This window comes from Salvelinus fontinalis, chromosome 36 (assembly GCF_029448725.1).
Source record: "Salvelinus fontinalis isolate EN_2023a chromosome 36, ASM2944872v1, whole genome shotgun sequence".
Classification (NCBI taxonomy): Eukaryota; Metazoa; Chordata; class Actinopteri; order Salmoniformes; family Salmonidae; genus Salvelinus; species Salvelinus fontinalis.
Genome location: NC_074700.1, coordinates 19762371 through 19882295, shown reverse-complemented (window position 1 = coordinate 19882295; position 119925 = coordinate 19762371). Strand labels below are relative to the sequence as shown.

Genomic DNA, 119925 nt, shown 5'->3' with positions numbered 1-119925 from the left:
AATCCACTATTTCAACATTCTTTCCATTGAGCTCTACTAGGTTACAGTCCCTTGACTGGAAGGTCCAACATGCAAATCACTTTATTAGCTGTTAGGGTAACGAACCAAAATATACAATGTCTAATATTGTAATTCAACATGTCTGAAGAAAAGCGGACATTGTTTTGAGAAATGAGGAAACACTTTTGGCCATAAACCAAATGTTACAGGTTGATGGTCTGTCTGTCTGTCTGTCTGTCTGTCTGTCTGTCTGTCTGTCTGTCTGTCTGTCTGTCTGTCTGTCTGTCTGTCTGTCTGGAAGTTGGTTGACAGTGTGAAATCCAACAGATACGTCCAGAGTGTGACGAGTAACAACTCATTTAGATGGAACTGTCATATTCTCATGCCCTTTATATTGCACTAATACTGTACATATCCTTCAAGTAGGATTCTATATGGAGAACCATTGTTGAGGCCGTGTGGAATGTATTCAAAAGGAAATGAACATGTCTGAAAGTCATAAATAAAACACAAACATTGCACAATACATAATTTTGCTATAGTACATTCTAAAAGAGATGCCCAGTGTCTCATACAATACCACATGTTAAACATATAGTGCTAATTAATATTAATAAGTACAGTTACAAATACAGTTCAGAAAAGCTCATTATGATGCCAACCAAGATACGGTCTTCTTTTCCCTATAGCCCCTGGGTTTACACAATGTTCGTGACACAACCACACAGTAAATCATCATCACTATAATTATAACCAGTTGATAGTCTATACAGCCTTCTTCTGTTACTAACGCCTTGTTGAATTATGACATCTCCACCCTCGCCCCCCAAAGTGATGAAATGTCGTGTTGTAAACTTATGCTTGAAAAGGGAATAAAGCGATATAAATGAGCGAGAACTCACCATTAGAAACTTCACTTTCTGCTCCAGTATCTTGGTTCTGATGCCGAGTGAATGTAACATCGGAGTAGATGATTTCACCAGACATCATCACTGCTCTACGTCCTCTTTCAGAGTGGAGACCAGAAGAGGAAGAAGGCCCTCAACACACACACTCACTCATTCAAATCCCATAAACACTCAAAAACTCAACCACACACACACTAGCAGTACACAAACACAACTGTTACGAAATACACACACACACACATGTTCACACACACACACACACACGTACGCACGAATGCCCGCAGACACTCACTCACTCACTCACTCACTCACTCACTCACTCACTCACTCACTGACTCACTCACTCACTCACACACTCACTCACACACTCACCCGTCCCAGGAGAATGATGAGGAACTGCAGTGGGGTAGGGAGGTGCAATAAAAAACTAATATTCAGTTCATATTTACCACTGGGCTTCATTTGAATATGTGATTAACTAGACCATCATTTGAATATGTTGTAAACTAGCAACCCTGTCATTGATCTGTATCACTGATATCATTTTTAAAGGCAGTACCAAGACAGTTGCCTTGTCATCGTCATTCAAACATGGCCTGTAGAATTGACTGTAGGTAGGATTCTAGCTAGCTGTAATTATATAGCGATATAAAATATTATCTTTCAGATAAGTTTCATTTGTGATAGTTGGTTAAAGAGAGACAGCAGATAATACATTATTTCTATAATCCTAATATATTATAGAACATCAAATATCACCAAATAATGTGTTAGAATAATCATTTCATAATGACAGCTCCTGTCAATTTGACTCTTTTTGAGGGCTCTCTTGGAGCTCGATGCTGACAGCTGTGGAAACAACTGTTGTTTTCTGTGAATCTATTTATATAACCGGTGACACTGACACTATTCTCATATTTACATACTGTATCTGCAGCCTGTTGTCCAAGGCAGGTAAATGATGTGGTGAGGTGTATTCAGATGAGGTATTATGTCATTTGATCCTCTTTCATGGTTTTAAAATGAACAAATATGGACCTATGTGTCTGAAAAACTAAACTACTACTACTACTACTACTACTACTACTACCAAGCATGTCCTACAATACATTTTACAAATATTACTGTTTCCCACTGTGTTGTTCTAGCATGACTCAACAAAAAGAGAGATGTGTGTCAGTGCATCAATGTCATGTCACATTTGTCAGATTGAAGAACTCTGTAATGTGTTACATGGAGAAGACATGTTGAGCTCCAGAACCATCTAACTTAAAAGATACTGTCATCAGTTGTCCACATTACACTCATATGATACTGTCTGTGTCTACTGTAGTGTACATCCAATTCACTACATTCCACTAGGTGTCTCATCAGTCCCATTATTTACAATAGTTACGTACATCATCAACAGTGGTAGTAGCAGAGACGTAGGAACAAGCGAGATATCTCAGTAGCTCCTTTTTTGTGCTTCATATACAGTCAGTCTATGAATTAAGCAGATCAGACCCAGCTGCTATTCCATTGGTGTCTATGGGAGAGCCACGCCTTAAAGCTGCAACATGTAACTTTTTGGGCAACCCAACCACATTCACATAGAACTGTGAGTTATAGATCTGTCGTTCTCATTGAAAGCATGTCTAAGAAGTTGTACAGTAGATCTGTTCCATGGGCGCCATTTCTATCCTTCCCGTTCTTAAGTTACATTTTCTCGTCTTTTACTTTCGGTTTTGTACACCAGCTGAAATACAATAGTTTTGGTTACTGAAAATATGTTTCACAGCGGTTTAGATGGTAAAATTATTTCCTGCACTATGCGCTATTTGTTCTCTCACATAAATGGAAATTAGACAAACTATTAGAATTTTTTCATCCTGGAAATGGAGAAGCAATTTCTGAATATTGCACCTTTCAGGATTAAGCAGACCGGAACTGTGACAATTGTTTTTAATGGTAAGCTTTCTGACTGATTCAAAACAAAGGTTGGACTACTTAAGTCAGTTGTTTGTGTCTATGCCTCTCAAGACATAAAATACTGTGCACAAAGACTGTGAAACGTTACACTCGTTTGTCATAGTTACCACAAACCAACAACCCTCCTCAAACAGAGACGAGTTGAGTGGTTATGGTTTGATCCCTTCCTCTTTAGCAGTGAGGGTTTGTGAAGGAGGTCGGTGTGCGTGTGAAGCTGTCTTTTTCCACTGTGGGCAGAGAGAGACATATAGAGAAATGGTTGTAGATGCTGATGAGCAGGCCTATACATGGAAAAAGTGTGTGTTGCTTTTTGGCAATGTTATTTTACAACACAGTATATTGTATTGTCATATTCATTTCTCAAGATATACACACCGTTTACCTCCAGATAGTTACAGATAGTTAGAGTTGGGACCGAAATTATTGACAGCCTTGAAAATGATGAGCAATAATGACTGTATGGCCTCCCGGGTGGCGCAGTGGTCTAGAGCACTGCATCGCAGTGCTATGCTGCGCCACTAGAGTCTGGGTTCGCGCCCAGGCTCTGTCGCAGCCGGCCGCGACCGGGAGGTCCGTGGGGCGACGCACAATTGGCTTGGCGTCGTCCGGGTTAGGGAGGGTTTGGCCGGTAGGGATATCCTTGTCTCATCGCGCTCCAGCGACTCCTGTGGCGGGCCGGGCGCAGTGCGCGCTAACCGAGGGGGGCGGGTGCACGGTGTTTCCTCCGACACATTGGTGCGGCTGGCTTCCGGGTTGGAGGCGCGCTGTGTTAAGAAGCAGTGCGGCTAGGTTGGGTTGTGCTTCGGAGGACGCATGACTTTCGACCTTCGTCTCTCCCGAGCCCGTACGGGAGTTGTAGCGATGAGACAAGATAGTAATTACTAGCGATTGGATACCACGAAAATTGGGGAGAAAAGGGGATAAAATAAAAAAATAAAATAATAAAATAAAATAAGAATAAAAAATAATGTAAATAATATAAATAAAAATGTCAAATTCTGAGATATATTGTATACAAAGCAAGGGGGAATTTATGTAATTTTATACAAATACAATTGCACAGAGAAAGATATTTTGTTTAACAAGTAATTTTCTTCTCTCTAAAAGGTCAAAATTATAGACACCCCTAAAGATTCATAAATAAAGTAGTCAAAAGTTTAGTATTTGGTCCCATATTTCTAGCACGCAATGACTCAATGACTATATCAATTTTGTGTTTCAGATTAGTTTGTGCCTAACAGAAATGAATGGTCATTCATATTGTGTCATTTGGAGTCATTTTGATTATTAATAAGTATAGAATATGTTTCTCAACACTTACATTAATGTGGCTGCTAGCACGATTATAGATAATCCTGATTGAATTGTTGTCACGTTCCTGACCTGTTTTCTGTTAGTTTTTGTATGTGTTAGTTGGTCAGGACGTGAGTTTGGGTGGGCAGTCTATGTTTTGTGTTTCTATGTTGGTTTATGGGTACCTGATATGGTTCTCAATTAGAGGCAGGTGGTTTTCATCTCCTCTGATTGAGAATCATATTAAGGTAGGTGTTTTCACATTGTTGGTTGTGGGTGGTTGTCTCCTGTGTCTGTGTATGTTGCGCCACACGGGACTGTTTCGGTTTGTTTTGTTCGTTCGGTTTTTGTGTAGTCTGTTTTTCCTGTTCGTGCGTTCTTCGTTACATGTAAGTTCTTAGGTTCAGGTCAGTCTACGTCGTTTGTTGTTTTTGTCTCTATTTCAAGTGTTCTTCGTGTTTTCGGTTTTGTTTAATAAATATCATGTCAAGTTACAACGCTGCGTTTTGGTCGAATCCCTGCTCCCAGAGATGGCCGCCTCGCTTCGCGTTCCTAGGAAACTATGCAGTATTTAGTTTTTTTACATGTTATTTCTTACATTGGTACCCCAGGTAATCTTAGGTTTTATTACATACAGTCGGGAGAAACTACTGAATATAAGAGCAACGTCAACACACCATCATTACGACCAGGAATATGACTTTCCCGAAGCGGATCCAGTGTTTTGCCTTCCACCCAGGACAATGGATCCGATCCCAGCCGGCGAATCTAAACAAAGTCGCCGTAAAATGGGCAAACGAAGCAGGCTTCTGGTCAGACTCCGGAGACGGGCACATTGCGCACCGCTCCCTAGCATACTACTCGCCAATGTCCAGTCTCTTGACAACAAGGTTGATGAAATCTGAGCAAGGGTTGCCTTCCAGAGAGACATCAGAGACTGTAACGTTCTTTGCTTCACAGAAACATGGCTCACTCGAGAGACGCTATCGGAGTCGGTGCAGCCAGCTGGTTTCTTCACGCATCGCGCCGACAGAAACAAGCATCTTTCTGGTAAGAAGAGGGGCGGGGGGTATGCCTTATGATTAACGAGACGGGGTGTGATCATAACAACATACAGGAACTCAAGTCCTTCTGCTCACCTGACTTAGAATTCCTCACAATCAAATGTCGACCGCATTATCTACCAAGGAAATTCTCTTTGATTATAATCACAGCCGCATACATTCCCCGCCAAGCAGACACATCGATGGCCCCGAACGAACTTCATTTGACTCTATGTAAACTGGAAACCACATATCCTGAGGCTGCATTCATTGTAGCTGGGGATTTTAACAAGACTAATCTGAAAACAAGACTCCCTAAATTCTATCAGCATATCGATTGCGCAACCAGGGTGTAACGGCTGTCGTCTTCCTCCTCGTCTGAGGAGGAGAAGTTTGAAGGATCGGAGGACCAATGCGCAGCGTGGTAATTGTTCATCTTATTTAATGAAAGTGAAACTCAAAATACAAAAACAACAAAGTGAAAACCGAAACAGTTCTATCTGGTGCAGACACACAAAGACTGAAAACCACCACCCACAAAACCCAACAGAAAACAGGCTACCTAAATATGGTTCCCAATCAGGGACAACGATTGACAGCTGCCTCTGATTGAGAACCATATCAGGCCAAACACAGAAAACCAACACAGAAATAGAAAACATAGATTACCCACCCAACTCACGCCCTGACCACACTAAAACAAAGAAAATACAAAAGAACTATGGTCAGAACGTGACACAGGGTTGGTAAAACCCTGGATCATTGTTATTCTAACTTCCGCAACGCATAAAAGGCCCTCCCCCACTCTCCTTTCGGAAAAGCTGACCACGACTCCATTTTGTTGCTTCCAGCCTACAGACAGAAACTAAAACAAGAAGCTCCCGCGCTCAGGTCTGTTCAAGGTCTGTTCCGACCAATCTGATTCCACGCTTCAAGACTGCTTCGATCACGTGGATTGGGATATGTTCCGCATTGCGTCCAAAAACAACATTGACGAATACGCTGATTCGGTGAGCGAGTTCATTAGAAAGTGCATTGACGATGTCGTACCCACAGCAATGATTAAAAACATTCCCAAACCAGAAACCGTGGGTTGATGGCAGCATTCGCGTGAAACTGAAAGCGCGAACCACTGCTTTTAACCAGGGCATGGTGACCGGAAACATGACCGAATACAAACAGTGTAGCTATTCCCTCCGCAAGGCAATCAAACAAGCTAAGCGTCAGTATAGAGACAAAGTAGAGTTGCAATTCAACGGCTCAGACACAAGAGGTATGTGGCAGGGTCTACAGTCAATCACGGATTACAAAAACAAAACCAGCCCCGTTGCGGACCAGGATGTCTTGCTCCCAGACAGACTAAATAACTTCTTTGCTCGCTTTGAGGACAATACAGTGCCACTGACACGGCCCGCTACCAAAACCTGCGGACTCTCCTTCACTGCAGCCGACGAGAGTAAAACCTTTAAACGTGTTAACCCTCGCAAGGCTACAGGCCCAGACGGCATCCCCAGCCGCGTCCTCAGAGCATGAATAGACCAGCTGGCTGGTGTGTTTACGGACATATTCAATCAATCCTTATCCCAGTCTGCTGTTCCCACATGCTTCAAGAGGGCCACCATTGTTCCTGTTCCCAAGAAAGCTAAGGTAACTGAGCTAAACGACTACCGCCCCGTAGCACTCACTTCCGTCATCATGAAGTGCTTTGAGAGACTAGTCAAGGACCATATCACCTCCACCCTACCTGACACCCTAGACACACTCCAATTTGCTTACCGCCCCAATAGATCCACAGACAACACAATCGCAACCACACTGCACACTGCCCTAACCCATCTGGACAAGAGGAATACTTATGTGAGAATGCTGTTCATCGACTACAGCTCAGCATTTAACACCATAGTACCCTCCAAACTCGTCATCAAGCTCGAGACCCTGGGTCTCGACCCCGCCCTGTGCAACTGGGTACTGGACTTCCTGTCGGGCCACATCCAGGTGGTGAGGGTAGGTAACAACATCTCCACCCCGCTGATCCTCAACACTGGGGCCACACAAGGGTGCGTTCTGAGCCCTCTCCTGTACTCCCTGTTCACCCACAACTGCGTGGCCATGCACGCCTCCAACTCAATCATCAAGTTTGCGGACGACACTACAGTGGTAGGCTTAATTACCAACAACGACGAGACGGCCTACAGGGAGGAGGTGAGGATCCTCGGAGTGTGGTGTCAGGAAAATAACCTCTCACTCAACGTCAACAAAACAAAGGACATGTTTGTGGACTTCAGGAAACAGCAGAGGGAGCACCCCCCCTATCCACATTGACGGGACAGTAGTGGAGAGGGTAGTAAGTTTTAAGTTCCTCGGCGTACACATCACGGACAAACTGAATTGGTCCACCCACACAGACAGTATTGTGAAGAAGGCTGAAGAAACCTCAGGAGGCTGAAGAAATTCGGCTTGTCACCAAAAGCACTCACAAACTTCTACAGATGCACAATCGAGAGCATCCTGTCGGGCTGTATCACCGCCTGGTACGGCAACTGCTCCGCCCACAACCGTAAGGCTCTCCAGAGGGTAGTGAGGTCTGCACAACGCATCACCGGGGGCAAACTACCTGCCCTCCAGGACACCTACACCACCCGATGTCACAGGAAGGCCATAAAGATCATCAAGGACAACAACCACCCGAGCCACTGCCTGTTCACCCCGCTATCATCCAGAAGGCGAGGTCAGTACAGGTGCATCAAAGCAGGGACCGAGAGACTGAAAAACAGCTTCTATCTCAAGGCCATCAGACTGTTAAACAGCCACCACTAACATTTAGAGGCTGCTGCCAACATACTGACTCAACTCCAGCCACTTTAATAATGGGAATTGATGGAAATTAATGTAAAAATGTATCACTAGCCACTTTAAACAATGCCACTTAATATAATGTTTACATACCCTACATTACTCATCTCATATATATATGTATGTACTGTACTCTATATCATCTACTGCATCTTGTCATCTTTATGTAATACATGTATCACTAGCCACTTTAAACTATGCTACTTTATGTTTATATACCCTACATTACTCATCTCATATGTATATGTATATACTGTACTCTACCATCTACTGCATCTTGCCTATGCCGTTCTGTACCATCACTCATTCATATATCTTTATGTACATATACTTTATCCCTTTACACTTGTGTGTATAAGGTAGTAGTTGTGGAATTGTTAGATTACTTGTTGGTTATTACTGCATTGTCGGAACTAGAAGCACAAGCATTTCACTACACTCGCATTAACATCTGCTAACCATGTGTATGTGACAAATACAATTTGATTTGATTTGATTAGGTAAAGGTGACTCCAAAATGACAAAATACATTACTTACCATTAATTTCTATTGAGCATAAAATAATCTGAAACACAACCAAAACGAACAATCATTTTGACTTCTACCTTTTTGAGAATTTGTTTTTTTATTCTTCTTCAGGCTAGGGTCTATTTTTCTCCATTACCGCCTGACTGACGTGCCCAAAGTAAACTGCCTGTTGCTCAGGCCCTGAAGCCAGGATATGCATATAATTGGTACCATTGGAAAGAAAACGCTCGGTAGCTTGTAGAAATGTTAGATATAGATATGGTAGGAGAAAATCTAAAGAACAACCAACCAGAATTTTTTTTTTGAGAGCCCATGCACTTCCATTAGAACGTATAGGGAAAATATTTAATCTAGCTCCCAGTATGCAATTCTTATGGTTTCCACTGGAAGTCAGTAGTCTTTGTTCAAGGTTTCAGGCTTGTTTCTTCCCAAACGAAGAAGAATTATGAGCTTTAATACTGGGATACAGACTTGGAAATCAATCTGTGCGTGTGTGATGAAGAGGATGCGCACCTGCTAATATCGTTTTCCTATTGAACATACTTCTTTCCGTATGAAATATTATAGTTTAATTACATTTTAGGGTACCTGTGGAATTGAATAGAATAGAATAGAAACGTATTTTGACTTGTTTTAACAAAGTTTAGCGGTAGATTTTTGGATTCCTTTCTCTGCATGTTGAGCGAGTGGATTACTCAAATCAATGGCGCCAACTAAACTGACTTTTTGGGCTATAAAGAAGCATTTTATCTAACAAAACAACACTACATGTTGTAGCTGGGGCCCTTTGGATGAAAAATCAGAGGAAGATGAATGCTTTCGCTGTAAAGTCTATTGTAAATCAGACAGTGCAGTTAGATTAACAGGAATTTAAGCTTTTAACCGATATAAATATGTTCCTACATACTTAATATACACAATTTTTATGATTATTTATTTGAATTGCGCTCCCTCCAGTTTCACCTAAACACAATCTCTTCTCTGAGCAATCATTTATAAAACAATTTCCCAATTTGTTGGGGGGGAGCACACAATATACAGTGCCTTCAGAAGATATTCACACCCCTTGACTTTTTCCACATTTTGTTGTGTTACAGCCTGAATTTAAAATTGATTAAATTGTTATTTTTTGTCATTGGCCTAAACACAGTCCTCGAAATGTCAAAGTGAAATTCTGTTTTTCTAAAGATTTACAAATTAATAAAAATGAAATCTGAAATGTCTTATAAGTGTCTTATATATGCCAATAAGTATTCAACCCCTTTTTTATTGCAAGCCTAAATAAATGATGGCGTAAATGTGCTTATCAATGACTTTTAATGACTACTTCATCTCTGTACCCCACACATACTGTCACACCCTGATCTGTTTCACCTGTCTTTGTGCTTGTCTCCACACCCCTCCAGGTGTTGCCCATCTTCCTCATTATCCCCAGTATTTCTCTGTTTGTCTGTTGCCAGTTTGTCTTCATTTGTCAGGTCTTTCCAGCATGTTTTTCCATCTACCTGATTTCTCAAGTTCTGTTTACTAGTTTCCCCAGTTCTGACCATTCTGCCTGCCCTGACCCCGAGCCTGCCTGCCGTTCTGTACCTGCCTGACTCTGACCTGTTAAGAACCTCTGCCTGCCCTGACCCCGAGCTTGCCTGTTGTTCTGTCCCTTATTGATTCTGCCCTGGATTACGGACCTCTGCCTGCCTTTGACCTGTCTTTTGCCTAACCCCTGTTCAGGTCAATAAACATCTGTGAATCTAGCTGTCTGCATCTGGGTCTTATCCTGAGTTCTGAAACATACAATTATCTGTAACGGAGGTTTTCCAATGCCTAGCAAAGAAGGGTACCTATTGGTAGATGGGTAAAAAAAAGCAGACATTGAATATCCCTTTGAGCATGGTGAAGCTTCTAATTACACTTTGGATGGTGTATCTATACACCCAGTCACTACAAAGACACAGGCGTCCTTCCTATCTCAGTTGCCGGACAGGAAGGAAACTGCTCAGGGATTTCACCATGAGGCCAATGGTGACTTTAAAACAGTTACAGAGTTTAATGGCTGTGATAGGAGAAAACTGAGGATGGATCAACAACATTGTTGCTACTCCACAATACTAACCTAATTGACAAAGTGAAAAGAAGAAAGCCTGTACGGAATAAAAAAGCAATATCCTAGAGAAAAACCTGGTTCAGTCTGCTTTCCAGAGATGAATTCACCTTTCAGCAGGACAATAACCTAAAACACAATACTAATCTACACTTGAGTTGCTTACCAAGAAGACAGTGAATGTTCCTGAGTGGCTGAGTTACAGTTTTTTCATATATCTACTTGGAAATCTATGGCAAGACCTGAAAATGGTTGTCTAACAACAACCAATTTGACAGAGCTCGAAGAATTTTTAATAGAATAATGGGTAAATGTTGCACAATCCAGGTGTGGAAACTATTAGCTATTTACCTAGAAAGTAAAAAAATAAAAAAATAAATTAAATTAAAACAATTGGCTCAGGGGTGTGAATACCTATTTAAATGAGATATGTCTGTATTTATTTTTCAGCAAATGTGTAAACATTTCTAAAAACATATTTTCACTTTGTCATTATGGGGTACTGTTTGTAGATGGGTGAGAAAAAAGAAATTAAATCCATTTTGAAGGTAACACTACAAAATGTGGAATAAGTGAAGGGGTATGACTACTTTCTGAAGGCACTGTAAACCCTTGATGGTTGCTAGGCAGCGCCAGTTAAACATCCTCCTGCGAGTTCTTATCTTTGAGGCATGTCACTTCTCCCATCTTTTAACATAGCCCACCACTAAGCACACACTGTTTTCTTAACCACAACTGGATGGATCCATAAAGAATTACTGTGAGAATAAAAGTCACTGAACCTAGAAAATATTGGAATAAAGTAGACTAATGCAATAGAAGTCATGTATCCAATTGTTGCTTACTGAAACCTCCTAAGTCATCCAATCATGATAATACATTTGAAGCAATAGCCTACCCGTGTGTATTCAACTAGATGACAACTTAAGCACCGTTTTGATTGGGACAGCGCCATCGCACTGTGGGGACTCCGATTTGAGTTTTTACTGAATCTCCATTTGGATATTGGTTAGGCTACAGTTAGGCTGTGGAGATGTTAGCTAAGTTGATGTGAGTGCTGCCTATGATCATGTTGTCTAGTTGGCTCATTTATTAGAAACTTTAGCCAGCATGTTATGTAGTTTAACATGTGTAGACTAGTCCTACTCCTGACCTAAAGCCTGTGACTTCACTGACTTGTCTTTATCAATGGGATTTTGTTTCACAGATTTTCCATCTGTAGGCTATTTAGTTCATCTGGTGTCTGGCTGGGGAAATAAGAGAAGGTGGTATAGCTCATCTATTCGGTTGATCATCTATCACTGATCAGAAACATTTAGCATGATTGCAAAATAGCACTTTTTTATATGACAGAGGTTCCATATGTTCCCGTGACGCAAATTGTGTGGGAAAAAATATTATTTGTGCTTTATTCTGTTGTATTCCATTAAAATCTTATTACCAAATATATGTGCGTTGACTGTGATCAGGGTAGGTGTGTCTTGAATGCTTAATGAACAAAATAATGAAGTTTGGACCTAACATAATTCAACTCTAAATATGTCATTCTACTGGTTTTACAATACATTTTTATTAGTCTTATAAGTTTACTTAAGACCTGCCTAAACAAATGAATAATGGATGTATTGTTGATGGTGTATATTCAATGGATCTATTAATCAAGAAACCCACCCACATCCGCACAACACCTCTCTCTCTCTCTCAAAATGTCATTAGTTAATATACCATTACCATTATTAGTAAATCAGACAAATTATGCTGCGCTCTGCCTATTGGCTACTTAACTTATTCAAGACCGTCTCAAAATACAACACTGCCCCTTTAAGATAAAAATAGCTCTTTACCTGACTCCTTTTTCAAAGAGGGCTAGAAATGTACACATGTTGTGCTCTTGTAGGAAGCCACCACTCCCCCAATGTTGACTAGAAATTAGTTATAACTGGGCTAATGACTCACTAACCAGCAAAGAATATGAACAGATGTGCACACATTGCCACATGTCGCTTTCGCCTTGAGCTCAAAACAAGCTCATCTACTTGCGACCTCTCATACAGTGAATGGCACAGATCCATATGGCAATGGCTATTTGCATAATATGCCTATTGCAGCTCTGATTGGTTATGTGGTCTGTGTAGAGTACTGTCCTCTGCCTATAGGAACATCTCTAACACGGTTAGTTTTGCATACTAATAAGTCTTGCATAGATTGTTTTGTTTTGATATGTTATCTTCTTGAGAATACAGGGGGTGCTGTTTTCGCATTAGCATAATTTCCTCTACAGATTAAACTGCCTCTTATTCAATTATTGCTCTTACTATATGCATATAATTAATACCATTGGATAGAAAACAATCTATAGTTTCTAAAACCGTTTCAATTTTGTCTCTGAGTGAAACATAAGTCATTTGACAGCACTTTCCCTGAGCAAGAAGAAGATTGCAAGATGTGTATGCTCGCTTCAACGCTCTGCCTATATATGGTCACGCCACCTATGACCCGAAACACACTTCATTCGTCTTCCTCTGGGTGTCAAGAAGACGTCAGAGGAGAAATTTTTTGTTTATCTTGTACTGACGTGAAATAAGACCTATTTCTTTAGCGTGACCGAAAACTTCCGGTTCTCTGACGCGCGTTTTAGAGGTGCAATTGTCTTTTGTTATGCTGCCGTTACGGATGAAAACTATCACCGTCTCGAAGTTTGTTTGATACATGTGACCATATCATCTTAATGTATGTTTTTTCAATATAGTTTAATCAGATTATTTGAATTTTTTCGGGAGTTTTGCCGTGTTCCGTTCTGTGAGTTTTTTAACTTTGGACAGGAACCGTGCCAGTCGACTAGTACCTATGCTAAATGAAGAGGGAAAGTTGCCATTGTGAATGGATTGAACGACTCATCAGGACTAAGGACACCTTTATCAACATTCTGATGAAAGATCAGCAATAGTAAGACCCAATTTACGATGTTATTTCATATATCTGTCGTGCATGTGAACTGGTCGGGCGCGCCCAGCTGGTTCTGGCTGGCGTGGCTATGCTAATTTAGCGCTACATTTTGTTTTCGCTATAAAACATTTAATAAATCTGAAATATTGTTTGGATTCACCAGATGTTGAGCTTTCAATATCTGTACGCTGTGTATTTTTTCTGAAATGTTTTAAGACAAGCAATTAGTTATATGACGTTGGTCTCTGTAATTGTTCTGGCTGCATCAGCACTATATCAGATTGCAGCTGCAATGTAGAACTGTGATTTATACCTGAAAAATGCACATTTAAAAAAAAAAAACTATGCTATACCATAAATATGTTATCAGACTGTCATCTTATGAATTTGTTTCTTGGTTAGTGGCTATATATATTTTCATTTAGTCGAATTAGTGATAGCTACTGACGCAGGAAAAAACTGTTGGAGTAAAAAAATTGTGTCTTTTGCTAACGTGTTTAGCTAATAGATTTACATATTGTGTCTTCCCTGTAAAACATTTTAAAAATCTGAAATGGGGGCTTTATTCACAAGATCTGTGTCTTTCATTGGGTGTCTTGGACTTGTGATTTAATGATATTTAGATGCTACTATTTAATTGTGACGCTATGCTAGCGATGCTAATAAGTGTGGGGGGGTGGGGGGTGGGGGGTGCTCCCGAATCCGGGTTAGGTACTCGGTAGAGGTTATATTGAAAGTGGCTAATATTGTGTTCATTCGATCACAATTCCCACTGTAGCGCGCAACGTTGATAGTGTTACCTAAAGGAGGAAACTGTGAAGTTCAATCTAGTTGATATTTCATCTGCACAAGGCAGTTCCCCTGGTCCGCATGTGCGCAGTTTAGAGGGGACATTGTCTGTGTGGCAGTTCCCCTGGTCCGCATGTGCGCAGCTTAGAGGGGACATTGTCTGTGTGGCAGTTCCCCTGGTCCGCATGTGCGCAGTTTAGAGGGGACATTGTCTGTGTGGCAGTTCCCCTGGTCCGCATGTGCACAGCTTAGAGGGGACATTGTCTCTGTGGCAGTTCCCCTGGTCCGCATGTGCGCAGTTTAGAGGGGACATTGTCTGTGTGGCAGTTCCCCTGGTCCGCATGTGCGCAGCTTAGAGGGGACATTGTCTGTGTGGCAGTTCCCCTGGTCCGCATGTGCGCAGTTTAGAGGGGACATTGTCTGTGTGGCAGTTCCCCTGGTCCGCATGTGCGCAGCTTAGAGGGGACATTGTCTGTGTGGCAGTTCCCCTGGTCCGCATGTGCGCAGTTTAGAGGGGACATTGTCTGTGTGGCAGTTCCCCTGGTCCGCATGTGCACAGCTTAGAGGGGACATTGTCTGTGTGGCAGTTCCCCTGGTCCGCATGTGCGCAGTTTAGAGGGGACATTGTCTGTGTGGCAGTTCCCCTGGTCCGCATGTGCGCAGCTTAGAGGGGACATTGTCTGTGTGGCAGTTCCCCTGGTCCGCATGTGCGCAGCTTAGAGGGGACATTGTCTGTGTGGCAGTTCCCCTGGTCCGCATGTGCGCAGTTTAGAGGGGACATTGTCTCTGTGGCAGTTCCCCTGGTCCGCATGTGCGCGCAGCTTAGAGGGGACATTGTCTGTGTGGCAGTTCCCCTGGTCCGCATGTGCGCAGCTTAGAGGGGACATTGTCTGTGTGGCAGTTCCCCTGGTCCGCATGTGCGCAGTTTAGAGGGGACATTGTCTCTGTGGCAGTTCCCCTGGTCCGCATGTGCGCGCAGCTTAGAGGGGACATTGTCTGTGTGGCAGTTCCCCTGGTCCGCATGTGCGCAGCTTAGAGGGGACATTGTCTGTGTGGCAGTTCCCCTGGTCCGCATGTGCACAGCTTAGAGGGGACATTGTCTGTGTGGCAGTTCCCCTGGTCCGCATGTGCGCAGTTTAGAGGGGACATTGTCTGTGTGGCAGTTCCCCTGGTCCGCATGTGCGCAGCTTAGAGGGGACATTGTCTGTGTGGCAGTTCCCCTGGTCCGCATGTGCGCAGTTTAGAGGGGACATTGTCTGTGTGGCAGTTCCCCTGGTCCGCATGTGCGCAGCTTAGAGGGGACATTGTCTGTGTGGCAGTTCCCCTGGTCCGCATGTGCGCAGTTTAGAGGGGACATTGTCTGTGTGGCAGTTCCCCTGGTCCGCATGTGCACAGCTTAGAGGGGACAATGTCTGTGTGGCAGTTCCCCTGGTCCGCATGTGCGCAGTTTAGAGGGGACATTGTCTCTGTGGCAGTTCCCCTGGTCCGCATGTGCGCAGCTTAGAGGGGACATTGTCTGTGTGGCAGTTCCCCTGGTCCGCATGTGCGCAGTTTAGAGGGGACATTGTCTCTGTGGCAGTTCCCCTGGTCCGCATGTGCGCAGTTAAGAGGGGACATTGTCTGTGTGGCAGTTCCCCTGGTCCGCATGTGCGCGCAGCTTAGAGGGGACATTGTCTGTGTGGCAGTTCCCCTGGTCCGCATGTGCGCAGCTTAGAGGGGACATTGTCTGTGTGGCAGTTCCCCTGGTCCGCATGTGCACAGCTTAGAGGGGACATTGTCTGTGTGGCAGTTCCCCTGGTCCGCATGTGCGCAGTTTAGAGGGGACATTGTCTGTGTGGCAGTTCCCCTGGTCCGCATGTGCGCAGCTTAGAGGGGACATTGTCTGTGTGGCAGTTCCCCTGGTCCGCATGTGCGCAGCTTAGAGGGGACATTGTCTGTGTGGCAGTTCCCCTGGTCCGCATGTGCGCAGCTTAGAGGGGACATTGTCTGTGTGGCAGTTCCCCTGGTCCGCATGTGCGCAGTTTAGAGGGGACATTGTCTGTGTGGCAGTTCCCCTGGTCCGCATGTGCACAGCTTAGAGGGGACATTGTCTGTGTGGCAGTTCCCCTGGTCCGCATGTGCGCAGCTTAGAGGGGACATTGTCTGTGTGGCAGTTCCCCTGGTCCGCATGTGCGTGCAGCTTAGAGGGGACATTGTCTGTGTGGCAGTTCCCCTGGTCCGCATGTGCGCGCAGCTTAGAGGGGACATTGTCCGTGTGGCAGTTCCCCTGGTCCGCATGTGCGCGCAGCTTAGAGGGGACATTGTCCGTGTGGCAGTTCCCCTGGTCCGCATGTGCGCGCAGCTTAGAGGGGACATTGTCTGTGTGGCAGTTCCCCTGGTCCGCATGTGCGCGCAGCTTAGAGGGGACATTGTCTGTGTGGCAGTTCCCTTGGTCCGCATGTGCACGCAGCTTAGAGGGGACATTGTCTGTGTGGCAGTTCCCCTGGTTCGCATGTGCGCGCAGTTTAGAGGGTTTGCTGGTCTGTATGTAAATCCCAAATAAAAGTGACCATATTACCTACTGAAGTCAGATCATACTTTTGAAAGATTGTCTTCATATAACTGTTTTCACAGCTCTGCCCACGACCTCAGTGAATATAGTCACTCCATAGGGTCTCCTCTACCCTGGAGAGACAGTCACTCTGCAGTGTGACATATCAGACTACACAGACTGGACGTACCGCTGGTTCAGATACAATAAAGAGCTTCCCAGTCAGATCATAAAAACCATCACCATCTCTCTGCCTGACCAGGCTGGTCAGTACAGGTGTGTTGGGACAAGGAGAGGTCGGGCCCCAGAAGTCAAATCTCAGCTCAGCTCTCCCCATCATCATCACTGGTGAGCTCACTGTTTGTCTTCAATCTGGACTATGTAAATTCAGAGCCAATGAGGGTTAATCTAAATACAGATATATACACTGTAAATTCTAACTGAATGGAGTCAACATATGTAAAATATACTTTTATCACAATGTTACAGCTTCAGCTGAATCACCAGGCAGGTATCCAGATGTTTTCTGCTCTGTTTCCTCAGGTCTGCCCAAAGCTACACTGACTGTAGAGCCAAACCCTGTGTTCCCCGGAGAGACAGTTCCTCTGATGTGTTCTGTAGGGTCTGACAGTAGCTGGAACTATCAGTGGTACAAAGACAGGAATTATAATGTAGTATCCCAGTCTGGTTACAGTAACATTGGAGTCTCTCACATCATCAGTAGAGCTGATGTGTCTGACCAGGGTCAGTACTGGTGTGAAGGGTACAGAGTGTCTAGACCCACATCTTCACAACTTAGTAATGCTATTACTCTCACTGTAAAAGGTAAAGTACTTTGTTCTGTTCTCTCTCTTGTCATACAGATAGATAGACGCTGTTGTTTCTGAGTCAATCATGTAGACATTTTCTGTGTGTCTGTAGACTATTCTGCCTCACTGAATTCTGATCAGTTACCCATCAAGAGGACATATCATGCAGCAGATCAGATCCATGTTTTCCAGATGCATCAAACACGTTTCTTGATTCCAACAGATAGTCGTCTGACAGCTACACTGAGTTCTGACAAAGAGGACGTATTCACAGGAGACAGTGTGACACTGAGCCGTACTGTAGAGTCTTCTGGATGGAAGTTTTACTGGTACAGACACAGAACAGACTCTACACCTGTCACGTTCCTGACCTATTTATGTTAGTTTTGTGTGTTAGTTGGTCAGGACGTGAGGTTGGGTGGGCATTCTATGTTATCTGTTTCTATGTTGGTTTTGGTTTGCCTGGTATGGCTCTTGATTAGAGGCAGGTGGTTTGCGTTTGCCTCTAATTAAGAGTCATATTTAGGTAGGGCATTCTCACTGTTTGTTTGTGGGTGATTGTCTCCTGTGTCCGTATGTCTGTTTCGTACCACATAGGACTGTAGCGTTTGTTTGTTTCGTTTTCGTTTCGATGTCGTCTGTTACCTGTACGTAAGTTTATGTTTAGTTATGTAAGTTTATGTTCAGGTCTCGTCAACGTCGTTTTGTTATTTTGTAGTTTTGCAAGTGTTTGTTTCGTTTCGTGTTGCCATCTTTATCGTTGTGTTAATAAAGATGGCTTATTTCCCAAAGCCTGCGTTTTGGTCTGAGGATCCTTCTCTCCTCACCTCATCCGAGGATGAGGAGAGCGTCACCCGTTACAGAATCACCCACCAACAAGCTAAGACCAAGCGGCAAGGGAAAACGAAACGGAGTAAGGGACAAGAGAGAAAGGATTTCTGGACATGGGAACAGATAATGAATGGAGAAGGTCCCTGGGCTAAGGCAGAAGAAAATCGCCGTTCACAGGAAGAGAGGGAGGCAGCTAAAGCCCAGGAGCGGTGGTTTGAGGAGGCAGCAAGGAGACGTGGCTGGAAGCCCGAAAAGCCGTGGGAACAGGTGGAGGCACTGAGGAGAGCAGAGGCTACCGGGGAGAGGAACCGGAGCTATGAGGGAACGCGTCTGGCACGGAAGCCAAAAAAGCCCGTGAGTAATTCCCAAAAATTTCTTGGGGGGGGGCTAGGAGATAGTGGGCCAAGGGCAGGTAGGAGACCTGCGCCCACTTCCCAGGCTTACCGTGGAGAGCGGGAGTACGGGCAGGCGCCGTGTTACGCAGTAGAGCGCACGGTGTCTCCTGTACGAGTGCATAGCCCAGTGCGGGTTATTCCACCTCCCCGCACTGGTAGGGCTAGATTGAGTATTGAGCCAGGTGTCATGAGGCCGGCTCAACGCGTCTGGTCTCCAGTGCGTCTCCTCGGGCCGGCATACATGGCACCTGCCTTACGCATGGTTTCCCCGGTTCGCCTACATAGCCCGGTGCGGGTTATTCCACCTCCCCGCACTGGTCGGGCAACCGGGAGCATTCAACCAGGTAGGGTTGGGCAAGCTCAATGCTCAAGAGTGCCAGTACGTCTCCACGGTCCGGTATTTCCGGCACCACCTCCCCGCCCCAGCCTAGTACCTACAGTGTATACACTACGCACTAGGCTACCAGTGCGTATCCTGAGCCCTGTTCCTCCTCCACGCACTCTCCCTGTAGTGCGTGTATCTAGCCCGGTGCCTCCAGTTCCGGCCCCACGCACTAAGCTACCTGTGCGTCTCCAGAGCCCTGAACCCACTGTATCTTCTCCCCCTACTAATCCTGATGTGCTTGTCCTCAGCCCGGTGTCAACAGTGCCGGTACCACGCATCAGGGATAGAGTAGGCTTTGAGAATACAGTGTGCCCTGTTCCTGCTCCCCGCACTAGTAGGAAGGTGCTTGTCATTAGCACGGTGCCTCCAGTTCCGGCACCACGCACCAGGTCTACAGTGCGCCATATCCGGCCAGAGCCATCCGTCTCCCCAGCGCCATCTGAGCCATCCGTCTCCCCAGCGCCATCTGAGCCATCCGTCTCCCCAGCGCCATCTGAGCCATCCGTCTCCCCAGCGCCATCTGAGCCATCCGTCTCCCCAGCGCCGTCTGAGCCATCCGTCTGCCAGGAGCCTGCAAAGCCGCCCGTCTGCCATGAGCCTGCAAAGCCGCCCGTCTGCCATGAGCCTACAGAGCCGTCAGCCAGACAGGAGCCGCTAGAGCCGTCAGCCAGACAGGAGCCGCTAGAGCCGCCAACCAGACAGGATCTGCCAGAGCCGCCAACCAGACAGGATCTGCCAGAGCCGCCAACCAGACAGGATCTGCCAGAGCCGCCAACCAGACAGGATCTGCCAGAGCCGCCAACCAGACAGGATCTGCCAGAGCCGCCAACCAGACAGGATCTGCCAGAGCCGCCAGCGAGCCATGAGCAGCCAGAGCCGTCAGAGCGCCATGAGCAGCCAGAGCCGTCAGAGCGCCATGAGCAGCCAGAGCCGTCAGAGCGCCATGAGCGTCGAGAGCCGTCAGCCTGCCATGAGCGTCGAGAGCCGTCAGCCTGCCATGAGCGTCGAGAGCCGTCAGCCTGCCATGAGCGTCGAGAGCCGTCAGCCTGCCATGAGCGTCGAGAGCCGTCAGCCTGCCATGAGCGTCGAGAGCCGTCAGCCTGCCATGAGCGTCGAGAGCCGTCAGCCAGCCATGAGCATCGAGAGTCGTCAGTCAGCCATGAGCTGCCCTTCAGCCTGAAAAGGCTAGATACCCAGAACTGCCCATCAGTCCAGAGCTGTCTCTCTGTCCGGAGCTGCCTTTCAGTCCGGAGTTGCCCCTCTATCCTGATCTCCCTCTCTATCTTTATCTACCTCTATATTCTTATCTATCCCTCTTTCTTGATTTATCTCTCTGTCCCGGTGTTGTCCCTATTAGATATGTTGTTAAGGGAATTTTGTGGGGGTCAAAAGAGGGTGGACATTCTTGGAGGGAGGAAGTTAGGATGGATTATGGTGGGGTGGGAACCGCGCCCCGAGCCTGAACCACCACCGTGGTTAGATGCCCACCCAGACCCTCCCCTAGACTTTGTGCTGGTGCGTCCGGAGTTCGCACCTTGTGGGGGGGGTACTGTCACGTTCCTGACCTATTTATGTTAGTTTTGTGTGTTAGTTGGTCAGGACGTGAGGTTGGGTGGGCATTCTATGTTATCTGTTTCTATGTTGGTTTTGGTTTGCCTGGTATGGCTCTTGATTAGAGGCAGGTGGTTTGCGTTTGCCTCTAATTAAGAGTCATATTTAGGTAGGGCATTCTCACTGTTTGTTTGTGGGTGATTGTCTCCTGTGTCCGTATGTCTGTTTCGTACCACATAGGACTGTAGCGTTTGTTTGTTTCGTTTTCGTTTCGATGTCGTCTGTTACCTGTACGTAAGTTTATGTTTAGTTATGTAAGTTTATGTTCAGGTCTCGTCAACGTCGTTTTGTTATTTTGTAGTTTTGCAAGTGTTTGTTTCGTTTCGTGTTGCCATCTTTATCGTTGTGTTAATAAAGATGGCTTATTTCCCAAAGCCTGCGTTTTGGTCTGAGGATCCTTCTCTCCTCACCTCATCCGAGGATGAGGAGAGCGTCACCCGTTACAACACCAGTAACCACAACCTCGGATACTCCTACACACTCAGCTGGGTCAGTGTCTCTGATGGAGGACAGTACTGGTGCAGAGCTGGGAGAGGAGACCCAGTCTACTACACCCTGTACAGTGACCCAGTCCAGTTAAACATTACTGGTGAGTCTAAAACAGTTTTATGATAAATGTCTGTTATGGTGGATAGAAAGTATTTTAGGGTATAATATTTTGTCTGCTGATTGTATCCCAACAATTATAGTTAACTTGAAGTTATAAGTAAACCTAAACAAAAATACATGGTGCAACAGTTTATTCAGTTAGTTGTCTGTGTTGTGTCTGTGCAGAGAGACCTGTAGCTGTTCTGACCCTCCAACCCAACTGGACCCAGATATTCATTAGAGAGACTGTTACTATGAGATGTGACATACAGGGAGGAGGAGACTCTGACTGGAACTACAGATGGTATAAGAATAGGCAGTTATTGCTCACCTTAAACACAAAGCCTGAGTACAGAATCAGTCCTGTCTACTGGTCTAACAGTGGTTCATATACCTGTGTGGGTGTAAAGGGCAACAAGATCTCCAAGACCAGTGATGTTGTACAACTGACTGTGTCTGGTAAGTCTATCTAATCATGTATAAAATAATGTGGGTTCACTAGAATACTTTCTAAGATTTAAAGGTTGAAACCTGTCCTCTATCAAATCACAGATCAACCTCAACCTGTCCTGAGTATCTCTCCTCAGTGGCTGAACCCTGGAGACTCAGTGACTCTGAGCTGTGAAGTTGACAAGATGTCTACAGGCTGGAGGTTCTCCTGGTACAGGACTGTTCCCTACAGAGCTGGGTTACCCTCCCTATCAGACAAGTCTTACTCTCTACAGCCCCTATCTGACAATGGGACTAGTGAAGACTCCTACACTCTGATCCCTGCTGGTCCTACTCCCACAGGAGGATATGTGTGTAGAGCTGGGAGAGGAGACCCAGTCTATGACACACTCTACAGTGAACCTCAGTTTCTCTGGTCAGGAGGTAACTAACTGCATTGAAACTGTATTGAATTATATTTAAGTTAATCTCGTGTATGTGTGTACATGTGTGTGTATATATCTATATATACACAATCTGGATATTATTCTGTTTATTATTCTGGATATTATTCTGTTTATTATTCTGGATATTATCCTGTTTATTATTCTGCTTATTATTCTGGATATTATTCTGGATATTATTCTGTTTATTATTCTGGATATTATTCTGTTTATCATTCTGGATATTATTCTGTTTATCATTCTGGATATTATTCTGTTTATTATTCTGGATATTATTCTGGATATTATTCTGTTTATTATTCTGTTTATTATTCTGGATATTATTCTGTTTATTATTCTGGATATTATTCTGTTTATTATTCTGGATTGTCACGCCCTGACCTTAGTTATCTTTGTTTTCTTTGTTATTTTGGTTAGGTCAGGGTGTGACGAGGGTGGTTGGTTTAGTTTTTGTATTGTCTAGGTGTTTTTGTCCTGTCTAGGGTTTTTGTATATCTAGGGGTGTTTGTTAGTCTAGGTTTATTATAGGTCTATGGTGGCCTGAATTGGTTCCCAATCAGAGACAGCTGTTTATCGTTGTCTCTGACTAGGAATCCTATTTAGGTTGCCATTTTCCATTTTGGTTTTGTGGGTTATTGGATATGGTTAGTTGCCTGTCAGCACTTGGTTTATATAGTGTCATGGTCATGTTGTTAGTTTGTTTAGTGTTACTTACTTATTAAAAGAAGTATGTATTCATATCACGCTGCGCCTTGGTCTCATCAATACGACGAACGTGACAGAATAACCCACCTAACCAGGACCAAGCAGCGTGAAAGGGAGAAACAGTGCTTGGTGGAAAAATGGACCTGGGATGAAATACTGGACGGTAAAGGATCCTGGACGTGGGAGGAGATTTTGGCAGGAGAGGATCGTCTACCATGGATACAGGTGGAAACAATGTAGGAGGAACGGCGAAGTAAGAGAGGATAGCAACGACGTCGGGAGGTAGGCCACAGGAGCAGTCGGCGAAGAGCAGTCGGCGAAGTTGATGGGGTGAGTCTGAGATGGTCGAGGAGTTATTGGACAGATTGGAGGGGAGATTATGAGACATTCGAGGAGTTGTTGATGAAATTGGAGGAGAGTGAAGAGAGAGAGCTGTTGGTTTGGTGTAGTATGCACAGCATTCGCTCTGAGGAGCGTGTTAGCTGTCCGATGCCACCTGTGTCAGTTCCTCGTACTCATCCTGAAACGTGTTAAAGTTCCGGAACAATTGATGCCGGCTATACACACCAGGTCTCCAGTGTACCTTCACAACCCAGTGTGTCCTGTTCCTGCTCCTCGCACTCGCCCTGAGGTACGTGTCCCCAGCCCGGTACCACCAGTGCCGGCACCACGCACCAGGCCTCCAGTGCGCCTCCAGGGTCCAGTACTCCCTGTTCCTGCTCCTCGCACTCGCCCTGAGGTACGTGTCCCCAGCCCGGTACCACCAGTGCCGGCACCAGGCCTCCAGTGCGCCTCCAGGGTCCAGTACTCCCTGTTCCTGCTCCTCGCACTCGCCCTTAGGTACGTGTCCCCAGCCCGGTACCACCAGTGCCGGCACCACGCACCAGGCCTCCAGTGCGCCTCCAGGGTCCAGTACTCCCTGTTCCTGCTCCTCGCACTCGCCCTGAGGTACGTGTCCCCAGCCCGGTACCACCAGTGCAGGCACCACGCACCAGGCCTCCAGTGCGCCTCCAGGGTCCAGTACGCCCTGTTCCTGCGTGTCCCCAGCCCGGTACCACCAGTGCAGGCACCACGCACCAGACCTCCAGTGCGCCTCGGCAGTCCAGTACGCCCTGTTCCTGCTCCTCGCACTAGCCTTGAGGTACGTGTCTCCAGCCCGGTACCACCAGTGCCGGCACCAGGCCTCCAGTGCGCCTCCAGGGTCCAGTACGCCCTGTTCCTGCTCCTCGCACTCGCCCTGAGGTGCGTGTCCCCAGCCCGGTACCACCAGTGCGCCTCGGCAGTCCAGTACAGCCCCCTGTAAGACTAATAGCCATATGCTATTGACAGTTGTACAGGTGTAGGATCTTAATTTGACCAGTTTCTCACAGACGGAAAGTAATCCTGCAGCAAAAGGAAATCTGAACTATTGTGTGTATAATAACTAATGGACATTTTTGCAGGGCTTGATACATTGGTAGTTAGGGAAAATCAAGTCTAGAATACTAGAATCCTCTTTAATACAGTGTGATCAAATTAAGATCCTACACCTGTATTAAACTTATGGAACTAATGCTCTGATATCAAAGTATGCTGTACCTATTTAAAGTAAACCTCTAAAAAACATGTTGTGTGGTGATATGTTGCAGGTCCTTGAGGGAGATGGAAGGACACACCATTAGAGGAGGAGCAGGAGAAACCTGTGAACGTGGATTATACACACACATGCGCACACACATACACACATACAAACAAAATCACACACGCGCACACACACACAATAATACATTGTAAAAAATTTTTTTTTTGTTAAACACATATTTTATTGAATCATGGTTTAACTGTGTATAACTGTAACAGCGTTTTAAACAATGATATGGTGTTATGATGATGGATCTCATCTGCAGCTACAGCAATTGTATCTGTATTGTATTGTTGCTTTTTAAATTTGAGTCATTTAGCAGATGCTCTTATCCTGAGTGATTTACACGAGCAATTAGGGTTAAATGCCTTGAGGTACAGACCCATTTTTCACTTAGTCAGTTCGGGGATTCAAACCAGCAACATTTTGGTTGCTCCTAACCACTAGGCTAGCTGTTGCTTATAGAAGCACAAACAAAAAACATCAACAAATCTATAAATTGTGAGAGTAATGGAACTGGAAGAGATGATGAATGATCAGGGAAGCAGATTTGATGGTCTGAAGGTACTATGAGTGGAGGAGGGAGCCGGTCAGAATAGAAAGACTGTCAGTGTCCGTAGCTTCAGCAGAGCACCATGCTGTCCCCTCATGTCCTCCGTGCTCTGGCCTGGTGATGGTTAGCTTAGCTGGCTAGCCACTCCTCTCCACTAACTCTATGTAACTCCCACTTGGGTGATGCTATTATGCTGCCATAAAGGCACTAGAAGAATAATATTAGCAGTCAGAGTAGCTTATCCACTAGTCACAGCTATCTCCTCATGCAGTCCTCTCACTTCTTCTGCTTCTCTCCAGTGTTGTGGCTTTCTAGTCCATTCAAATCAAAAGTCTCCAAGCTAGCAAGTAAGCCAAGAAACTGGCACAGTCGAGCTTAAAATTCAATTATTATTCACAGATTCTGAAAAAGCAATCAAAAAGCTGATAAACATTGCAATACGAAAATACTTGAAGGCCCAGTGCAGTCGAAAGCGTGATTTCCTGTGATAGTTATATATACGTATATATATATCCATCCTATGAGGTTGGACTAATACTGTAAAATTGTGAAAATGATAATACCCTTTTAGTGTTAGATGTTTGAAAGGACTGCCTGATATTTCAGCCTGTTTTGGTGGCATGACGTTTTGGTCTACCTGGTGACATCACCAATTTAGTTTTCCCCTCCCCATTCAGACCACTAACAGTCAGTCCTAGCAACATTGTTGCTTGGGAAATCACTCTTTGCTAAGAAACTATAAGGTACTTAATTGTTTCCCAGAAACGATTTGGTATTAAGATAAAATCAGTGACATTGGACCGTTGAAAAACAACAAAATATGATTATATGTAAAAAATAAAATAAAATTATGGGCGCGATCATCCATGGCTGCCATAGCGGTGCCATCATGGCAATTAAAGGATCTTGCACTATACTTTAACATTAAACTACTGTTCCAAAACCATCACACACAAATACCTTGTGTTTTTAATTTTGAGATTTGGACATGTAATTGCAAAGGGGTCTTCCAAGAACATGATGGGGTCAACTTGGGGTCATGATAGGGGCTGCACCAAATGTTTGATGTATTATAATAATTGATTATGCTTATGTTGTATTAATAGAAGGGGAAGGGCTATAAGACTCCTCCCCCACTACATTTATAGGGTCCTGGACTACAGATTAGCAATATACATATTCATTATAAGGTTTAATATTGTTCCCCAGTTCATTTACAGTCTTTGCTTCTTATAAGAAACGGTCTGAGAGATGTGTGAGTTATTGCAGTCAAAACAGGGTGTCTGTGAGAAAGCGCCTCAAGGCTAAAAGAGATTCATAGACACAGAACCCTGCAGGGGAGTGAAAGATAAGAGACTAGTCAGACATACCACTATAAAGCAACTAGGAGAGTGGAAGATTATTGCTGAGTCCTTAGAAAACACTGGAACTATTGTCTCTCCTGCAAGTTTGTAAAACTGTATATGCATGGTCTTGGTCTCATGAGTAGAAGGTTTTGACGTAGGCAGTTACATCACTAGGGGTTGACTGCAAGCATATTATAAGCAACTTGGACTTTTCCTATTTTGCAGAACTCAGGACAGACATCAGTTGAATGTTTGATGTTTGATCTTTGACTTCTGTCTACAGCTGTATTTTGATTAAAATTGTTATGATTTATAAGTGCACATTTTGAACATTCCTTAAGTAAATAACGGAGCCCAGAAAAGTGGAACCAACAAACACAAGGTCAGACTCATAAGATTGGGTGTGGTATCTACATGGAAATAGTATCAATATTTCCATTACTGTGTTACATTCCATGTATAAACTACCTGACCAGGTCTTGCTCATAGCCACACCATCCTACAGACAAGGTCATCGTGATTAATGACAGTGTCCCTTCATGGTTGGTAAGGCCACTGTTCCTGTTAGGGGATTGCTGTGTCTATGTGTTTATATCCAACACAATCTCACACTAAATTAGTGCAAATATGTACTAAAAGTATTTCAGCAGATTTGGTGTGTTTTTGTGCTTTTTTGTGTGGCGCAATTCATGTGAAAATACATTTTGTGCGACTTAATTCATAGAAAAATACATTTTTTGGGGACAATCTTCGGAACAGCCTTTTGAAAGTTTTGGGAGCAATGCATTGTGGAAAATTATGTTCTACACTGCCTTTTTTTGTGTCCCATATTTATTCATATCAACCAGGTTGTCACCGAAATATTTATAATATAATAGTAGACGTATGTTTTTAAATGTTTTATTATTAATATCATTACTGTTTTCTATGCTTGTTTTTGCTTAATACTTTATGAGGGTTGCCAGATTGGAGCAAAAAACTGTATTTGTCAGGTTTTTGTGTGGTATCGTAATTCGTAGAAAAAGACACACATTTTCGTGCAACTTCATTCATAGGAAAAAACATTTTTGGGGGGCAAACTTCGGAACAGTCTATTGAAAGTTATTAGAGCAATGCATGATGGGCAATGGTGTTCTACACTGCCTTTTTTTGTGTCCCACAAAAACAAATGTGTTAACAACACACTGATATAATTATAATATAATAGTATCCTTGCGTTATTTTTTATTTGATTAATGCCAATACTGTTTTCTATGGTTGTTTTCACTTAACTTTGGGATACTGGTGCACTTGTAGTAAGGAAGGCCCTTTTTTTGTAGGCAACATTAGGCCTACGCGATTTTCTTCATAACGCATTTCATATTCCGTGGAGCTTACATTACACAATCTTCTTAAATGCATTGAGTACAAGTCTCCACTTTTTCATGGATGTTACATCATTTCTTTCATAATGCATTTTATACAAAGCTATGTTGAATTTATGAAGGTTATCAGATTGTAAAAAAAATACAGATCTTTTTTTTGTGGTATCGATTAAGGTATTTGATTGGGGAATGGGGATACCTTTTATTATAGAAAATTATAATACACACCACCTCTGGGGAATAACATGTTGAGCAAAGTGGTATAGGAGAGTCTGACAAAAAAGTATTCTCCAATGAGAACCAAGAGCAGCCTAGCTTTGTCCTTCATGATTGGGAAAGGCCTTGATTCTAGGCTGTAGAAAATCCTACATCCATCACATCAAAAGAGAACGGGATGTATCAACAGTGATTCATATTATTGGTTTGCATCCAAAAAAAGGATCGTTTTTTTTTTTTGCTTCATAACACACTTACATCATTTGTCTACCCATATGATGTGGATATTGTCGGGTTATATAAGCTTCAGTAACAAACTAACAACATGGTTGTAATAACACTTTAATAAACAGGTCGTTTGTAAATGTGTAGAATGTGTTTGTTTTGGGTCCACACTGGTAAGTTAACTTATTTAAATTAGACAGTCACAGAGGATTTTCTACTGAATAACTGGACAGCGCTTAGCACTTTCCATTCAGCTTCAGGCAACTTTGATCACAGCTGGAGTGACTACTTCTGTCTGTCATGCTCATTGTTGCTTATCCATTGTTCACTAGAAATATCAATGGAATTGCACCCGACTCAAAGTGGAAAAACCACCACTAGATCACATACCTAGACGTGAGCTGGACGTGATTCCAACGCTGCCACCAATGTAACTGAAGAAAGTTAAAGCTGCAACAGGGACTCTAACCAGGGCTCATACACGGCAAAGTGAGCTCTAACGGCCATTGCCATCAAAGCCTAGTATTAATCTGGGCAGAGGCAGAAGGCCTACAATGATGGCATATACCTTGTTATAATAGCCTAAATAAATACAGTGGATTTGAATTGTTCAGGCTGGAAGTTTTCTGTCTGTGACGGAGGTCAGTGCACACTGTACCAGGATTCTCTGTCAGTCTCTGAGGTCAACATCACCGTCTCCAGTGGTAATGGATTCATCCAGTGTATCGTCAACAATCATGTCAGCACAGAGGCCAAATCACAACGAATGAAGAACATATGTAGGTTTAATTAACTCACTTCCACTTTCTGTGCATTCGTCTATCATTAGAAAAAAAAATCAACTAAGTTTTAACATCATTGCAGTTATATATTTCTCCAGCAAAAATTTGGATAATGCTGTTTTTGTGTGTGTATGTGTGTTTGTGTGTGTGTGTGTGTGTGACACCTAAGGTATTGGTGAGAAGAAGGGGATCGCTGCAGCATCACTAGTTGGCATCATTGTGTTCATTGTTACTGGTGGATTATTCTTAGTTGGTGTAGGATGCATCATATCAACCAGAAGACACCAATCCCCTAAAGAAAAACTGCTACTGAAGGTACCCTCTACATCATTAATCTATGTTTAAACAACCGCAGAGTCTTTTGATGCACCGGTGCGTACATTTAAGTAACATAATAATAAAATCCACATACAAATCTGTCAGGTTAAGCTAGAGATGTCTGTTTTTTTGCATGGGCTGCATCTCAATCAACCGCAGATACGGAATGCCGCCATTGGCGGATGTGGTAGATTGAGATGCAGCCCATACTACAGCAGTGTTTGTCAGACCCTAAGACATTCCTGAAATCGGTTGTCTCAGGAAAACGTTTTTAGCGTCTGTTTGGGCTACAAACTAATGTGACCCCAGGGGAGATTTGGTTGTTCTCCATTTTGCTCTTTGACCTGTTAAATCCTTTCTTACATCAGCTGATGTCACAAAGTGCTGTACAGAAACCCAACCTTAAACCCCAAACAGCAAGCAATGCAGGTATAGAAGCACGGTGGCTAGGAAAAACTCCCTGGAAAGAACCTAGGAAGAAACCTAGAGAGGAACCAGGCTTTGAGGGGCGGCCAGTCCTCTTCTGGCTGTGCCGGGTGGAGATTATAGCAGAACATGGCCAAGATGTTAAAATGTTCATAGATGACCAGCAGGGTCAAATATTAATTATTGGTATTGGTTAAAAAAAATTATGAAAGTATGGAGGCATTTTTGTGCCTACCACAAAAATGAGTTAAATATGTGTCAAGGCCAAATTCAATATTTTATCAAAACATTTATAAAATCTAAATCAAATAGCTAAATGGCCCATGGTATGACCATGTTAAAGCAATTCCCCAACCTCCCAACGTCTTAGACTCTTGAGAAATGTATACAACATTTGCATGTTATGATTACTCATCTCCTAACAGGCCGTTGTTCCAGAAGATGACAACCCAGTGAGCACTATACCAGGAAGACCAGAACCACAGAACACCCCTGGATCTGAGGTGACATCTATCTATGTTACTGCTGGGAGACCAGGAGCAGTACCAGCAGCAGCAGAAGGAGAAGAGGGGCATCCAGGGGACAAGGAGTACACTTCACCAGAAGAGAGGAAAGAACCACAGTCCCCCCAACAGGCAGAGACATTCTACAACACCCTACAGATACCAGCTGCAGCACAGCGCCACCCAGTGGGCAAAGGACATAATCTAAAGAAACCAGACACGGTGTACTGCACAATAGGAGATTACCCCTCCATTCTTCTCAGAGACCCACTGATGTTACATTGATTAAGATTTAACCCGTAGACCTAGGTACCGAATGCAAACACAGGGGAAATTATGAAGGAGAGAGAATTCTGACAATGTTTTTTGTTTGTTTATGTCTAAATTCATCCAAATTCAAAGTGGCAATCTGCGATTGCTACATACTTTTACATGAATTGTATATAACTATTGATTCATGCAGAATACAACATATGCTTGTTTAACTCCATTGTTTGTAAAAATTGTAATTCAATTGGTGGCAGGGTACCCGAGTTATTATTATTTGAACTGCAGATTTCCCCTTTAGCGGTAGAGCGTTTTGCATACTGCCTTATTTCTGTAAATGAAAACTAAAACATGCAGATGAATACAGTATCACTGTACATGCTTTAAAATAACTTTTATACACAAAACAGCTGAATTGAAAATGGGAAACCAATCCAATCAATCAAATTGACCAATCAATAAGTAAATACATAAACCAATCATTCAATTAATAAATAAATCAAGCAAGCAACAACCAACCTAGTATGTAATAATGTTTATTTTTTTAAGTATGTCTAATTATTTTATACGATGAGAAATCATATTTACAAATATAACTATAAAAGGTATCTGTCACATCCAGCTGGTTATGTGGAGGAACTACAGATATGTCAGTCAATTCTGACTAAAAGCATTTGTCCTGTGGACAAAAGCTCACATACCGGAGTCGCTGCAGTTCTGGATTTTCTGGAAACCCAATTTGACGCAGCGCTCCACTGCCGCTTCCCCTCCTTGATTGTAGATGATCGCCTTTGGCTAGTGTAGCCATAGAGATAGATAGAGAACTATAGTGCCCAAAATAGTATTTTAGCATGGTCATCAGCATTGAGGGCTTTCGCGATTTTGAAGAAGTCAACTGGGTGGGACTTCTATGGGTTAAGAAAGGATCACATAATTCCATCTAGGTCATCAGGAGGGATCAGACAATGAATTATACTTGTGAGCAAACATTCCATAACTGCAGGTGGCAGTAAATAGCCAACCTTGGTTTATACCAAGACATGTCAACCATCTCAACGGACATGGTTGACATGTCTTGCAGACAGGCAGTCAAAGTAGTTGTGTTATTTTTCAGCAACTCTGGCTACGATATGGCAGCAACTACAAAGATTAGCCTACATCATCACACAAAACGCAGATTGTATTTGCTCCAATGCAATGTGTGGAGACTGCATCCTTCCGGTGCAAATACAATTGCCTTTAAAACAGACAGAGAAGGTTGTAACCCATTCGTTCAAATGAGGCAGAGACTTAAGCTACATCCTCATGGTTCAGCATACATTATGGGTTAGTTTTCCTGGACATAGATTAAGTCTAGTCCCGGACTATAAACTACTTTAAATGGAGAATCTTCATTGAATATGCTTCTTAGTCCAGGACTGAATTAAAGGGATTACAAACCAACCCAGTTGCTTAGTATTATTTTTTTTCTGTTTCATTTTACACTGGAATATATGTATTGGAGATGTATGTTAATAATACTAAAAAAACTTTAATTTGATATAAAATGGTACTTTACACCATGGAGATTAATGTGTAAAGTCATGTGGCTGTGTGTTTGTGTGTGCGTGACTGTGTGCATGCATGGGTTTGTGTGTACCTGTGTGTCTGTGTGAGTGTGTGTGCGCGCGTGTGTGCATGTGTGAGTGTGCTATGCGTCTTCATGTTTCAGTCAATGTGAGTGTGTGTCTGCATGTAGGTGTGCTTTAACATAAGTATGTTCATATGTTTACTGAACAAAAATATAAACGCAACATGCAACAATTTCAAAGATTTTACTCAGATTTTACTTAAAGTTCATATAAATGAAATCAGTCAATTGAAATAAACTAATTAGGCCCTAATCTATGAATTTCATAGGACTGGGAATACATATATGTTAAAATTAGCTGAAATCTTTTTTCTTTTTTCTTTACCAAGTAAGACTATTCAAAATACACCCAATTGGGAGAATGACCCTAGATGTATTTCTCACATGCACAAGTACAGTAAAATGCTTAACTTGCGAGCCCTTCCCAACAATGCATTATTCAATATCAAAATAGTATAACAAAAAAATTAACAAAAACAAGAGAAAGAAAAAAGAAAAAAGAAGTAATTAATACAGCAGAGTGTAAGCTATATACAGGGTCAGTGTCAGTACCAAGCTATATGTAAGCTATATACAGGGTCAGTGTCAGTACCAAGCTATATGTAAGCTATATACAGGGTCAGTGTCAGTACCAAGCTATATGTAAGCTACATACAGGGTCAGTGTCAGTACCAAGCTATATGTAAGCTATATACAGGGTCAGTGTCAGTACCAAGCTATATGTAAGCTATATACAGGGTCAGTGTCAGTACCAAGCTATATGTAAGCTACATACAGGGAAAGTGTCAGTACCAAGCTATATGTAAGCTATATACAGGGTCAGTGTCAGTACCAAGCTACATATAAGCTATATACAGAGTCAGTGTCAGTACCAAGCTATATACACGGCCAGTGTCCGTACCAAGCTATATGTAAGCTATATACAGGGTCAGCGCCCGTACTAAATTTACAGTGTGCAGGCATACTGGAGTAGTTTAGGTAGATATGTACTGCACATATAGGTAGGGATTAGGAGAAAGTGACTGGTAGCAGGATATATTTTTTTATATAATAATGTGAAACAATATAGCCGTGTAAACAGGGCTTAAAAGTGACTGGTAGGAGGAATACATTCGTATTTCAATGTGAAACATTTTAGAATTTATTCATGGTAATATATTCTGCGCATTCGGAAAGTATTCAGACCCCTTGACATTTTTCACATTTTGTTAGGTCACAGCCTTATTCTAAGTTGATTCAATCGTTTCCCCCTCATCAATCTACACAATACCCCACATTGACAAAGCAAAAACCGTTTTTTGAATTTTTTCCAAATCTCTATAAAAAAAATGGAAACATCACAATTAGATAAGTATTCAGACCATTTACTCAGTACTTTGTTGAAGCACCTCTTGGCAGTGATTGCAGCCTAGAGTCTTCTTGGGCATGACGTGTAACAGATGTAAATAGTATTCTCCTTGTGTTGTGTTTTGTCCAAATAAATCACATCAGCCAGTGGTCCCAGTTGAGCATCATTTATTTCTGTTGCTGTTGTTAAATGGGAAACAGCATGTTAGTTGTGCAGGGCTTAACGGTATTGATGGCTGTCGATGGCAAAATCCCTTGCATCACATTTTCATACTGGGTGAACAAAATACAATGCAAAATCCCTTGCATCACATTTTCATACTGGGCGAACAAAATACAATAAAAAATATAACATGTGTAAATACCTGTTGTTAAATAGGAAACAAGCATGTTAGTTGTGCAGGGCTTAACAGTGTTGATGGCTGTCGTTGGTAAAATTTGTAGCATGAAGACAACTGTGTTAGCATTGGGCTTATGTGACCATGACATCGGTGTATGCTAGCTAACACAATTATTTACAGCAATCATATGCCAAAGCACATCCCAGATAGCCCCTCAATCCCTAACAGGTACCAGATACCCACACATGTATAAATCAGTAATGTACTGAACCTTGTACACATTGTAAAATAGAAAATAGAAAACAATATTCAGAATGTGACCTACCCCTTGCATCACATTTTCATGCCGGGAAGACCTGACGTTCGTGATCTCCGCTTATCTGCAAGCGGGGCCAATCACAACATGCCTTATTGTCATCAGAGTTGAACCAACCAATAAGAATGCTTGAACATTAAATACACCTTTCTTTAGAGGCAAGTGGAAACATAGCCAACCCTGTTACATGTGCTTAGGGTTGTTGTCCTGCTGGAAGGTGAACCTTCGCCCCAGTCTGAGGTCCAGAGTGCTCTGGAGCAGGTTTTTGTCAAGGATCTCTCTGTACCTTCTTCCATTCATCTTTCCCTCGATCCTGACTAGTCTCCCAGTCCCTGCCACTGAAAAACACTGCAGATATGGTTGTCCTCCTTTCTCCCATTTACACAAGGGAACTCTAGAGCTCTGTCAGAGTGACCACCGGGTGACCTCCCCCAATTGCTCAGTTTGGCTGGGTGGAGTCTTGGTGGCTCCAAACTTCTTCGTTTTAAGAATGATGGAAGCCACTGTGTTCTTGGAGACCTTCAGTGCTGCAGAAATGTTTTGGTACCCTTTCCCAGATCTGTGCCTCGACACAATCCTGACTCGGAGATATACAGATAATTCCCTTGACCGGATGGCTTGGTTTTTGGCCTGACATGCATTGTCAACTGTGGGACCTTATATAGACAAGTGTGTGCCTTTCCAAATCATGTCCAATCAATTGAATTTACCACAGGTGGACTCCAATCAAGTTGTAGAAACATCTCAAGGATGATCAATGGAAACAGGATGCAATTTCGAGTCTCATAGCAAAGGGTCTGTCATTATGGGGCATTGTGTAAAGATATTATTTAGAATAAACCGTTAACGTAACAAAATATTGTGTGAGGATAGTTTGTGAAAAGCAGTTACTTTATATTAACATGTACAGTTGAAGTTGGAAGTTTACATACACCTTAGCCAAATACATTTAAATTTAGATTTTTCACAATTCCTGACATTTAATCCAAGTAAAAATTCCCGGTCTTAGGTCAGTTAGGATCCCCACTTTCTTTTAAGAATGTGAAATGTCAGAATAATAGTAGAGAGAATGATTTATTTCAGCTTTTAATTCTTTCATCACATTCCCAGTGGGTCAGAAGTTTACATGCACTTAATTAGTATTTGGTAGCATTGCCTTTAAAACATGATGCTGCCACGCCCCGTGCTTCATGGTTGGGATGGTGTTCTTCGGCTTGCAAGCCACCCCGTTTTTCCTCCAAACATAATGATGGTCATCAGACCAGAGGACATTTCTCTAAAAAGTACAGTCTTTGTCCCCATGTGCAGTTGCAAACCGTAGTCTGGCTTTTTAATGGCGTTGTTGGAGCAGTGGATTCTTCCTTGCTGAGCGGCCTTTCAGGTTATGCCGATATAGGAGTCGTTTTACTGTGGATATAGATACTTTTGTACCTGTTTCCTCCAGCATTTTCACAAGGTCCTTTGTTCTGTGATTGATTTGCACTTTTCACACCGAAGTACGTTCATCTCTAGGAGACAGAACGTGTCTCCTTCCTGAGCAATATGATGGCTGCGTGGTCCCATGGTGTTTATACTTGCGTACTATTGTTTGTACAGATGAACGTGGTACCTTCAGGCGTTTGGAAATTGCTCCCAAGGATGAGCCAGACTTGTGGAGGTCTACAATTTTTTTTCTGAGGTCTTGGCTGATTTCTTTTGATTTTCCCATGATGTCAAGCAAAGAGGCACTGAATTTGAAGGTAGGCTTTGAAATACATCCACAGGTACACCTCCAATTAACTAAAATGATGTCAATTAGCCTATCAGAAGCTTCTAAAGCCATGACATCATTTTCTGGAATTTCCCACGCTGTTAAAAGGCACAGTCAACTTAGTGTATGTAAACTTCTGACCCACTGGGATACAGTGAATTATAAGTGAAATAATCTGTCTGTAAACAATTGTTGGAAAAATGACTTGTGTCATGCACAAAGTAGATGTCCTAAACAACTTGCCAAAACTATAGTTTGTTAACAAGAAGTTATCTTACAGGTCGTATAAACTGGTCAAACCAAGTAGAGAATCAATCTTCAGGATGTTGTTATCATATATATCCAAAAACGTTCCAACCGGAGAATTCCTTCGTGTCTGTAGAAGTTATGGAATGCAAGGCAATATCATGTGGAATGCGCATGACCAGGAACTGGCAATTTGCCAGACCACTGACTCATTCCCCTCTCATCCGGCCCCACAACACAGTATAAGCTTCATTCAACGTTCTACAGACTGTTGACATCTAGTGGAAGGCGTAGGAAGTGCAAACAGATCCATATCTTACTGAGGATTGAATAGGCGATGAGTTGAACATCGACCAGTCTCAGAATTCTCACTTCCTGTTTGGATTATTTCTCAGGTTTTTGCCTGCCATATGAGTTCTGTTATACTCACATACATCATTCAAACAGTTTTAGAAACTTCAGAGTGTTTTCTATCCAATAGTAATAATAAAATGCATATATTAGCATCTGGGACAGAGTAGGAGGCAGTTCACTTGGGCATGCTAATCATCCAAAAGTGAAAATGCTGCTCCCTATCACAAAGAAGTTAACAAGAAATTTGTGGAGTGGTTGAAAAACGAGTTTTAATGACTCCAAACTAAGTGTATGTAAACTTCTGACTTCAACTGTATAAGCAATTCAGCTTTTAGCTGCCGTTTATGCCATAAAGTCTAGTGGTTAGGGGCAACCAAAAGGTTGCTGGTACAAATCTCCGCCTTCAACTGAATTTCTAGATGAAATACAAATACATTTTGGTGAAAAGGTGACTGGATGATGTTGTGTGTTGCACTTAGTGAAAATGCCTTTAGAGTTTTGAACCAACTGCCTGTGTCACGCCCTGGCCTTAGTATTCTTTGTTTTCTTTATTATTTTAGTTAGGTCAGGGTGTGACATGGGGAATGTTTGTGTTTTGTTGGTTTTGGGTGTTTCTATGGTAAAGGGGTTGTTGGGTGTAGTATATGGGTTTGTGTTGAGTACATGTGTCTAGCATTGTCTATGTATGTTTAGTTGTCTAGGAGAGTCTATGGTTACCTGAATGAGTTCCCAATTAGAGACAGCTGATTTCGGTTGTCTCTGATTGGGAGCCTTATTTAGGGTAGCCATAGGCTTTCATTTGTTGTGAGTAGTTGTCTATGTGATACGTTTGTAGCCAGTGTGTGCACATCGTTGTTTAGCTTCACGATCGTTTTCTTGTTTTGTTTAGTGTTTAAGTGTTTTTGTTTCGTTTGCCTTCTTCGTTAATAAAAAGGAGATGGCTTATTTTCCTAAAGCTGCGTTTTGGTCCTTCAATCCTCCACACGATCGTGACAGAACTACTCACCATTACAGGACCAAGCGGCATGGAAAGCGGCAACAGGACCCACCTACACAGGATTCGTGGACATGGGAGGAGATACTGGATGGTAAGGGGCCGTGGGCACAACCGGGAGAATATCGCCTTCCTCGTGAAGAGCTGGAGGCAGCTAAAGCCGAGAGGAGGCGATATGAGGAGGCAGCACGGAGACAAGGCTGGAAGCCGTGAGTACAACCCAAAAATTTCTTGGGGGGGGCCTTAAAGGGAGTGTGGCGAAGTCAGGTAGGAAACCTGCGCCTACTCCCTGTACTTACCGTGGAGAGCGAGAGTACGGGCAGACACCGTGTTACGCAGTAGAGCGCACGGTGTCTCCTGTACGCGTGCATAGCCCGGTTCGGTACATTCCAGCTCCACGTATCGGCCGGGCTAGACTGAGCGTTGAGCCGTATGTCATGAAGCCGGCCAACGCATCTGGTCACCAGTGCGTCTCCTCGGGCCGGCGTACATGGCACCAGCCTTACGCATGGTGTCCCCGGTTCGCCTACATAGGCCGGTGCGGGTTTTTCCACCTCCCCGCACTGGTCAGGCGACGGGGAGCATACAACCAGGTAGGGTTGGGCAGGCTCGGCGCTCAAGGGAGCCAGTACGCCTGCACGGTCCGGTATTTCCGGCGCCACCTCCCCGCCCCAACCCAGTACCACCAGTGCCTCCTCCACGCACTAGCTATATGGTGCGTGTCTCCAGCCCTTTACCACCAGTGCCTAAACCACGCACCAATTCTCCTGTGTGTCCCCAGAGTCCTGTGCGTCCTGTTGCTGCTCCCCGCACTAGCCCTGAGATGCGTGTCCCCAGCCCGGTACCACCAGTCCCGGCACCACGCACCAGGCCTACAGTGCGCCTCAGCCGGCAGGAGTCTGCCGTCTGCACAGCGATGCCTGAACTGCCCGTCTGCCAAGCGCCATCTGAGCCATCCGTCTCCCCAGCGCCATCTGAGCCATCCATCTCCCCAGCGCCATCTGAGCCATCCGTCTCCCCAGCGCCATCTGAGCCATCCGTCTCCCCAGCGCCGTCTGAGCCATCCGTCTGCCATGAGCCTGCAAAGCCGCCCGTCTGCCATGAGCCTGCAAAGCCGCCCGTCTGCCATGAGCCTACAGAGCCGTCCGCCAGACAGGAGCCGCTAGAGCCGTCCGCCAGACAGGAGCCGCTAGAGCCGTCCGCCAGACAGGATCTGCCAGAGCCGCCAACCAGACAGGATCTGCCAGAGCCGCCAACCAGACAGGATCTGCCAGAGCCGCCAACCAGACAGGATCTGCCAGAGCCGCCAACCAGACAGGATCTGCCAGAGCTGTCAGCTAGCCATGAGCAGCCAGATCCGTCAGCCAGCCATGAGCAGCCAGATCCGTCAGCCAGCCATGAGCAGCCAGATCCGTCAGCCAGCCATGAGCAGCCAGATCCGTCAGCTAGCCATGAACAGCCAGATCCGTCAGCTAGCCATGAGCAGCCAGATCCGTCAGCTAGCCATGAGCAGCCAGATCCGTCAGCCAGCCATGGGCCGTCCCTCAGTCCGGAGCTGCAGTCCCTCAGTCCGGAGCTGCAGTCCCTCAGCCTGGTACTGCCCCTTAGTTCGGAGCTGCCCCTGACCCTGGTACTGCCCCTTACCCTGGTACTGCCCCTTAGTCCGGAGCTGCCCCTTAGTCCGGAACTGCCCCTTAATGCAGTGGGGTTAATGTGGAGGGGGGTCTTTTGGAGGAAGCTAAGGAGGCGGTTAGGGACTGTGGTGACGTGGGGACCACGACCTGACCCGGAGCCGCCACCGTGGATGGAAGCCCACCCAGACCCTCCCCTAGACTGGTTAATGGTGCGCCCGGAGTTCGCACCTTAAGGGGGGGGTCATGTCACGCCCTGGCCTTAGTATTCTTTGTTTTCTTTATTATTTTAGTTAGGTCAGGGTGTGACATGGGGAATGTTTGTGTTTTGTTGGTTTTGGGTGTTTCTATGGTAAAGGGGTTGTTGGGTGTAGTATATGGGTTTGTGTTGAGTACATGTGTCTAGCGTTGTCTATGTATGTTTAGTTGTCTAGGAGAGTCTATGGTTGCCTGAATGAGTTCCCAATTAGAGACAGCTGATTTCGGTTGTCTCTGATTGGGAGCCTTATTTAGGGTAGCCATAGGCTTTCATTTGTTGTGAGTAGTTGTCTATGTGATACGTTTGTAGCCAGTGTGTGCACATCGTTGTTTAGCTTCACGATCGTTTTCTTGTTTTGTTTAGTGTTTAAGTGTTTTTGTTTCGTTTGCCTTCTTCGTTAATAAAAAGGAGATGGCTTATTTTCCTAAAGCTGCGTTTTGGTCCGTCAATCCTCCACACGATCGTGACAGCCTGTTTGATGACCTGTTTGGAGTTATTTTACTAATTGTTGTGAAAACATACCACATACAGTGGGGAGAACAAGTACTTGATACACCGCCGATTTTGCAGGTTTTCCTACTTACAAAGCATGTAGAGGTCTGTAATTTTTATCATAGGTACACTTCAACTGTGAGAGACGGAATCTAAAACAAAAATCCAGAAAATCACATTGTATGATTTTTAAGTAATTAATTTGCATTTTATTGCATGACATAAGTATTTGATCACCTACCAACCAGTAAGAATTCCGGCTCTCACAGACCTGTTAGTTTTTCTTTAAGAAGCCCTCCTGTTCTCCACTCATCACCTGTATTAACTGCATCTGTTTGAACTCGTTACCTGTATAAAAGACACCTGTCCACACACTCAATCAAACAGACTCCAACCTCTCCACAATGGCCAAGACCAGAGAGCTGTGTAAGGACATCAGGGCTGAAATTGTAGACCTGCACAAGGGATGGGCTACAGGACAATAGACAAGCAGCTTGGTGAGAAGGCAACAACTGTTGGCGCAATTATTAGAAAATGGAAGAAGTTCAAGATGATGGTCAATCACCCTCGGTCTGGGGCTCCATGCAAGATCTCACCTCGTGGGGCATCAATGATCATGAGGAAGGTGAGGGATCAGCCAGAACTACACGGCAGGACCTTGTCAATTACCTGAAGAGAGCTGGGACCACAGTCTCAAAGAAAACCATTAGTAACACACTACGCCGTCATGGATTAAAATCCTGCAGCGCACGCAAGGTCCCCCTGCTCAAGCCAGCGCATGTCCAGGCCCGTCTGAAGTTTGCCAATGACCATCTGGATGATCCAGAGGAGGAATGGGAGAAGGTCATGTGGTCTTTTGATAAAAAAATAGAGCTTTTTGGTCTAAACTCCACTCGCCGTGTTTGGAGGAAGAAGAAGGATGAGTACAACCCCAAGATCACCATCCCAACCGTGAAGCATGGAGGTGGAAACATCATTCTTTGGGGATGCTTTTCTGCAAAGGGGACAGGACAACTGCACCGTATTGAGGGGAGGATGGATGGGGCCATGTATCACGAGATCTTGGCCAACAACCTCCTTCCCTCAGTAAGAGCATTGAAGATGGGTCGTGGCTGGGTCTTCCCAAATTTTGTGGTATCCAATCGCTAGTAATTACTATCTAGTCTCATCGCTACAACTCCCGTACGGGCTCGGGAGAGACAAAGGTCGAAAGCTATGCGTCCTCCGAAGCACAACCCAACCAAGCCGCACTGCTTCTTTTACACAGCGCGCCTCCAACCCGGAAGCCAGCCGCACCAATGTGTCGGAGGAAACACCGTGCACCTGGCCCCCCTTGGTTAGCGCGCACTGCGCCCAGCCCGCCACAGGAGTCGCTGGAGCGCGATGAGACAAGGAAATCCCTACCGGCCAAACCCTCCCTAACCCAGACGACGCTGGCCCAATTGTGCGTCGCCCCACGGACCTCCCGGTCGCGGCCGGCTGCGACAGAGCCTGGGGGCGAACCCAGAGACTCTGGTGGCGCAGTTAGCACTGCGATGCAGTGCCCTAGACCACTGCGCCACCCGGGAGGCCCTAGTTTTATTTTTTATTTTTGTTTAACCTTTATTTAACCAGGAAGGGCTCATTGAGATTTAAAATCTATTTTTCATTAGCATCCTGGCCAAGATAGGCAGCACCAAGTCATTACAAAAAATACAGACAAACAACATGAAAAACTACAAGTAATCTAGTAAAAACCATAGAATTCACAAGAGTATAACAAAATCAAAAACAGCAAATTAAAAACATTGACGGGTCAGGGAATCAGTCTCAAGATCATTCATCTTGATTTAAAAATACCAGTAAATATGTACATAAATAAATATGTATGCATATGATGGAATGTACATTATGGATAGTATACTACATAGTCTATCCAAATATCTGTAGAATATGTAGGACAGAATAGTATATGTACAGCAATCGTTAAATAGAATAGGCCTTGACTAGAATGCAGTATATACATATAAAGTGGGTAAAACAGTATGTCAGCATTATTAAAGTGACCAGTGTTCAACGACTATGTACTGTACAGTACATACTGTAGGGGCAGTAGTATCTAAGGTTAAGTACCAGCTGGTAGCCGGCTAGCGATAGTGACTAAGTAGCCTTTGTCCTCATGGGGATGTGGGAAATGTCCCCAGAAGGGAGAATTGTCCTTGTTTTACTATTCTTGTGGGGGACATTTGGGGATTTCAGCTCCCCACGAGTATAGAAGAACACGACCACACACACACAGCAAACTGTCAGACCACTTGAAAAGTTTCACACCTATCTTAAAGGACACTGCATTGTGAACCTCAGCCAGAAGAGAAAGAGAATGAGATAGAAACCACGGAATGCTCGTTTTAGAAGTGTGAGAGATTATGTCTGGTATTTTACCCTGATCTGTCAACTTCGAGTGACTAAAATGCTAAATTAAACAACAGTAACATTTACTCGCCTCACTACTTCCTCAGTCCACTTAAAGCTGTTTATGACTCAATGGGGGACTTCTGTGTTGTGCAAAGTTTACCTCCTGATGACACACTGGTGAAGTGTCAAATTAAATCATAATGCCAGATAATGAGATTACAGTATTCACAGATCTATGCTCTACTTTCTTTTAGCTGTCTTAAACGTATTGCTATCCCACATCAAGCTAGTTCCAGTATGGGTATCTCTAGTTCATCAGTAGCCCCATTTATACCTGCCACTTACGTGTCTTGTCTTAATCTTGTTTTGGTCTTTTCCTGATTTTGCCAGATTATATTTATAAGATCTGATAAAAATCCGTTCACAATGCGTTATTTAATCATCTACACCTCTCTAAAAATGTGGGTGCATTCAGAATGAGGACAAGATCAGGACAAAGGACACATGCTAGAACCAGGTATGAATGTGGCTAGTGTTAAAATGTGAAAGTAAATTGCTAAAAAAAATGTTTTGCACCAGTTCCTCTGAGGTAATCCGACCATAGCACTAGTCTGGTGATTGTTGAACACATGAGATGTATTACTAAACAATCTCATGACAGACCTCACTATTGACGTTGAGTTGCTTAAATGACCTCTTTCTTTAAATCAACATTAACAACAAAATCAATTACAGAACGAAAGACTATCTTTGACTGGCTATAATCTATTTCTCAAACTAGATAGCTCAGCTTTAAATGTCTGACTTTGTGATGTGAATGAGATATTGGACATGTCTAACACAATTTGTAAATGCTTTAATTAGAGACCATGTCTAAACATTGGCAACAGCTGTAAATGGTTAACGAGTAGTTTAGATGGGTCGTTAAATCTACGGTTAGGGTGAGGAGGTGTAGCTCTCTTTTAAGGGGTGAGAGGAACTGCGACCAGAAACGGAAAAAGTCTTACTGTTGACGGATTCTGTGCTGAGAAGAACTGTTTGAAGTTCTCAGGTGTGAATACGTTCTGGATATGAATCACTGTATTTCCAAGAACAATCAACTTTCTCAGGCCTACAGCTCATATGATAAAATGGAACTGAATCATTTCCTGGCTGCTAAATGTCAAATTTTATCTTGCCAATAACAATACAAAATCCCTGCATGTTTCCTTCATGGAAGTGGGGGCTTTAACAGAGATGTAGGGGAGTTGTTTGTTTAGTTTTGAAATACACCTTCATGGTTCCAATTACTTCAGTGCAGTTTTGTAGGGACTTTGTTTGATAGAGGTTGACCAAAACAGAGCTGTTGTAAATCTTCACGTTTATTAAAACAGATGCTTCATAGTATATTACCCGTTAGGATGATGAGGTTCCAGTATTACAGATGGGCCCTGACCTAGCCAACACCTTGTAAACTATCACAGACATTGGGCGCGATCAGCAGAATGCAACGTTTAGGAATGTTAAGTTAGAAATATAATTTGTAGAACAAACAGGCTTCTCTTTCATGTAGAAAGTAAGTAAATTGTGGCATTTCTGTCTGCAACATTCCAACGTTTGACTACTGAACGTGGCCCTGATGAACCAAACCCTCTGACCTACACAGCTCTGACCGGCATTACAAAATACATTTACTGGCACCATAGCCTGGAGCAGCATGCACATACCGATAGGACACATGGGGATTGATTAGCTCTGTTTGTACCAACAAAACTGTGGTTATATGTAGAGACCAGACAACAAAGTTTAAATCAAACCTCTAATCTTGATAAATCAACATATCCCAAAGCAACTGGGAGAGTGTGAGTGATCAATTTTGTACAACAGCGAACCAATCAGTTTGTAAAACAGCGCATCGACACGAATCCAACAGGTAATATTTTTTCCCTAAAAGGAAAAGACAAAGAGCAACTTGGAGACATAAATGAGAGTAATATACAGTTAAATGCTATCCAGGAAAACATAGCTAAAATACTCCCAATGCACAACAAAACAAACAAATTGCTACAATCTGTTGTTAAAAAGTACATTCGCTCGAAATGAAAGTAGAGGCTATCTCGTCAGACATGCACAAACAAGGCATGTGCAGGAACGAACACGACAACAAAATGTGCCTTTTGGAAACAAAGTTGCAAACTTTAGAAGACTAATTGGTCCAGCAAGAAAACAGAATGAGATTAAAAAGCATGAGAATATTGTCTTTACCAGAAGACTAGGAAAAAGGAGACCTTTCCAGCTACTTGGTCGAACAGATATCAGAGAAACTTGAAATGGGTAGAACACCAGAAGATCTTGAACGATGCCAAAGGATTGGGGTGAAACAGAATAACATTAAATACCCTGCATGGTAATCTTCAAACTGTGGAACTACCAAACCAAAACCAACATTCTGAAGGCACAAGGGGGAAAGGAGATCAAAATTCAAGGCCAGACCATTCGAGTCATCCAGTATCTGTCTGCTAAGCTGAGAAAAAGGCGCAAAGAATACCTTCCAACCAGTCACTGGACGAAGAGGGTATTAAATCTCATTCCCAGCAGTGTTGTGGGTATGAAAGGGAACGTAAAGGATGGAATTCACAAGTGCTGATGAAGCCCTAACCAAGCTGCAAGAACACTTTCCAGTCAAAGTCTTACAAACACTGCGAGTAATTGAGATCTCCACGGGCAAAGTAGAGTCCCCTGCACTGAGAAGATGATGAAGTGGGAAAAAGCGATGAGCACACTGTGGGCTACATACAGTGCGGCCTGAGACTAGCTTATTGTACATTGAGACAATATTCTTTCCACCTCCCCCCAATATAATCTATACTCTACTTTCCCCAAGTAACTGTTCTTCTCTTATGGAGTAATGATAGAAGTAGCTGATGCCAATGGGCTACATGGACACTGACAAGACAATCAAAGGGGGAAATAAAATATGTATGTCAACAACTGTTCTATGTGTGTGTGTGTGTGTGTGTGTGTGCACGTGTGTGTGTTTATAGCTAAGATCCAATGGTGGTTATTGGTGAGAGTGGAGATGGACTCTGAGGGATTGGGACTCGGTAGCTGGGAGGGCATCAGACACTTCCCTGAAGAACGTGAGGTTCCTCCAATAATCTCACTTCGGTCTTTCGGTGGACCCATTCTCCCCGAGTAGAGCCCCAACAGCCACTAAACTTGTCAGGACCCGGTGTGAGAAAGTCACTAATAAATCGGAAGAACCCAGAAGATGAGGCAGACACAGCAGTACTAGAGACGGTGGTTTAATCAAAGGAAAGATCTTCCGCCAAAAATATAAATCCACAACGTCCAAAACAAAAGCCAAGAGACAAAAATAGATATCTTCCAAAATACAAAGAAAATCCACAAAGTGGTAAGAACAGCAAGGGAAAAAATAAACCTCAAAAGACTAATCCAAAATAAACAAGAACAACACCAGAGAACCTCTGGAAACTCCAACAAGAGAAAAAGTTAACAGCAGGGCTGGGGCTGGGTGCTAACGTACAAACACTGAGCAAAGAACTGAGGAACACACAGGGTTTAAATACTAGCAAGGGAACGACATACAGGTGCAAACAATAATTAGAGCAAGGAAAAAACAAAAGGTTCAAAAAAGGTGCAATGGGGACATCTAGTGACCAAAAACCAGAACAGTCCTGGCCAAAACCTGACAGAATCCCCCTCCTAGGAACGGCTCCTGACGTTCCTACCAGCCTTCTCAGGGTGGAGGGCCCTGAACTGACAAATGAGGTCAGGGTCCAGTATGTCCTTGCCAGGAACCCAGGAGCGCTCCTCGGGACCGTAGCCTTCCCAGTCCACCAGATACTGCCAGGACCGCTGCACCCGGCGGGAATCCAGTATCCGGTGGACGGTATAAGCCGACTGGCCTCCGATGACACGGGGCGGAGGGGGAGGTCTGCCTGCCGGGATAAGGGGAGAAAAAACAACAGGTTTTAATAAAGAAATGTAAAATGTTGGATTGATCTTAAGGGATCTGGGTAAGTGCAGGCGAAAAGTAACGGGATTGACTCTCCTGGCAATCTTAAAGGGACCGATGAATCTCTGGGACAGCTTGCGAGACTCCACCCGTAGCGGTAAGTTTTTTGTTGAGAGCCATACTCTCTGGCCGGGGTATAGGGTAGGACCGGGACGGCGACGTCTGTTGGCTTGTCGCTGGTACTGCTGTGAGGAACGCAGAAGATTAAGACGGGCCTTCTTCCACGTAAGCCGACAGCGTCTGATGAACCTCGAGGCTGAAGGCACTCTAACTTCTGCCTCCTGGTCCGGGAACAATCGTGGAGCATAGCCAAACTGACACTCGTGCGGGGATATACCAGTGGAGGAGGAGCACAAGGTGTTGTGCGCGTACTCGACCCAAACAATGAAGGATGACCATGTGGACGGGTTGTTGGAAACCATACATCTGAGGGTGGTTTCCAGCTCCTGATTCATCCTCTCGGTTTGGCCGTTGGACTCCGGATGGTACCCTGAAGATAAACTGGCCGTGGCCCCTATGAGTTGGCAGAATGCCTTCCAAAACCTTGAGGCGAACTGGGGACCTCTGTCGGAAACCATATCTTGTGGAATGCCAAAGACTCGGAACACATGGTTAATCACCAACTCAGCTGTTTCCTTGGCAGAAGGTAATTTGGTCAAGGGAACAAACCTGGCCGCCTTAGAAAACCTGTCGATGATGACTAGGATAGTAGTATTACCATGGGACGGAGGAAGGCCAGTAATAAAGTCCAACGAGATATGGGACCAGGGTCGGTGGGGAATAGATAAAGGGTGAAGGAGTCCTTGAGGGCGGAGGTGAGAATATTTGCCCTGGCAGCACACGGGACAGGCCTTGACGAAAGTGGGAACGTCTTCTTTTATGGTGGGCCACCAGAACTTACGCTGAATGAACTCCAAGGTGCGACCTACGCCCGGGTGACAGGTGAGGCGAGAGGAGTGCCCCCACAGAAGGACTTGGGATCTTGCTGCCTTGGGAACAAACAACCGATTGGCAGGACCTCCCTTAGGACCCGGTTCGATGGCTTGAGCTTGTCTCACGGTATCCTCAACTTGCCACGAGATTGGAGCCACGATCTTAGCGGCAGGAAGATCAGTCATGTCAGTATCTTCTCGAATGGCAGGAGAGTAGACTCGTGACAAGGCGTCCGGTTTGAGATTCTTCGGCCCGGGTCTATAGGTGAGGATAAACTGGAATCGGCTGAAGAAAAGAGACCATCGAGCTTGTCTGGAGTTCAACCGCTTCGCCTGCTGGATATACTCCAGATTTTTGTGGTCCGTAAGCACTTGAAATGGTTGAGAAGCCCCCTCGAGCCAGTGTCTCCATTCCTTCAATGCCATCTTAACCGCTAGGAGTTCACGATCCCCCACATCGTAATTCCTCTCGGCCGGGGTAAGCCGGTGAGAGAAGAAGGCGCAAGGATGAAGCCTCTTGTCTTCACCCCTCTGAGACAGGACAGCTCCAACACCAACCTCTGATGCGTCTACCTCCACCACAAAAGGTTCATCCGCCGTCGGTAGTGTCAGGATGGGAGCAGAGAGGATGCGCTGCTTGAGTCCTTGGAAGGCCGTCTCAGCTTCTCTTCCCCACAGAAACCTTGTTATGCCACCCTTGGTTACAGCTGAGAGAGGGGCTGCCACCAAGCTGAAGTTCTTGATGAACTTGCGGTAAAAGTTAGTGAAGCCCAGGAAACGCTGAACTTCCTTAACGGACTTGGGGGTGGGACAATCCGCTACCGCCCCTACCTTCTTGGGGTCCATCTGGACTCGACCGGGTTCCACTACAAATCCCAGGAATTGTACTCGAGAGGAATGGAATTCACACTTCTCCGGCTTAACGTACAAATGGCTGTCTAGGAGGCATTTGAGCACTTGTCTGACATGCTTAGTGTGTTCTTGAAGGGAGCTCGAAAAGATGAGGATGTCATCCAAGTAAACAAACACGAAGATGTTAAGCATATCCCTAAGCACATCGTTTATGAGCACTTGGAACACAGCCGGGGCGTTGGTCAGGCCGAAGGGCATCACAAAGTATTCGTAGTGACCAGTAGGCGTGTTGAAAGCGGTCTTCCACTCGTCACCGGGTTTGATCCGCACAAGATGGTATGCGTTCCGTAGGTCAAGCTTAGTGAAGACCACTGTTTCCTGCAGCAGCTCAAAGGCTGTGGCTATAAGGGGTAGCGGGTAGCGGTTATGGACGGTTATGGCATTAAGTCCCCGGTAGTCAATGCAAGGACGTAATCCACCGTCTTTTTTGGCCACAAAGAAAAACCCTGCTCCTGCCGGCGAGGTGGATGGACGCATGAGGCCTGCTGCCAGAGCGTCCTTGATGTAGGTATCCATAGCAGCTCGTTCGGGAGGAGATAGGGAAAAGATCCGACCCCTGGGGGGGCAGGTGCCCGGAAACAGGTCGATGGGGCAATCGTAAGGTCTATGGGGTGGTAGTTTGGTCGCCCTCTGTTTGCTAAATACCGGTTTGAGGTCATGGTAACACTCGGGAACTCGGGACAGGTCGATGGATTCTAGAGACTTGGGAGGAGTACTCGGGGAACTTGGGAAGATACAAGTGGCTTGGCACGTAGGACCCCACTGCTTGATAGTGCCCACAGACCAGTCGATGTGAGGGTTATGGCTGTGAAGCCAGGGGTATCCAAGGACGAGAGGGAACTCGGAACACGAGGTCAGATGAAAGTTCATCACTTCCTGGTGTTGGGAAACTGAAAGTCGCAAGGGGGTAGTGACACGAGTGACAAGTCCAGATCCCAAAGGGCTTCCATCCAACGTAGTAACCCTTATGGGATCACTTAGAGGTTCAGAGGGAACGCCATTCTCCTTCGCCCAGACACCATCCATGAAGTTACCTGCGGCTCCAGAGTCTACCAAGGCTTGAAGGGGAAGCTCGTGGTTGTCCCAGGAAAGGGTAACTGGAATGAGCAGGCGGGAGTTGGATGGATGGGAGGAGGTTATGTTTCCCGTTACAGTCCTCCCAGGCCTGCACGGGAGAGTGCGTGTTCCCTGGAGCCCGGGACACGTGGAGAGGAAATGGCCCGGTTTGCCGCAATATAGACAGCATCGCTCCCTCATCCGGCGGTCTCTCTCAGCCTGGGAGATGCGTCCAACCTGCATGGGTTCCGGTGGAGTCAGCGAGGATAAAGGTGGAGACTCGGAGCTGGAACCGATAGGAGCTAGGGTGAGAGATCTACGGTTGAGCTCTCTCTCTCTCAGACGCTGGTATATGCGTGAAGCCAACTTGATCAGGGACTCGAGGTTGTCCGGTAGTTCCCGAGTGGCCAGTTCATCTTGGATGGTGTCGGAAAGACCCTTCAAAAAGCACACTGTGAGCGCCTCGTCGTTCCAGCCACTCGCTGCTGCCACCGTGCGGAACTGGATGGCATAGTCCGTCTTGCTGCGCCGACCTTGGCGGAGAGTTAGGAGCTGTTTGGATGAGTCAGGACCGCTGGTGGGATCTTGAAACACTTGCTTGAATTATTCAGCAAAGGTAGAGTTGCTGGCACAGCAGGGACTTTGGGCATCCCACACAGCAGTAGCCCAGGCTAGGGCTTTTCCAACAGCAGGGTGATGATATATGCTATCTTGGACCGGTCGGTGGGAAACGACGAGGGTTGCAGCTCGAAGGAGAGAGAACATTGGGTGAAAAACCCCTTACAAACACTCGGATCACCTGAGAACCGTTGGGGAGGCGGCAGACGAGGTTCAGCCAGGTGGTTAACTGCCACGGGCACTTGAATCTGATGAACTGGAGCAGAAGCGGTTGCAGGGGAAAGTTGATCAGAAATCTGCTTTATGGAAGTCATCATCTCCGACAGAAGTTAAGAATGTCCAGCCAGTAAGACCTCTTGCTGAACCAGAGCAGCTTCGTGACGTTGGACAGTCCCCTCGTGGTGGGACAGCATGGGAAAAAAATCCTGGGTACTGCCTACCTCTGGGTTCATTATAATGGCTCAGTGTTTCTGTCAGGACCCGGTGTGAGAAAGTCACTAATAAATCGGCAGAACCCAGAAGATGAGGCAGACACAGCAGTACTAGAGACGGTGGTTTAATCAAAGGAAAGATCTTCCGCCAAAAATATAAATCCACAACGTCCAAAACAAAAGCCAAGAGACAAAAATAGATATCTTCCAAAATACAAAGAAAATCCACAAAGTGGTAAGAACAGCAAGGGAAAAAACAAACCTCAAAAGACTAATCCAAAATAAACAAGAACAATACCAGAGAACCTCTGGAAACTCCAACAAGAGAAAAAGTTAACAGCAGGGCTGGGGCTGGGGCTGGGTGCTAACGTACAAACACTGAGCAAAGAACTGAGGAACACACAGAGTTTAAATACTAGCAAGGGAACGACATACAGGTGCAAACAATAATTAGAGCAAGGAAAAAACAAAAGGTTCAAAAAAGGTGCAATGGGGACATCTAGTGACCAAAAACCAGAACAGTCCTGGCCAAAACCTGACAAAACTTGAATTACAAACTGACCACAGTCCTTAAATTGCAGTCCTTCTCCAATCTATTTACAATGACATAATCCACAGATTTTTGGTACATTAGAAGTGGAGTTTATTGAGGGTGAAAAACCCAGAAGCGTTGCAGTTCTTGACACAAACCATTGCGCCTCGCACCTACTACCATACCCTGTTCAAAGGCACATATATATTTTGTCTTGTCCATTTACCCTCTGAATGGCACACGTACACAATCCATGTCTCAATTGTATCAAGGCTTAAAAACCCTTCTTTAACCTGTCTCCTCCCCTTCATCTACACTGATTGAAGTGGATTTAACAAGTGACATCAATAAGGGATCATAGCTTTCACCTGGATTCAACTGGTCAGGTCAGTCTGTGTCATGGAAAGAGCAGGTGTTCTTATTAATGTTTTGTACACTCAGTGTACATATTTGTATGTAAGTAACCAATATTTACAACAACCCTGTTGTGCATGGCCATTCGTTTCCTCTCAAAACATCTTGAGTAGTCTGACGGAGGCAAGATTATATTTTTTGTACAACTTCTATGGCACTCTACAAAGCACCCAGGACTCTAAAGTGTGACCAATTTGGTCGAATATGCGGCAAAACCTTTTGCAGTGTGACCAGGACTGTGCCATCATAGGGCATCGGTCAGAATGCAATGACGAGATGGAGAACATGGTACAATTCTATTTATTTCACACACAGCAAAGGCAAACACAGAGGGGGGATTTGATCCTGGATTCTGTTGACTTGTAAGGTCGGTAGGTAGGGTTAGGAAGGATGTGAGACAGAGGTTAGCTTGAATGATACTGTGGAACCGTGAAGGTTTCAACTTCTTGCCAAATTGTCCACATTGTTAGGTCTTCTACTTCACCCTGTAGCTGGAGGTATCAGGCAGCTGGTTGTAGGAGGAGGGTTCTCTCAAAAACATCATCAGGGATTGCATAGGTGTCAAGGGATCTTTCTCTGTTGTGTAGGGTTACCTTGACTAGTTTAAGGAGAACTCTGTTGTTGGTACCAGGTCTGTTGAGGTAAAGGGTCCGTACAGTTGAGTTGACCAGGCACCTGTTGTTACCCGGATGCTGGTTGACCTCACATAGGATCTGTAGGTGTCTCCCTTTGCAGGTTGAACAAGGTTTCTTTAGGTCAATTTGAAAAGCCTGGTGATTACGTGCACAGTGCAAAGCGCCAACAACGCCGTTACTCCTGTACCCAGCTCAGCCTTTAGCCCCTTGTCATGTTGGAATTGATCACATCTACTGGCGTGGTGGTCAGTGGAGCTTTAATAAGTACAGGTTGGGTAGTTTGTCATTGTTTGGAAATATGGTGGAGGGGGGTTACTGTCTGTGGCCTTCTGGGTCCCATGGAGGATGGTGGTTTCAACCCAGCTGGGATTTCGGGGCTCCCCCTGTGGAATCTGAGCAGCTGGGTAATGCTCCTTTCTTGGCAGACATCTTGCTATGGTCTGGAGCCAGGCAGAGAAGTCCCGAAGGTCATAAGTCATAGAGCTTGTGTGGTTTTTGCAGACTTACCTTTTGAAGAGAATATTGTTCTGTCGGCAGCTTTTCCTGCATGAGACCCACAGAGCAATTCAGCCTGACCTCTTCCATCCATTGTGTGTGTGGCCGATGTGAAATAGCTAACTAGTTAGCGGTGGTGCGTGCTAATAGTGTTTCAATCGGTGACGTCACTTGCTCTGAGACCTAGAAGTAGTTGTTCCCCTTGCTCTGCAAGGGCTGTGGCTTTTGTGGCGCGATGGGTAACGATGCTTCATGAGTGACTGTGAATGATGTGTGCAGAGGGTCCCTGGTTCGAGCCCAGGTTGGGGAGAGGAAAGGGACGGAAGCTATACTGTTACATTGATGCTGTTGACCTGGATCACTGGTTGCTGCGGAAAAGGAGGAGGTCAAAAGGGGAGTGAGTGTGGCCGATGTGAAATAGCTAGCTAGTTAGTGGTGGTGCGCACTAATAGTGTTTCAATCGGTGACTTCATTTGCCCTGAGACCTAGAAGTAGTTGTTCCCCTTGCTCTGCAAGGGCCGTGGTGCGATGGGTAACGATGCTTCGTGAGTGACTGTGGTTGATGTGTGCAGAGGGTCCCTGGTTCGAGCCCAGGTTGGGGTGAGGTGAGGAGAGGGACGGAAGCTATACTGTTACATGTGCATGAGGCCAACAAGGGACTGGACGCATAGCACGAAGCCATCAAGGGCATTACCATCTCCTGGCCTGATGGATGGCAGGTCCATGATGGCTTTTAGTTCCCTCATGGTCAGCTGCCGGGGTTGCCCATACCTCTGATCCAGAGCCGGTAGTGCCTAGCTAAAGGAGGAAAAGGAGCAAGGAGAGGGCTAGGCTTTTCACCATGTGCACCTTCAGGTGGTCAACCAGCATGTGGTACTTGTCAACCAGGATGTGGTACTTGTCAACCAGGATGTGGTACTTGTCAACCAGGATGTGGTACTTGTCAACCAGGATGTGGTACTTGTCAACCAGGATGTGGTACTTGTCAACCAGGATGTGATACTTGTCAACCAGGATGTGGTACTTGTCAACCAGGATGTGGTACTTGTCAACCAGGATGTGGTACTTGTCAACCAGGATGTGATACTTGTCAACCAGGATGTGGTACTTGTCAACCAGGATGTGGTACTTGTCAACCAGGATGTGGTACTTGTCAACCAGGATGTGGTACTTGTCAACCAGGATGTGGTACTTGTCAACCAGGATTTGGTACTCAGTTTCTAAATGGTCTTCATTTGTATGCTAATGCCATGATAATCAGTGGTTAGCTCCCAATTAACAAATACATATCAAAAAGAAAGGAGGACCAAGGCACTCTTCATATAATTAATTAAATGCAGCCGAAACGCGTCGGATTTTTAAAACCTTGTTTCTATTGAACATGCAATACAAATAAAGGCATTTCAATTAATGATATGAAGAGTGCCTTGGTCCTCCTTTCTTTTTGATGATCAATTTACCCCTTTTACCAAAGAGCACCTTCTATCTACTAACATTTACTATTGTGTACCTTAGTAGCACTTCCCTTCCTCCTCTTTCTACTAGTTAACATATAAATATGTTCTTGCTCTTAACCATCTCATCATATTGTAGTTTCACTTGTCTGCGAACTGTTTCCTGGAATAAGGTTTCCCGAAGTCTGTTCTGGGAACCCCCTGGGTGCACGTTTTGTTTTTTCCCCTAGCACTACAAAGCTGTTTCAAATAACAAACTCATCATCAAGCTTTGATTATTTAAATCAGCTGTTTAAAGCTAGGGGAAAACCACAATCTGCACCCAGGGGGAGCCCCAGGAAACCCTTGACCATGTGAGAAAACTAGATTGGGCAAGAGCAATAGTGTTTTTTATGTGCACTACCCCTTATGAAAAAAACACATACATTTCACGTGAACACGTTTTCTCGTGTGATAACATAAAACTACACATGGCAACATGTTAGCACATGTGAGAACATGATCTCATGTTAAATATCTGTAACAACATGGGGATGCAAAATCTCAACATGTGATAACATGAAACTACATGTGACAGCATGTGTTATAAATGTGACATGGGATTGCAAAATCTCAACATGTGATAACATGAATGTGATGCTGTATTTTTACAGCTAAATTAAGGTGGTAATGTGAAAGGACAGTACTTGGGACTCAACCTCACTTGGGATTTGAACTCACAACATCCTGGTTAATAGCTACCTGAAGTTCCTGCTGTGCCTCCAGGTCTACAGACATAAAGGAGATCTGCTATATATTTTTTTGCCAATAATACACTTCTGCGCATTGATTAAAGGTGCAGTAAAAATTAAGTAAATATATACAAAAACTTCAAGGTGTTATTTAAAAAAAAATTACAGTATGCTGCTGTATTCTGATTTGAATTACCATAAAACATTGTATTGTGACAACAATTAGGACTTACTTATTGTAAAGAATGCATTTCTGCACTTTGCTAAAAGCTGCCCAGAATCAAGTAAATAATTGTCCAATTATATCCAACAATGTAAAACTAGCAGTGCTCAAGGACATTTGACATTGGAGAGTAATCATGAATTATTTGGGGATTTGAACTTGCAACCTCTTGGTTGGGAGGGCATTCATGTTTCTGCAGTGCCACCAGGTTCATACTTATTGCTTGGACCATATATTAATATGACAGTGTTATCCATTTTATCACTTTATTCGTATATTTGATTAGTAAAATAGAGTTATAGTAATGAATAAAGTCCAGTTACATTTTGTTTTCACAAAATACAAATTAAAAAGATTATAATAATATAACCTACCAGGTCACAGGTGAAATGATTAGCAGTATTCCTAAACAAAGCACCATTGCATAAACAATTGTAAAGGATGAATTGCATAAAGAAATATTAATGGAAATATATTCATGGCAAGATATAAAAACAGTAATTTGTTAATTGTATTGGACACTATATTGTGCCCTGATACGCATGCCTGCGCCTTCAGGCATTAATCAACTTCGTCGTTGCTTCGTGTCCACAGTCAGCACAGAGCTTCGGGGCTTTGTGCGAACAAGCCTCACAAACAAATCGGTTGCACTGCACAACGTTTTCATGGGCCTTGATTCGTGTGCACCTGCCGCAGGTGTGGCATCATCTCTCTGAAGCAGCTGTGTGGCATGGTCTCTCTGGAAAAAGTCCACCCCATACCGATCAGACCAAAATGACTCCATGTCCATGCTCTTTCTGCCGTAAGCCCCGCAGACATACAAGAGTGCAATACATGCTTTGAGTTCATCCATAGACATGACCCACGTACTGTTTCCTTTTCTGTGCGCATGAGCAACACTACAAACTCTGATGTGCTCCAACAAAATTAGATTTGTCACATGTGCCGAATACAACAGGTGTAGAGCTTGCAGTGAAATGCTTACTTACAAGCCCTTAACCAATGATGCAGTTTTAAGAAAATGCCTAAAGAATTTTAAAAAAGTAAGAGTTTAGAAAATAGTCTGGGTAGCCATTTGATTAGCTGTTCAGGAGTCTTATGGCTTGGTGGTAGAAGCTGTTTAGAAACCTGCATGTCACAAACTGCTCACTATTTTCTACCCAAACTGTGCCACCCCTCCCAGACTCCTGTCTCACCGTCTCAGTTCACTCTGTTCTTTTTTCTCTCTGGTGAGGCTCAGGGATCAGAGACGGAAGCTTGAAGTCAACTTCAGAATCAGATGAAGACAGAAATGTTGATTTCAAGCGCAATACCTGATCCTCCACCCGACTCCAACTTATCTAAATTCTGCAGCATTTTGCAATGCTGGCAGTGCATCCATTCGTTTGGTTCAGCTTGCCATTCGTATCTGATTTCTCTCAGAGGGGAAATTATTTCCCATTTCCAGCCATTCATAACAAAATAATTTGACTGCCCACAATTCTTCATGATTACACTATTGTTCTAAATTCAATCATCCTCTTCACCCTCAGCATTCAGATTAATCAAATTTAATCCCCCTCATCATTCAGTTCTGTCATGACGTTGCCCTGCTGGGGTAGGTTTATGACCCCCCCATAAATACCTTTCCCCCTTTTTCTCTCCACTCTACAGAATGGACTCTTTGAAAGTTCTTTGTTAAGATAGAGAGAGAGTATGGTAACATCAAAAGTCTGGTGAAAATAACAATCTTTCTGTAATCCAACCAGTTGAAAGTGTCCATTGGCACTTAACGAGTATGATGTCAGATCAGTTGTCATCTGAGACATTATTACTGATGATAGGACAACATGAATTGAATCTTGGAAAGTATACACATTCTAGTTATCAGATTCACATGGAATCGTTGTGCAATTTAAATGTTTAAATATGAAACTATTTGTGAAAAGATTAAATATAAATTTAGCTTCTAAATGAGAGAATTGTTTCCATAAGTGAACTATGCTCACTCAGTGGCCCCGCCCAAGTGAACAGACATTGGTTGAGAACTATGAAACACACCTTCTCTACCCCACTACAAAATCACGTTCACGAAAGTCAACCGGTGTTCCCGATGACGTGAGGACTGATATCCATACGTTTAAAAGAGCTAATATCAACTACAACCTAACGAAATGAACTTTAGTTCCCGACGACGTGAGGACTGGTGTCCATACGTTCAAAAGGGCTAATTTCAACATGGAGGTGACAATCACCATGCTGGAAGGATACATTTCGACTACACCAGCCAGAATACAGCACGAGCTGAGTATGGTACTTTGGTATGAACTTTGAACTCTTATTCACTAAAGTGATACATCCCAGATGTTGAGTTATCAGCAGCAGCTGTGAACATACTTGGGCTAGGAAAGGACAGACAATCTCCTGAACGACAGGGTGCTATAATGTATCCGTTCTACTATACGACGACAGACTACAATGTATCTGTCCTACGACCAGAAATATTCTTCAAAGGACAAGGGCTATTTCTGCTGGACAACCCAGCCTTCCATCTTCGACCAATTTATCAAAGTGCAGCTCAGAGTAAATATATTTCTGGCATTTTCCTTTTCCGAATGGCCGGTTATGTAGAATGCATAGAATTTTGTATTTACGATAGCATAGCTTCATAAGGTCTGATAGAGACCCAATCCTTTTGTTCCTCTGTCTTCCCGCTCTTCCCATTCAAACCCAACCCTGTCTTTGTGTAGCCAGGCGTCATTTCAGTTTTGTCCGCTAGATACGCTTTTTATGACATCATTTGTAATCAATGTATGATCCATCCTTTGTTTAAAACCTGTTGGGGATGGGGGCGCTGTTTAGACTATTTATGCTAATTTGGCTAATTTTTTAAACGGCTTCCCACAAAATCCTTGATCGTACAATATGCATATTATTATTATTATTGGATAGAAAACAGTCTATAGTTTCTATAGGAGTTGAAATTTTGTCTCTAAGTGGAACAGAGCCCATTCTACAGCAATTTCCCTGACATGGAGTCAGATTTGAGAAATGTTGGCCACTCTTCTGAAGTCAGTTAAAAGGGCACTGTCGTTGCTATGACTATACGGACACTTCTTACGTCTTCCCCTGGATGCCTTTACGTGATGACGATTCCAACGGGGTCGATTGCGCGTTCACAGGCCCTACAAATGAAAAAACCCTGAAGCTAGTCATTCTTTGGGAGCTGCGTCATGAGCCTAGAGGACACCGGCGCGCACCTGTTCCAAGCGTTAGTTTAGCCTGTTATATTTCTCCGGTCATCTTTTCACTCGTTATAGGAGTTAAAAACATCATAAGGTAGTTAATTTAAAGCGTTTTATAGCAATTTATATCCGTTTAGTGCGATTTTGGGACATTTATTTTTGCAACGATGTGAAAAGTTGGGCACGCTTTTCAGTTCATCCCGAACGCAGTTGACATTTCCACATGGCAAGAGGACAGCTTTCCACCAAAAGACGATTTCTCCCAAGAAAGGATCCTTTGCCCAAGATACTGATGGAAGAACAGCTCAAGGTAGGACATTTTTATTATGATAAATCGTGTTTCTGTCGAAACATTTTAGTGGCTTAGGACGCCATGTTTTTTGACGTAGCTTCGCTTGGCGCAAACTGTATTGAAAAGTAAGGATAAATTAAAAAATGTAATAACGCAATTGTATTAAGAATTAAATTGTCTATCAATCCCTGTCCACCCTATATTTTTTAGTCACGTTTATGAGTATTTATGTATAAGAGTAGATCACTGTCTAAGTGGCGCAAGGACTTTTTCTTTACCAGCTTGTCTACATTTCACATTGTCTAACCATGATTTTGGTGGCTAAATATAAACATTTTCGATCAAACTGTATATGCATGTTGTAATGTGATGTTACAGGAGTGTCATCGGAAGAATTCTGAGAAGGTTAGTGAAAAAATTAATATCTTTTGGCGATGTTGACTTTTATCGCTCACTTTGGCTAGAATCAATGCTGGGCTGCTAATTGCTATGTGCTAAGCTAATATAACGATTTATTGTGTTTTCGCTGTAAGACACTTAGAAAATCTGAAATATTGTCTGTATTCACAGGATCTGTGTCTTTCGATTCGTGTATGCTGTGTATTTTTACGAAATGTTTGATGATTAGTAGTTAGGTAAACACGTTGCTCATTGTAATTATTCTAGTCCATTTGTGATGGTGGGTGCAATTGTAAACTATGCCATCTACCTGAAATATGCACTTTTTTCTAACAAAACCTATCCCATACCATAAATATGTTATCAGACTGTCATCTAATGAGTTTTTTTGTTGGTTAGGGGCTATAAATATCTTAGTTTAGCCGAATTGGTGATGGCTACTGGTGTTGGTGGACAAATAAAAGATGGTGGATTATGCTAATGTGTTTTTAGGTAATAGATGTACATCTTTACATATTGTGTCTTCCCTGTAAAACATTTTAAAAATCGGAAATGTTGACTGGATTCACAAGATCTGTGTCTTTCATTAGCTGTATTGGACTTTAATGTGTGAAAGTTAAATATTTAAAAAAAATATTTTTTTTGAATTTCGCGGCACTGGTTTTTCAGTGGGGGTGGGGGGGGGTGTGCCGCTAGCGCCACGCTGATCCTAGACAGGATATGTAATTCTGTGTGATTATTTAGTAAATCAATGATTAAAACAAATTTTGTATTGCTGATTCAACTTGTTAGCCAGGGTTCGTGAAGATAACCAAGAATGTTACAACGCTCAGGTGAGACTGATAGAAGGTAAAGAATAATTCATGACTGACTGCTATTGACATAAAATATTACCATTATTATTATTCGGAAGACAAGAGATCTATAAATATTCTTCCATGGTGCCCACGATTTCCAAGTTAATTACATTTACATGATTAGTTTATAACTTCTATGTGACAGGAGGCAGCATTTTCACTTTTGGATGAATAGCATGCCCATAGTGAACTGCCTCCTACTCTGTCCCAGATGCTAATATATGCATATTATTATTACTATTGGATAGAAAACACTCTGAAGTTTCTAAAACTGTTTGAATGATGTCTGTGAGTATAACATAACTCATATGGCAGGCAAAAACCTGAGAAAATTCCAAACAGGAAGTGAGAATTCTGAGGCTGGTCGATGTTCAACACATCGCCTATTCAAATCCCTGTAAGATATGGATCTGTTTGCACTTCCTACGCTTTCCACTAGATGTCAACAGTCTGAAGAACATTTAATGAAGCCTCTACTGTGATGTTGAGCTGGATGGGAGGTGTTTTAGTCATTGGTCTGGCAGAATGCTAGTTCCTGGTCATGCGCATTCCACATGATATCGTCTTGCTTTCCATTACTTCTAGATACATGAAGGAATTCTCCGGTTGGAACTTTATTGGATAGTTATGATAACAACATCCTGAAGATTGATTCTCTACTTAGTTTGACCAGTTTATTCAACCTGTAATATAACTTTTTGAAGTTTTCGTCCGAGTTCACCTGCATCTGCGCGAGCGTTTGGGCATGTGCACTAAACGGGCTAGCAAAAGTAGCTACTTGGACATAAGTAATGGACATTATCGAACAAAACAACAATTTATTGTGGAACTAGGATTCCGGGGAGTGCATTCTGATGAAGATCATCAAAGGTAAGGGAATATTTATGATGTAATTTCGTATTTCTGTTGACTCCAACATGGCGGAGAAATGTTATATCTGAGCGCCGTCTCAGATTATTGCATGGTGTGCTTTTTCCGTAAAGTTTTTTTGAAATCTGACACAGCGGTTGCATTAAGAACAAGTGTATCTATAATTCTATGTAAAACATGTATCTTTCATCAAAGTGTATGATGAGTATTCCTGTTGTTAGATGTGGCTCTCTGCAATTTCTCCGGATATTTTGGAGGCATTTCTGAACATGGTGCCAATGTAAACTAATGTTTTTGGATATAAATATGCACATTATCGAACAAAACATACATGTATTGTGTAACATGATGTCCTATGAGTGTCATTTGATTAAGAGGATCAAAGGTTAGTGATTAATTTTATCTCTATTTCTGATTTTTGTGACTCGTATCTTTGGCTGGAAATCTTATCTTTGGCTGTGTTTTTCTGTGGCTATGTACTGATCTAACATAATCGTTTGGTGTGCTTTCGCCGTAAATCCTTTTTGAAATCAGACATGTTGGCTGGATTCACAACATGTGTAGCTTTAATTTGGTGTCTTTCTTGTGTGATTTCATGAAAGATTGATTTTTATAGTAATATATTTGAATTTGGCGCGCTGCATTTTTTCTGTCTTTTGGCCAAGTGTGACGTTAGCGTCCCACATAACCCAGAGAAGTTAATCAGGTAATATTAATTGGATAATTGATTTGATAAAATAGCATGTCATATATCAAGACGCTACAGTTCATTGAAGTCACATGGACTATTATTAGCTTGTATCTGGTTTCTATCGCCCATTAAGTTACTAGTTTTTGCTTAGTAGCCAGAGCAATGCTGCCGTGTGAGTGGTCATATACCGAATGCATAGACAGCATGGATATTCTTGGAAAAAGTGACATTTGTAAATATAATTGCACCTCTTGGGTTTTGAGAGTTATTTGACAAAGGTAAGAGTGATAGAAACTGCAGAATATGCTATTTCTGATATTATATAGAAATCAAAATATTTTACCTGCATGTGACTCTGAAGGAGGATTTGATAAAGTGATGCTGCTTTCCCTGCATCTGTCAATGACAAGATACTCCCATGCCTTCATGTATTATTTGACAACTGATACGCCTAATATTGCCACTCATCAGATTATTGTCAATTTAGTCGTGTCTATAGGCTAACTCTTATGTGTGAAATTAGTTTCAGTATAGTTAACGTTTCTATGGGCTGGCTGTGCAGGCTGATTGTCATCATTTCTTTCCCTTTCATCAACTTAGTAGAGTCAAGGATATGGTTTATACTATTCTAAAGGCTTCCTGCAACATGTAGCATGTTTTCGTTTCCCTTACAATACATTAGAAAAGTAATGGAGAGTAAATTAAACAGTCCCATAACAGCTTCTTTTTGCAAAGACTCAAAAGATAATGGTATCAACCCACAAGGCACGCAGTCAAACGATTTGCTGCTGATAAATAGGCATAACACAAACTCATCATTACACTATTGTCTCTCTAAATGAAATCAACCTCATCACCCTCCTTATCATTCAGTTAGGCCTCATTTAAATTCAACTGTGAAGTAAGGTGCACAATTATCGCCCGTTCGTCTATTCATTCAGTGAGGAGAGAGAGAGACGCATTAGCGCCTGGCTGGTTATCAACATTATTTGTTGTTACAAAATCAAACGTCAGTGGCAGTTGGCCTGTGGCGATTGCAGGATTAAATCAAAAACAAAACATTATTAATGAAAGCACTCTATTTTATTTGGTTTTTGAAAACAAATTTGTTTACAAGCATGACAGCTGTACTTTTAGTTTATGATCTACTCAGCTTGTTGGCCATTAGAGTTCAAAGCGCGTGAATTCATCCAACTGGTGTTTATGATTTCACAACTGGTAAATTTCCATCTCCCAAATGGTTCCCGAAACAGCATTAAATGGAATATATTGGGTAGAAAACATTATACTAGATTATCTGAACATTTACCCTAAAAGATACCGACCAGTACCACGTGAGTTCCTCTGAGGGTGCCTTATGTGTACCTTTGAACTTTTTGTACACCATGGAACAATACCATACCGTAACTCAGATACACCTCTGACACTGCCAAAAGACAAGCTATGCTGTCGCGTTTTTACGCTTGATCTGATTGAATGTAGGCCTTAATGTCATGTGTCCCTGAGCACTGCTACTTTCTCATGGTGTTGTCAGATAATCTCACAATTATTGACTTGATTTCAGGCAAGTTTTAGCAACGTGCAGAAATGTACACTGAGTACACAAAACATTAAGGACGCCTGCTCTTTCCATGACATAGACTGACCAGGTGAATCCAGATGAAAGCTATGATCCCTTATAGATGTCACTTGTTAAACCCACTTCAATCAGTGCAGATGAAGGGGAGGAGACAGGTTAAAGAAGGAGTTTTAAGACTAGACAATCGAGACATGGATTGTGTATGTGTGCCATTCATAGGGTGAATGGGCAAGACAAAATATTTAATTGCCTTTGAATGGGGTATGGTAGTAGGTGCCAGGCGCACCGGTTTGTGTCAAGCACTGCGATGCTGCGGGGTTTTTCACCCTCAACAGTTTCCAGTATGTATCAAGAATGGTCCACCACCCAAAAGATATCCAACCAAACTGACACAACTACGGGAAGCAATGGAGTCAACATGGGCAGCATCCATGTGGAACTTTCCACACCTTGTATCCGATAAGTTGAAATGCAATTGCAAGTGAGTTATGCCAAGTTAATTTGCAGGACAGGCCAAAAAAGTAGCCTACCCAAGCACATGGCGATTGACAGTAAATATATAGTAAAACAGTAATACAGTATTCTATTACTGTTGAAATATACAGTAATATGAGAAAAAAATTACTAAACTAACAGCATGGCTAACAGTGTAGTTTCATTTTATCATATGTTGAACCACATGTGAAAACGTGTTTTTGGAGCACTTCACGTGAAATTTCACATGACGTTTTTTTTAAACACTTTACATGTGATATTTCTCCCCAAAAAATACATTTCATATGTTGTTGATATTCAGCTAATGATTGACTCCAACTGGGATTTGAACTCACAACCTCTGGATTTGAGGTATACAGACCTTTCTGCTATGCCACATACCCAAACACAGTCAATACAATACAATATCTCTGCACTTAAAGTAGCAAAAGTGTTGCATCTAGACTGCTATTTTAGTTATCAGTTAATCCGACTATTCTGTCATCATTGATTTAATTTACTGGATTCAGTAATTTGACGTTTTTCTGTATAGTTGTCTAATGTTGGTGGGGCATATTATTCTGTTTTAATGTTACTCGACACTATGACAAATATAATCGTTTTTCTTGACTGCATTTTTAACAAAGCTGAGGTGTACTTTGAAGTCCAAAGTGTACGAAAACAGTTGAAATGAGTTATTGACACAGACATGGTGGAGTAGCAAGATGATCGGAAGGAAGTGAACCAAGAGGTTGTGAGTTAAAATCCCAGGTAAGAACATATTGAATAATAATTACTGTATAAACATACACAATATAGTAATGTATGTCAAAAACACTATATATAGAAAGTATGTGGACACCCCTTCAAATGAGTGGATATGACTTTTCCAGCCACACCTGTTGCTGACAGGTGTATAAAATCGAGCACACAGTCATGCAATCTCCATAGACAAACATTGGCAGTTTAATGGCATTACTGAGGAGATCAGTGATTTTCAAATTGGCACCGTCATAGGATGCCACCATTCCAACAAGTAAGTTCGTAAAATTTCTGCCAGCTCGAGCTGCCCCAGTCATCTGTAAGTGTTATTGTGAAGTGGAAACGTCATGGAGCAACAACGGCTCAGCCTCGTAGTGGTAGGCCACACGAGCTCACAGAATGGACTGCTGAGTGCTGAAGCGCATAGAGCGTAAACATTTTGGTTGCAACACTCACTACTGAGTTCCAAACTGCCTCTGGAAGCAACGTCAGCACAAAAACTGCTCATTGGTAGCTTCATGAAATTGCCAATGCCAAACGTCGGCTGGAGTGGTGTAAAGCTCGCCGCCAATGGACTCTTAAGCAGTGGAAACTCGCAGTCTTGCAGTCTGATGGGTCGAATTGGGTTTTGGCGGATGCCAGGAGAACGCTACCTGCCGCAATGCCTAGTGCCAACTGTACAGTTTGGTAGAGGAGGAATAACGGTCTGGGGGCTGTTTTTCATGGTTCGGGCTAGGCCCCTTAATACCAGTGAAGGGAACTCTTAACGCTACAGCATACAATGACATTCTAGATGATTCTGTGCTTCCAATTCTTTAGCATTATTATAATTTCTTATTTTATCATTTTCTTTTTTATTTATCTAGGCAAGTCAGCTAAGAACAAATGATTATTTACAATGAACCCTAACCCGGATGACGCTGGGCCAATTGTGCGCCGCCCTATGGGACTCCCAATTACGGCCGGTTGTGATACAGCCTGGAATCCAACCAGGGTCTTTTGTGACACCTCTAGCACTGAGATGTAGTGCCTTAGACCGCTGCGCCACTCGGAAGGTCATTTCCTGTTTCAGCATGACAATGACCCCATGCACATGGCGAGGTCCATACAGAAATGGTTTGTTGAGATTGGTGTGGAAGAACTTGACTGGCCTGCACAATGCCTTTACCTACATAAGCCTTACCTCAACCACATCAAACACCTTAGGGATGAATTGCAATGCCAATGCCTAATCGCCCAACATCAGTGCCCGACCTCACTAATGCTCTTGTGGCTGAATGTCACGCCCTGATCTGTTTCACCTGTCCTTGTACATGTCTCCACCCCCCACCAGGTGTTGCCCATCTTCCCCATTATCCCCTGGGTACTTATACCTGTGTTATCTGTTTGTCTGTTACCAGTTCGTTTTGTTCGTAGAACCTACCAGCATTTTGTTTCCCTGCTCCCGCCTGTTTCTTGCGCCTGATTTCTAGTTTCCCGGTTCTGACCGTTCTGCCTGCCCTGACCCTGAGCCTGCCTTTCGTTGTGTACCTTAGCCTCACTACTCTGGATTACCGACCTCTGACTGACCTGACCCTGAGCCCACCTGCTGTCCTGTACCTTAGCCTCACTACTCTGGATTACCGACCTCTGCCTGACCTGACCCTGAGCCCACCTGCTGTCCTGTACCTTAGCCTCACTACTCTGGATTACCGACCTCTGCCTGACCTGACCCTGAGCCCACCTGCTGTCCTGTACCTTAGCCTCACTACTCTGGATTACCGACCTCTGCCTGACCTGACCCTGAGCCCGCCTGCTGTCCTGTACCTTAGCCTCACTACTCTGGATTACCGACCTCTGCCTGACCTGACCCTGAGCCCGCCTGCTGTCCTGTATCTTACACCCTCTCTGGATTATTGACTCCTGCCTGCCTTGACCGGTTGTTTGCCTGCCTCTGTTCAAGGAAAAAACGTTTGTTTCTTCGACACTGTCTGCACCTGGGTCATACCTTAAAACGTGATACTGAATGGAAGTCCCCGCAGCAATGTTCCAGCATCTAGTGGAAAACTTTTCCAGAAGAGTAGAGGCTGTTATAGCAGCAAAGGGGGGACTCCATATTAATACCCATGATATTGGAATGAGTTGTTTGACGAGCAGGTGGCACATACTTTTTGTCATGTAGTGTGTGTTAAAAGCACTGTGTGTGAATCATAATGACTCATTATGTTGCAGGGCATAACCTGTGAAGCCTCATGTAAAAATTTGAATCCACATGTGAATGGCTATGCGATCATGTGAAAATCCATGTGGAACTTCACGTGAAATATCACATGAATTCTTACAAAAGACATATGGTTTCACATGATTTTACATGTACAAAACTTGGAAATGTCACATTTGAAATCACGTGATTTTCCACATGTGAAATCGTGTTTTTTCCATAAGGGACGCCATCATGCACAGCCTTTTATACGCAACAAAGTCAGTCTGATGGAAACACCTCTGGTGGGGAAATGCACATACTTTTATGCAGATTTTATAATATTCACATGAATCTGTTCACAAATTGGATGGAAACCTAGCTGTGTCTGTGTCACTCTCACACATAGTGCTGCTAAATGCAACACTTGAAAAGGAAACTACGCCCCTCACCCTGACCACAGATTTTAACGTCTTCTTATTCTTGGGGTTGGCGCCCCCCCCCTTGGTTTGTGCTGTGGGGGAGATCTTTGTGGGCTATACTCGGCCTTGTCTCAGGATTGTAAGTTGGTGGTTGAAGATATCCCTCTTGTGGTGCGGGGGCTGTGCTTTGGCAAAGTGGGTGGGGTTATATCCTTCCTGTTTGGCCCTGTCCGGGGGTATCATCGGATGGGGCCACAGTGTCTCCTGACCCCTCCTGTCTCAGCCTCCAGTATTTATGCTGTAGTAGTTTGTGTCGGGGGGCTAGGGTCAGTTGGTTATATCTGGAGTACTTCTCCTGTCTTATCCAGTGTCCTGTGTGAATTTAAGTATGCTCTCTATAATTCTCTCCTTCTCTCTTTCTTTCTCTCTCTCGGAGGACCTGAGCCCTAGGACCATGCGTCAGGACTACCGGGCATGATGACTCCTTGCTGTCCCCAGTCCACCTGGCCTTGCTGCTGTTCCAGTTTCAACTGTTCTACCTGCGGTTATGGAACCCTGACCTGTCCATCGGACGTGCTACCTGTCCCAGACCTGCTGTTTTCAACTCTTAATGATCGGCTATGAAAAGCCAACTGACATTTATTCCTGATTATTATTTGACCATGCTGGTCATTTATGAACATTTTGAACATCTTGGCCATGTTCTGTTATAATCTCCACCCGGCACAGCCAGAAGAGGACTGGCCACCCCTCATAGCCTGGTTCCTCTCTAGGTTTCTTCCTAGGTTTTGGCCTTTCTAGGGAGTTTTTCCTAGCCACCGTGCTTCTACACCTGCATTGCTTGCTGTTTGGGGTTTTAGGCGGGGTTTCTGTACAGCGCTTCGAGATATTAGCTGATGTACGAAGGGCTATATAAAATAAACTTGATTTGATTTTATTCAATAAATGTTTGGAAACCCCTGTAGTAACCAGTTTAGACACAACTGTTTAGACATTGTCTTTGCCAATCTTTACAATTTAGAGACAGTCTTTCAACCATTTTGAGATTGACAGGTAGAGCTAGTATAAGCAATCTAATGTCTATGGTGAGGCCAGTTAGGAGATTGTTTATCAATACCTCTTTCTCATGTGCTTTGCAATCATGAGATCAATGTTATATCAAATAAGATTGTGGTGCAAAACAGCCCAGATCTGTGCAAAAAATATTGTTAATCTAGTTAAAATCTGGCATTGTTATTAAATGTTAATTTTTTTGTTGCAATGTGCCTCCTTAGAAGGTCGTTATTGAACTATGAACACTACAAACTTTGGACCACAAAGAAATACCCCAGTGAGTCATAATACAGTGTTTTCAGAAACTATCCAGACCCTTTCCCTTTTTCCACATTTTGTTACGTTACAGCCTTATTATGAAATTGACGAAACACATTTTTTTCTCATCAATCTACACACAATAACCCATAATGACAAAGCAGGTTTTTCGACATTTTTGCAAATGTATTACAAATATAAAACTGATATTCCTTATTAACATAAGTAGTATTCAAGCCGTTTGCTATGAGACTCGAAATTGAGCTCAGATGCATCCTGTTTCCATTGATAATCCTTGAGATGTTTCTACAACTTGATTGGAGTCCACCTGTGGTAAATTCAATCGATTGGACATGATTTGGAAAGGTACACACCTGTCTATTTAAGGTCCCATAGTTGAAGGTGCATGTCAGATTAAAAACCATGCCATGAGGTCAAAGGAATTGTCCGTAGAGTTCCGAGACAGGATTGTGTCGAGGCAAAGATCTGGGGAAGGGTACCAAACAATTTCTGCAGCATTGAAGGTCCACAAGAACACACTGGCCTCCATCATTCTTAAGAGGGAGAAGTTTGGAACCACCAAGACTCTTCCTAGAGCTAGCCAACCGGCAAACTGAGCAATGGGGGGGGAAAGGCCTTGGTCAGGGAGGGGACCAAGAACCTGGTGTTCATTCTGACAGAGCTCAAACGTTTCTTTGTGTAGATGGGAGAACCTTGCAAAAGGACAACCATCTCTGCAGCACTCCACAAATCAGGCCTTTCTGGTAGAGAGGCACACCATTCTCTGAATGCAAAGCGTCACGTCTGGAAGAAAACTGGTACTATCCATGGTGAAGCATGGTGGTAGCAGCATCATGCTGTGTGGATGTTTGGCAGGGACTGGGAGACTAGTCAGGATTGAGGGAAAGATGAATGGAGCAAAGTACAGAGAGATCCTTGATGAACACCTGCTCCAGAGCGCTCAGGACCTCAGACTGGGGTGAAGGTTCCCCTTCCAACAGGACAATGACCCTAAGCACACAGCCAAGACAACACAGGAGTGGCTTTGAGACAAGTCTTTGAATGTCCTTAAGTGGCCCAGCCAGCGCCCGGACTTGAACACGATTTGAACATCTCTGGAGAGAGCTGAAAATAGCTGTGCAGCAAGACTCCCTGTCTAACCTGACAGAGCTTGAGAGGATCTGCAGAGAAGAATGGGAGAAACTCCCCAAATATAGGTGTGCCAAACTTGTAGCGTAATACCCAAGAAAACTCAAGTCTGTAATTGCTGCCAAAGGTGTTTCAACAAAGTACTGAGTAAAGGGTCTAAATACTTATGTAAATGTTATATTAAAAATATATATATATTTTTTTGCTGAAATGTCAACCCAAAAAATCCTTTGTCATTATAGGGTATTGTGTGTAGATTGATCAGGGGAACAAAAACTATTGAATCCGTTTTAGAATAAGGCTGTAACATAACAAAATGTGGAAAAAGTCAAGGGGTCTGAATACTTTCCGAACGTTCTCGAAATGGGGTGACTTAATTCGAGAAACACACAATTGAAGAAGGTGAGAGTAATGCTATGAGTAATGCTACAGTCCCTAATTTTCTTTTTTTTCGAGTCACTAAATTTTTACAGAGATCATTGAACGATGCCAGCCTGTATCTCTCACACTTCTAAATTGAATATTCTTTGGTTTCTACTCATCCTAGCAGGTAACCTATATACATTTATTTTAAGTGATTGAACGGGATCTTAAGGACAAAAAATGTCTAACAATTTGTATGAATTAGATTGATATATCAATTGGATTTGTAAACGATATTATGAATTGAGAAACATTTACAGATTCAGGAACCAGTTTGGATCGTGAGCACTACTTAAAAAAAATACTGGCTGATATTATACAAAACAGACAGATTTACTAAATAAGGACAGATTTACTTAATGGTGCACCTGTATTTTCCAATGGGATTAAGCATTGAGGACAGAAGAAAAAGTTAAAATAACAATTGTAAAAGTAAATTGTAAATGAACACAGTTTCATGATTTAGCCTGGTTTGTTTTTTGTGTTTTTTCCCTCTGAAAAAACAGATGCAACCTCTTCCTCTCTTTAGATACCTGGGCTGAAGACCCTCCAAAAGACCAGTATGGGTTGAAGGGAGGTTCAGTGTGTTTGACTGTAGCAGAACAACCTGAGGAACTTAAAGGACTTAGATGGAAGGTCATTAGTACTGTAATAGTTGATGATAAAGAGATCTCTCCTAAATTCAAGGAGAAGGTGGATTATAACCCAGTGAACCACACTCTGTGCATTAAGAATCTGACGGACACAGACAGTGGAATTTACATTGCAAATGCACAGAAAAAAGATTGGACAGATTCAACGTCTTCATACAGGCTTAAGGTGTTGGGTGAGTTTTGTGATTTGTTGTGTTTTGGTAGTCTGCTATGTGTTTCTGCTTTGCTTGAAATAGCTAATCTCCTTTATTGTCTTCACCAGTCATACATGTAAAATGTATCTTTCTGAACTGTGTTGGTTGTTGTAGAAGCTGTTCCCATTCCAGCCATGCAGGTGACCTACTCCAACTCAAGTTTAGGACTTTGTAACATCACAGTGAATTGTTCAGGCTGGAAGTTTTCTGTCTGTGACGGAGGTCAGTGCACACTGTACCAGGATTCTCTGTCAGTCTCTGAGGTCAACATCACCGTCTCCAGTGGTAATGGATTCATCCAGTGTATCGTTAACAATCATGTCAGTGCAGAGACCAAATCACAACGCATGGAGGACATATGTAAGTCTAATTTACTTCTACCTTCTGTTCATACCTTCTATCCATCTATCATTATACAAATCTATTTATATATCAACAAGGTTTTAACGTCATAGTTATTATTATTGTTCCCCAGCAAAATGTTGATTAGCTGTGTGTGTGTGTGTGTGTGTGTGTGTGTGTGTGTGTGTGTGTGTGTGTGTGTGTGTGTGTGTGTGTGTGTGTGTGTGTGTGTGTGTGTGTGTGTGTGTGTGTGTGTGTGTTTGTGTGTGTGTGTGTGTGTGTGTGTGTCATCTCAGGTATTGATCAGAAGAAGGCGATAGCTGCAGCATCACCAGTTGGCACCATTGTGGGTGGTGTTAGTGGTGGATTGTTCTTCATTGTGTTAGTTGGTGTAGGATGGATCATGTCAACCAGAAGACGGTGTAAATAAGAACTGACAATGCAGGTGCTTTCAATTCATGTAAAAACGAAATAAAATCACCAAAATGTGAGATACAAGGTTTTTCTAGGATGCTGGAGCTTCGTTTTTATAACATTTTAAAGAATGACTATTTGAATGTTTTTACAGTATGTCTCATCTCCTAACATGTCAACCCAGTGAGCGCTCCACCAGGGGAGAGGCTGAACCACAGAACACAGTGGGTCCTGAGGTAACATCAATCTACGACCCTGCAGGGAGTCCAGGAGCAGCAGTACCAGCAGCAGCAGCAGGAGGAGAAGAGGGACACCCAGGGGACAAAGAGTACACTTCACCAGAACAGAGGAAAGAACCACAGTTCCCCCAACAGGCATAGGCATTTTACAGCACTGTGCAGCGATCAGCGGTACAAGATCGCCATCAAGTGGACAAAGTGTGCGCTGCACCAGAAGAGATGCCAGGACCACAGAGCCCTTCTGAGGCCGAGCCTATATCAGTCTTCTACAGTCTTCTACAGCACCGTACAGAAACCAGCTGCAGCACAGCGCCACTCAAAGCGTGGAATAACTTCAACAAACCAGACAGTGTATTGCACAATAGGAGATACATCCGTCTCAGAAACCCCCTGATGTTACATGTCTGTAGCTGGCAGCCTCCATGTACTTACCACAGCAAAATTCTTTGTTTTGCTAAGTTCTGAGTATTTTACATTGCTCTCTGTTAATATTTTGCTGTATGTTCATTAGCACAGTATACATGATCCCAATTTTAGCTTCAAGATGCTGGCAATTTGAAAAAGTAGATTGTGCTGATTTATTGGCACATTAAGCCATGTCATTTAAAAACTCAGTGGATATTGCTAAAACAATGACGTCATATCTGAATTCTGCCATCTTTATGCATCTTCTCCATTACCTGCACGGTGCATTTCCATTCAACTGACTTGAGACGTAATCAGAAAAAAACATTTTTATTTTAGTTCCTGAATTGGACCCAATCAATCAATCATTCAATGAACCTTTCCAGCAACCATCCAACCAATCAGTCATCTGAGTATATTACTTTCTTTCTATAATATATTTTTATATATATACTGTATGTCTAACTATTAATGAGATGGAATATTTACAAATATAACTAAGTTATCCATCTATCCCTTTCAGTATGTTCTGTCACATCCAGCTGCTTGTGTGGATGAATTACTGAAGTAAGACAGTCAATTACAGCTAAAAGCAGAAGGATTTGGGAATAATGTCAACAAACCAGACACAGTGTACTTCACAATATGAGATAAACTACCCTACTAAACTCCCCCTCCATCCCTCTCAGAGACCCACTGATGTTACATTGATTAAGATTTGACCCATAGACTCAGATACTGAACCGCAAACACAGAGAGAAAAGGTTTGTGTCTAATTACATCTAGCATTGTACATACTTTACATATAAATGTATACAAAACAGCTGAATTTACAATTTAAATCCAATTGTTATAAACCATCTCCAACAAACTAGATAGTTACATTTTCCTGAATAGAAGCTTGATATGACAGGCTAAACCATGCAGGCTAAACCATACAGGCTAAACCATGCAGGCTAAACCATACAAGCTAAACCATGCAGGCTAAACCATACAAGCTAAACCATACAGGCTAAACCATACAAGCTAAACCATACAGGCTAAACCATACAGGCTAAACCATACAGGCTAAACCATACAAGCTAAACCAAACAAGCTAAACCATGCAGGCTAAACCATACAAGCTAAACCATACAGACTAAACCATACAAGCTAAACCATACAAGCTAAACCATGCAGGCTAAACCATACAAGCTAAACCAAAAAAGCTAAACCATGCAGGCTAAACCATACAAGCTAAACCATACAGACTAAACCATACAAGCTAAACCATACAGGCTAAACCATACAGGCTAAACCATACAGGCTAAACCATGCAGGCTAAACCATGCAGGCTAAACCATACAAGCTAAACCATACAAGCTAAACCATGCAGGCTAAACCATACAAGCTAAACCATACAGGCTAAACCATACAGGCTAAACCATGCAGGCTAAAATATACAAGCTAAACCATGCAAGCTAAACCATACAGGCTAAACCATACAAGCTAAACCATGCAAGCTAAACCATACAGGCTAAACCATACAAGCTAAACCATGCAAGCTAAACCATACAGGCTAAACCATACAGGCTAAACCATGCAAGCTAAACCATACATGTTAAACTATACAGGCTAAACCATACAGGCTAAACCATACAGGCTAAACCATGCAAGCTAAACCATGCAGGCTAAACCATACAGGCTAAACCATGCAGGCTAAACCATACAAGCTAAACCATGCAGGCTAAACCATACAAGCTAAACCATACAGGCTAAACCATGCAGGCTAAACCATACAGGCTAAACCATACAGGCTAAACCATGCAGGCTAAACCATACAGGGTAAACCATACAGGCTAAACCATGCAGGCTAAACCATGCAGGCTAAACCATACAGGGTAAACCATACAGGGTAAACCATACAGGCTAAACCATGCAGGCTAAACCATACAGGCTAAACCATGCAGGCTAAATCATGCAGGCTAAACCATACAGGCTAAACCATGCAGGCTAAACCATACAGGCTAAACCATACAGGCTAAACCATGCAGGGTAAACCATACAGGGTAAACCATACAGGCTAAACATGCAGGCTAAACCATGCAGGCTAAACCATGCAGGCTAAACCATGCAGGCTAAACCATACAGGCTAAACCATGCAGGCTAAACCATGCAGGCTAAACCATACAGGCTAAACCATACAGGCTAAACCATGCAGGCTAAACCATACAAGCTAAACCATGCAGGCTAAACAATACAAGCTAAACCATACAGGCTAAACCATACAGGCTAAACCATGCAGGCTAAAATATACAAGCTAAACCATGCAAGCTAAACCATACAGGCTAAACCATACAAGCTAAACCATGCAAGCTAAACCATACAGGCTAAACCATACAAGCTAAACCATGCAAGCTAAACCATACAGGCTAAACCATACAGGCTAAACCATGCAAGCTAAACCATACATGTTAAACTATACAGGCTAAACCATACAGGCTAAACCATACAGGCTAAACCATGCAAGCTAAACCATGCAGGCTAAACCATGCAGGCTAAACCATACAAGCTAAACCATGCAGGCTAAACCATACAAGCTAAACCATACAGGCTAAACCATGCAGGCTAAACCATACAGGCTAAACCATACAGGCTAAACCATGCAGGCTAAACCATACAGGGTAAACCATACAGGCTAAACCATGCAGGCTAAACCATGCAGGCTAAACCATACAGGGTAAACCATACAGGCTAAACCATGCAGGCTAAACCATACAGGCTAAACCATGCAGGCTAAACCATGCAGGCTAAACCATACAGGCTAAACCATGCAGGCTAAACCATACAGGCTAAACCATACAGGCTAAACCATGCAGGCTAAACCATACAGGCTAAACCATGCAGGCTAAACCATGCAGGCTAAACCATACAGGGTAAACCATACAGGCTAAACCATGCAGGCTAAACCATGCAGGCTAAACCATGCAGGCTAAACCATACAGGGTAAACCATACAGGGTAAACCATACAGGCTAAACCATGCAGGCTAAACCATACAGGCTAAACCATACAGGCTAAACCATGCAGGCTAAACCATGCAGGCTAAACCATACAGGCTAAACCATGCAGGCTAAACCATACAGGCTAAACCATACAGGCTAAACCATGCAGGCTAAACCATACAGGCTAAACCATACAGGGTAAACCATACAGGCTACACCATGCAGGCTAAACCATACAGGCTCAACCATACAGGCTAAACCATACAGGTTAAACCATACAGGCTAAACCATGCAGGCTAAACCATACAGGCTAAACCATGCAGGGTAAACCATACAGGGTAAACCATACAGGCTAAACATGCAGGCTAAACCATGCAGGCTAAACCATGCAGGCTATACCATGCAGGCTAAACCATACAGGCTAAACCATGCAGGCTAAACCATGCAGGCTAAACCATACAGGCTAAACCATACAGGCTAAACCATGCAGGCTAAACCATACACTTTAAAAAAATGCAGGCTAAACCATGCAGGCTAAACCATCCCATTGTGCAACAAACTTGTTACATTTTACTGAATAGAAGGTTGATATGACAGGCTAAATCAACAATAGCAATGCAAGGGCCTTGGTCAGGGAGGTCCCCAAGAACCCGATGGTCACTCTGACAGAGCTCCAAAGTTCCTCTGTGGAGATGAGAGAACCTTCCAGAAGGTCAACCATCTCTGCAGCACTCCATCAATCAGGCCTTTATGGTAGAAAGACCAAATGTTTTTTTTTCTATTTCAACTTACTTGAGAATGATTTAATAAAAGTGCAAGGGTGCCAATATATCTGGCAGCAACTGACCTATGTATACAATGTTTTGCTTTTGAGTGTTCAGCTGAGTTACATTTACATTTACATTTAAGTCATTTAGTAGACGCTCTTATCCAGAGCGACTTACAAATTGGTGCATTCATCTTATGACATCCAGTGGAACAGCCACTTTACAATAGTGCATCTAAATCTTTTAAGGGGGGGGGGGGGGGGCAGAAGGATTGCTTTATCCTATCCTAGGTATTCCTTGAAGAGGTGGGGTTTCAGGTGTCTCCGGAAGGTGGTGATTGACTCCGCTGTCCTGGCGTCGTGAGGGAGTTTGTTCCACCATTGGGGTGCCAGAGCAGCGAACAGTTTTGACTGGGCTGAGCGGGAACTGTACTTCCTCAGTGGTAGGGAGGCGAGCAGGCCAGAGGTGGATGAACGCAGTGCCCTTGTTTGGGTGTAGGGCCTGATCAGAGCCTGGAGGTACTGAGGTGCCGTTCCCCTCACAGCTCCGTAGGCAAGCACCATGGTCTTGTAGCGGATGCGAGCTTCAACTGGAAGCCAGTGGAGAGAGCGGAGGAGCGGGGTGACGTGAGAGAACTTGGGAAGGTTGAACACCAGACGGGCTGCGGCGTTCTGGATGAGTTGTAGGGGTTTAATGGCACAGGCAGGGAGCCCAGCCAACAGCGAGTTGCAGTAATCCAGACGGGAGATGACAAGTGCCTGGATTAGGACTTGCGCCGCTTCCTGTGTGAGGCAGGGTCGTACTCTGCGGATGTTGTAGAGCATGAACCTACAGGAACGGACCACCGCCTTGATGTTAGTTGAGAACGACAGGGTGTTGTCCAGGATCACGCCAAGGTTCTTAGCGCTCTGGGAGGAGGACACAATGGAGTTGTCAACCGTGATGGCGAGATCATGGAACGGGCAGTCCTTCCCCGGGAGGAAGAGCAGCTCCGTCTTGCCGAGGTTCAGCTTGAGGTGGTGATCCGTCATCGACACTGATATGTCTGCCAGACATGCAGAGATGCGATTCGCCACCTGGTCATCAGAAGGGGGAAAGGAGAAGATTAATTGTGTGTCGTCTGCATAGCAATGATAGGAGAGACCATGTGAGGTTATGACAGAGCCAAGTCACTTGGTGTATAGCGAGAATAGGAGAGGGCCTAGAACAGAGCCCTGGGGGACACCAGTGGTGAGAGCGCGTGGTGAGGAGACAGATTCTCGCCACGCCACCTGGTAGGAGCGACCTGTCAGGTAGGACGCAATCCAAGCGTGGGCCGCGCCGGAGATGCCCAACTCGGAGAGGGTGGAGAGGAGGATCTGATGGTTCACAGTATCGAAGGCAGCCGATAGGTCTAGAAGGATGAGAGCAGAGGAGAGAGAGTTAGCTTTAGCAGTGCGGAGCGCCTCCGTGATACAGAGAAGAGCAGTCTCAGTTGAGTGACTAGTCTTGAAACCTGACTGATTTGGATCAAGAAGGTCATTCTGAGAGAGATAGCAGGAGAGCTGGCCAAGGACGGCACGTTCAAGAGTTTTGGAGAGAAAAGAAAGTTGTCTGAGTGTGTGTGTGTGCGCCTGTGCTTGTGTGTGTAGATGTGTATGAATATATGCCTTAAAAACATCCTTACTTGAGGTTCTCATTAAGAGCTGTATTGTCCATCCAGACCCACACTTCCTCTTGCTTCTCATCTGTCAGTCCAATCCAGGGGCTGTGTTCATAAGGATCAATTCCCAGTGTTACAACTCTCTGTTTTATAAACTCCTATGGAGAAAACCACACAACGCTTCTCATCTGTCAGTCCATTCCAGGGGCAGTGATCATAAGGATTAATTCCCAGTGTTACAACTCTCTGTTTTATAAACTCCAATGCAGAAAACCACACAACGGTTCTCATCCTGATGAAAGACTTGATGGCTGAACATTCATTTTTTGTACTATTTAAATAAACCATATTTCTAACTTGAAGAGCGTGAACCCTGTCTGCTTTCCACTAAAATCAACCAATTGAGACCGACATGCAAAACACAGAGATACTGAAAGAAGGATGTAGCCTAACTTGAAGTCTGCACATTATCTGAGAGTCATGTAGCAGTAAATTACACTACATGACCAAAAGTATGTGGACACTCGTCAAACATCTAATTCCAAAATCATGGGCATTAATATGGAGTTGGTCCCCCAATTGCTTCTATAACAGCCTTCTCTCTTCTGGGAAGGCTTTCCACTAGATGTTCGATAACTGCTAACTGGAAGTCTGCACTTTATGTGAGAGTCATGCAGCATTTAGTTACACTACATGACCAAAATCTCCTAACTACTCTCTGTTGTTAGAGAAGTAGTAACATGATCCATTGTAGAACTCCCAGCCAGGAGAACACAGCTGAATGGTATTACATCTCTTCTGATTCCCTAGAAGAGAGAGAGGAGAGACAAGAACACACCAGAAGACAAGGAGACAAGAGACAATGAGATGCAATTTGTATTTGATGACTTACAGTATATACTATATTTATATGTATATCCAGGACAAGGGCAAAAATGGAACTGACTTGTTGGAAAGGTGGCATCCTATGACGGTACCACGTTAAAAGTCACTGAGCTCTTCTGTAAGGCCATTCAACTGCCAATGTTTGTCTATGGAGGTTGCATGGCTGTGTAATCAATTTTAGTCACCTGTCAGCAACGGGTGTGGCTGAAAGAGACGAATTGACTGACTTGAAGGGGTGTCCATGTACTTTTGCATATATAGTGTTCTATGGTGTGTATATGGTTTGTATATATACAGTATAGTCTGGTGAGTGTGTGTATATAGTCTAGTGAGTGTGTGTAGGGTCACTGCAAGATATAGTCAGTGCAGATTGTTTGGGTACCATTAAGTGACTATTCAGCAGTCTTATGGTTTGGGGGTTGAAGTGTCTTGGAGCCTGTTGGTCCGAGAGCCGGTGATCCGGTACTGTTTGCCGGACGGTAGCAGAGAGAACAGTCTATGGCTTGGATGGCTGGCTCTTTGGCAATTTTTCGTGCCTTTCTCTGAAATCGTGCAGGCAGCCCAGTGATGTACTGGGCTGCCTGCACCACCCTCTGTACAACCAACTCCACAACAGCCCTCTCGATGTTGATAGGGGCGTGGTCTCCCCTCTTTCTCCTATAATCCACGATCAGCTCCATGGTCTTACTGACGTTGAGGGAGAGATCATTGTCCTGGCACCACACTGCTATATCTCTGACCTCCTCCCTGCTGACTCATCGGTTTCTGTGATCAGGCCTACCACTGTCGTTTCGTTAGCAAACTTGATGATGATGTTGAAGATATGCATGGCCACGAAGTCGTGGGTGAACAGGGAATACAGGAGGGGACAAAGTACACACCCCTGAGGGGCCTTCGTGTTGAGGGTCAGCATGGTGAAGGTGTTGTTGCCTACCCTCACCACCTTTTATTTTATTTATTTTATTTTTATTTCACCTTTATTTAACCAGGTAGGCTAGTTGAGAACAAGTTCTCATTTGCAACTGCGACCTGGCCAAGATAAAGCATAGCAGTGTGAACAGACAACAACACAGAGTTACACATGGAGTAAACAATAAACAAGTCAATAACATGGTAGAAAAAAGAGAATCTATATACAATGTGTGCAAAAGAAATGAGGTAGGCAATAAATCGAATAATTACAATTTAGCAGATTAACACTGGAGTGGTAAATCATCAGATGATCATGTGCAAGAAGAGATACTGGTGTGCAAAAGAGCAGAAAAGTAAATAAATAAAAGCAGTATGGGGGTGAGGTAGGTAAATTGGGTGGGTAGTTTACAGATGGACTATGTACAGCTGCAGCGATCGGTTAGCTGCTCGGATAGCAGATTTTTAAAGTTGTTGAGGGAGATAAAAGTCTCCAACTTCAGAGATTTTTGCAATTCGTTCCAGTCGCAGGCAGCAGAGAACTGGAAGGAAAGGCGTCCAAATGAGGTTTTGGCTTTAGGGATGATCAGTGAGATACACCTGCTGGAGCGCGTGCTACGGGTGGGTGTAGCCATCGTGACCAGTGAACTGAGATAAGGCGGCACTTTACCTAGCATAGCCTTGTAGATGACCTGAAGCCAGTGGGTCTGACGACGAACATGTAGCGAGGGCCAGCCGACTAGGGCATACAGGTCGCAGTGGTGGGTCGTATAAGGTGCTTTAGTAACAAAACGGATGGCACTGTGATAAACTGCATCCAGTTTGCTGAGTAGAGTATTGGAAGCTATTTTGTAGATGACATCGCCGAAGTCGAGGATCGGTAGGATAGTCAGTTTTACTAGGGTAAGTTTGGCGGCGTGAGTGAAGGAGGCTTTGTTCCGGAATAGAAAGCCGACTCTAGATTTGATTTTGGATTGGAGATGTTTGATATGAGTCTGGAAGGAGAGTTTGCAGTCTAGCCAGACACCTAGGTACTTATAGATGTCCACATATTCTAGGTCGGAACCGTCCAGGGTGGTGATGCTAGTCGGGCGTGCGGGTGCAGGCAGCGAACGGTTGAAAAGCATGCATTTGGTTTTACTAGCGTTTAAGAGCAGTTGGAGGCCACGGAAGGAGTGTTGTGTGGCATTGAAGCTCGTTTGGAGGTTAGATAGCACAGTGTCCAGGGAAGGGCCGGAAGTATACAGAATGGTGTCGTCTGCGTAGAGGTGGATCAGGGAATCGCCCGCAGCAAGAGCAACATCATTGATGTATACAGAGAAAAGAGTCGGCCCGAGAATTGAACCCTGTGGTACCCCCATAGAGACTGCCAGAGGACCGGACAACATGCCCTCCGATTTGACACACTGAACTCTGTCTGCAAAGTAGTTGGTGAACCAGGCAAGGCAGTCATTAGAAAAACCGGGGCTATTGAGTCTGCCGATAAGAATATGGTGATTGACAGAGTCGAAAGCCTTGGCCAGGTCGATGAAGACGGCTGCACAGTAATGTCTTTTATCGATGGCGGTTATGATATCGTTTAGTACCTTGAGCGTGGCTGAGGTGCACCCGTGACCGGCTCGGAAACCGGATTGCACAGCGGAGAAGGTACGGTGGGATTCGAGATGGTCAGTGATCTGTTTGTTGACTTGGCTTTCGAAGACCTTAGCTAGGCAGGGCAGAATGGATATAGGTCTGTAACAGTTTGGGTCCAGGGTGTCTCCCCCTTTGAAGAGGGGGATGACAGCGGCAGCTTTCCAATCCTTGGGGATCTCAGATGATACGAAGGAGAGGTTGAACAGGCATGTAATAGGGGGTGCGACAATGGCGGCGGACAGTTTCAGAAATAGGGGGTCCAGATTGTCAAGCCCAGCTGATTTGTATGGGTCCAGGTTTTCCAGCTCTTTCAGAACATCTGCTATCTGGATATGGGTAAAGGAGAAGCTGGGGAGGCTTGGGCGAGTAGCAGCGGGGGGGGCGGGGCAGTTGGCCAAGGTTGGAGTCGCCAGGTGGAAGGCATGGCCAGCCATTGAGAAATGTTTGTTGAAGTTTTCGATTATCACGGACTTATCAGTGGTGACCGTGTTATCTAGCCTCAGTGCAGTGGGCAGCTGGGAGGAGGTGCTCTTGTTTTCCATGGACTTTACAGTATCCCAGAACTTTTTGGAGTTAGAGCTACAGGATGCAAATTTCTGCTTGAAAAAGCTGGCCTTTGCTTTCCTGACTTACTGCGTGTATTAGTTCCTGACTTCCCTGAACAGTTGCATATCGCGGGGGCTCTTTGATGCTATTGCAGTTCGCCACAGGATGTTTTTGTGCTGGTCGAGGCCAGTCAGGTCTGGAGTGAACCAAGGGCTATATCTGTTCTTGGTTCTGCATTTTTTGAACGGAGCATGCTTGTCTAATATGGTGAGGAAGTAACTTTTAAAGAATGACCAGGCATCCTCAACTGACGGGATGAGGTCAATATCCTTCCAGGGTACCCGGGCCAGGTCGATTAGAAAGGCCTTGCCCCCAACGCCTAGAGCGTTGGGGGCAAGGAATAAAAGGAGCAGATTTATGGGCGTGGTAGAATAGATTCTGGGCATAATGTGCAGACCAGGGTATGGTGGGGCACGGGTACAGCGGAGGCAAGCCCAGGCACTGGGTGATGATAAGAGAGGTTGTATCTCTGGACATGCTGGTCTCAATGGGTGAGGTCACCGCATATGTGGGGGGTGGGACAAAGGAGGTATCAGAGGTACGGAGAGTGGAACTACGGGGTCCATTGCAAACCAAAACAATGATAACTAGCCTGAACAACAGTATGCAAGGCATATTGATATTTGAGAGAGACATACAATAACCTCTACCAAGCACCTACCCCGGATTCGGGAGCACCCCCCACCCCCCCCCACACTGATTAGCATCGCTAGCATAGCGTCACAATTAAATAGTAGCATCTAAATATCATTAAATCACAAGTCCAAGACACCTAATGAAAGACACAGATCTTGTGAATAAATCCACCGTTTCAGATTTTTCAAATGTTTTACAGGGAAGACACAATATGTAAATCTATTAGCTAAACACGTTAGCAAAAGACACAATTTTTTTACTCCAACAGTTTTTTCCTGCGTCAGTAGCTATCACTAATTCGACTAAATGAAAATATATATAGCCACTAACCAAGAAACAAATTCATAAGATGACAGTCTGATAACATATTTATGGTATAGCATAGTTTTTTTTTTTTAAATGTGCATTTTTCAGGTATAAATCACAGTTCTACATTGCAGCTGCAATCTGAAAGTGCCGATGCAGCCAGAACAATTACAGAGACCAACGTCATATAACTAATTACTTGTCTTAAAACATTTCAGAAAAAATACACAGCGTACAGATATTGAAAGCCCAACATCTGGTGAATCCAAACAATATTTCAGATTTATTAAATGTTTTATAGCGAAAACAAAATGTATCGCTAAATTAGCATAGCCACGCCAGCCAGAACCAGCTGGGCGCGCCCGACCAGTTCACATGCACGACAGATATATGAAATATCGTAAATTGGGTCTTACTATTGCTGATCTTTCATCAGAATGTTGATCAACGTGTCCTTAGTCCTGATGAGTCTTTCAATCCATTCACAATGGCAACTTTCCCTCTTCATTTAGCATAGGTACTGGTCGACTGGCACGGTTCTGTCCAAAGTTAAAAAACTCACAGAACGGAACACGGCAAAACTCCCGAAAAAACTCAAATAATCTGATTAAACTATATTGAAAAAACATACATTAAGATGATATGGTCACATGTATCAAACAAACTTCGAGACGGAGATAGTTTTCATCCGTAACGGCAGCAAAACAGTATACAATCGCACCTGCAAATCCCGCGAATCAGAGAACCGGAAGTTGTCGGTCACGCCAAAGAAATAGGTCTTATTTCACGTCAGTACAAGATAAACAAAAGAAATTCTCCTCTGACGTCCTCTTGACACCCAGAGGAAGACGAATGAAGTGTGTTTCGGGTCATAGGTGGCGTGACCATATGTAGGCAGAGCGTTGAAGCGAGCATACACATCTTGCATTCTTCTTCTTGATCAGGGAAAGTGCTGTCAAATGACTTGTGTTTCACTTAGAGACAAAATTGAAATGGTTTTTAGAAACTATAGATTGTTTTCCATCCAATGGTATTAATTATATGCATATAGTAGGAGCAATAATTGAATAAGAGGCAGTTTAATCTCTAGAGGAAATTATGCTAATGGTTAACAGCACCCCCTGTATTCTCAAGAGGATAAGGCATAAAGTGATTGCAGGTCATGATTGGGAGAGCTAGCTAAAACAACAGGTGAGATAACAGCAGCTAGTCAGCTAACACAGCAACAGAAGGTAAAAATGGCGACGACTAGGCAGAGAGGGTCGGATTAACTACACACAGATCCTGAGTTAAGGCACAGAGCCGACAGATAAAACACAAATAAACAGAATGGAGTACCATGAATTAATGGACAGTCAAGCAGGCATCAGCTATGTAGCCAAGTGATCATAGTGTCCAGGGGGCAGCCGTAGATGGAGCAGTGAGGCCTCCACTAAGCTAGCACGCGTTTAAAGTTAGTAGCCCGGCGGGTGGTCTGCTCAGACGGAGGCCGGTTGAGGGCACCGGTTGAGGGCACGTCTGCAGACCAGACGTGGTCGTGTCGACAGAGAATCCAAGCCGGATAGCGATGGCGAAAGAGAGGTTGTGAATTGTAGAATTGTGTTTGCTAACTGGTGCTAGCTTCCTGGCTGCGCTAGCTACAAGATAAGCTAGCAGTTAGCAGACCGGGGCAGGCAAGTTAGCCTTTGGGGGACGTCGCGATGGGGGTGGAAGTCTGTTTTTGCCTCTTCGTGCGGTGACGTCGATAGACCAGTCGTGGAATTAGCAGGGTTCCAGGTAGCTCTAGGTAGCTAACAGGCCTAGTAGGTTAGCAGGATGGGCCTTCAGTGGGCGTCACGCCTGAGGGGCCTGTTGGAGTCCTCGGGCAGATTATGTCGGTATTCCAGTCGTAGAGGATCGGCGGGGTTCCGTGCTCCGTACCGGCAGTAAAGGGGTCCGGATATTGTAGTCCAGGAGTGGGCTTCAGTGGTAACACAGGAGCCCTAGCCGGGCTAGCTTCAGGCTAATTGGTGCTTGCTCCGGGATGTAAACGCTAGCCAGGAGTGGTCACCCGGGATTGTGGTTAGCTAGTTGCGAAGATCCAGATGAAAATGTTCAGAGTTTGCGGTAGGAATCCGGGGATATGGAGAGAAATAGGTCCGTTATGCTCTGGTTTTAGTCACGTTGTTCGAACTAGCGAGAGCTTTCCGAGCTAAAGGTTAGCTGATGACCGCTAGCAATGGTTTGCTAACTGATAGCTGGTAGGCAGTTAGCTGGCTATCTTCAGTAGATGGATTCCAGATCAGAAGTAAATAGAAATACTTTAGAAAAAAGCAGATCCACGCCACATTGGGTGAGGCGGGTTGCAGGAGAGTATTTAGAAGTTGAGGTTTAAGAAAGTATTTTTAAAAGATATGCGAAGAAAAAGATGTAAAAAGATATATACAAGGGACACGGGACACGACAGGACAAAGACGTCTACACTGCTACGCCAGCTTGGATACAACCTGGAGCCAGAATGTCAGGAAGTCTAGGATCCAGTTGCAGAGGGAGGTGTTCAGTCCCATGGTCTTTGCTTGGTGATAATCTTGGAGGGGACTATGTGAGTGTCCCCTCCACATACACCTCACCTTTCCCAGGATCCTCCTGCTCACTAGCTCTACCTCCCGATCTTCTAACCTCAGAGTATGTGACATCTTCTTCACGTCCGGCTACTCCTATGGTTACAGAGAGATGAAGAAAGAGATGGTTCATTTTTTTCACTTATTTTATACATATTGCACCCCATGCGTGATTATATTACTTCCCTAAAACTAACCTCATGGTGATTACCCCCAATTAGATTTGTACCATTTTAGTTTCTCCCTCACAATCTACTATCTCAACATTCTATTAGAATTGTACCATTCTAGTTACTCTCTATGAATCCACTATCTCAACATTATATTAGAAAATGTATCAGTCTACAGTGAAACTATATATAAAAGCAACATGTAAAGTGTTGGTCCCATGTTTCATGAGCTGAAATAAAAGGTCCCAGAAATGTTCCATATGCACAACATTTTTATTGCTCTCAAATTTTGTGCACAAATGTATTTACATCCCTCTTAGTGAGCATTTCTCCTTTGCCAAGATAGTGCATCCACCTGACAGGTGTGGCATATCAAGAAGCTGATTAAACAGCATGATCATTACACAGGTGCACCTTGAGCTGACAACAATAAAAGGTAACTCTAAAGTGCCACAGATGTCTAAAGTTTTGAGGGAGCACGCAGTTGGCATTCTGACTGCAAGAATGTCCACCAGAGCTGTAGCCAGATAATTTAATGTCAATTTCTCTACCATAAGCCGCCTCCAACGTCGTTTTAGAGAATTTTGCAGTCTGTCCAACCGGCCATGTGTATGGTGTTGTGTTGGCGAGTTGAATGAATTGATTTCAATTGACTGATTTCCTCATAGGAACTGTTTCTCAGTAAAATCTTTTAAATTTCTGCATGTTGCATTTATATGTTAATGTTTATGCTGCATTCTAGTTTCTCTTTAACAATCCACTATCTCCACATTCTTTCCTTTGAGCTCAACTAGATTAGAGTCCCTTGACAGGAAGTGTCACGTCCTGACCATAGAAAGCCCTTATTTTCTATGGTAGAGTAGGTCAGGGTGTGACTGGGGGGTGGTGCCGCTCCATGGCGGGAGCCTTCCCCTGCGCCAATGCCCATTCTGAGCACGGCGTCCAGTCCAGCTCCAAGGCCAGAGTCTTCTTCTGCGTTGGTGCCCAGTCCAGGCACAGCGTCCAGTTCCGCTCCATGGTGGGAGCCTTCCCCTGCGCCGATGCCCAGTCCGGGGACGGGGTCAGTCCAGCTCCATGGCAGGAGTCTTCCTCTGCACCGATGTCCAGGCCAGGGCCGGTGTCCAGTCCCGCTCCATGGCAGGAGCCTTCTTCGGCATCTAGTTCCAGTCCAGGCACAGTGTTCAACCTGGATCAATGGCTGGATCAGCGGGATGAGCGGTTTCTTCGGCCCGCACCAGAGCCGCCACCAAAGATGGTGGATCCGCGAGCTGAGCGGGTTCTTCGTCCCGCACCAGAGCCACCCCCGATGCTGGGGAGTACTGTCACATCCTGACCATAGAGAGCCCTTACTTTCTATGGTAGAGTAGGTCTGGGTGTGACTGGGGGGTTAGTCTAGTTTATTATTTCTATGTGGGGTTCTAGGTTTGTTTTTCTATGTTGGTGATTTTGTATGATTCCCAATTAGAGGCAGCTGGTAATCGGAGTCTCTAATTGGGGATCATATTTAAGTAGCATTTTCTCCACCTGTGGTTTATGGGATATTGTTTTGAGTTAATGCACGTAGCACCTCTGTAGTCATGGTTCATTGTTCTATTGTTTATTGTTTGTTTTGCTAAGTTTCACTTTATAATAAATTATGTGGAACTCAACATCCGCTGCGCCTTGGTCCGATAATTATTCCAACGAACGTGACAGGAAGGTCCAACATGCAAACCACTATATTAACTGTAAGGGTAACTAACCAAGAGATACAATATCTAATTTTCTAATTCAACATATCTGATGAAAAGCTAACATATTGTTATGAGAAATTAGGAAACACTTTTGGCCAAAAACCAAATGTAACAGGTTGATGCTCTGTCTGTCTGTCTGTCTGTCTGTCTGTCTGTCTGTCTGTCTGTCTGTCTGTCTGTCTGTCTGTCTATCTGTCTGTCTGTCTGTCTGTCTGTCTGTCTGTCTGTCTGTCTGTCTGTCTGTCTGTCTGGAAAAATGGAAAATGAAAAATGAAAATGGAAAATGAAAAGTGGATCGGCGATTTCTAGAAGGCCGGTGACGTCGAACGCCGCCCAAACAAGGAGAGGGACCGACCTCGGCGGAAGTCGTGACACTGTCTGTCTGTCTACAGTATTGCACTAATACTGTACATATCCTTCAAAATAGGATTCTCTGTGGAGAACCATTGTTGAGGCCCTATGGAATATATTCAAAAGGAAATTGACTGAAAGTCATAAATAAAACACAAACATCGCACTATACGTAACTGTGGTATAGTACATTCTAAAAGAGATTCCCAGTGACTCATACACGTGGTCCCGTGTGGCTCAGTTGGTAGCGCATGGTGCTTGCAACGCCAGGGTTGTGGGTTCAATTCCCACGGGGGGACCAGGGTCCAATTCCCATGGGGGGACCAGGCTGAATATGTATGAACTTTCCAATTTGTAAGTTGCTCTGGATAAGAGCGTCTGCTAAATGACGTAAATGTAATACAATACCACATGTTAAACATATAGTACTAATTCATATGAATAAGTACAGTTACAAATACACTTCAGAAAAGCTCATATCGATCCCAACCAAGATGCTGTCTTATTTTCCCTATATCCCCTGGGTTTACACAGTTATTATTTGTGACACAACCACACAGTAAATCATCATTATAGCCAGTTAACAATATTCATTGAGTCTAACATCAGTCAGTTAAGATAGAGAGATCTGTTTTTTTATCATGGGTCTCAATCCACCGAATCCGCTTATGTCGACCTTCCGCATCTGTGGTGGAATGTGGCAGAGGTACAGCGCTGTTTCTCAGGCCAGGAGACATCACAAAAATCGGTCTTCTCACGAAAACGGCTGTACCACCGATGTGCCAACGTCTGTCTGTACCGTCTGCACCGTTTGGGTTACAAACTAATGTGACCCCACTATGGAAATGGGAGACTATCAAGAACACAATGGTGTTCTCTGTCTTGCTCTACGACCCCCACAAGTGTCACCGGACTCGTCTGAAGGTAACCTATAAAAACTAATGGAAGTATGGAGCTAGTTTTGTGGCAAAAGAAAAGGGGTTCAATATTTTTCCAAAAAACTAAAATGATTCCTCAGTTATCTCCTAGATATAGGGCATAGACATCAAAACCTTATTCGTTATGATTTGTTCTTTGACTGTCTTTTTGGGCATTTATGAATGTGTTATTCAATGCATTTCTATGGGCTGTAGTAGTAAAGACCAAATTCAATATTGTATCAAATTATTATGGTATTTCTGTACATACAGGGGTCTTGCAAGGTGTCAAAGCATTACACAGGATTGCTGGCCCATGTTGACTCTAATGCTTCCCACAGTTGTGTCAAGTTGACTGGATGTCTTTTGGGTGGTGGACCATTGTTGATACACACGTGAACATTTTTAGCGTGAAAAACCCAGCAGCATTGCAGTTCTTGACACAAACCGGTGTGGCTGTCACTTAATACCATACCGCGTTCAAATATTTTGTCTTGCCAATTCACCCTCTGAATGGCACACATACACAATCCACGTCTCAATTGTCTCAAGGTGTAAAAATCCTTCTTTAACCGGTATCCTACCCTTCATCTACACTGAATGAAGTGCATTTAACAATTTACATCAATAATTGATCATAGCGTTCACCTGGATTAAGTTGGTCATTCTATGTCTTGGATAGAGCAAGTTCGTCATGTTTTATACACTCAGTGTATTCAGCCTTCTGCTTCCTGTTGAAATATAATCTCCACCCCCTGACCTGATGCTGATTGAATGTAACATCAGAGTAGACAATTTCACCAGACATCATCACTACTCTACGTCCTCTTTCAGAGTGGAGACCAGAAGAGGAAGAAGGCCCTCAACACACACACTCACTCATTTAAATCCCATAAACACTCACGCAATCACATGTGCATGCAAGTGTGCATACACACACAGACACACATACACACACTAGTAGTACTGAAACATACCTGTTAAGGAATGACACACACGCTTGCAGGCACGCACACGTGTCCCAGGAGAATGCTGAGTGGGATGGTGAGTTGAAATACAGGTCTTAATTTCCCCTGGAATTAATTTGAACGTGTTGTAAACTAGCAACCCTGTGATTGATCTGTATTACTGATATCATTTTTAAAGGCAGTACCAAGACAGTTGACTTGTCATCGTCATTCAAACATGGCCTGTAGAATTTACTGTAGGTAGGATTCTAGCTAGCTGTAATTATATAGCGATATAAAATATTATCTTTCAGATAAGTTTCATTCATGATAGTTGGTTAAAGAGAGACAGCAGATAATACATTATTTATATAATCCTAATATACTGTATTATAGAACATCAAATACTCTATTATAATAATCATTTCATAATGACAGCTCCTGTCAATTTGACTCTTTTTGAGGGCTCTCTTGGAGCTCGATGCTGACAGCTGTGGAAACAACTGTTGTTTTCTGTGAATCTATTTATATAACCGGTGACAGTGACACTATTCTCATATTTACATACTGTATCTGCAGCCTGTTGTCCAAGGCAGGTAAATCCCGTGTGGCTCAGTCCCGGTCCCGTCTGGCTCAGTTGGGAGAGCATGGCGCTTGCAACGCCAGGGTTGTTGGTTCAATTCCCACGGGGGGACCAGGGTTCAATTCCCACGGGGGGACCAGGATGAATATGTATGAACTTTCCAATTTGTAAGTCGCTCTGGATAAGAGCATCTGCTAAATGACTTAAATGTAAATGACTTAAATGTAAATGATGTGATGATGTGGTGAGGTGTGTTCAGATGAGGTATTAGTCATTTGATCCTCTTTCATGGTTTTAAAATGACCAAATATCAACCAATGTATGAAATACTCAATTACTAATACTAATGCAACTACTACTACTACTACCACTACTACTGCTACTACTGTATCACCATGTCCTTCAATACATTTGACAAACAGCACTATATCCCACTGTGTAATTCTAGCATGACTCAACAAAAAGAGAGATGTGTGTCAGTGCATCAATGTGTTGTTGTCAGATACTGTAACAGATCTCTGTAATGTGATACATGGAGAAGACATGTTGAGCTCTAGAACCTTCTAACTTAAAATATACTGTCATCAGTTGTCCACATTACATTCATATGATACTGACTGTGTATACTGTAGTGTACATCTATTTGATGTGTCATCAGTCCCATTATTTACAATATTTACATCATCAACAGTGGTAGTAGCAGAGACGTAGGAACAAGCGAGATATCTCAGTAGCTCCTTTTTTGTCATTCATATACAGTCAGTCTATGAATTATGCAGATCAGACCCAGCTGTTCTCACATTGCTGTCTATGGGAGAGCTTCCCCTTAAAGCGGCAATATGTAACTTTTTGGGCAACCAAATTCACATAGAAATATGAGTTATAGATCTGTCATTCTCATTGAAAACATGCCTAAAAAGTGGTAGAATGTTCTATGGCCTGTTCTATGGTCTTTTACTTTCGGTTTTGTACACCAGATTCAAACAGCTGAAAATACAATATTTTTGGTTATTGAATACATTTATTGAATGCATATATTTCACAGGGGTTTAGATGGTACAATCATTATCTACACTATACATTGCTTATTTTGTCACATAAACAGAAATTATGCAAACTATTTGAATTTCAGCAACCAGGAAATGGTAGAGCGATTTCTGAATATTGCACCTTTCAGGATTAAGCAGACCGGAAATGTACCAATTTTGTTCAATGGTAAGCCATTTTTGACCGTTCAAAACAAAGGTTGGACCACTTAAATTAGTTATTTGTATGTATGCCTCTCAAGACACAAAATACTGCACAAAGCCTGAGATACTTTACTCGTGAGGGTTGGAAGGTTTGTGGAGGGTTTGTGGAGGAGGGTGGTGTGTGTGAAGCTGCCTTTTTCCACTGTGGGCAGAGAGAGACAAGTGTCTTGATGGTAAAACAGGTGTTTTTCTAGTCCCTCCAGGTTCCGTTGTCTCCATCTCTCTGACCAGGCTGCTGTGTGGTATACTGGTGATGTCTCCCTTTCTACTGGTGTCCATCGTGCTGACGGTGAAATGCTGCAGGGCTCGAGGTGAGAACTTTATTTCAGTGTATTTACAAATCAGCTTATCCAGCTGGATAATCTCCATCTTTATGTCATGCTCTGTGATCAATCAAGCAACATTATGGACTAAACGTTCAAATCCTGTTTCTGCAGGATTATTTTGCTGTGACAATATAGTTTACATTAAGATCATATATCTGTATATGAGGTGGGGGTGAATGACCACCCTATATTGAAGTAGCATCTCTGTGAGAACCTGATCTTGTATAGCAGATGGTGTGGTGGTGTGGTGAGCATTTAACCAAGTCACCAATCAGGAACTACAGAGTAGCACTAACTCATTGGTTGCTAAATGTGCTGTCAATGACAATGAATGCAAAATACTATATTTGTTGGATGTGTTCTAGTATCAAGTTGTGATTATTGTAAATGGTTGAGAGTTCCGTCTCTACAGTTATAGTAAACTGTACTAAGAGATTAATTAGTGGGGGTTTTTGGTGTCTATACTTTGTGTGCAGAACAGCAGGTTGATGTTTATTGGGCTGTATCTTAATTAAACTGGAGGCAGAGCTGAGCAATTTCCACTAGATAGGCCTGCTCCAAAGTCTAAATTGGCTACATATTGAAAAATAAAATAAAATAAAATATGCTTTTAGTCATAATGTATGTTTATGCATAATGTTTGCAGTGTTAGGATTAAGTTTAGGTGTAAAAAAACGGATTTCATGACTGTCTATGCAAGCTAGTGACTACTCTGCAGAACTGCCTCTAGTACATCAGTCATCTCAATAAATGCAAACCTGCTGCAGGACATGGTAAGTCAGTGGCCATTTAAAGCTGCAGTCCGTAATTCAAACTATCACAAAACGGACACCCTCGCACTTGTGTTATACAGCTGAGGAATGGGGCTCGGGGAATTAATTAATGTACGTTGTTTACAACTGACATTGTTAACAAACGTTGTCATAAAATAACAGTATATGTTTGTTATGATGGGATATGACAGTTGTACCACCCTTACAGAAAAACACAATCATTTCACATGTGATCTTATGAGCCATTATCAAAAAAACAAGCTTTTGGCAAACCGTTGTGGCAAACCTTTGTGGAAAATTTGCAGCAACTTGTGAACTTCTGGTAAACAATTCTGGGAAACTTGTGAACATCCTACTGAATGCTGCGAATTTGCTACAAACGTAGTATTAATTTGCAAATTAGATCAGGGTTTTGGTTACTGTGTGTTCACAAAATTGAAATGTACCTACAAAAACCAAATCACATAACTTTAAATCAATTTACTTCTCAGAGAAAATTAAAGAGAGACATTAAACATAGGAAATATACTAAACAACATGCATTCAATGTCTTAACAGATCAAAATAAATCCAACACAACTTGAAATCATCAGCATGGTAATGAAGAAAAGAGCAAAGACTAAATTGTTTGTTTATGTCATGATCATCTTGGGAAGAAGTGGACCAAAGCGCAGTACATGCTTATTTAATATAAGAATTCGCCAACAAAACAATAAACATCAAACGAAACAAGACACCAACGTAGTGCTCACAGGCAACTACACATGGACAACTACCCACCCAGAGAGGTGGGAAAAGGCAACCTAAGTATGGTTCTCAATCAGAGACAACGATAGACAGCTGCCTCTGATTGAGAACCACACCCGGCCAAACACACAGAAATAGAAAACATAGAATACAAAACATAGAATGCCCACCCCAACTCACGCCCTGACCAAACCAAATAGAGACATAAAAATGATCTCTAAGGTCAGGGCGTGACAGTTTAATATTTTGTGACCACTCAGGGGATGTTTAAAGGGGCAACTACATAATTATTTACATGAGCCAAGTGATAACTGAGCAATAGATTTCAAACAATGGAAGTTCAGACGATAATTAACAAGATTTCAATAAATTAAACTATTGCCTTTTAGAGTGATCTTTGGAGATGGCGGCCCTGTGGAAGTCCTTCGTCCAAAGCTTGTTGAATGCATGCAATGAAACAATCAGAAAACACAAAACTAAATTAGGATACTGAAAACATTCCATTTTGGATTCTTAAAAAGGTAGAAATTGAGGAATGCATAATATGGCAATTCATACTGTATTATTTTTCCAAAATGTTGGGTTAAAAATAATCACATTTGGGTCATTTCGACCACACAGCGCTGGGTAAATATTAAACAAACACAGCATTGGGATAATTCAATCAAGCAGGGTTGGGTTGGGTTGGGTTGTACATCTAACCGAGCAACTTGGGTTGAGTGCTTCACCCAGCTGCAGGGTAAATTATGCTATATTTCTGGGTTGTGTGACATAAACCCAGGACATTGACGGGGGGGTTACAATGTTGAATTGAAAATAATTAATTTGTATTGACTGCATTTCAGAACATATATCACGTCAGAGAACTGTCCTATGTACAATAATGAGAGCAAATCAATAGATATTCACATCCACTGTCTTAGGTGGCAGCACACAGACACACACACACACACATCGTGCTTTTATGCCATAAGTAACTTGGGTCGAGTCAAAACATCATTACACAGAGAAAAAGTGTAAAATATTACATTTGAAGGTCACTCTACAAAGGACATGGACTAATGACTCATGACCTAACTGTATTTCACCCATATAGCACTTTCACAATGTAACATTTGAATTTAAAATAAATTGTTGTGATAAATTGAAATCGTAGTGGAACGTGCGTTAGCCCAGCTTGAACAAAACGTTTAATTATATATGAATCGTACAAATATATAAAGATGTATGTGCAACAGTAGATGAACTAAAGACAAACAAGCACATACTGCACAGTACACTCAGGGTATATTGAGCCAATCATGGTCTGTGTGTCAGTATTCTTAGTTATAATAACAAAAATAGATTCCATAATTCTTTTCTAATTTCATAATACAATCACCATCATTTTTTTACTATTATACTATAATAAGTAAAGAAATATGGTGATCAATCACATTGTTATGGTCTAAATAAACAGAGTAGAAATCTCACAGATGCTTAATAAAGCTCAAAACAAGTTTATTCACCCACTGGGTCATACAGCTGCATAAGACAAAGAACATATTCATACAAGCACTAGTTTTTAACCCTTTCTCCTATGCTGAGCCCCTCCTACACATCTGAACAGCCTATACATCGCTGTTGCTAGACAGAACCTTGGAGATATCTGTTCTTCCTCACTTCATCTGACCTGACTTCTGCCCAAACTACTCACTCCTCCCCAACTCACCGTGGTCATGTTGACTTGTACCAGACTGTGTCTCTTCTCCTCTCATAGGACCCCTGATGGCTAACAGTAACATATCCTGACACAATGTAAACGTTATACATTCCCCTCCCTCCCTCAGTGGCATTAATAAGTATACTTCATATTTCAAGTTCAGAAGTCAGAACACAACAATATTTAGAAAATATTGGAACATGAACTGCATTGGCCTTAATGTTTGTGTCTTTCCACAGCTCTGCCTGTGGCCTCAGTGAGTGTCTCTCCTCAGGGTGTCCTCTACTCTGGAGAGACAGTCAGTCTGCAGTGTGTCATACCAGACTACACAGACTGGATGTACCTCTGTTTCAGAGACAACCATCATCTTCCCAGTCAGACCAGTAAAGCCATCGATAATCACAATCCCCATCACTTTGACTGGTCAGGCTGGTCAGTACAGATGTGAGGGGAAGAGGATGAGGAGAGATAGGACCCAGAGGTCACAACCCAGTGATGACATTACCATCAGTGTCACTGGTAAGTTCACTATAGTCAGTATCACTATTACAGTGTAATTTGAAACAGCTACTTATGTATCCAGTTTAGGTAATATGTCTAATCTGTGATATGTTTTCTCAGCTCTGCCCAAAGCTACACTGACTGTAGAGCCAAACCCTGTGTTCCCTGGAGAGACAGTTACTCTGATGTGTTCAGTAGGGTCTGACAGTATCTGGAACTATCAGTGGTACAAAGACAGGAATGATAATGTAGTATCCCAGTCTGGTTACAGTAACATTGGAGTCTCTCACACCATCAGTAGAGCTGATGTGTCTGACCAGGGTCAGTACTGGTGTGAAGGGAACAGAGTGTCTAGACCCACATCTTCACAACCAAGTGGTCCTGTCACTCACTGTAAAAGGTGAGTTACTAGGTGTTTTTTTGTAAAAAATATGGCCACTATTTATATTGATTCAATCATGGTCTGCGTGTCAGAATTCTTAGTTAAAGTTTTGGGAGAGTGACACATTTTTCTGTTAAGTCTCCAAACTCCAAAGCAATAACAAACATATTGTTAAATTAGTTTAGTACAGAGTAAATGTTTATACACATTCTGTATTTCTATTGAGAGGAGTCTGTCCTGTACACTGACTCCTAAACTTGATGTTTGAACATAAAGGAAAACATTTCTATAGAGGTTTCATCTTTGTATCTGTGCCATTATGGTGTCTGTTACAACACGGGCAGCACATCTACATGTTAATGCTGCATGTCCCATAATCTACCAACTGTGTTACAGAGGAACACCATGTGGTTAGTGGACACTTCAGGAAAAAGAGTAGAGAATTGAGATGTATAGACAACAGGGGGGTTCCAACCCTCCAAGACCCCAAACATTGACATCTATTTGACCAAAACACAACTACAACTATATACTACTCTACTGTACTGTACTGTACCCTACTCTACTGTACTCTACTGTACTCTACTGTACTGTACCCTACTCCACTGTAACCTACTTTAGTGTACTGTACTGTGCTCTACAAGCTCATAAGATGTTGATGTATTGTGAGTGATGACTCCAGATTTACAGTATTATTTATATATTATGTTACACAGCTGGGGATGTGATCCTGGAGAGCCCTGCCCATCCTGTGACTGAAGGAGACTCTGTGACTCTGTGCTGTAAATACCAGACAATCAGATCAAACTTCAAGGCAGATTTCTACAAAGATGGAGTACTCATCAAGAATGAGACCACAGGAGAGATGACCATCCCTACAGTATCCAAGTCAGATGAAGGATTCTATAAGTGTAAATCTGGTCAAGGAGAATCACCAGAGAGCTGGGTGACAGTCAGAGGTGAGAAAACATTTATGATCACATCTTAGTTACCTTATTATTATCTGTGTTAAAAACATTTTTAAATGTTGATGTTAATATAGTTTTACATTTGCACTCCCCTAGAAAATATGATCTCTTCACTAAATTGTCAAAAGACGGGCCACTCTGCTTTCTTTTCATGCTCTATAATCTTAACCTATATAATCTCTCTCAGAATCTGTCCTGTTCTCTCTCCAGTCTTAGATACATACAGGAATTGAATTACTTTATTTATTTTCTACCTCAGAGTCTGATGGTGTTGTGCTGTTCTCTCTCCAGTCGTATCTCCTGGATCATCTACATCAGTCCTAGAAGGAGTGGTTGTGGGTCTGCTTGTTGCTGGTGTTCTACTGGTCATTCTCCTGGTCCTGCTGGTGAGATATCAAAACAGCAAAGGTGAGACTTTTACTATTTCTCAATTAATGTTTAATTCATGTTTAGGAGAGACATTTCTAAATAAAAATAGTTGAAGAAAGTTCAGTACATAACACAATGTTTTTGTCATTACAGGTTCCTGTTTCAACAGAATATTCTGGTGAGTACACCTGTCTCTCAACTATATTGAGACGTACAGTATAACATCTTCTCTATGCCTCTTAAGCTGAGTGTATCTCTCTCCCTGTAGGCCCCCTCAGCCCCAGAGAACCAACCAGAACACCCAAAAGGAACAAGGATCTACCCAGGGCCAGGCTCCTGATACTGGGTATACACATCAGCAGCATGGTCAGTCTCTTAGCCCAGACCTCTACCAGTCTCCTCTCTCTGTAACCTCATACACTGACTCATCAACATGCACTTTTTATAACAACATGTTACCATACTCTCTGTCCCTAGACAAGCTGATGGATAACCAACCTAAATAACCTGTCTCTCTCTTTTTTGACCAACAGGTGATGCTAACATCTAAGATCCAATCAATCCCTCAGACAAGAATGATAATGGTAGTGTAATGTAATGTTTTCAGTATGAATGTGTAGTAGTCTGCTGCTCTTCATTTAATATGACATGTGGAGTTTGACTAAGTTGAGGTGTTTGTGTATTATGTCTCAGATGCTGCTGAAGCTTCTGCTGCTGGACCAAGTCATGTGACTTACGCCCAGATTCAACTGAAGAAATTGGACAAGAAAAAGAAAGGTGACTCTCAACTGTGACATATATTGATAAAAACATGTGACAGTGTATCTAAGATGAGATCAAATGTGTACATAAATATATTAAAAAACAAATTTACAAATGTTCTGCTCTTCTTCCTCCTCGAAGAAAATCCAGTCTATTCCGAGGTGAAGACAGGGAAAGCCACAGTAAAAACCCATTCTACAGGTTGGCAGTCATTAAAACCTTAATTCGCAATTTTTGAGTTTGGGACGAAGAGGCAGAATGTGCAATAAGTTAATTCCTCATTTGTTGACTGTAAATGTCCATTGTCAGCAGCAGCTGGACCTGTTGATGTGACCTATGCTGAGGTTGACCTCCAAAAGAGGGTCAAAGCCAAGAAGAAGAGAGGTAAGACTGGACATCCCTCCCTCCATATTCCCCCTAACAGAACCTCACTCCTCTTTGACCCCATAGTGAATACATTTATATATTATTCTGTTTATTATTCTGGGTATTATTCTGGATATTATTTGGGATATAACTATTATATTATGCTGTTGTTTATTTTCCTACAGAAACAGCAACCCCACCAGAGGCAGATTCGGTCTATTCTCAAGTGAAGCCACGCACAGCCCCAGGTAAAACTAATAGCCATATGCTATTGATAGTAGTACAGGTGTAGGATCTTAATTTGACCAGTTTCTCACAGAAGGAAAATAAACCTGCAGCAAAATGAAATACGAACTATTGTGTGGATGTGTAGGGCTTGATACATATGTAGTTAAGAAAATCAAGTCTGATATTCTAAACTGGAAATTAAAATCTTTAGAAGCTTCTTTTAAACCTTGAATACACCACACGTTTGCATTTCCTGCTTTGCAGGACATTTCCTGCAACAACAAGGTGATCAAATTAAGATGCTACACCTGAATACTTATGGAACAAATGCTCTGATATCAAAGTATACTGTACCTATTTAAAGTATACCTCTAAAAAATGTTGTGTGGTGATATGGGGGTGGCAGGTAGCTCAGCCTAGGGGTGGCAGGTACCCTAGTGGTTAGAGTGTTGGGCCAATAACCGAAAGGTTGGCTGATCGAATCCAAAAGCTCACAAGGCAAAAAAATCTGTTGTTCTGCCCCTGAATATGGCAGTTATCCCACTGTTCCTAGGCTGTCATTGTAAATAAGAATTTTGTTCTTAACCGGCTTGCCTAGTTAAATAAAGGTTAAATAAACAAATATGTTACAGGTCCCTGAGGGAGATATAAGGGACGTGTCATCAGAGGAGGAGCAGGAGAAATCTGGGAACATGGATTGCGCACACACGCGCTCCCACACACATGCACACACACACATATAAACATACACATATAAACATACAAACAAAATCCCACGCACACACACAAAACAGACATGTGTGCAGACATGCACACACACGCACACAAACAAAAACACACACACATGCAGAAAAACGTTGGTTGTTTAGGCCTGGTTCGCAGTCGGCGTTCCAATTCATCCCGAAGGTGTTCAATGGGATTGAGGTCAGGGCTCTGTGCAGGCCAGTAAAGTTCTTCCACACCAATTTCGACAAACCATTTCTGTATGGACCTCGCTTTGTGCAACTGGGCATTGTCATGCTGACACAGGCCTTCTCCAAACTGTTGTCATAAACTTGGAAGCATAGAATCATCTAGAGTGTCATTGTATTCTGTAGCGTTAAGATTTCCCTTTTTGCTGGAACTAAGGGGCGTAGCCCGAACCATGAAGAACAGCCCCAGACCATTATTCTTCCTCCACGGAACTTTACAGTTGGCACTATGCATTGTGGCAAGTAGCGCTTTTCTCGCATCCATCAAAACCAGATTTGTCCGACGGACTGCCAGATGGTGAAGACTGATTCATCACTCCAGAGAATGCATTTTCACTTCTCCAGCGTCCTATGTCAGCAAACTTCACGTCACTCCAGCCGACGCTTAGCATTGCACACGGTGATCTAAGGCTTGTGTGCAGATGCTCGGCCTCGGAAACCCATTTCATGAAGCTTCCAACGAACAGTTCTTATGATGATGTTGCTTCCAGAGGCAGTTTGGAACTCGGTAGTGAGTGTTGCAACCGAGAACAGACAATTTTTATGCGCTTCAGCACTCTGCTGTCCCGTTCTGTGAGATTGTGTGGCCTACCACTTCACGGCTGAACCTTTGTTGCTCCTAGACGTTTCCACTTCACAATACCAGCACTTACAGTTTACTGGGGCAGCTCTAGCAGGGCAGAAATTTTATGAACTGACTTGTGGCATCCTATGGTGGCATCCTATGACAGTGCCACATTGAAAGTCACTGACCTCTTCAGTAAGGCCATTCTGCTGCCATTGTTGGGGTATGGAGATTGCATGGATATGTGCTTGATTTTATATACCTATCAGCAACGGGTGTGGCTGAAATAGCCAAATCCACTCATTTGAAGGGGTGGTCACATATTTATATATATATATATATATATATATATATAGTAGTGTATTATTTTGTATGAGCATAATTACTGTCTTACCCTAATTAGCCAGGACGCCCCTAGTTTGACAGTGGTGCTCCATTTTCAAATCAAATAAAAATTTATTGGTCACATACACGTGATTAGCAGATGTTATTGTGGGTGTGCGAAATGCTTGTGCTTTGACCCCCCCAAAAAAATCCCCCAGACACACAAATCTAAATAGGAATGAATTAAGACTATATACATATAGACGAGCGATGTCAGAGCGGAACGGACTAAGATATAGTAGAATAGTATAGAATACAGTATACAGTCGTGGCCATTTGGGAAAAGGAAAATGCAAGATACAGTATATATTTTCACTGAGCTGCGCTTCGATAGTGGGACCGATAGGAGCTTGGGTGACATCCTCATCTTTTCGAGCTCCCTTCAAGAACACACTAAGCATGTCAGACAAGTGCTCAAACGCCTCCTAGACAGCCATTTGTACGTTAAGCCGGAAAAGTGTGAATTCCATTCCTCTCGAGTACAATTCCTGGGATTTGTAGTGGAACCCGGTCGGATCCAGATGGACCCCAAGAAGGTAGGGGAGGTAGCGGATTGGCTCACCCCCAAGTCCGTTAAGGAAGTTCAGCGTTTCCTGGGCTTCACCAACTTTTACCGCAAGTTCATCAAGAACTTCAGCTCGGTGGCAGCCCCTCTCTCAGCTGTAACCAAGGGTGGCAACACAAGGTTTCTGTGGGGAAGAGAAGCTGAGACGGCCTTCCAAGGACTCAAGCAGCGCATCCTCTCTGCTCCCATCCTGACACTACCGACGGCGGATGAACCTTTTGTGGTGGAGGTAGACGCATCAGAGGTTGGTGTTGGAGCTGTACGGTCTCAGAGGGGTGAAGACAAGAGGCTTCATCCTTGCGCCTTCTTCTCTCACCGGCTTACCCCGGCCGAGAGGAATTACGATGTGGGGGATCGTGAACTCCTAGCGGTTAAGATGGCATTGAAGGAATGGAGACACTGGCTCGAGGGGGCTTCTCAACCATTTCAAGTGCTTACGGACCACAAAAATCTGGAGTATATCCAGCAGGCGAAGCGGTTGAACTCCAGACAAGCTCGATGGTCTCTTTTCTTCAGCCGATTCCAGTTTATCCTCACCTATAGACCCGGGTCGAAGAATCTCAAACCGGACGCCTTGTCACGAATCTACTCTCCTGCCATTCGAGAAGATACTGACATGACTGTCCTTCCTGCCGCTAAGATCGTGGCTCCGATCTCGTGGCAAGTGGAGGATACCGTGAAACAAGCTCAAGCCATCGAACCGGGTCCTGGAGGAGGTCCTGCCAATCGGTTGTTTGTTCCCAAGGCAGCAAGATCCCAAGTCCTTCTGTGGGGGCACTCCTCTTGCCTCACCTGTCACCCGGGCGTAGGTCGCACCTTGGAGTTCATCCAGCGTAAGTTCTGGTGGCCCACCATAAAAGAAGACGTTGCCACTTTCGTCAAGGCCTGTTCCGTGTGCTGCCAGGGCAAATCTTCTCACCTCCGCCCTCAAGGACTCCTTCACCCTTTATCTATTCCCCACCGACCCTGGTCCCATATCTCGTTGGACTTTATTACTGGCCTTCCTCCGTCCCATGGTAATACTACTATCCTAGTCATCATCGACAGGTTTTCTAAGGCGGCCAGGTTTGTTCCCTTGACCAAATTACCTTCTGCCAAGGAAACGGCTGAGTTGGTGATTAACCATGTGTTCCGAGTCTTTGGCATTCCGCAAGATATGGTTTCCGACAGAGGTCCACAGTTCGCCTCTAGGTTTTGGAAGGCCTTCTGCCAACTCATAGGGGCTACGGCCAGTCTTTCTTCAGGGTACCATCCGGAGTCCAACGGCCAAACTGAGAGGATGAATCAAGAGCTGGAAACCACCCTCAGATGTATGGTCTCCAACAACCCATCCACATGGTCATCCTTCATTGTTTGGGCCGAGTACGCGCACAACACCTTGTGCTCCTCCTCCACTGGTATGTCCCCGCACGAGTGTCAGTTTGGCTATGCTCCGCTATTGTTTCCGGACCAGGAGGCAGAAGTCAGAGTGCCTTCAGCCTTGAGGTTCATCAGACGCTGTCGGCTTACGTGTAAGAAGGCCCGTCTTAATCTTCTGCGTGCCTCACAGCAGTACCAGCGACAAGCCAACAGACGTCGCCGTCCCGGTCCTACCCTGTACCCCGGCCAGAGAGTATGGCTCTCAACAAAAGACTTACCGCTACGGGTGGAGTCTCGCAAGCTGTCCCAGAGATTCATCGGTCCCTTTAAGATTGCCAGGAGAGTCAATCCCGTTACTTTTCGCCTGCACTTACCCAGATCCCTTAAGATCAATCCAACATTTCACATTTCTTTATTAAAACCTGTTGTTTTTTCTCCCCTTATCCCGGCAGGCAGACCTCCCCCTCCGCCCCGTGTCATCGGAGGCCAGTCGGCTTATACCGTCCACCGGATACTGGATTCCCGCCGGGTGCAGCGGTCCTGGCAGTATCTGGTGGACTGGGAAGGCTACGGTCCCGAGGAGCGCTCCTGGGTTCCTACCAACCCTGAGAAGGCTGGTAGGAACGTCAGGAGCCGTTCCTAGGAGGGGGATTCTGTCAGGTTTTGGCCAGGACTGTTCTGGTTTTTGTCACTAGATGTCCCCATTGCACCTTTTTTGAACCTTTTGTTTTTTCCTTGCTCTTTTATTGTTTGCACCTGTGTGTCGTTCCCTTGTTAGTATTTAAACCCTGTGTGTTCCTCAGTTCTTTGCTCAGTGTTTGTACGTTAGCACCCAGCCCCAGCCCAAGCCTTTTTGTGTGAAACATATAGTTCTCTTATTGGATTTTCCAGAGGTTCTCTGGTTTAGTTCTTGTGTATTTTTGAGTAGTCTTTTGAGGTTTGTTTTTCCCTGCTGTTTTTACCACTTTGTGGAGTTTCTTTGTATTTTGGAGGATATCCATTTTGTGCCTCTTGGCTTTATTTTGGACGTGGTGGATTTATATTCTTTGCCTGAAGATCTTGTCCTTTTATTAAATCATTATCTCTAGTACTGCTGAGTCTGCCTCATCTTCTGGGTTCTGCCAACTATTAGTGACTTTCTCTCACCGGGTCCTGACAGATAGATGGGTCAAAAATGGAAGACTGGTTTGCCCAGCAGAGATTGCCCTTGTCCTTTGTAGAATCTTTCTGGTTGTAGTGTTGTAGAGCGGATACGTTGAAGTACCCTGTCTTCTCATAGGATTCTCTGTCCTTTCTGTTTACAGCTGCAGCTGATAACTCGACACCTAGGATGTATCACGTATTCAATAAATAAGTTCAAATACCAAGTTAATACCAAGTTGCCATACTCAGCTCGTGCTGTATTCTGGCTGGTCTAGTCGAAACTCATCCTTCCAGCGTGGTGATCGTTACCTCCACGTTGAAATTAGCCCTTTTAAATGTATGGACACCAGTCCTCACGTTGTCAGGAACTGGTCTCATGTAAATGTCGTTATGTAGAGTGGAAATTCACGCTGGGGTTTGCTAAGTCTGATGTGAATTTGGTCACGGGGGCTTTTATCCTGGAGAAGAGAAGGACATGTTTCATCCCTCTCCAACCAATGTCTGTTCACTTGGGCGTGGCCACTGAGTGAGCATAGTTTACTTATGAAAACAATTCTCTCATTTAGAAGGCTACAATTACATTTAACATTTTCACAAATAGTTTAATATTTAAACATTTCAATTGCACAACAATTCCAAGTGAATCTGATAACTAGAATGTGTAGACTATAGATACAATATATGTTGTCCTGTCATCAGTAATAATGTCCCAGACAACAACTGATCTGACATCATATTCTTTCAGTACCAACGGATACTTTCAACTGGTTGGATTACAGAAATATTGTTCCATTCCCAACCTTTTGATGTTACTGTATTGCAAAGTCTCTCTCTGTGGTAACAACAGATTTTCAAAAGTCCGTTTTTGTAGAGTGGTTTTTGTGGGGGGTCATAAACCGGTGGGGGGAAGAGAGGGAAAGGGGGTTTCATGATCCTCACTCAACAGGGCAAAGTCATGACAACAGTATATACATATGAGATGAGAAATGAGTAATGCAATATATGTAAACATTATTAAGTGACTAAGATACCGTAGAATAGTATAGAATACAGTATATACATATGAGATGAGTAATGCCAGAGGGAGAGCCAGTTTCATCATAGCGCTTGATGGGTTTTCCGACTGCAGTTGAAGAAACTTTCAAAGTTCTTGAAATGTTCCGTATTGACTGACCTTCGTGTCTTAAAGTAATGATGGACTGTTGTTTCTCTTTGCTTATTTGAGCTGTTCCTGCCATAATACGGACTTAGTCTTTTACCAAATAGGCCTACCTTCTCTAGGGAGAGCAAACAAGGGATCCGCTCTAGGGAAGTCATAATCCTGGTCGTAATGACGGAGGTTCTGGTGAGTTACCGCTCCTCTAATATCCAATAGCTCTTCCCGGCTGTGTGTAATGACACAAAACAATCCCTGAGCTAATAACGTAAAAAAGAGTACAAAAACAAACAAAATACTGCAGAGTTGCTAGTCGCAGTGCTGCCATCTCCGTCGGCGCCATCAAAGCACTTCATGATGACAGAGGTGAGTGCTACGGGGCGATAGTCAGTTACCTTTGCCTTCTTGGGTACAGTAACAATGGTGGCCATCATGAAGCATGTGGGGACAGCAGACTGGGATAGGGAGAGATTGAATATGCCCGTAAACACAACAGCCAGCTGGTCTGAGCATGCTCTGAGGAAACGGCTAGGGATGCCATCTGGACATCCTTGTGAGGGTTTAAATGTTTTACTCACGTCGGCCATGGAGAAGGGGAGCCCACAGTCCATGGTAGCGGGCCGCGTTGGTGGCACTGTGTTATATTCAAAGGGTGCAAAGAATGTGTTTAGCCTGTCTGGAAGCAAGATGTGGGTCTCGGCGACGTGGCTGCTTTTCCTTTTGTAGTCCGTGATTGTCTGTAGTCCCTGCCACATACATCTCTTGTCTGAGCCGTTGAATTACTACTACACTTTATCTCTGTACTGATGTTTAGCTTGTTTGATTGCATTGCGGAGTATGTATTCTGCCATATTACCAGTCACCTTGCCATGTTAAAATGCGGTGGTTCGCGCTTTCAGTTTCGCGCGAATACTACCATCTATCCACGGTTAGGGTAGGTTTTAATAGTCACAGTGGGTACTACATCTCCTATTCACTTCCTTATAAACTCAGTCCCTGTATCTTTTCAGTTTTCTCATACATTTCCCCCACGTGGGCCAGCCCACTAGCAATTTGAGTTCTACCAATGAGCTTTAGACCCTCGCCATATGAGTGACATCTAGCAAGAGGTACATCATGCACCCACAGCAGAGTGAGAGAGAGAGCAATCTGCACATATGTGACGTAATACTCAATTTTCAAGGACCACTTTTGGCTCATGAGCGATACTTTCACAACTACTGGCTAAAAAGTATACAAAAGTGACAGAGAATCTCTAAATGATATATATACCCATTGACTCTTGAACAATGTAACTTATAAATGCCTCATGAGATTAGTTCAACTGCTGTACCCCATCAGCTGAAGACACATTGAGATTTTCATAATGACTTTTTAGGGAAGGGTGTGTCTGAAAAGGACAGTTTTCTAATGTCATATCCTCTCTGTAGCAGTTCTGGTGAGCTAGTCAGTTCTGGTACTGTGTATCACTTCCTCTTTAACAAACCAGGAAAAGTGCTGCGGTGGCAACATTTCAGTTTCTGTCACAGTTGCGTGTATAAGTGGCAGGGAAGTCAGGCGCAGGAGAGTCAAATAGAGTGTAGAATGGAGTTTTTTAATTATAGTCCCAGTAATCTGCTCCATAACACTCATAGGACAATATAAAACAAATATGGGTACGATGACCCGTCGCACACCTATACACAATAAACACAACACTTGACAAATAACAATCTCTGACAAAGACATGAGGGGAAACAGAGGGTAAATACACAATAGGTAATGGATGGGATTGAAAACAGGTGTGTGGGAAGACAAGACAAAACCAATGGAAAATGAAAAATGGATCGATGATGGCTAGAAGACCGGTGACGTCGACCGCCGAACACCGCCCGAACAAGGAGAGGCAACGACTTCGGCAGAAGTCGTGACATTACCCCCCCCCTGACGCGCGGCTCCAGCAGCGCGTCGACACCGGCCTCGGGGACAACCCGGAGGGCGAGGTGCAGGGCGATCCGGATGGAGGCGGTGGAATTCTTTTAACATGGAAGGATCTAAAACGTCCTCCACCGGAACCCAGCATCTCTCCTCCGGCCCGTACCCCTCCCAGTCCACGAGGTACTGAAGGCCTCCTCGCCCGACGTCTCGAATCCAAAATGGATCGAACAGAATACGCCGGGACCCCCTCGATGTCTAGAGGAGGTGGAGGAACTTCACGCACTTCAGCCTCCTGGAGCGGGCCAGCCACCACCGGCCTGAGGAGAGACACATGGAACGAGGGGTTAATACGGTAATTAGTGGGCAGTTGTAACCTATAACATACCTCGTTCACTCTCCTCAGGACTTTAAACGGCCCCACAAACCGCGGACCCAGCTTCCGGCAGAGCAGGCGGAGGGGCAGGTTTCGGGTCGAGAGCCAGACCCTGTCCCCTGGTGCGAACACCGGGGCCTCACTGCGGCGACGGTCTGCGCCAATTTTCTGGCGCCTTATGGCACGCTGAAGGTGGACGTGGGCTGCCTCCCAGGTTTCCTCAGCATGCCGAAACCAATTGTCCACCGCAGGAGCCTCGGTCTGACTCTGATGCCAAGGAGCCAGAACCGGCTGATACCCTAATACACATTGAAAAGGAGTAAGGTTAGTGGAGGAGTGACGTAGCGAGTTCTGGGCCATCTCTGCCCAGGGCACGAACTTCACCCACTCCCCCGGCCGGTCCTGGCAATAGGACCGCAGAAACCTGCCCACATCCTGGTTAACTCTCTCCACCTGCCCATTACTCTCGGGGTGAAAACCTGAGGTAAGACTAACCGAGATCCCCAGACATTCCATGAACGCCTTCCAGACCCTTGATGTGAACTGGGGACCCCGATCAGACACTATATCCTCAGGCACCCCATAGTGCCGGAAAACGTGTGTAAACAGGGCCTCTGCAGTTTGTAAGGCCGTAGGGAGACCGGGCAAAGGGAGGAGACGACAGGACTTCGAAAACCGATCCACAACGACCAAGATCGTGGTGTAACCCTGTGAAGGTGGAAGATCAGTCAAAAAATCCACCGACAGGTGCGACCACGGCCGTTGAGGAACAGGTAAAGGTTGAAGCTTACCTCTAGGCAGGTGTCTAGGAGCCTTGCACTGGGCGCACACCGAGCAGGAGGAAACATAAATCCTCACGTCCTTAGCTAAAGTGGGCCACCAGTACCTCCCATCAAGACAGCGCATCGTCCGACCTATCCCAGGATGACCAGAGGAGGGTGACGTGTGAGCCCAATAGATCAATCGGTCGCGGACAGCAGACCGAACGTACAGACGACCAGCGGGACACTCAGGAGGAGAGGACTCTGCACGTGACGCCCGCTCAATGTCCGCGTCCAGCTCCCACACTACTGGCGCCACCAAACACGAAGCTGGGAGTATGGGAGTGGGATCCATGGACCGCTCCTCTGTGTCATACAGCCGAGACAATGCGTCTGCCTTGACGTTCTGGGAGCCTGGTCTGTAAGTAAGAGTAAACACAAAACGAGTGAAAAACATGGCCCACCTTGCCTGGCGAGGATTCATTCTCTTCGCCTGCCGGATATACTCCAGATTTCGGTGGTCAGTCCAGATGAGAAAAGGGTGTTTAGCCCCCTCAAGCCAGTGCCTCCACACCTTCAAGGCTTCTACGACAGCTAACAGCTCTCGGTCCCCCACATCATAGTTTCGCTCCGCCGGGCTGAGCTTCTTCGAAAAGAAAGCACAGGGGCGACGCTTCAGTGGCACACCCGAACGCTGAGAGAGCACTGCTCCTATCCCAGCTTCGGATGCGTCCACCTCTACCATGAATGGCAAAGAGGGATCCGGATGAGCCAACACAGGCGCCGAGGTAAACAGAGTCTTCAGGTGTCCAAAAGCCCTGTTCGCCTCAGCCGACCACTGCAAGCGCACCGGACCCCCCTTTAGCAGTGAGGTAATGGGAGCCGCAACCTGACCAAAACCCCGGATAAATCTCCGGTAGTAATTGGCAAACCCCAAAAAACGCTGCACCTCCTTTACCGTGGTTGGAGTCGGCCAATTACGCACGGCTGTAATGCGGTCGCTCTCCATTTCCACTCCTGAAGTGGAAATCCGATGCCCTAGGAAGGAGATGGATTGTTGGAAGAACAAGCATTTCTCAGCCTTTACATATAGATCATGCTCCAACAGGCGACCAAGCACCCTGCGCACCATAGACACATGCTCGGCGCGTGTAGCGGAGTATATCAGAATATCATCTATATACACCACTACACCCTGCCCGTGCAGGTCCCTGAAGATCTCATCTACAAATGATTGGAAGACTGATGGAGCATTCATCAACCCATATGGCATGACCAGGTACTCATAATGACCTGAGGTGGTGCTAAATGCCGTCTTCCACTCATCACCCTTCCGAATACGCACCAGATTATACGCACTCCTGAGATCCAATTTTGTGAAGAAGCGTGCCCCGCGCATTGACTCCATAACTGTATTTATCAGAGGTAGCGGGTAACTATATTTCACCGTGATTATATTGAGACCTCGATAATCAATGCACGGGCGTAAACCGCCATCCTTCTTCTTCACAAAAAAGAAACTCGAAGAGGCGGGTGAAATGGATGGCTGAATGAACCCCTGATGCAGGGATTCAGAGACATATGTATCCATAGCCACCGTCTCCGCTTGCGACAGGGGATACACGTGACTCCTGGGATATGCAGCGTCTACCAGGAGATCTATCGCACAATCCCCCTGTCGATGGGGTGGTATGGAGGAATGTGCACGGTGGAGACCTGGTCTGGACTTTCCACCGTAGTAGCACCAACGGAAACCCCTAAACACCTACCTGAGCACTCTCGCGACCACCCCGTGAGAGCCCTCTGTGGCCAAGAAACAGTGGGGTTATGACACGCTAACCAGGGTAGACCTAGCACCACAGAATACGCAGGGGAATCAATAAGAAAAAGACTAATCTTCTCCTTGTGACCATCCTGCGTTATCATATACAACGGTGCGGTGACCTCACTGATAAAACCTGACCCTAATGGTCGACTATCTAAGGCATGAATAGGGAAAGGCATATCCACAGACACAATAGGGATCCCTAAACTATGAGCTAAATTTTTATTAATGAAATTTCCAACCGCGCCTGAATCTACTAGCGCCTTATACTGGGAATGCAGGGAAAAGCCGGAAAAGTGACAGAGACAAACATAAGTGCAACAGAGGGCTCTGGATGAGAATGGTGCCTACTCACCTGGGGTGATGCCAGAGTGCCCTGCCTGCCTTCTCTATTCCCAGAGGAACCAACCCGGCACCGACCAGCAGTGTGATCTCTGCGACCATAGATGGTGCTCGAGCGGGAACCCCCTCCGGTCTCCCGGCGCACCGTCCCTCCCAATTCCATTGGTTCGGGAGAGAGGGTGCGGGAGGATGGAACAACCAGACCCCGATCTAGACGTCCACGAGTAGCCAGCATGTTGTCCAGCCTGATGGACATGTCCACCAGCTGGTCAAAGTTGAGGGTGGTGTCTCTACAGGCCAGCTCCCGACGGACGTCCTCGCGTAGACTACAGCGGTACTGGTCGATCAGGGCCCTGTCGCTCCATCCAGCGCCGGCAGCCAAGGTCCTAAACTCCAAAGCAAACTCCTGGGCACTCCTCGTCTCCTGCCTCAGATGATAGAGGAGCTCACCCGCCGTTTTTCCTTCGGGAGGATGGTCGAATACTCTCCTGAAATAAAGGGTGAACTCCTCAAAATGGTCCAACGCCGCATTCTCCTCTCTACACACAGCGCTGGCCCACTCCCGTGCTTTCCCGGTGAGGCATGAGACGAGGGCGGAACTCTTCTCCCGGTCGGATGGTACTGGGGAGATCGTGGCCAGATATAAGTTCAGTTTAAGGAGGAAACCCTGGCAGCCGGCAGTATCTCCGTTGTAACCCGTGGGTAGGGGTAAACGGATTTTGTTAGGTTCAGGTGGGGAAAACGCGTTAAAGGTAAATCCCAGTTGTGGCAGTGGAGGCGCTGGAGAAACTCCCTGTCTCTCCCAGCGATCCATATTCTGGACAATGCGATCCATAACGGCGCTCAAACAGTCAATCTCCTTCGCTTGTTCCATAACGCGCTTTTCCACCTCCATGGGCGTCGTGTCCTCTCCTGCTGACTTCATATATAATGGTCAGAGATTCTGTCACAGTTGCGTGTATAAGTGGCAGGGAAGTCAGGCGCAGGAGAGTCAAATAGAGTGTAGAATGGAGTTTTTTAATTATAGTCCCAGTAATCTGCTCCATAACACTCATAGGACAATATAAAACAAATATGGGTACGATGACCCGTCGCACACCTATACACAATAAACACAACACTTGACAAATAACAATCTCTGACAAAGACATGAGGGGAAACAGAGGGTAAATACACAATAGGTAATGGATGGGATTGAAAACAGGTGTGTGGGAAGACAAGACAAAACCAATGGAAAATGAAAAATGGATCGATGATGGCTAGAAGACCGGTGACGTCGACCGCCGAACACTGCCCGAACAAGGAGAGGCAACGACTTCGGCAGAAGTCATGACAGTTTCTGTAACGGTAGTCGTCATATTCCTCCTCCTCGGACGAGGAGAGGCGAGAAGGATCGGACCAATACGCGGAGTGGTTAGTGTTCATGATGAATGATTTTTTATATCGGAAAAACTGAACACTGAAAATACAAAACAAATAAACAAAGTGCAGAAAACAGATACAGTACCGTGTGGTGAAAAACACAAACACGGAAACAAACACCCACAAACACACGTGAAACCCAGGCTGCCTAAGTATGATTCTCAATCAGGGACAACGATAGACAGCTGCCTCTGATTGAGAATCATACCAGGCCGAACACAAAAATCCCAACATAGACAATCAACCATAGACAAACCCACCCAACTCACGCCCTGACCAACTAAAATAAATACAAGACAAAGGAAAACAGGTCAGGAACGTGACAGTTTCAACCACATATCTGATAACAAAACTCTATAATTGAATGTCTGGCATTACATTAGAATACCCCTGGTAATAAGACAGAATAGAATATTATAGACTATTATAGAATATTATAGAATAGAAAAGAAGAGAAATGTCAAAAGAGAGCTCTCCAAACTAGTACTTTAGGTTGATCAGTTATAGTTCAGTTGCAACATCAGGAAATACTAACAGAAATAACTTGATATGTGACATCCTTTCTCAGATAAAAATAGTGATGTGTAACATTTTATAACCTCCCTCATCTAAGATAGAAAGGACCTCTCACTATACTTCAACATTAAACTACTGTAGTCCTACAACCAACACACACAAATGACACGCTTCAAGAACATGGTCGTAAGATCTTCTGTTTCCAAAACGGAAATGTGATTGCAAAGAGGTCTTCCAAGTAAGCAAAGGTCAACATCAGTGTGGGGTATTTACATGTAAATGTAAATGTTGTACATTTTCTGTAATTTAGCCGACGCTCTTACGCAGAGTTATTTACAGTGACTGCATACATTTTCATACTTTTTCGTACTGGTCACCCGAGGGAATCGAACCAACAACCCTGGTGTTGCAAGTGCCATGCTGTACCAAATTATTCATCATTTCCATTACTGTACTACGTTCCATGTGTAAACTACTTGACCAGGTCTGGCTCATAGCCTCAAAATCCTACAGACAAGGTCATAGTGATTTATGAAATCACTGTTTGTCTGACTGTGACTGCTATTTTTAATTTTTTAATTTTTACCCCCTTTTCTCCCCAATTTTTGTGGTATCCAATCGCTAGTAATTACTATCTTGTCTCATCGCTACAACTCCCGTACGGACTCGGGAGAGACGAAGGTCGAAAGCCATGCGTCCTCCGAAGCACAACCCAACCAAGCCGCTCTGCTTCTTAACACAGGGCGCCTCCAACCCGGAAGCCAGCCGCACCAATGTGTCGGAGGAAACACCGTGCACCTGGCCCCCTTGGTTAGCGCGCACTGCGCCCGGCCCTCCACAGGAGTCGCTGGAGCGCGATGAGACAAGGATATCCCTACCGGCCAAACCCTCCCTAACCCGGACGACGCTAGGCCAATTGTGCGTCGCCCCACGGACCTCCAGGTCGCGGCCGGCTGCGACAGAGCCTGGGCGCGAACCCAGAGACTCTGGTGGCGCAGCTAGCACTGCGATGCAGTGCCTTAGACCACTGCGCCACCCGGGAGGCCAAGAGTGACTGCTATTTGTGCAGACTGCTATCAGTGTCACTGCATGGTTGGTAAGTTCCAGTTAGGGGGTTTCTGTACAGTAAGTGTTAATATCTACTGTGCATTTCGGAAAGTATTCAGACCCTTTGACTTTTTTCAAATGTTGTTACATTACAGCCTTATTCTAAAATTGATTAAATCGTTTTTTACCCTCATCAACCTACACCCAATAGCCATAATGACAAAGCAAAAACAGGTTTTTAGAAATGTTTGCTAATTTAATTATTGTTTTTAATGGAAAAATTTACATTTACATAAGTATTCAGACCCTTTTCCCAGTACTTTGTTGAAGCAATTTTGGCAGCGTTTACAGCCTCAAGTCTTCTTGAGTATGATGCTAAAAGCTCGGCACACCTGTATTTGGGAAGTTTCTCCCATTCTTCTCTGCAGATCCTCTCAAGTTCAGTCAGGTTGGATCGGGAGCGTTGCTGCACAGCTATTTTCAGTTCTCTCCAGAGAAGTTTGATCAGGTTCAAGTCCGGGCTCTGGCTGGCCAATCAAGGACATTCAAGGACTTGTCCCTGAATTGGCTGTGTGCTTAGGGTTGTTGTCCTGTTGGAAGGTGAAACTTCACTCTAGTCTGAGGACCTGAGCACCCTGGAGCAGGATTTCTCTCTATTTTTTCTTTCCCTCAATGCTGACTAGTCTCCCAGTCCATGGGTCTGAAAAACCTCCACACAGCATGATGCTGCCACCACCATGCTTCACCGTAGGGATGGTGCCAGCTTTCCTCCAGATGTGACATTTGGAATTTAGGCCAAAGAGTTCAATCTTGGTTTCATCAGATCAGAGAATCTTGTTTCTCATGGTCTGAGTCCTTTAGGTGCCTTTTGACAAACTCCAAGCGAGCTGTCATGTATTATTTACTGAGAGTGGCTTCCATCTGGCTACTGGTGGTTGTCCTTCTAGAAGGTTATCCATTCTCCACAGAGGAACTCTGGAGCTCTGTCCGATTGACCTTCCTGACTAATGCCCTTCTCCTCCAATTGCTCAGTTTGGCCGGGTTGCCAGCTCTAGAAAGAGTCTTGTGGGTTCCAAACTTCTTCCATTTAAGAATGATTTATGCCACTGTGTTCTTGGGGACCTTCAATGCTGCAGAAACGTTTTGGTACCCTTCCCCAGATCTGTACCTCGACACAATCCTGTCTCAGAGCGAGCTATACGAACAATTTCTTCGACCTCGTGGCTTGGTTTTTGCTCTGACGTGCACTGTCAACTGTGAGACCTTATATGGACAGGTGTGTGTCTTTCCAAATCATGTCCAATCAATTGAATTTACCACAGGTGGACTCCAATCAAGTTGTAGAAAAGATTCAAGGATGATCAATGGAAACAGGATGCACCTGAGCTCAATTTTGAGTCTCATAGCAAAGGGTCGGAATACTTATGTAAATAAGGTATTTCAGTATTATATTTTCATACATTTGCAAACATTTCTAAAAACCTCTTTTCACTTTGTAATTATGGGTTATTGTGTGTAGATTGATGAGGAAAAAAAGACATGTAATCCATTTTAGAATAAGGCTGTAATGTAACTAAATCTTGAAAAAGTAAAGGGGTCTGAATGCTTTCTGAATGCACTGTATGTGGACAGACAGACAGACAGACTGTGTCTCTGTCACGGAGACCACCATGCAGGAAGTGACACAAGATGTTACCTGAAACGTAGAAGGGGACCTTTGTCAGTATTCAAGGGCCCACTTCCTCCCGAAAACACACAAGTCGGCGGGTTTTTCAAGTACCTCAACCACACTGAACAACAAGCATGCAGGAGAACTCATGCAAACCCTTCCGCTGGCATACATTAAAATACATTAAAATATATACACACCTTGTTCTGACACCATTTTCGTGGAAATATTTAGTCTGTCATATTTCACAAATACCGGAGCATGTGAGTTCAAATAGACTATTTATTACTTCATAATAAAAGCCGAGCTGGATCATGAATACAACTTCCTTCCAGTCTTGGCACAGACTACTTATATATTTGTCCTCCTTACGTCCTAGTAACTCCTCTTAATGGCTCATCACCTCTGGCTTTTAGCCACCGTTATCATATTGCCTTCATATTAGGACATGCAACCTGTACAGTCACAGAAGTAGTTTCATGCATGTAGGACCATAGCAACAGACCTTGGCACTCTACAGGAATAACCAATACATGTCATCCTGCTAACTCTTCTGAAAGGGACACCCCTGTTCTGGAAAATACCCAAGAGGTGTAACCATAGCAACAGTAAAAAGTTGGCCATAACAGTTACAAGAATATCCATCTGTGCATGTCTAATAGTGTCAAATGACCCAAAGCACATAACTAGTTTTGCTGGCTCCTTCTGAAATAAATAATTGCCACATATGTACTGAAAAATTCACATAACCATAAGTCTGATCAGTACAGTAACAGACCACAAACACACCCACTCCTCATGGTCTAACTCTCAAGCTGAGTGAAGGGGTACTTTCAGAAAACGCCTAGAGTGTGACTTCCTTTTTAACTAACATACAGCGAGTCTATTCTAGAACAGCAGCCCTCATCAAAGGAAATCTCTTCTCTCTCTTCTTTACTCTCTCTCTCTCTTTGTGTGTTTTGGTGAGTCTAGCTAGCTACCAGTCAGTCACAGAGAGATAGGGAGGACGTACAGCCAGAGGAAACAGACATGCAACTCCTAACAGAGATGTCTGGTGGTCCCCTCTCCTCCTTCTCCAAACAGGGAATAGTCCTACTCTCTATCCTCCACTATGGTTAGTATTGTATGGAATCTTTACTTTCTGCTGCTCACGTTTTGTATCAATTACATTTGCTTGCTTGCATGATAAAGTTAGGAATAATAGTTTAACGGTTAACTTCCTTGGTTTTTAACTCTAACTTTAACCCTTATCTTAACCTTAACCTTTACCCCAACCATTATTCTAAACCTAACCTTAACTTAATCTTAGCAAGCAGATAGTTTGTTGATAGTATGACCATCTGTAGATCATCAGAAAGTATTCAGACCCCTTCCCCTTTTCCACATTTTCTTAAGTTACAGCCTTGGTCTAAAATTGAATAAATACATTCACATTCTCATCAATCTACACACAATACCCAACAATGACAATGCGAAAACAGGTTTTTAGAATTTGATGAAAAATTATTTAAAATATAAAACTGATTCCTTACTTGCATAAGTACTCAGACCTTTTGATATGAGACTCGAAATTCAGTTCAGGTGGATCCTGTTTCCATTGATCATCCTTGAGATGTTTTTAACAACTTGATTGCAGTCCACCTGTGGTAAATTCAATTAATTGGACATGATTTGGAAAGGCACACACCTGTCTACATAAGATGCCAGTGCAAATCAGAACAAAAACCAAGCCATGAGGTCGAAGGAATTGTTCGAGGCACAGATCAGGGAATGGTACCAAAAAATGTCTGCAGCATTGAAGGTCCCCAAGAACACAGTGGCCTCCATCATTCTTAAATGGAAGAAGTTTGGAACCACCAAAACTCTTCCTAGAGCTGGCAACCCGGCCAAACTGAGCAATCAGGGGAGAAGGGCCTTGGTCATGGAGGTGGCCAAGAACTCGATGGTCACTCTGACATAGCTTCAGAGTTCCTCTGTGGAGATGGGAGAAACTTCCAGGACAATCATCTCTGCAGCACTCCACCAATCAGGCATTGGAGGTTGCCAAAAAACACCTAACGGACTCTCAGACCATGAGAAACAAGATTCTCTCGTCTGATGAAACCAAGATTGAACTCTTTGGTCTGAATTCCAACCGTTACATCTGGAAGAACCCTGGCACCATCCCTACGGTGAAGCATGGTGGCAGCATCATGCTGTGTGGATGTTTTTCAGCGAAAGGGACTGGGAGACTAGTCAGGATCAAGGGAAAGATGAACAGAGCAAAGTACAAAGAGATCCTTCATGAAAACCTGCTCCAGAGAGCTCAGGACCTCAGACTGGGGCGAAGGTTTGCCTTCTGACAGGACAATGACCCTAAGCACACAGCCAAGACAACGCAGGAGTGGCTTTGGGACAAGTCTCTGAATGTCCTTGAGTGGCCCAGCCAGAGCTCGGACTTCAACCTGATCGAACATCTCTGGAGAGACCTGAAAATAGCTGTTCAGCGATGCTCCCCATCCAACCTGACAGAGCTTGAGAGGATCTGCAGAGAAGAATGGGAGAAAAGCACAAGCACAAGTGTGCCAAACTTGTAGCGTCAAACCCAAAAAGACTTGATGCTGTAATCGCTGCCAAAGGTGCTTCAACAAAGTACTGAGTATAGCAGGCCTGGGCAACTCCAGTCCTCGGGGGCCTGATTGGTGTTACACCTTTGCCCCATCCCCAGCTAACACACCTGACTCCAATAATCAACTAATCATGATCTTCAGTTTTAAATGTAATTAGTTCAGCTGTGTTTGCTAGGGATGGAGAAAAGTGTGACACCAATCAGACCCCTGAGGACTGGAGTTGCCCAGGCCTGGAGTATAGGGTCTGAATGCTTATGTAAATGTGATATTTCAGTTTTGTATTCTTTATACATTTGCACACATTTATGAAAACCTGTTTTTGCTTTGTAATGATGGGGTATTGTGTATAGATTGATGAGGGAAATAACAATTTAATCCATTTTAGAGTAAGGTTGTAACGTAATAAGATTTGGAATAAGTCAAGGGGTCTGAATACTTTCCGAATGCACTGCATATGGGACTATCCAAATAAAGTGTGACCAAATAACTCTTGCATAATAAATTACACTGCAGGACAAGAACAACTGCTGTTATGTCCTACATACTAAAGTTTGCTTTGTTGTAACTGTATTATTTTATTCTTACTTAATGAAAGAAGACATTGTTTAAAGGTTAATAATATATGATTAATAGTAGGCTGCCATGACTGTATTATGTTGCCCATGCAGTGTATGCATCACGACTCAGTATATTGACCCAGATGCAGACACAGGAGGCGAATAGTACAGTTCTCAGATGATTTACTGTACACATGGGGCAGGCAAAGGGCAGGTCGAGGACAGTGTCGTAATGTTGCTATCATTAATGTGTTTGACTGTTATTTTATCAAATCACTTAACTGTGTTTAATTATTACAATGATTAAATTAATCATGTATCAATTAACTCATTAGTAATCTTGGGACACCACGGGAAAAGTTATTTAACGAGTTACTATCTCCCGACTAAACTCTAAAGATATACACTACCGTTCAAAATGTTGGGGTCACTTAGAAATGTCCTAATATTTGAAAGAAAGGCAAATGTTTTGTACATTAAAATAACATCAAATTGATCAGCAATATAGTGTAGACATGGTTAATGTTGTAAATGACTATTGTAGCTGGAAAGGGCAGATGTTTAATGAAATATCTACATAGGCGTACAGAGGCCCATTCTCAGCAACCATCACTGAAGATCTCGTACAACGCTGTGCACTACTCCCTTCACAGAACAGCGCAAACTGGCACTAAGCAGAATAGAAAGAGGAGTGGGAAGCCCCAGTGCGCAACTGAGCAAGAGGACAAGTACATTAGAGTGTCTAGTTTGAGAAACAGACGCCTGCAAAGTCCTCAAATTGGCAGCTTCACTAAATAGTACACGCATAACACCAGTCTCAACGTCAACAGTGAAGAGGTGACTCCGGGATCCTGGCCTCTATAGCGTTGCTTGGGCTTCTAGTTCCGACCGTGCAGTAATATCTATCATGACTCAATATATTGACCCAGATGCAGACACAGCTACAATAATCATTTACAACATTAACAATGTCTACACTGTATTTCTGATCAATTTGATGTTATTTTAATGGACCAAAAAAATTGCTTTTCTTTCAAAAACAAGGACATTTCTAAGTGACCGCAAACTTTTGAACGGTAGTGTAAATATCTCTTACATTAGTCACAGTCAATTAATTCGTTCTTATTTACCTCATCAGTCTCATTCTGAACATCACATAATCCGTTAAATCTGCACAAACCCTAGTCTACATGATGACTCAGCGATACACAAATTGGCTTAGTTATTTATTTTCTAACTAAATAATCACACCGAATTACATAAACACACACACAGGATAGATTATACATTGATTACTGCAATGAAAAGTCCCAAGAGGACTAACCCGATATGATGGCTTGTTACACAGTGAAAGGGAGGGGAGAGAAAGAGAGGGAGGAGGAGAGATGAAGTAATTCGTACATACAGTTGAATAATTCTTCTTCGTCTCTCGTCTTCGGTCGAGTTTCCTAGGCTAACAGTGCATAAACAGCTGCAGACTGAATGTTCCTGTGTACAGTATTCTTCTTCTTCAGAGAGAGAGAGAGAGAGAGAGAGACAGAGACAGAGAGAGAGAGAGAGAGAGAGAGAGAGAGAGAGAGAGAGAGAGAGAGAGAGAGAGAGAGAGAGAGAGAGAGAGAGAGAGAGAGAGAGAGAGAGAGAGAGAGAGAGAGAGATTCAGAGGGTCTTACCATTTTCTGGTATTATAGTCATTAAACCATTTCGTAATGCATTCAGCTCACGCTGCACTTATACTGGTCTTTAGAGATTCCAACTATTTCAACTTGTGGATGATCCTCATGTTCTCTGGTCTAATATGTTAATTCTTCAGCAAGTCCTTTTTAGCACTCGCCTTGGAGGGCAGTTCCATCCCGTTGCCACAATGTCTGTGCTCACGTGGGCATGGTTACTGACTTGGCAAAGTCTTTATGAAAAACGTTATCTAATTTAGAAGGCTAAAGTCACATTTAATCTTCTCACAAATAGTTTCATATTTAATCATATAAGTTGTACCACATTTAGATGTAAACCTGACCCCTTGAATGCGTACACTTTCAGAGATACAGTTATTTAGTTATACCGTCCTTAATGATACCACACAACAACTGATTTGATTATTGTTTAAGTCCCACCAACCATTTCCCACATTATTTACATTAGAAATATAGTTTCAATGTCCAATCTTTTGATGTTACAGTACTGCAAAATGTCTCTCTTGTAACAAAGGGATGTTTTACTTTCATTTCTGCATAGTGGGAGAGAGAGTTCCTGTAAGGTATTTGTGACAGTCATAAAACTGGCCAACTCCCCCCACTTCCCCCCCTTCCTCTCTGGTGGGAGAGGGGGATCTCTCTGATCCTCACCCAGGAGGGAAAGTCATGACAACAGGCAGGGGTTTGTGATCAGGTCAGAGTCAGGCAGGTACAGGTCAGCAGGCAGGCTCGGGGTCAGGGTAGGCAGAAATGTCAGAACCGGGAAAACTAGGAAACAGAACTTGAGAAACAGGAAGACAGGAAAGCACGCTAGTAAGACCTGACACGTCAAGACGAACTGGCAACAGACAAACAGAGAACACAGGTATAAATACACTTGAGATAATGAGGAGGATGGGTGACACCTGGAGGTGGGAGGAGACAAGCACAAAGACAGGTGAAACAGATCAGGGTGGGTTGGAGACAAGCCCAAAGACGGGTGAAAGAGATCAGGGTGGGTTGGAGACAAGCACAAAGACAGGTGAAACAGATCTGGGTGTGACAGTATGATGCATTTCTGGTGCATAATTACACAGTAAACACATTATGTAATAATAATTATAAAGTAATAGTAAAAATAATAATAA

General features: G+C 43.8%; 2 protein-coding genes across 2 annotated transcripts in view; both read left to right on the top strand.

The window, feature by feature from the left end:
- The first annotated feature begins 17863 nt into the window (after positions 1 to 17863).
- Positions 17864 to 95278, top strand: LOC129835471 (leukocyte immunoglobulin-like receptor subfamily B member 2). Its single transcript, XM_055901108.1, is given in 7 exon segments — positions 17864 to 18126; positions 21334 to 21580; positions 21730 to 22038; positions 22132 to 22452; positions 94590 to 94750; positions 94752 to 94869; positions 94972 to 95278. Coding segments are annotated over 7 exon segments (1605 nt in total). The 5' UTR covers positions 17864 to 17961; the 3' UTR covers positions 95256 to 95278.
- A 19575-nt stretch (positions 95279 to 114853) lies between these two features.
- Positions 114854 to 119925, top strand: part of LOC129835470 (uncharacterized) — a 17175-nt gene continuing 12103 nt past the window's right edge. Inside the window, exon 1 of the mRNA XM_055901107.1 lies at positions 114854 to 115055. Coding sequence (XP_055757082.1) covers positions 114971 to 115055 — 85 coding nt within the window. The 5' untranslated portion in view covers positions 114854 to 114970. The remainder of the gene's footprint in view (positions 115056 to 119925) is intronic.